Source organism: Amborella trichopoda, chromosome 8 (genome assembly GCF_054954075.1).
Source record: "Amborella trichopoda isolate Santa Cruz 75 chromosome 8, AtrichopodaSantaCruz75HAP2 v2.0, whole genome shotgun sequence".
Taxonomy (NCBI): Eukaryota; Viridiplantae; Streptophyta; class Magnoliopsida; order Amborellales; family Amborellaceae; genus Amborella; species Amborella trichopoda.
In genome coordinates, this window is record NC_142343.1 from 2551922 (window position 1) to 2669029 (window position 117108).

The following is a 117108-nucleotide window of genomic DNA, read 5'->3' on the forward strand; positions in this document are numbered from 1 at the left end:
TTAATTTCCCTACATTCTAAATCACCTCAGAGTTATGAATTTGGAGCTCCAAAACAATAGAGATCCAATGTTCCTTGAAGAATTGGAATGAAAATATATAATAAAAAACCAATTTTAAGGCTCAATATTTGTTTCTTTTTAGTGATCATGGTTTTTAGATGATTAGCATGCAGAATTTTAGATCCAGATATCCATCTCCACAATGAACTCCCCATTCTTTCCATAGAGTGGACTCTTTGTAATAAGTGTATCCCCAGTTACACCTAAAAAGTATTCTTAAGAAGGGTATCATTATTTTTCTTTATTGAAAGATGTGTAAGCCAACGTTGAATTGAACTGTTGTGGGTTGGCATGGTCCCCTTGAAATTAAAGGATTTGACATTATTGGAGAAAGAGCTATGCAGATTTAGATCATTTTTTACAAGCATTGTATTTTTGTCCATGGAAATTTCAGATTTAAATAATCCAATTTAGAAAACTATTTTGGGATTAGGATTAGATTTCATAGAAAATTTATTTTTGAAAATGGATTCTTTTTTTAATGTGTGTGTTTGTAAGGGGTTGGATATTTGTGATAGTATAAGACAATGTTAACTAGCTAATGGAATGTGTGTTATGATGTTTAATTAGAGAAAATAAATGAATTTTTTAGACATATTTATTTTAAATGAAAATAATGTATTATTATTATTATTTTATGGTGTTCAATATTATTAAATGAAAATAACTTCTGGGTTTAAAAAGTAAAATTATCAAAAATATACCGTAATTTTCATCTAATTAAAAAAAAAAACCCTGAACTTTCTTAAACCTCGTCCACAATATTTTTTCTAAAATTTGGCATTTGTTTTACCAAAATATAACGGTACTTTAAATACCGTAATAACCAGACTAAGCATTACGATACTTTAAGTACCATAATGACCAAGCTAAGCATGACAATACTTTAAATATCGTAATGCTCACTAGATCTCTTTCTCCCTCATTTGCCACATCTGAGCATTATGGTACTTAAAGTACCGTAATGACCAAGCTAAGCATTACGATAATACGATTACCGTAAAGGTTATTTCGGTAAAAAAAAAAATAATCAAAATTGATAAAAAATGGTGTGGACAAGATTTATGAAACTTGATGGTTTTCAAATAGGCTAAAATTAAAGTATATTTCTAGCAATTTCCCTATATAAAATGGTATGTTGTTTAAGACAATGTTAAATCTACACTGGCCAAATACAATGGATGATGTAGATTGCTTAATTTTTCAATTAATAAGTTTTATTAATTTACTGGACTAATTTTATGTTGAAGTTTTATTCAATTTATCATACTTAATTGTATTTGTATATTCTGATTATTTTCATATTTTTATGTGATACACTAAGACTTATTTTGTTTGGATAAGTGTTTCATGGTTCTAAGAGTTATTTTGTTTGGATAAGTGTTTCATGGTTCCACTTAGTATTCCTATTTTAACTTCGAATACAGTTATGATATTGTTGTTTTTGTAGATTTTTCTTTCTTCTTTTTTGTATAGAAATTCCTGTAAGGGGTATAATTTTTAAAAGATTTGGGGAGAAAAAAAGAGAGAACTCAAAATTATCACTTCTATTTTATCTCCCTTAGTAACACGTATATTAACTTGGGCTGAAATGCAGTAATCAGCCAAATTAAATGATCTCATTTTTATTATTAATCTCAATATTTGACAATTAAGCCTAATAATACAAACAAAAATAATATATTAATGTTTCAAGTGTAGTATTTACTATTTACTAGTGTAAAGAAAGTTTGAGTATTTTGTTCAGATAATTTTTCTTTTGCTATTTATTACGTAGTATAACTGAAAATTACCTATTGAAGGCGTCGGCATTTGTCAGCAGTTAGGGGCGTTATAGCCGCATTTAATAATAAATGCCCATGGCTTTTATCATTTCTTTCATTTTGCCCTTGACAAAGACTGCACCCACTAGATATATTCTCTAAACAGTATGGTGTGCTCCCGTGGGAGCAAATTGTACAGTTGCTCCTATAGGCATAAGAGCCCGTGCGAGGATTATTTTCTATCTGAAATTTGAAGTTCTAATTTAGATTCAAAAGATATAATTTTGAGAGCAAAAGATAATTTTGTTTTCTATTACAACTAGTGTTATTATGATCACCGCGGCTATTGAACTGGCGAGGGGTACAGTCAAAATCAATACCAAATAATAATAATAATAATAAAAGTAGATATGCACTTTAACATAAAAAAACTATATTAAAAATAACCCAACTTTATTTTTTCTGGTCAAAATCGGCATCTCTGATTGGCTAGAACCAATCAAACATTAATTTTTTTGAATAGTTATCGACCAAATTCAATTTTTGTTTTAAACCAAAACAATCAAAACACTGATTGATGGTCCCGTGCATCAAACTAGTCAATCCAATCCGACATTGATAACAATGAGTACTACTCTATCGAACCATCCAAAAAATTGCATAGCCTATGTTTAATCCTAGATCATTACTTTCTCCTAGGGTACTTCTTGAGCGAGTATTTAATTATTATTATTTTTAATTTGATTAGTAAGTTAAACATTTAAGGTGGCACTTTAAACAATCAAAGTAAAACACACCCCCAAATAATATCGAAATGTGTTGTTTTAGTCTTGAAAATCCCTATGATGGTCTATAAATCTATTTCCATATTATGAAATTTAAATATTCAAAATAGTACAAATTGAACAAATCTACAAATACTTGAACATTTTGAAAATGGGCGGCCAAATAATACATTACAAGATACACTATTTTGAAGCCTTGAGATCCTTTTATTTTCGAATCCATATATCTCAAGGTCGAGATTATCAATTGAAGGACTTTTCAACATCAAAACAACCATTTCAATGAGTTTTTGAGGTGTATCTTTTATAATGAGTTTTTAAGGTATATCTTTTATAAGATTGACACAATATAGAATCATTTTCCTCGAAAATATTCTTAGCTCGGATTTTGCCCAAGGGAGTGAATATATACGTTATGCTCCCAGGGGAGCATAGGATCTGTTCGTTAAGATCAAACAAAACAGTGTCAGTGTGCAGTGGAAAAAAAGGAAAAGGTGAAAATAATTCATTCTCCTGAGAGCATACCGTCCATGGGTTCCCTTGGGCAAACCTCAAGCTCAGAATGTTTTTTGGATCTTGAATTTTACATATGTAAACTCCAGAACCTAGCGATCAACCTCATTTGGTACCTTTTGCTAGAAATATATAACCTCCAACATGCAGATCATAAAAATGCAAAAGAACAAATTTTAAAAGCTTAAAATAAAATTTCTTGGAAAAGATTTTTGGACAATTAGTTTGATATTTTTTGAGAGGGACAACCACTTTCAATTCATCTTAGAGATGAACGTTTGATGTGGGGATGCAAATGTAGGGCTCCCCCAACATATCAACCAATTTTCCTATAAAACCTAGGATGCAAATAACCCACAAATCTTTTGAATGGGGTTCAAATTAGGATTTGGCTTTGGGCTCGAGTAGTTAACAGTTGAAATAAACAATGTTGCATCTCGTATAGCCGATCTCAAATAGTTAGTTGAGAAAAGACTATGATGATGGTGATTAAAAATGTTGTATCTGAAACTCGATTTCCATTATTGAACAACCTAAAAAAGAAAATTGGGTTCTAAGCTAATTTCACCATGAATTACAACCAAATCATGGACAAAAACCAGAAACTGGAACAATGTTTCTTTTTTATTATTGCGTATTTTTTCAAATTTACAGCTGGTTTACATTTCATGACATAAGCATTACACTTGAGTGGTGGACACCACTGATTTGTATTCAATATGCTTCAGTGGTTGAGTGGTTTGCATTTCAAATATGATCATTGGTTTGCATTTCCATCATATGATCATCACACTTCAATAGTGATCTGACTCATGGCACACTAGGTTGTGTAAACAAGAAGCAAAACCTTTCCCTCACTAGATTGTGTAAACAATGAGCAAAACCTCTCTCTCTCTATATATACACATACACAAGGAACAAATTCACATCCAAACACTCCCTCCATCTCTCTCTACACAAGGAACAAATCCACATACAAAATAGTCCCTCTCTCACTAGATTGTGTAAACAATGGGCAAAACCTCTCTTTCTCTCTCTCTCTCTCTCTCTATATATATATATATATATATAAAAGGAACAAATCCACATCCAAACAGTCCCTCCCTCTCTCTCTACACAAGGAACAAATCCACATACAAAATAGTCCCTCTATCTCTCTCTACACAAGGAGCAAATCCACATCCAAACAGTTCTTTCTCTCTGTCTCTGTCTTGGCGCAAAACCACAACTGAGAAGTCTCTCTCTCTCTGACAGATGTTACTTATTCATTAATTGCAGACATTACGTCAATAGCTCAGAAATAAGAATTCAAAATTGCAGTCACAAAAATAACCAAAAGTTCTGAGAGAATTATACCCGGTTTAGCCAACTAATTTACTTCCTGGTTTGCCTCCATGTAAACAGAAGGTGCAAGTCTACATGCTGTCTCTCTCTCTCTCTGTTCGGAGTGTTAACATGGAACCTGGTGGAAATGAATTTCAAGATATGGGCTTGAACCTGTTTATTTCTCCAATCACTTTAGGGCTTATTTCCCAATCCATTACAAGGAATATGTTTTAAAACTGTTGCATGAAAAACCCAGTAATTATCACGAGAAACACACATTACAAGTTCAAAATCAAGAGGTTCATTCACCTGCATTCATTTCCCTCATCTAATAAGGGTGACGACTTTAAACTTTCCCTTCACCTATCCCAAGCCCGATAAAAGGAGTGGGTTGCATTAGGTAAGTAGCTAGCTAAATCTTTGCCGCATGTTATCATGAATCATGAACCTATGACCCTTGATAGAGAAGAATGAAGAGACGTGATTCATATAACCGAGCCCAAACAAATTGGGATGAGGCTTGGATGATGATGATAATGAGCTACGTTCATTTCACATGCTCCAATCAAAATATATGGAATATGAAAGGAACAAAAAGGAAAAGTGAGACATCTAAGACCGGTTATTGCACCTTTGTTTGGAGAAACAATCCAAGAAAAATTTCTCGAACTATGTGTGGAGAAACAACTAACTCCTAGACCTCAACCTACATGCCCCATTTCGTCCAACAGCTACAAGTAGGCTATGACTACTTTGCACCTGAAGTAAATAATTTTAGGGCACATTTGATAACTGGGAGTTCCAAATCCAAAAGCTAGACGTTCCAATTTGCAATGGCACTTTATTGTTTGATAACTAGAAGTGCTAAAAAAAACAGGCCTTACAAACTTGTAGCTTCTCAAAAAATGTGAACTTGCAGCTTCCATCCCCATAATGGAAGTTCACTTATCATGTTTGCTAGGAAGTTTGCTACTCACCTCCATTATCATTCATGTGTCTTTTCTCTCTCTAACTCATTTCTTCTAACCATGCCCTTTCTCTAATTTTCTATCATGCCTCCCTCTCTCTCATTGTAACACTTCTCTCCCAACTCACTTTATCGAAATGTGCCCCTTCTCTCTACTAACTCCCCTTCTCTAACCCTACCGTTTTCATAGCTAGCTATTTCTAACCACGCCCTTTCTATCTTGTTGCATCTTTTTTCTCCCTAAATCCTCTCTCTTACCGTGCTTCTTATCTCCAACCCTTTCTCTCTAATCATGCCCTTTCTTTCTCTAACATCTCTCTCTCTCTCTCGCTCTCTCTCTCCTCAAAGCTTTAAACTCTCTATCTAATCATGCTTTTTCTCTGACTCCAATCTCGATCTAAATATTCCCTCACTAACACCCTTTTTCTCTCTAACCATGACGTTTGCCTCTCTGTCTCTCTCTAATCATGACCTTTCCCTCTCTCTCTCTCCAAATGTCCCTTTGCATCTCTGACCCCTCTTAAGTCCTCTTTTCCTCCCCCTATCTCATTCTGTGAAGCCGTGAAGTCTAATCTCTGTGAAGCTTAGATCATGATGAAGTCTAATCTATGTATTTGAAAACTTCCAGACAACTCATCCAACAAGTATTCCAGCACTTCCAGACAATAGTTCAGCTTCCAAAGACCCAGAACTGCGAAATTCTAGGAAATCCCCAAATTCCAATTACTAAACGTGTATTACACAATCCCTTTAAACTTTCATCACTCACAATGGCTTTAAACTTTTAACACTTTCTAGTCCACATCTCAATGCATGTTTGGTGAAGACCAATTGATATACTGGACGATGTCGTCCATCAAAATGAAGAGTTCATGCTTTGAGATCATCCAAATGGATCTTACAAAACTAAAATAAGAAATTTACCACTAGATTTGACAAGATTTATAGGTACAGAATAAATAAAAAAGAATCAGTTATCTATAGATTAAAATTTCCGAAAAACATCATTTGGTGCATTACTTCACCTCAATATTACGCCTCTACCTCTCATTGTAAATGTGGAAGCGAAAACTCGTATTGGACTTCTTATTAGGGGAAAGTGCATCTTTACTGCTTGTGCTGATATCCTTTGGACAACTGAATTCATCACCATCACTCCTCTAATACCTTCATCTTGGAATGAAGGATCATCGATGCTGCTATGCTGTTAATCATTTTCAGATAATATGTGTACACTGTCCAGGGTATTATAAATGTTTTAGAATATGTGAGAGAGATAGAGAGATCAAAGGCATCTTAGAGAAACACAAACCAAGAAGGCAAGAACCAAGCAAGATTTCATAATGGAGATAGGCATCAATATGCACCATTTACTGTCAAATAAACATACAATTGCTGAATGTATGAGTGAGGAAGAGTCCAAAAAAATAGCTTTGCTGGGTCCTTTTCCAACAAGAAGCAACAAGGTAACACCTCCCCAAAATTATCATACATCGATGGCAAACAAAAATATGAATTGCACAACTGCTGTTAGGGACATCTTACAAGAAGATCTAATTAAATAAATTTGATAAACTCTATTGGAGAGGGAAAATTAACCCTGCCATGAATGCAACATTTATAGCATTGGTACCGAAGAAAGCTCCATAGAAACTGTGGGAGCCATCATACCAATTACCCTACTTGGGAGATCATATAAAAGTATAGCAAGTATAGCAAATGTATTAGTCAATAGACATAGACAAGTACTGGATTGGGAAATCACAGGACCTAAATCTGCTTTCATAGAAGGAAGACAAATTATGCACAGTATAATGATCGCAGAGGAGCACATACACTCAAAGACCATTGAATGAGGAGCAGGAGTCATATACAAAGTGGACTGTTAGAAAGCCTATGATAAAGTGAACTGGGTTATACAGGAAATTATGGGGAGAATGGGATCTGAAGCCAGTAGAAGAATCTGGATAAATTGATGTTTATTAAGTGCCCACTTCTCAATATTGGTGAATGGCAAAGCCATAGGATTTTTTAAGGCTCCACAAGGTACAAGTTTGTCACCATTCCTCCATACCATAATTGCAATCTTTTAGTGTTATGTTCCCTTCAGCATACGCTAGTTTAAAACTTCAAGGTGGTAATCAATGTTCAAAAAACCGGTTCAACTTGGAACCGGCCAGTCAAACTGAAACCAAGCACTTGCCGATCCCGATTAACCCCAGTAATGGGGAACCAGCGCCCCCCCCCCCCCCCCCCACATGAGCAGTACATAACTGGCCCGTTTTGAGTCTAAACCGGCCGACTTAAAAAAAAAAAACTGGGCGGTTTTCCTATCAGCTGGCCGGGTTTTAAAAAAATTAGGCGGTTTCATATACTGTGCCAATAATAAATACCAAGCCTCATGGGTTCACTTTGGGTGCTTTTTTCACAGCTTTTGAAGCTTTTTTTCAGTGCTTTTCATAGCATTATCGAAGTGAATGATTGTGCCAAGCAGTGTAGGAAAAATCAAGCCGGGCTGGTCAACCGGTCAGGGGCCAGTTCCGAGTAACTCCGAACCGGGCCGGTTAAACAATTTGAGTCAGTCAAGTAAAAAATTTTGTTTAAAATGAGTTAAAAAAATTCAAAAATGTAGATTTTATGTATATTTTGTTATTGCCTACAATTATCTTGAAAAAAAAATAGAGATAATGAAAAATGACTACTGAAACAACTTTTTATATAAATTCATATATGAAGACTAGGGAGTTATATAACACAATTTAGAATTTGACATATTAATTCAATGGAGGGAGTTACAAAGTGCAACTGATACTAGCTAGTAGTAATAAGGGTGGTGAGGGGGGGGCTCACGGTACTCTTGTGTCTCGCTATTAGGGTCCACTCTACAAAAAATTTAAGTAAGTCGTGGTGGAGTTTGTAGTGCCGCAATTGTGCCCCCTTACCAATTAGGAATATTTTCCGTGGTATCCCCTTGGCCAAAGTCTCCTAGACTCCAGCCTTTGTGCTCTCCCCCACTCTAGCCTGTGTTATGGCCCTCAGCAACTTCGACATTGTCATCATCCTCAACAACGTGCTTACAATGTCAGCTACAGACGTCTCTCCCTTGTCAAGTAGTTGTTATGCCTCGATGTTTGGACTTCCTCCTGAACCAATCTCAGTGCATCATCTACCTCAACATCATGTACTGTATCATATTGTACCACACTTGCTCTTGCCAATCGTTTTCCATTACCCACCATCTGTTTCCTCGTCATCATGATCATCATCTTCATCTTCTATATACTCCTCATCGTCGGTGCCCATGTCCTCTGCCATGTCTCCTACATTAGGTGCTGAAACATCCTCATTATCATCCATATCAGCAACTGCTCCCTCAAGGAAATTTTGGTCTAATACTGTGGTCCTTTACAATGCCCACTCATCGGCATGGTTCCTTTGGAAGATGTAATCGAGGTTGATGGATGTGTAGTTTGTGAGGGTTCTCTTTATTTTCCTCTCTCAATTTCATGTTATAGTGGATGTACACTAGGTTGTGCAGCGTTTGAGTCTTTAACCTATTTCACCTAGAGGCATGTATCCACTGGAATGTACTCCAATTTCTCTCATACCCCGAGGAAGCACAGGTTTGACTCAGTACTCTGACTGCAATCTTGTATAACTGCTTCATTCGAATTCCGTGTAGAGTCTACCATTGTGCTGACATAGATAACAACTACATTGTGATATCCATGCGGCAAGTAATTTATGATTCATTGTCGCAATTTATATTTCATTCTCAAGTCTGAGTAAGTTTGGCCTAATTAATATTGTGATAAACAATATGCAGGGTTCTTTCTTAACCACAAAACTTGTACTCCAAGGCCAGGTTAGATGACTAATTTATAATGGAGGGGGTCAGGAACTGCATTTACAGCAACACGTGTTCGTAATAAAAGTATTAATTCAGAATAACGCATTGCATTACTTCGTTGTACAAATTTTTGGTATACACATCTTGTTCTTTGAAGTTTATTATGTACATGAAAAAAGCCGATGAATTTTTATACAATAATGTACAAATAGCAACGGCAAAATTGTACTCGGGTTAGTTATAATAGTTTAGTACACTACTATTTGTGGGTTTTTCTAAATTTACTTTTTTCTATTATTAAGTATTTTATGTTTGTCTATGTCAGCACAATGGTCAGCACAATGATGGACACTACATAGAATTTGAATGAAGCAGTTACAAAATATTGCAGTCAAAGTACTGAGTCAAACTTGTGCTTCCTCGAGGTGTGAGAGAAACAGGAGTACATTCCAATGGATATATGCCCCTAAGCGAAATAGGTTAAAGGCTCAAGACGCTACACAACCTAGTGTACGTCCACTATAACCTGAAATTGAGAAAGACAAATAAAAAGGACCCCCACAAACTACACGCCCATCAACCTCGATTATGTCTTCCGAATGGACCTCTCCGATAAGTGGGTATCGCAACGGACCGTAGTATTAGAACAGGATTTCTTTAGTGAAGCAGTTGCCGATATAGATGATAATGAGGACGTTGCAGCACCCAATGAAAGAGACATGACAAAGGACATGAACACTGACGATGAGTACATAGAAGACGAAGTTGAGGATCAAAATGGCGAGGAAATGGAAAACGATTGGCAATAGCAATCTTGGAGGATTGTGAAGGGGCACAACATGATACGATGCCTAATGTAGAGGAAGATGGTGCACTAAGATTGGTTTGGGAGGAAGTCCAAACATTAAAGCACAACAGCTACTCGATAAGAGAGAGACGTAGCCAGAACTGATACCGTAAGCACGTTGTTGCGGAGGACGACAATGTCAAAGCTGTTGAGGGCCATAACACAGGCCAGGGTGGGGCAGAGCACAAAGGCTGAACGAGTCTAGGAGACTTTGGCCAAGGGGATACCAAGGGAAATATTCCTTATTGGCAAGGGGGCACGGATGCGGCACTACAAACTCCACCAAGGTTGACTTAGATTTTTGGCAGAGTGAACCCTGATAATGAGACACAAGAGTACCTTGAGCCCCCTCGCCACTCTTATTACTACTAAAAGTATTACTTGCACTTTGTAAATCCCTCCATTGAGTTAATGCATGTCAAATTCTAAATTGTATTGTATCATCTCCCTAGTCTTCATAGTTGAATTTATCTAAAAAGTTGTTTCAATAGTCATTTTTCATTAATTCTATTTTTCAAGATAATCGTAGGTAATAACAAAATATACATACAATCTATATATTTCCATTTTATTTTTCTTTTAATTTTTTTTGTTTGGGGTGGGGGGGGGGGGGGGAGGACAAAAAAAATGTTACTTGACCAACTCGAACCAGTTAACCAAACTGGTTCTGAGTTACTTGGACCGGCCCATGACCAATTGACCAGCCCAGTTCGATTTTTCCTACGCTGGTGGTAAATAACAGCCCAATTATCTCACATTTGAAATATGTAGATTACACAATCATATTTTGCCAAACTGAGGAAACACAAGTGAGAAACCTATGTTGTTTTTGAAATATTTGGAATAGTTATTGGATTGAGAGTGAATCGGTCGTGAAAGTAGTCTAGTTCAACATCTTCCAGCCACTGTTGGGTGCGCTTTTGATTCACAACCCTGCAAACACTTGGTTGAGTACGTCACTATTTCAAGGTCATCTGCCAAGATCAATATGGGACCCATTAATGAAAGATTCCAGGAAATACTAGACATGTGGAAAAGTAAGGGCGTATTTGATAACATGAAGCTTCGGCTCCCAAAGACGCATCTTTCAAGAATTATAGCACTCCCCATGTTTGATAACGGAAAGTGCTATGCTATTTTGGAAGCCGGTGCTTCCTGCAGCTTCCAAAATAGTGTAAATAAGGGAAGTGGCGGCTTCCATGCTCTCCCATAGACGTCACGGGAAAATGCAGTTTCCAAAGCATATCTTTCACCCAAGGTCTAAAAAAAGGATCATTGACCGGATCCCCATCTAGAAAACCGGCCCAGATCAGCGATCCAGCCAATAAAAGAAAATTAGAAAACAAAAAAAATTCAAAAAATAGAGGGAACCGACTGGTTCCCGATATTTTGGGGAAACCAGGTTGTCCTTTCTGGTTCTCAATATGGATAGGCCGGTTACAATCATCGCCGTTTTTCTAAACCTTGTTTTCACAAATCAAATGCGCCCTAAATATTTAACTCTTAGAAGACGGACTGGTCGGATAAAGTCACCTCTCACAAACCTCCCAATATACCTTGTGTCATTATTTAGAAAACAATATCATATTGTTAAGTTACTGGAACCTTTAATGATAACGTTTTTGTAGGGAAACCAAGAAGGTAAGAAAATTTCCATCTTGTAAGATGGGATAAGGTATCTCCACCGAAAAGAAGGCTCAAATTGATGAGTACCACACTTCTTGCCAACTAATGGTGGAGAAGCACTAATAGCACAACTCAATTATAGACGGAAGTGATTTTCAGCAAATATAGAATGGACGTGGAACTCTCCATAATTCGAAGCTCTAGTAAGAAATCAATATATCTTCTATATGGAAGGCAATAGACCATTGTAAACCCCTATGCCTCAGACACTAGAGAATTTCAATAGGGCAAGGTGATGAAATCAATCTATGGTTTGACAAGTTGATTGTAGACAAACCCTTGAGGATAGGATTCCCTAAGGAATTTGGTAAGGTGGTTCATTCCCTAGCCAAGGTGAGAAGTGTGGTGACAAGATAAAGGAGTGAATCTAAGTGGAATATTGAATAAAGTATAGAAGAATGTCAGATCAATTTGTAGGCAGCTTACTAGTCTACTAATGGGACTCCTGCAACTAGTGTACCACTCCCCACAGAAAGATCAAATTACATGCAACCTTGCAGCATCTGTAGAATTTATGGTAAGGTCCCACTAAAGATTGCTATTGTTGGGAAAACATAGATCATTACGCAACAACATAGCAAAGGTATGGAATCTCCCGGACCAGTTGACTAAAAGCATGATAGCCACTGTTGCAAAATGGGTATTAGTTACCGAAGAATGATGGGCCATAGCCAGGCACAATTTGAAGAACAAGGAGCAATCATTGGCAGCCACCACCAAAAGGAAGCATCAAGCAGGATTTTGAAGGAAGCTCCCTTGGCAAGCCAGGGACAGAGGGAATAGTTGGCATTGTAAGGGATCACAAGGGCATATTCTGGTCCATGTTGTAATACAACAGCAAATGAAGCTGAAGCAAAGGGCACTACTTCAAGTTTTGAAATTAAGACAAGTATTTTGAGGACAGAAGGTGGTAGACGGAGATTCCCAGAATATGATCAGATAATTAGAGATGAAGCTAACTTGCCACGAAGAATAAAACCGATACTATATGTGAGATCAGGGACATCCTAGCTATAGAGAGACAGATAGAGAGGCAGATGATTTGGCCAAGCAGGAAGCTAAGCACATGGATTTGATTGCCAACAGGTTTGACTCTTAATATATTTAAATTGAAAAATTATCCTTATTTTCAAAAAGACAATGAATTAGAGCCCACAACTCTTACTAATCGTTGATGGGTAATGTGCTGTTAAGAGATGGAAGGAAAAGCCAGATTTCTAAATATTCAAAAGCCATATTTCTCTCTCCTCTCTCAAAATTCAAAAGCCAATCTATCTCTCAACAAACAGTAATCAATGAGTTTCAATGCCAGAATTCCCCTCTTCCTCCCTCAATCTACATGAATAATCTCAAACAACAGGAATAAAAAATTCAAACCAGATTTCTCTTCCGATCAATACAAATCAATGAGCTTCAATGCCAGTTCTCTATTTTCCTCTCTCAATCAACAGGAATAACAAACAGCAAAAACGCATTCCCAAAATAAAGGCCAACACTAATCCATAGTTATGATGCTGCTCCTCCATTCCTATCACATGAATTTCTTAAATTATGTAGATAACCAAATTAACATGGCTGATGTAGCCGTCGATATTCACATACTACAAAAACCAGACAACTACTACTAATATCAGATTTTTTCATAACCAACTTCAGCACAGAATTGTATTCAATGATTAAACATTGCCATTAATGAGTAACTGTATACAGCAAGTAAAGCAACTGCAAACATACAGAGAATGACAATGCAAAATACTACTTTCAGAATACTACCAAAATACACTCAACCTTCTGAAGTTAAATCCACAATGTAAAAATTTTAGAAAAGGAAATTAATAATATTATAATTGTAAGACTTCTCAAAAGAATATTTGACTTGTAAGGGATATTCCTGACATGGATAAAGCATGACGTCATTTCTCATAAGGCTTTTAGTAGCTCAGAGAGTCAATGTTTCAAATTTTGAGAAAACGGTATCTATGTTGTTCCCCAAATTAAGTATTTCCGCAACACAATTAAGGTTTCATTTAAAGAGGTTTAAAAGGCAGACCACCATGGCCATTAGCCGGAACAACAGTTCAGATACATGCTTCAAGGATTTATAACTAGAACATGGGTGGGGGGAGGGGGTGGCACGAGAGAGAGAGAGAGAGAGAGAGAGAGTTTGAAACCTAGCCAATATTTCTTGAAGAAAGTTCATCCCCGTTGATAGAGTTTCACAAACCTAGCCAATATTTCTTGAAGAAAGCTCATCCCCGTATATAGTTATCTTCCAGAGCTCTGCTTGGAATATAAATACAGAGCCCTTCTTGGGCACGACTGAAAGTACAACAAACAAGTGCAATCAGCAGGATAATGCATAGACAAATAGCCATTCAATATAAATGAACATCACGCCAGCTGGAGTTTAGCAAAACATTTCAAGGAAATAATCAGCTTGCAAATTAATATCCCTGAATATACTTGCATGATCATCAAAACATTTAAACAACATTCAAACCAAATCAACATAAAAATTAACTCACCGGTGAAAACAAAATAAATAAGCATAAGCCAGTTCCCCTGTACCAGTAAGACCCTATTGTCTCAGGTATCTGATCATAAGTTGGAGAAAGGAGTCACAGGAATAACAGAACACATGTTCCAAGGTTGGTCTGCATGCGTGTGTGCGCGTCAATGACAATGAGTGTGTTTGTCTTCTTTTGGGGGTGTTCTAATCATAATAATATCCTATTTCTAGTTTTCTTTTTTTCTTTTTCTTTCTTTTTTACTTTTTTTGTTTAGTTACTTATTGACAATCTTAGTTTTAGGTTATTTTGTTTCTTTTATATTCATCTTTTGACAATGATTAGAGCACATTCCTTAACTTTATTTCATTTATTTATTTATTTTTATTTTTATTTTTTTTGTGTGTATGTGTTCATGTGTGTGTGTGAGAGAGAGTAAGAGTGAGAGAGAGAGAAAGAGAGAGAGAGAAAGGCGATGGCAAAAGAATTGGAGATGGAGCATCTATGCACAGAACTCAGTAGAGGAAGTAGGAGTTGTAATCACCAGGGGTTTGTGAAGACTAAAAACAGAGGCGCAAGTGGAAGGATTATAAAAATAATTGATATTTGGTATTACTGATGGTGAAGATGGAGTATCCAAAAATTGTATCACCATGTGGAGGTTCTAAGCATATTGCTTAAATTTCCAATGTGTTGGCAATTTAGACCAAGGAAATTGTCAACCATTTCATAAGATGCCCTGGATCAGTGTGGATAACATCACATAACCTCCAAATTTCACAGGTTACAAAACATAGGATATAGGGTTGGGGATGAAGTCCAAAATATACTATTGCAACAGGGTTCAAGTATTCGATTCTGAAGCTGTTTCTAGTCAGAGGTTTTAGGATAATCAATAGTATAGAACTGCTTTATGCAACTGGGTGTAAACTGTGCCTGAGGTGGGTTGAGAAGCTAACTTGACATCCTCCCAATGGTCACCTACTAACCTATTTTTCATGTACTTCGAATTTTCTAGAAAAGTTCATTATCAAAAAAAACAGTGCTTTGGGAGAGGAAATAGAATCATCTTTTTCATTTCATAAGCAAAATAGGAGCACTACTTTTTTTCTAAAAAAAAGAAAGTTATAAAACCACCAAAAGCTTTGAAATAACTACCCAACTGGTATAAATTTGGAAAATATGAACAGTTCTCCAAAACCCCAAAAGGGGAGGCAAGTCCAGTCACACTCCCTTGCACACATCATGCATCCGCGCTATAGTGGAAGCTATAACAATCAAATAGGTAATGCCATATAGCTACAATTTTATCAAAATAATGGATAACCATTATGAAATAATACAACAATTATATTCAGATGGATATCAAATATGTACCTCGAAAATGATTATCATAAGTAACAATTCCAAATGTTTCTGCCGTTTCTCGAATCATAATTCCCTGTGTCCCAGTAAATCCTGCTACTCTACATTGAACAACTGAAACATAACCACAAACAACAGGATTTGGCAGGAATCAAGATCAAGAAAAAGGACCCATAATGCAGATTTTTCTCGACATGCTCTCATCTCCAATCCCCTTTAAACCAGGGAAAAAGATAAACAGAAGTGCAGCACTTAACAAATATACCATAGTATGAACTAAAAGATATAAACTACCTGATAGAATGGCACCATGTAGGTCTGCAGTGAGAAGACATTGAGCAATCTGGCCTTTCCTGAAAATGCCAACCAAAATGCATTACTGGATAGATTAACATCACCCCATCATATAAGCAACCTCAACATTAGTATCTCCATACAACCTAGCGTAGGCATACAAGCACCATGGAAAGCCATTCATTATTACTGATCAAAGGTCACCAAAGAACAGCAATCGCCCACACCTTTAGCTCAGTAACAAGACATGAAATTAAAATCTCACCTCTGCTCTTGCAGAAGCTGGACTACATAGTCCTTCCACATTTCATGCATGGACTTGTAAAGAGCAAATCTGCCATGAGCAAGAGAAATTGTCCTAATTAAGAATATGAAGAGAAATGCAATAAAATGAAAGCCACACATGAACGTATTTTTCATCACAGTAGGTCAAAGGAACCATTAAAAATAAAATTTAATTGGGTATAAGAAGAATTTGGCACCATTAAAAATAAATTTTAATTGGGTATAAGAAGAATTCCCATTGTTAGTCCGTTCCTTGTAGTTTCTTTAAAATAAAACCAATTGTCACCTCTAGCCTTACTTGTGGAACTTCTTTGGCAAATCAAGTGATCCATGTTTTCGATGTTGTCGCATGGACATATGACGTTTAGAGCACTTTGAAAAACGTTGTCGAGCCTTTGCTCGATTGCTAGGTGATGCCTTGCTTCCTTGTAGTATATAATTGTCCAAAAGAATGTAATTTTCTCGTATTTTCATGCTCATTGAACCCTGCATATACTTCTGAGCTTTGTCACCACTTTGCAGAAGATTATGTACAAGCCCATCAACAATGTTGCTTTGTCTCCCCGTGGGAAGCTGTCCATTTTTAATTTCAAATCAGTATTTAAAGACAGACAAGCACATGCATGCAGGCAGGCGGTCTCATAAATATTCCAAGTGCACGCTCTTATTACCAAGAATAAAAAGAAAGAAAAACACAATTTTAAAATGAGAGAGAAGGACAAACACCTCAAAGTCAGACCTCAGTAAACTCTCATGTACAGGTTGAGAGAGCACATTGTATGCAGGATCATTTGCTTCCATATCTGCATGCCATCATCAGATAGTTTATAAGTATCATTTCTCATTCCATGGAAGTCACTTCAACTATGAAAATACAAATTAAACAGTGGAGATGACCAAAAATAAATTTCCAGTAATTAGGATTAGGAGTAACCCCAAAAGAAATTTGTCTCAGCATTTTCCGAAAACTTGACGAGTTATGCTAATTAAGGTTTCGTGGCTTTCTTTTAAGACCACATTGAAAAGAGATTTTTCTCCAGCTCTAGAATTACGTTTTTTGTTAATTTTTCTTCAAAGCAATAAAATATTTTCTTTTTCAGTGTAGACCTTAAAAATTTTGTTCTAGTGCAAGAGAAGAAAAACGAATCTTGGCTTCTTTTTTTTGTTCAGATAACGAACACGAGAATTATATTATGGATATATTTCTTAAGAGAAAATATCTATAATATGGTTCCCATGTTCTTTATGTCAACAACTACAAAGATTCATTCAGTTGTTCAGATGGCTAAGCAATCTCAGTTCTCTGTTTCAGTTGGCTCAAATCCAATGGGTCTGCCTTAGGTAAGTTAATCAGCTACTTGAGCAATGGTTTGCTCCATGACTTGGGAAGGTTGATCTTATTACCAGGTGATTGGTCTTGGATGTTGTTCTTTTTGCAGATATGGAATGAAAGAAACAAAAGGAGATTTGAGGGGATTGTAACAAGCTTGCAAGATCTCAAAGAATATATTTTGGAAAATGATGCGGAATCAGTTAAAAACTCTGTCGTGGCTAGTCCCAAGCTAGGATAAGGGAGGAGGGTTGTGTTAGGTAGGCAGCTAGTGTAAAACTTTACCATATCCTTTCATGAATCTTGAACCTATGTTAGAGCATTGGATATAACCCTTGCTATAGTAGAATGGCAGAATAGAATTCTTATAGCCGACCCCAAATAGTTGGGAGAAGGCTTAGATGATGATGATGACGATGGTGATGATGATGATGTGGAATCAGTTAAAGTGGTGAAGGCTTTCTCTGTGGTGCTAAGAAGTATATGTTTTGCATCCTTAGAGTTGTACCTAGAATAAAATTGATTAAGTCTGGAAATGGTGCTCGGCGGTCTACCCCTCCTGAGAAATGCACTAAATTGAATTTAGATAGGTGTTTTTAAGGAACTATGGCCCTGCAGGCATTGGAATTATTGCCAGAGATCACAATGGGGTTATTTTGCTTTCCTTTTTTGGCCCTTGCAGAAACAGCAGCAAATGAGGCTAAGATTAGCACTGAGCTATAGGGTCTCAGGTCCAACTTACCTGAAGAAGGTATCTTTTGTTGAAGGGGATTCACTTAATGTTATAAGGTGGTGCTCAGGTTCTGAAAGACTACCTTGGGTCGACATCCATTTTTTTTTTGAAAATAAGGATTTGGTGAATGCGAGATACGTTCAATTTAACCACTTCCATAGAGAAACAAATGGAGAACCCGAAGCTCTCGCCAAGAATCGTGTTACTAAATCAGTTTTATCAGTTATTAGGTCTGGATTTGCTTTGGAGATTTTTTATATGGTCATCCTTGGACCGTCTCAGTCCCCAATTTGTAAAGTTCATCTCTCACTTGGAAAATCTTTACCTATTGAATGAAAAGTTACAAGTTAACACACAAAAAAACCTAGTACAACAAAGATATATAATGTAGTTAACAGATACTCACACGTCTATAATTTCGTTCAACCAAAAGCAAACATCTTGAATGTCCAACGATCAACATCAAATACAAGAAGCCACTAGAAATACTAACTGACTTGCAAATTACTTCAAATTATTTTATGTTTAATTATACATTTATACTAACGAATTTCAAAATAAGGATGTGTTCCATATAATTATCTTACTTACATTTGCTTTAAAAGGATAGAAAATAGTTTCTATAGTTCTAACAAATCATCATCATCATCATTTTAGCTTTTCCCCAATTAGTTGGGGTCGGCTACATGAATCTTAGTTCTCTATTCTGCTCTATTAAAGGTCATATCCTCGATGAGGCCATAAGTTCCCATATCTTTTCAGACTACTTCCAACCACGTCCTTTTGGGCTTTACCCCTTGCCCTTTTTAATCCTTCCACTTGAACTAATTTGCACCTCCTAACAGGTGTTGTACTTGGTCAGCGCCACACATGGCCAGTACACCTAAGTCTACTCTCTCATTTTATCGCCTATTGGTGCTACACCTAAATTCTCTCGAATAGATTCATTGCAAATTCTATCCCTTCTTGTCTTATCACTCATCCATCTTAGCATCCTCATCTCCGTTACACTCATTCTATGGGTATATTATTTTTTATCCACCCAACATTCCGTCCTATAGAACAAAGCTGGTCTCACTGTTGTCCTATAGAACTTGCCCTTTATTCAAAGTTCTAACTTTGTGTTGACGTCGTTTCGAATCTCATCAATCAAAACTATGTCATCTGCGAACAACATGCACCACGGTACCTCATCCTGTACATACCTAGTTAAGTTGTCCATAACTAAGACAAAGAGATACAGGCTCATTGCTGACCCTTGATGTAGACATATTGTCACTGAAAACTCACTCGTCTCTCCACTAGTTGTTCGTACACTAGTAACCGCTCCATCGTACATATCTCTTACTGAGTCGATGGAGTATCTAGAGATGTCTTTCTTTTCCAACACCGACCAAATCAAATTACTATATCATAAGCTTTCTCTATATCAATAAAGACCGTGTGGAGGTTTTTTTCCTTTGCCCTAAACTTCTCATCAGTTGCCTAAGTACGAAAATAACTTCAGTTGTTGACCTTCCTGGCATAAAACTAAATTGGTTTTCAGATACACTCGTTTCATGCTGTAGTCGTTGCTCAATGACTCTTTCCCAAAGCTTCGTAGTATGGCTCATAAGCTTGGTCCCTCGATAGTTTACATAATTCTGTATGTCTCCTTTGTTCTTGTAATAGGTACCACAATGTTTTTTCTCCATTTGTCTGACATTTTCATTGTTCTCAACACCTTGTTGAACAGCTTTGTCAGCCAATCAATGCCAATTTTTCCCATGCATTTCTAAAACTCTATCCGGATATCCTAAAGCCTTTCCTATCTTCATCATTTTCAAAGCTTCTTTCACTTTCGACATCCTAATCCTACTAATGTATCTATAAACTCCGCTGTCACTTGTTCCAGCAGTCCCTTCTACCACTATGTTCCAATTTTGTTCGCCATTTAACAATTTTTTATAATAGACTCTCCGCCTTTCGTTGACGTCATCATCTTTTACCAAAACCTTTGATCCTCACTCTTAATGCATTTAATAATGTTCTAACAAATAATAAGAATAATCTTTTGTAAATTGTTCTAAACTCTACTCTTAATAGAGGGAAAATGATAGAGCATATTCATCTCTATGATATCAGAGATCTAATTTATCAACCGATAAGTTCTACAAACACAATGAATTATAAAATTTATCGAATTTGCAATGGGAAAATCTCAATTTAACCATGAAATTTGTCAATGGTTGTTACAAAATTGACAAGTAAAAGAAGCCACTTTGAAAATTGCAGAATACCTTGTTTAGATGAAGATGATGGAGAAGCTTTCATAGAAGGCATCAACACTCGTGTAGCAGAAGCAGGAGAATCCGTGGCTTTTCTTTTACTTTCTTCTCCATTAAAGGATTTCTTTGAGTTCTGAAGTTGCAGAGCTTCAGCTTTCGCTGCTAAAAACCTGCGTTCTAGTGCCTCAAGGCAACGCTTTTTCTGCTCCAAAACTTCGGGGCTAGGGTTAGGGTCTGTATCAAGCGCCATGGATCGGCTGGAAGCTTTTCAGAAGTTGCAGAGAAACTGAAACTTATGAGAAAGGGAGACTTCGAGTTTGAATGACAATTAATTTTATCAGCACTAAACTGTTTTATCTAAAATTAATATAACCTCCATAATTATACTTTAGTTAACTTATTCTAATATATATGAAAACTATGTACCCGACCTCGTATCCGGGTGTCGGTCCAAATGTTGGACCCGAATATTATTTGGGTTGGGGCCAGGGTCATGCCAGACCAGCCCCACACCTTAGTCATTGAGTATACGATGGCAATTATGTATCTTTACGAGTGCAAGGTGTTCATAGTGTCACAATATTGACATATTTATAGTATTATTGAAAAAAAAAAAAATCATAGTCACATGGTATATGATAGTAAAAAACAAAAGCAATCAAAAAAAATAACAATCTCATAGTCATAGACGTGCAAGGGATCCAACGAATCTAGGTATGGGTCCAAATTTCAGATCCAAATATTATTTGGGTCCCGATATGTATCCAGTCGGATCCGACTCATTACCACCCCTAAACTAAGGGTAAACTCGTTAATACTACAGTAATGGTGAAAGTCGAATACACAATTATCAAACGCCATCCAAGAGTGAGCTGGGATACACATTTCATTATTTTAGTTGAAACGGGACAAAAAATTATAGCATAAATACTTTTTTGCCTCAAAATTTTGATGCAAACACCAAAAATGTGTGATCTCCTTAGAAAAACATTTCCGGGAAAAATATTTTTAGGTATCCAAATGACCATGATCTCACCTTCCAAAGATTCAAGATCCTTGTTCAACCTTTTAGGCAAAAAGTGGAATTTATTTTATTCTTTTTTTTTACTATGTTAAAAATAAACTTTATCATGATCCAAACCTTATCCCAAATATTTAAGATAAGCTAAAATTACATCCCAAAATTGCATCCCAATTTTTGGGGTCCTAATAGAAACATGGTTACGTTTTATCTAAGAGAGTAAATGGACAGTACATTCCTACATGAACTTAAAATATTTTTTATTATAAATATTGGGATGCTAACAAAAAATTAGTTTTTATGATTTTGAATACCTTGATCTTACGCTTTGAAAATTAAACGGTTATAACTCAGTCTTTGATGTTTGAAGGCTATTTCAAAATAAAACACCCGACTCACCTATTCGTCATATTCGTTATATGCGGACTCTTTGAAAATTAAACGGTTATTATTTTTCGTTATATGCTAGTACCTATTCAATAAGAAAATAGAGATTCGTACTAAAATAGAAATTGCATAAATCCATTCAAATCAAATTTATAATTCCTAAGGTCTCTCTCGTTAAAGAGGTAGTCCTACCAAAAATAAACATAATCACTTCTATCCTATCAAATCAAGTAGATACATATCTAAAAAACAGATAAACATGTAAAAAAGTAGACGAAAAGAAGAAACTAGTTTGAATATAAGCCGTAAAAATTAGAGCAGAATGACGGATTAGGATTCGTATAGTTGATCCCAATTAATTGAAAAAAAAAGTTATAATGATGATGATGATGATAGAAATTGAACAAGAATGAGGAATATATAAGGTTGACGCCTTGAAAAATCAAAGTGAGATGCGCCTTCAAATGGTGCCAAGATATGTCAGTTTCGTGTAGAAAAATCTCTACGATGGCCAAAAAATATATTGTCATTCCTAGTTATGAAATTAAAGCTTCAAAAGTAGTATTTGAAAAATCACGAAAATTGACAATCCAGATAATGCATTACAAAATGCAGTAATTTTAGGATTTAGCATTTTTTTTCTCCCTCATATTAATACATCTTGAGGTCGAGCTGATCAATTATCAAGTTTTTTCAATGCTGGAACAACCTCCTATAGTAAGTTTTTACCCGAGGGAGTAAATGGATAGTATACTCCACTGGGAGTATAAAATGTTTTCCTACAAAAGTGACCACATCACGGGAAACCATATTTAGCAAGTCGGGGACTATCAATAAATCGGCTCACCATAAAATCAGAAACAAATTGTTTTTATTTTAAAAAGTTAGATGAAAACATCGGGTAAAAACTACATATCAGGAAAACTACTGCATATAAAGATATCGGTAATATATTAGATTAGGCTCAAAAAATTAGAGTCAAAAAATCAGATAATTTTATAATATTATAAATTTTGAAATTCTAAAAAATAAACATTATGTCAAAAAGTCATCAATAATTAATTCGTCTATAAAAAAATTACTATACTAATATAATTAAGTCAATTAATTTAGATGCCTCATGAATCTCATCTAATCATTCAATATTAAATACATAATTAACTAGTATATACAAAAAAATTTGTACCACATAAATCTACCCATTAAATACTTTAAGAAACATCACACCTACTTATTACATATCAAAAACAAATATACTATATAAATTTATTCATTAAATACTTCAACTATGGTATGGTGACAAATATACTATGTAAATTGATGGGTGCGGTTTCTATAAGGTTGCAAGCTTAAACAATCCAATTAAGGCGCACCTCCAAATTTTATCATAACACACGATTTTGGGATAAAGAAATCTTAGGATTATCTAAAAACCTATTTTTATATCTAATTATAAAATTTTAAACTCCAAAAATGATTAAATCAAGTAGATCTATAAATATATGAAAATATTGGAAATGGACCGTCTATATAATAGCAAGATGCATTATTTTTTAGACTAAAAATCTCGCTTTTTTCTTTCATATTCATACATCTCCATGTCGAGATCGTCAATTAGAGAGTTTTTAAACATTAAAACAATATTTTTTGTTGGAGTTTTGAGGTGCATCTCTGATTCTACATTTTAAGGTTGCAACCTTATATAAATATTTCCCTAAATTGATTCATTAAATACTTAAACATCACACCAATTTAGCTTAGAAGGTACAAAAAAATTACACGGTTTTTGTTTTCTCGTTATAATTATTTGACTATAGTATGGTGACAATGGTCACTCTATACCTATGGTTAAAGTTTTATAAATTTTTTTAATTGACAAGAGGCTGGTAGAAATTTGGGTTTCATATCTATGCATTTACGGTTTAGAGAGAGAATAAGTGTTTATAGTTTAGAGAGAGAAAAAAGAAGAAAGAATAGGTCTGGGCTCATAGCCATAGTATAAGGAAGAAGGCGGTTTAGAGAGAGAATGAAGAAGGAAGAAATAAAGGGGCTGGGCTCATAGTCATTAGGGTTTATAAAGAGAAGAAAGAAGAAGAAATAAATCATTGGTTTCACAAACCTTAATGGAAAAGGCCCTAACTGATTTTTAGTGGTTTTTTTTCTCTGATTTGGGATGTTGTTTGAAGGAAAACCCTAACTATTATGAGTGAATAGGCATGATTTTTAGAGAGAGAAAAGGATTAGTGTTTTTTCATTTCCTTGGGGAAACAAGAAGCAGAGCCGAAGGATTAGGATTGGGGAACTAATCCTATATGTACGCTTGCTTGCTCCTGTAAGTTTACACTGTACACTATATTGTTTATTTTTGTTATCACATAATAAAAAACAAAATATCGTTTACTTGGTTTTGTAGTTACACCCTCTGCTTCTCATTCATTAGTAAAAAAACTATGTTTTGAGCTCTAATTTGTGCCATAAACGGTATTTTCATAAAAACAATTATCACAAATAATCACATAAATTTGCATGTATATGCTTTTCTTTACAAAACGATTTGCTATAAACAGTATTTCATTTACATAATGATTTTCCATAATAACAACTTGCATCTATCTGTTGAAGTTTTTTTAATAAAGGGTAAAAAAATCCATACCTTTAATCAGCAATTTGAAGAACCCAATGGGGATAAAAATTATATTTTGGGTTTCTTTTTAAATAATTTTTTTTTTTTCAAAAAAGCCATGAAAGTAACAATTGTTGCAATACACAAAATAGGTAAAAATAATAATTTATCTTTCAAAAAAATTATGGATAAAAAACGATACGATTTTTTGGCTGGATTTAAATCGTACTAAAAAAAAAGCTACGCAATTCTTGTGTTGACCTTTTCAAAAAGTCGCCGTGTAAAACTGTGTTCCGTAAAAACACCGATTTTTTTAAAAAATCACCTTAATTGGCGATTTGCTAACCATGCGGTGAAGAAGTTCATTATCGATAAGCTACCATTTATTTTATTTCAATTTTACATGACATTTACCATATGTCCAATCTTCAAAATATTAGATATTTGAGGCATTAATTTAGAAGTGGCATGCACCTATTGGTTCTCATACGTGAACTTAGAAGTTCATTATTTGGATAAGCTAGATTCTATCTTATTCAAATTTTACTAGATATTTATCATGAAAAATTATCATATACAACCCTCCCCCACCTGTGTAAGACTTTAAAGGATCACCATTAAATTTGGTACGAATATATAAAAAAGTCAAGTCCCACATCTATGTGAAAATTTTTTAGACATCAACCCCAATTTTAACGGTGACCCTTTAAGGTCCTATACACATGGGTAGGTAGGGTCCTGTAAGATCATTACTCATTTATCATAAGTTAAAAGATGAACATTATAAATACATTATGGATAATCAATATTTTATTTATTTTATTATAATGGATATTTATTATAAGATGAAGTTTCTATAAAGCTTAAGCTTCAAGAAAACCACCAAAAGCCTCATCTCAAATCTTTATCTAAATCCTTATTTAGAAAGTATTTTTGGCAACTAAAATTTCCATGTTGGCCTTAAAATCAAATTCCAACATGTACAATAAAATTTGCAACTCAAAAAATCGAGACGATATTGTGAATCTTTAAGCACTTTTTTTTATAACGAAATTGACTCTCTAGATAATTGGTTAACTTATGCACTATTTTTACAATTTAAAATCCTTTTTTTTTTTTCAAGATGATTGATATAAAAGTCTTCATCACGACTATATAAAATAAGGTTTTACTTATTGGGTGTGGTTTCTTTATTGGGTGTGGTTTCTATAAGGATGCAACCTTAAACAATCCAAATAAGGTGCACCTTAAAATTTTATCATACCATGTAATTTTATTATAAAATATTTTTAATATTATCTTAAAATCTATTTTATACCTAATTAAAAAATTGTTAAATTTTAAAAATAGTTAAAATCAAGTAGATCTATAAATATATGAAAATATTGAAAATAGATGGTCTAGATAATGTATTGCAAAATGTACTATTTTTTATACTCAACTTTTATTTTTATTTTCATATTCATACATCTCAATATCGAGATGAACGATTAGAAAGTTTTTTCAACATTAAAACAACATTTGCAATAGATTTTTGCGGTGCATATGTGATTCTACATTTTAAGAACTTATTTGATATATATTTTGATATATCTGCACCCTATCAACCATACGTGGCAAACATCCATTGGTCCTCCATTCAAATCTCAACCTCTATATGAACTCCTCAAAACTCAGTATCACACGTCGAAAAAGAAGTATCGCATGTCGAAAGAGATAGAGAGGAGGAAGTTAACCGAAGAAGCTTAGAGAGAGAAAAAGAGGAAGAAGCTTAGAGGGAGAAAGAGAGGGAGAAGCTTAGAGAGAGAGAAAGAGAAAGGAATTGGATTTAGAGAGAGAAAGCTTAATTGCCAATTCTCAAAGGAGTCTCAAGAAACAAAGATGGTGAAGAGAAAAAGAAGCATCCTGTTTCTCTCTCTTCTCTGGCTTTCAGTCTCAGGTATTTATTACCTTTCTCTAATATTCTGAGTTCCTTCTTCTCTTGTCTTAAAATTTTAAGCTTTTTAGACTCTAATGGCTCCTATTTTGTGGGTTTTTCTCAGGATTTATCTCTGTGGGGGCTGAGAAAGAAGCGAAGCTGGGCCCTGTGATAGTAATCGATCTCGGAATGTGTTGGAGACGACAGAGAGAAACCAGTGGGAGAGGCGGCCAAGAACCAAGCCGCGAAAACCCTGAGAGAACGATATTTGACGTTAAGCGCCTCATCGGGCCGCAGTGAGTCCTTGTTACCTTTATTTATTGTTATGATGAATGTTTTGTCTATGTTCTATAATCATGGCTCGAGAAAAGCTGTGAAAGGAACGTCGTAACGGCTATTCTAACAATAACGGTCCTTGGCCGTTATATTTGGTACTGTCTGTTGGTGATAGAACGAATATATTACTAGTGCCTTAAAATAGAATGATCGTTATATCATGACATAACGAAGGATTTTCAAAATTTTGAAGTAACGAACATTGTATCTGTTTTAGTGGCAGTTATGCCTATTATTTGTTAAGAACAAAAAAAAAAAAAAACTGATACTTTCATTAAGGGACTATTATTTTTTAAACTCTATTTAATTTTTAATTAATCTATGGTGTGCAGTTTTTGAAAAATAAAAAATCGGCAGTTCTGTCTTTGTCTTCTTTTTTTTAAAAGTGTTATGAAGTTAAAAAAATGGATATATCTGTGCAAATATAATGGATATATACGCAATTTTCCCATCTTTTTATTATAGGTGAGGTTTGTATAAGGTTCCCACCTTATACTATACAAGTAGGGTGCAACTCTAAAACTTTATGATAGCTTAAAAAAATCCATGTGCAGCCCTAATTATAAATTTTTGAATTTTAAAAATAGTGCAAATAGAGTAGATCTATAATCTTTGAAATCTTGAAAATAGGCGGTCTAAATAACTTCTTACAAGATAACTATTTTAAGACATAAATTTATTTATTTTCTTTATAACCATACATCTCGACCTTGAGATGATCAGTTGGAAGGTTTCCCAGCTTCAAAACACTTTTTTTTTTTTTTTACTGAATTTGTGAGGTCCACCTTATTTCTACAGTGTAGGGTCGCTTATATGAACTTTTTCCTTTTATGATTGATGCTTTTTATACTATGTATGCTATATTAGTACTGAAATTTTTTTATGATGCCAGTTTGTTTGTCAACAATAGAGCCATTGATATTTTTCTCTCTTTACACCATCAATATCTATTGAGTAAGATTGATGGTTTTCACTTCAAACAAGGAAGATACATTCCTATATTTTTTGGAATTTTTAATCAAGTATTTATTTTGCTTGAATAATAATTCAGGCTCTGTCAAGATAAGGGAACTGCTCTAGAGGTAATAAATAAATAAGGTTTCCTTCATTTAGAAGAATAAAAGAATTTCGTGTTCTCTATATATAGTATTCTAATAGTTATACATGACACAAACTTTTGTACGGCCGAGTAATCCACCTCAGCCAAAGTCCTAGTATCTTGACCTTGGCCGAGTCGTGTTTCCAAATACTACCTTTATGTAAAACCACTAAAAAAAAAAACAACTAACACATGCAGAAACTTTGTGGAGTTAGATCTCAAACTTATAGAAATAGTTGGTAAGGATTCTCCATCTAGGGAAATGTTTTTGGTGCAGAAGATTTGGACAAATACTTCCATATCAATCCCTTGGAAAATTTTGGTTTTTTCACTTGATAAAGGAACCTGAGAACAGCTTGACATTGCAGTTGTGGTAAAATTAGGAACATAATGAATATAATTAATGAGTTTGGTAGCTATCTAGAATCATATAATATATGGGAAGGAATTGTGCTTTGGGACTCCATTGTTGTAAACTTTTGTGTTTAAAATATATTCTCACTTCCGAGCAATATATGATTTATGGAGATCTGGTTATCATGGAGTTGGTTAGTGATAAGAAGTTTTGTAAATGTGAGATCGTATTAAAAAAGCACGAGCTTTTCTTCATTGGTATAAACCCAGTCAATTCATGAGCCCTGTTAGAACTCATGCTCCCATAAGGAAGAAGTCCATAAGCCCTCAAGAATTTTTTAGCATGTTTGTGGCATTTTCAGAAGTGTATCACTTTGGTAAAAATGGTTTTCATATAGAAACCAATAAATTTTTTGGTTGATGTGCTTATGTTACCATTCAATCCAGGTTTTCAGACAAGGAAGTCCAAAGAGACATGAAATTTTTACCGTACAAAATCATAAATAAGAATGGGAAGCCATACATTGAGGTGAGCATCAGAGGTGGAAAAGTGAATGCCTTCAGTCCAGAGGAAATAAGCACCATGGTTTTGCAGAAAATGAAGGAGACGGCTGAGACATTCCTTGGCAAGACAATCAAGGATGCCGTGGTTACTGTTCCAGGTTAGACAAGAGCCCCATATGCTCATTTATGTTTTCTTAAGTTTGTTTCGAAGTCTTAAATCCATTTTGACCTCCTCTGATTGTTATTAATTTGTCCTTTTTACAGTGCCTTAGTGAATCTGTCTTTTAATTGCCATATATTTGCATTCGAACTTTGAAAAGCCTTGGTCTTTTGCTCTTGCCAGTGAACCTTTTAGCTATAAAAATTTTCTATATCTAATCTATATTGGATATAATTAAGAAAGATGTCCTTTCTGCCTTTCCATATCAATTATAGAGGGTTGTGCATCTAAATTAGTTGTTGTTTGCAGCTTATTTCAATGATGCACAAAGGCGGGCCACAAAAGATGCTGGTGCAATTGCAGGGTTGAATGTTGTTTGTATCATTAATGAGCCAACTGCTGCTGCCATATCTTATGGGTTGGAGCAGAAGGGATTGGAGAAGAACATCTTGGTCTATGATCTTGGTGGTGGTACCTTTGATGTCAGCATCTTGACTATTGATAATGGAGTTTTCGAGGTCTTGGCAACTTGTGGGGATACCCACCTTGGAGGTTAGTGGTCTCTTCTTTCAGTGATGTTGAATAAGATTTACTACTAGCCTTATTGGACTTAAAGCAACATATAAACCCATTTAGCCAACATGAACACAGCCCTGAGTATCAAATAAAGTGAAGATACAAAAATGGGTTAAAACAAATGTTCCACGTATGACAATGATTGACATGAAATCGAATTATTGTATGAGAGGAAATTGGTCCTTATGGCCGTTCCTTTTCTACGGGTGTTAATGTCAATAACAAGTGAATTGGTAATTTTAAAAAAATGTGGCAAACATCTAGCAACAGTCATATAGAGATGCAGTCTTTCCAATTACTAGCTTTCATGGTTGTCACATTTTCGAATGTTTTGAACCTGACTCCAAGTATTCTTAATTCTCTTGTGAAGGCGGGGACTTTGACCAAAAAATCATGGACTATTTCATCAAGCTGATAAAGAAGAAGCACAACAAGGACATAAGCAAGGACAACAAGGCTCTTGGCAAGCTTAGAAGGGAGGCAGAAAGAGCAAAGAGAGCACTCAGTAGCCAACACCAAGTCCGCATCGAGATTGAGTCCCTCTTTGATGGAACCGACTTATCCGAACCATTAACCAGGGCAAGGTTCGAAGAAATGAACATGGATCTCTTCAAGAGAACCATGGGACCAGTGAAGAAAGTGCTTGAGGATGCTAAGTTGAAGAAGAGTGATTTCACGAAATGGTTTTAGTCGGCGGAAGCACTCGAATTCCCAAAATTCAACAGCTTTTGAAGGAGATGTTTGATGGGAAAGAACCCAACAAGGTCGTCAACCCTGATGAAGCTGTTGCTTATGGTGCAGCGGTCCAAGGTGCAATCCTCAGTGGTGAAGGAGGTGCTGAAACCCAAGGTGAGGGAAGAAGAGAATAATCTATATTCCATTAGTGAAAGAGAGTTATACTGTGGAAACACTGTAGTCCATCTGGATCATCACACCATCCATCCCATTAGGCTCTGATGACTCCAATGAACTAGGATTTTTCACAGTCCATCGGATTATGATATACTTTCCTTTATTTGATAAGCTTTGAACATTTAATTGCTCCCATTGACTATACGATTTGGTTTTAGAGATGTCATGCTCCTAGATGTAGCCCCTTTGAGCTTAGGAATTGAGACAATGGGTGGTCTCATGACCAAAGTGATACCCAGGAACACTGTGATACCTACCAAGAAGTCTCGAGTTTTCTCAACCTACCAAGACCAGCAAACAACAGTATCTATCCAGGTAAAAATATATTTTTCTTTCGAATTTTGGTGTTGATATTATCTTTTTTTAGTACAAAGTTTTTATTTTGTCCTTATTTTGTAGGTCTATGAAGGTGAAAGGAGCTTGACAAAGGACTGTCCTGAACTTGGGAAATTTGATCTCTCTGGAATCCCACCTGCTCCAAGGTGTGTACCCTTTTATTGCTTAATTAATAACATGAGCTTTTCTATTAATTTGTAGATTCAAGTTGGGGTTGTCTACAATGATTTACTTTACACTAGTTTTAAGTCTGGTGGTGTTTAATTCTTGTTACACATTTTTATTTGTTTCGATTCATATACAATTACCAATCTAATGTGCATATTTATTTTGTGGAAACAGAGGAGTGCCTCAGATTGAGGTCACCTTTGAGGTTGATGCAAATGGGATCCTGAACGTGAGGGCTGAAGACGAGGGCACAAAGAGGGCTGAGAAGATCACAATTACCAATGACAATCGTCGATTCAGCGATGAAGAGCTTAAAGAGAAAATCAGGGAAGCTGAGGAATTTGCCCAAGAGGATAAGAAAGTGAAGGAGACAATTGACCCTCGAAACGGTTTGGAGACCTATGTGTATAACATGAAAAGCACCATTAACGACAAGGACAAGCTTGCCGATAAGATTGAATCAGATGACCAAGAGAGGATTGAGACTGGATTGAAAGAAGCCTTGGAATGGTTGGATGATAATCAAAATGCAGAGAAAGAAGACTTTGAGGAAAAGGTAAAGGAAGTTGAAGAAGTGTGCAATCCAATCATAAAGCACGTATATGAGGCAACTAGTGGTCATGGTTCTTCAGGTTCTGAAAATGAAGAGGACATGGATTATGACTTGTAGAGAGAGATCTTCCCTTAGGGAGGAGGTTGAGATTGGAGAAGTAGGTCTCTTTTTTTCTTAGGCGAATATCAAGCAAAGATTTAGGTGTAACCTTTTTTTTTCTTTTCAGAGATGAACCAGTCCATTCTTTTTCATTCTTTATTTTCAACTTCTTGGTACTTGTACACAGTTTTGAAACTACATAAATCAAATCAGTGCTTTTCCTTTATGATTGTAGGAATTTTTTTTTTGATTGATATTTTTATTTGATAATACAAATTTGAAATGTAAATTGAATGAATGACATTGCAATAAGATCTGAGTGGTAACATTTTCTAGAGTTTTATGATGCCCACGAGTTAAATTCTCTACACTTTGGTCCATGGCCCTGAACCCTCAAAAATTAAATGAATAAGTACTTTTCAAAAGTTTTGTTTAGATCAGGTTTTCCATAATTGGATCGGACCTGCTGTTTCCCAGTTCAAACTGGAACCCCTTGATGATCAGTTCGAGTCCCGCATGAAATCCGGAATTGGACCAAATCCCCCAAGAGCATGTCTTTTATGTCTTTGAATGCTATAAGAATATTCCTTTTATATTGATTTTGAGAATCCTGAACCTTTTCTAAATCTCTTAATCAACCAAAAGATTCAAGCCCAAAATTTGGGGTCCTAAAAATAAACCTAGGTTTGGTTTTATAGAGACTTTAAATATTGGGATAATAACAAAAATTTAGATTTTGAGATTTTGAATACCTTCATCTTACTCTTCAAAAATGAAACAATCTTCATACATCCTTAATATGTTTCACTCCCTTCTACAATAACAGTCCAGGCCTTCTTTTAAAAAATTATTGTACAAATCGGTGTTCAAAGGATTGCGATTGAAATCAAGAATCTCCCGATCTAGATCTGGAATTGATGGTTAATGTACGAGTTTTTTATCTAAACGTGGTGGTTCTATATTTCGTTTTATATGTAGATATTTTACAACACTTATCTAAACATGGTGTTCTATATTTTATTTTATATGATATAGATATTTTACAACATTAAGATGGTATTGCCTAGTTGGCTGGACTGTTGGGTTTTCATGGGTGTGATTTTTTAGTTCTCTCTACTCCTTTTTATCTCAAAATTCCAGTGAGTATCTTTCCTTATATAGAAGTCCCTATAGAAGAAAGAAAAAAATAGGAATTCCTACCTAAATAGGAATTCCAAATATGCATTCAAGTTAAAATTATAATACCTGAAATCTATCTCTCTCATTAAAGAGGTATTCCTACCAAAATTAAAATAAGCATTCATATGCCAATACCTGAAATCTATTTCTCTCATTAAACAGGTATTCCTACCAAAATTAAAATAAGCATTCATATGCAATCAAAACAACTACATACACATATCAAAAAAAGGTAAACATGTCCCCAAAAAAAAGAAAAAATAAGAAGAAAATAGTCAGAGTATAAACAATAAAAATTAGATATTATATAGAATAAAAAAATGGTGCGGATTGGCCCCTTATATAATCAAAATGAGGTGCACTTTTAAATGGCGTTGAAAGATGTCGTTTTAGTGCCAAAAAATGTGGTGATGGCCAAAAATATATTTTTATCACTAATTATGAAATTTAAAGCTTCAAGAGCATATCTATGAAACATTTGAAAATCAAAAAAGCCGATAGTGTAGATAAATACATTACAAAATACACTATTTCCAAAATTTGAACTTTTTTTTTTTTTAGATTCATACGTCTTAAGGTCGAACTGATCAATCAGGGTTTTTTTTTATTACGAGAACAACTTTTTCTGGTAAGTTTTTGAGGTGCATCTTACTTCTATAGTATAAGATTGACACTTATATAATTTTTCTCTTTACAACAAATACATTGGCCAGATTATTTATTAGCTTAAATAAGAAAGTAAAAACAATATATTACTTTCACTCACGTTACATAATTCTAAATGTTCTCTCTCATTTAATTTATTTGCATTGTCATGTGAAGCACATGAGAATTAATAAAAGTGTACCTATGCAATCTCTTGGCGCATTTAATTTTCCCTCCAGATTGCCTAAAATATGTGCATCTATTTTTCTCTCTAAAATTTATCTCTGAAAACTATTTTATTTAAGGAAAATTTTTCATGGGTCAGCGGAGTCACTAGCACGCTCAATCACAAACGTCTATCTTTAAGATAAACCTCCCCAACTAAATATTCATATCTATTGAATAGGAATTTTTTTTTACAAAAGTACTTCTATATTTATTTTATTTTTTACATTCATGATCATCATAGTGTGGATCATGGATCTCTATAAATTTGGATCCAATATCTATATATAAAAAATGGGTGTTAGAGGGAGCTCGCACGACAATAGTATGAGTCGGGGGGACTCTTAAAAACCTGTATTTAGAGGGTGAGGTTTGTATAGGGTACCCATCGTACTATATAAGCAATATAAGCGAGGTGCACCTCTAAACCGGGTCATGTTTCGATGTTGAAAACTTTACAATGACTTGAAAATTCATATTCAACCTTAGTTATTAAATTTTAAATTTTCAAAAATATTGCAAATGGAGTAAATCTATAAACACTTAAAAAAAATTAAAATCCAACGATCTAGATAATTTATTATAATATGTATTATTTTTAAGACTTTAAATTCATTTTTTCTTCTTTACATACGTAGATCTCAAAGTTGAGATGATCAATTGGAAGGCTTCGCATTTGTAACACTCATTTCTGCTAGACTTTGAGGTGCGCAATACTTTTCTAGTATAAAGTTGCAACAATTTGTTATATACAAATTCATTAATAAGGTTACCGAAAAAATCATATCTATCTCTCCTTAAAAATATTTATTGTCTTATCCAAATATTCATTTGAAAACTCAGCCTTCAATGGAAAATAGATATGTGTGACAAAAAATAATAATAATAATAATCATAAAATCCTATGCTAATTCTGCCTATAAAAACAATGCCAATTTTTATACGACCATTATGCTTAAAAGAGAGTAAAATAATAGGAGATGTACATAGGAAATTAGATAGTCATAAATATACTGTTAAATGAATTTTTTAAAACTAACATTTTTTTAACTAGTAAAAAATTATTTTTCGATCTAACCTCTTATTAGCAGCCTTGTGCAATTACTTGCCCCTTAGTTTGTGATCAAAACAACTAAAATGATGTTGCTTATTGGCACTCTATATCCTAAGAAATTTAATATATAGAGACCATGTTAGAGAACTAATACAAACATCACACTCACGTGACTTAACAGGTCATTTGGGTCCTGAATACACAAATATTGGATAAACATACGTGAATTATAGTATATGTAAAGGGTGCAGTTGGCATACTCTGTAGAGGTAAGGTGCACCTTTAAACTTTATCACGGTATATAATTTTGATGTATAATGTTCTTACGATTATCTTAAACTCTATTTTTATATTTAATTATAAAATTTTAAAATTTTAAAATGGTTAAAATCAAGCAGATTTATAAACATATGAAAATCTTGAAAATGGACAGTACAGATAATATATTGTAAAATACACTATTTATGATACTTAAAATCGTTTTATTTTTCATGGTCATACATCTCAATGTTGAGATGATCAATCAAAGGGTTTTTCAACATTAAAACTACCTTTTATGATGAATTTTTTTGGTGCATCCGTACTTCTACATTATAAGGTTGCATCCTTATATAAACTTTTTCCATATGTAAAACTTGGTTTTAGTAAGAGCTATCGTTTGGTTATAGGTTTCAGAAATTCGGTTCCGGCCCCTCACTTTATGCCCCATTTTGATATATGCCTGGGGTAAGTCCAAGATGAGGTATGGGATTTATAAAAACTAGTAAAATGCATGTGCTTTCTACATGTATTTGAGTAGAGCTATAAATGGCTTGATCAGGTCGTGGTCGACTCGAGCATGACCTGATTATGCTTAAGTTAGATTCAGACCTGAAGCAAATGTAGGTCTAGGTCAATTGGACCCATACTTTACCTAAAACCAAAAAAATACAATAAATTATTTTATATATTATATAGTTGATATATATTTATACGTATCTTATGCTTATTTATACCTGCTCTGATTTACCCTTAATCACATCCGACCCGACCCAATAGGGTTTAAGCTAGACTCGGACCCGGATCGCCTCGGGTTGTTCAAGGTCAAGTGGACCTTGACCCAACCTAGCGAGCCCATGAATAGATCTAAAACCAAACCAGGTTGGGTCAACCCATAGGGTCCACTGGTTCACAACCCATTTCCCACCCCCTATTTTTAACTATTTTTAAGCATCTCATGAAAATTAATTTCAAATGTTAAATATATAAATGACCCGATTTCTATGAGGCCAAGCACGCATATGGAGAAATGCGGGCCTCTTAATAAATTTATTTATTTGATGGTTTTTAAGACTTAATTTTGAAGGACATGTAAACATGGAGAGCATGAATATGATAAAATAAAAAATTTAAAATACTAATGGGTAATGATTCTATAGGACCCTCCTATGTGTGTAGAACCCCAAATGATCACCATTAAATTTTACACAGATCTCTAGAAAAGTTATCGCATGGGTGAGGGATTTGATTTTTTTAGAGATCCATGCCAAAATTAATTATGATTATTTGGGGTGTTATACACATAAATGGGAGAGGGTCCTATAGGATCATTTCTCAATATTAATTATAGTAAGAAAATATTTAGACCATTAATTTCCATTGTTTTTAGATGAAACACATACTTGCATCCATCTTTAAGATGGCTGCTTTACATTTTGTGGACCGCATATGTATAAATACTTTGCACTTTTTATGGCAACATAATTTTCAAATAAATATGTAAATAAGTATCGAAAAAGTAATGTACATGGTCTCAATCGATCATAGGAGCTTTTATACCAAAATCGCCAATGAAAAATTATGAAATTTGGAAAATTGCCGCTCCTCAAATCCAAAGTTCAATGTTGAAAAAACACAATAAATTTGAGCATTGACCTTTTCAAATGTTTAATTTGATCAAAAAATTAGGGCTTTGCTAAGGATGAAATACAAACAATTTGAAGACAATTTTGAGATTATTTCTTACAACTGAGAGAGCAAGTTAAAGAAGGGTGGATGGTTTTTTGGGGTTAAAAATACATGAGGTTTTGATGCAAAAACCTGAACCGAACTAACAAGTTTTCAAGTTTGCCCTCTTTTGGATTCGGAGGGGATTTTGTTGCATAGGGTCAACAATCGATCCCAAAACGCCTAAACAATAAAAAGCTCAAAAGCTTTATTATTTTTAGTTTTATTTATTTATTTATTTATTTATTCTTTCGAATTTTCTGTATAAACAAGGGTTATCATGTCGAATCACTTGAGTTCAATAACTCTTCCCATCCAAGGCGTCTCGGACGATTCTGAATGGGCTCACCCGCTTGCTCCTAGCTATTAGATTTGGATTAAGGCGGCTAGAACCATTACCATTGACCGCATTCAAAGTCAAATAAAATATTCTTAGGCTTTATGCGGCAAAATGACAGCATCAATTAAAAGTTGAAAATATCAAATCAAACTTTTTATATGCTTATACATGAACATATCGACCATTCACTCCTAAAATTCTTTGTGGGAGTATTTTTAAGACCTTTGAGGCTGTAACCTTTTCAACCTAGTGACAAACCTCTATATATATATATATATATATTCCACACATTTTTAAATATCCTTAAATTATATATAGAGCATTTAATTCGTAAGAACTTTCAAGGACCCAAAATCCAATATTTTTTAAAAATAAAAATAGTCATATTGTAATGCTAAGGCAGATCCCAACAATTTTTTTCTTAAAAAAAGAAGAGAAAACAACAAATGACGTCTTTTACCAATGCATAATGTTGTTATATTATGCACCCCACAATATATATAAAAAATTGATTTAAGAAGGAAAAGTAGTGTAAAAATCCATTACGTATCAAATATTCTAAGAAATTTGAATGAATTATCTCCAATTAATTTTAGGAGTCAAAAGAGGCCAATGAGAGGGGAAAGCAGCCCCAGCCAAAAAAAGGCTGTCGAGTGGGCAGATCGGGACCCACAACGTGGACAAAATTAAGCGGAAAAATTTAAACACGTCAGACACCACTTTTCTTCACTTTTACCCCTGAGGGACCATCATTCTCCGCATTTCACTTTATTTTTTACTTTTTAACGCCCTGTACCCTTATATATTTTAACAATGACATATTCATTCTATAAGATTTTCAGCATAATTATGTGACCCAGCTTTTTATGTTTTCCGTACGGCATGAAACTCATACGTTTCCCTTTATCCAACCGTCCATTCTAATTGAAAGGTTAAGATTGTCTTAAATATAATATCATATCTTTATACTATTTTATTTTAAATTTTTTCTATAAACTATTTTGATATCAAATTTTAGATGTCCAATCCTCTATTAAACTCGTACTAAAGAAATATTCAAAGGCTATTTTGGTTATTATATTTTATTAAAATTTTATTTGTAATATTTTTTATAGCTGCGTTCCAATGAAAAGATGGCACATACCAAATTTCATATTCATACAATTTGTATAAAAAAAACTATAAATAAAATACTTTAAGACGTCGAATCTAAGATCAATGGTGAGTGACTCTATTGATCAAATTGGACAGCTGGATGGTAAGGAAAGCATATATCTTTTATGTTGTAGGGGAAGTATATAAACCTTTTCCAGTTTCTTTAGAATTTAACAATGCCATGTTTATCCTAAAATTTCTTTAGCATAATTTATTTGGATTTTGACGATGCCACATTCGTCTCAAATTTTCTTTAAGAGCACATTTGGTTTGTGAAAAAATATTTCCCAATAAATATTTTCATATAAAAAATTTCTCTTGTATACTTAAGTGTAGGAATATTCTCACAACAATTAGTTGCCAATTGATGTGAAAAGACACACATAGATTTATTAATGTGAAAATATTCCCACTCTTATCTACATGAGGGAATTATTTCACGTAAAAATATTTTTCAAAAAATATATTCATATGAAACAAATATGATTATTTGGATTTCGCCAACCCAATGTTGATCTATACGTACATTGTGTGTATTAAGGAAAAACATACCTCTTTCTTTAGCTAGGTACATGCATGCGCTCTGGTTTGTCTCTATCATTTGCAAACCATGGTCAAATAGGTATTCACTATGATTTTTCTCTCTCTAATTTTGTATAGTTTACCATTGCATATATGCACATTGCGTGGTAGGAATTTAAGTAGTTGAATTAGGCTGGGATATTTACTTGGCCTCAGCCTATGGCCTGGATGAGTTCCCATGTAATCCCTCGGGTTCATAAGATGGTGGATAGTACTCAGGTGAGTATACTCGTACTTGCTCGGGTGATGTAGAACTCGAGTTATTGTTCATTTCTTGAAATATATATCCCCCCCCCCCATTTTTTGGTACAAAATCATTGCCATATGGAAGAGTCAGATCTGACAAAAAAAAAGCACTCCAATTTCTTCCATTTCAAAGATCAAAAAGTTGGGGACCCTTTTGTTTTTTCCTCAATGGCATAGCTTTTCTCATTTTGTGTATACGTACCTCATAATCCCATTGGACATCGCAAATTTGGTGATGAAAACCTTTACAGTTGCTTGCAATTTTATTCTAGCATAGATTTGGTAAATTTGTGAATACTTAAAATTGACGATCCTAAAATTGTGTTTCTAAATGTACAGTTTGCATGGGTTAAAACCCATTTTATCTTTAAGGACTCGTATTTCATGAGTCGACTTTATAAACCTAGCAATTAAACTAATATATATATATATAAAAAGCTTTTTATGTTCCCCCAACAACATAAAAGCTCTATCATCCCCTTATGCAAGTGTTCATTTCTGAAATGAGGGTTAAGATTGCCTCAATCACAATGTCATGCCTTTACATTGTTTTATTTTTAAATTTTATTCTATAAATTGTTTTGACATCAAATTTTGGAAGTTTATTTCTCTATTAAACTCGTACTAACGACAAATATAAAAAAAATATTTTTAATAAAATAAAATAACCAAAATACCCTTAAAAGTTTCAAAAGGTATTTTGGTTATTATATTTTATCAAAAAATTATTGTTAATATTTTTTATAGGTGCACCCCAATGAGAAGATCACACGTACCAAATTTCATATTAAAAAAAATTGTATTAAAAAAACTAAAAATAAAATACTTTGAGACGTCGGATCTAAGATCAAACGGTGAGTGGCGCTCTTGATAAAAAATGGATAGCGGGATGGTAGGGAAGGATAAAACTTTTATGTTGTAGGAAGAACATAAAAAGCTTTCCCACATATATATATATATATATATATATATATATATATATATATAAATAAATAAAAAGAGTAATGATTTGCATAGACATTACAGAAATGCAAGAAAAAAATCACGCTCAATAGCGAGACACGAACAATTCAATTTTTGTACAGTAAAATCTATGTGTACTAAAATATCATACATCTAGTAATCCAAATCATGCTCCAAAAATTAATTTTTTGCAAGAGGGAAAAAATATACAATTTGATCCGGAAGGAGCACATTAGAATCGATCACAATTTTTCTACAAAAAAAAATGGTAAGGATTCACACGAGAATTTTAATGAAGTCAGGGACAAAGAGGGTTTATCCATGTGTGGGTATGACCGTCATTATCTCCTCTGCTCTCGCTGTTTTATGTTGCGGCATCTGCTCGCGACAAAAAGCAAATATCCCTCCAAAATTAGGGCACCGTGTTGGGCCTTGTGCTATGTATGTTTTCTCCATCCCTCTCAAAAATTCCTCCATTTTTTTTTATCGGACTCTGATTTATAGGTTTTATCTCTCTCTTTCCTTTATTGGATCAAAGGATTGCTTTCACGATTGTGTGCATTTTCTGCATTTTAATGTCCGTATTGTGATTGAGTCATTGGTATTGGACTAGAAATTTGTTTTGTTATTGATTTTAGGAGTTACTATGTTAAATTTGGTGGATTTTAGGTTAAGCTTATGGCTGGTTATTGAAGGTCCTGTTCATCTGATAGTGCTAGGGATTTGTCATCTTTGAGGAAGAGTTCTGAGTTGATAGTTGTCATATTTTAGTTTTTGCCTGTTTCATGGCTATTTCAGTGCATCATTTTTTCCTTTTTTGTTTTTGCCTGTAAAAAATTGATTGTGATCGAATGTTCTAGAAAATGTGAAATGTTGCTACATCGGATGGTTTATAATTCAAGCGATTGATTAATTTTCTGTATGGTTTAGTGATTTATCAGGGATTTTTCATATTTAATGAAGAATTCAGAATTGATAGTCATAATATTTTTTTAGATTGTGCGTATTTCATGGCTGTTGCAGTGCATTTCTTTGTATAAAAGTTTTTTAATTTTGATCCGGAATTCTAGATAATCTGATATTTGATGATTCAAGTGATTAATTAACTTTCGGTATGATTTAGTAGTTTTACTATTGTAAAAAAAATTGCATTTTTTCGGGTTTCATGGCAATTTTCATTTATTTTGTGTGGCATATTGTCCAAATGAACATGCTTGGATTGTTAAGATTCTGGCATTTTGAAAAAGAAATATGTGATCCAAGCTTTTCTAAATGGGATTGGAGATTGATCCATCTCTGCTTAATTACAGTGCTAATAGTGGTGTAAAGGATATTAATTATATGATTTTCTTTTAATAACAATCTGGCATTATTCTTACAGAGGAAGATTTTGAACTTTGCAGAGTCGAAATCTCCAATGATCAACTATCCCTAAATCAAGTTTCAAGGATTCATTTTGTTTATTCGTACGAAAGAGCTGACATTTGAGCCTTTGTGACCGATCCTTTCTAGATTGGGGCCAAACCTTGGAACTTAAGCTTGGGTACTTTTTGGTTTATGCAATTTAGCAGGTCTAGCGGGCTGTGTGAACAAGTTTGTTTATTTATCTACAGTCAAAACTTTTCGTGACTGATTCATTATAGTTCAGTGTTAAAGCTTTGGATTTAAGGCCCAAGCTTCTTTATAGCCATCACCATATAGATATTTAGCGTATTTGTGACTGTACCAGTCTTGTTTGGTGGTAGGATCTTGAGATTGTTACTGGTGGGGTCCATTTTTGGTATTAAAAGCTCGGGAGTTGGGGCCATGGCTTTCAGTGGAACACAGCAGAAGTGTAAAGCTTGTGAGAAGACTGTGTATGTGATGGATCAGCTTTCAGCTGATGGGGTATTGTACCACAAATCTTGCTTCAAGTGCAACCATTGCAAAGGCACCTTGAAGGTAGAATCTCAAGTCATTTGCGTCTTCATACACAGATTCTCACTTTACTCTTTTCTTTTTACCTTCTAAGAAAACATATTGTTTTCGTTTGATTGTAATTCTTTTCGTAGGGATCAATAATGAATAGCGCTGCTATTATTCTTTTTGTTATCTGAAAATTGTCATTGTCAATGTCTATGTTGCTAGAACCAATGTATTAGAAATGTTCTGGCCTCTCATTCGCCTGGAGAGCTGTTCTTGTTTGCCACTCTAGAGGATTGTAGAGAGTTCATCTGTAATTGGTTTACTTAGTTCCGTAATTGGTTTACTTAGTTTTGTAGATCTTGCCATGAGAAATGCAGATTGTTTACCATTTGGCCTTTGGCATCACCGTAAGACTGCTACTCATTTGGTAAGCAGCATTGATGAGATTGCTACCCATATAGCTGTTGTTTCTCCTCCTGATAGATCTGAAGCTTCTGTGGAAAGCTAAATAACCATGAAATCTTATTTCCTTTTCTTTTTTTTAAATTGACCATGAAATCTCACATTTAGTTATCACATGAAGTTCGCTAGACTGTTATTATAGAAGCTTACAACATGAAATGACCTGAATGCATGCATGTATACATATACACATGTGTGTTTACACCAGTGTAGGAAAAATTGTGCAGTTCAAATCATAACCACCTGGTTATATCGGAATCGGCCATTGGTTTCAACCGGTTTTGATGAACCAACCGGGTATTTTTAAAAAAATATAAAAATATATAAAAAATCCCAAAAAATAAGCGATTTGTTTATAATGTATTTTTTAATTTTTTTTATCATTTTGGCAAAGATTGAAATTTTTTTTGGCCATTAATACTTATTTTTACATTTTCCCATCTTTTTTTGGAAAATTTTTAAAATACCCCTGGGCACAAATCGTTTCTTTAAAATCCATTTTTTTTTTTGTCAATTTTCAACTTCATTTAAATGTGTTTTGTTTAATTATACTTTTCATATCTTATTAGATTTTTGCATTTTTTTACCCTTCAGGATTTGCCCGGTTAGGCCGGTTGAATCGCTTAACTGTTCTGGTTCAATTTTTCCTACACTGATTTACACAAAAACGCATATGTATTCAAAGATATCCTCATGTGCACATAAACACATACTTATTCAAAGATATCCTTATGTGCATGGATTAGGATTTGCCTTCATAGGGTAAGCTCTTTGATTGGACAGAATTCGGTGTTTCAGGCTCATGCGTTGTATTTCGACTATGTAACTCTTTGTGGTAGCTTCCCCGGAAAACAGCCAAAAATATGCTATTCTTTTGGAGGGCTTATGTAAAATTCCTCACACATTGTGCACGGGTTTAAAAATCATCATGCCTGTATTCACACATGTGCGTGGGGTTTCTTGAGAATCTACTATTCCGAGATTTGATATGAGGTATGGATATAGATAAAAGGGATGTAACTTGGAACTTTTAACATTTTTTGTAAATCCATTACTAGGAGATGCATTCAAGTATCCTGTCCAGTGTTTTAAAACCTGGCAATTTCCGATCCTGATCGCCGATTCGGATGGGAATCGATCGGGACTAAACCGGTTCCAAGATTGTATGGGTCCTAGCCCTGTTCCCTCATAAAACTGGCCTTATCTATTTTTTTTTTCTTTTTTTTTAAGTTATCTAATATTTTCTTAGGTCCCCTCTATATCTATTTAATTTTAATTTTGTTTCATTTTTTTTTTAATACTTTTGTGGATCGCTGATTCGGACTGATTCAGACCCTCCGGATCGTCGATCCAGCAATCCAACACGAATCTAAGGGTGAACGATCTGCCCCACCGCTCCGGGATTTGAAACACTGTGCCTATCTATGACATCTATAGATATAGATTTTAACTTGCATTAACACATGTATATTCGTCAAATTCATTAATGCATATAGTTAATTCATGTTATGTTTTTGTAGTTGTGTGATTTTATATTTACAATTATCTAAGCAGTATCTGGAATCAGTGCCAGTGATGATACCACACAGGCAGTTAGGCATGTATAAGTATTTGTGCTTCACAGTGAGGAAAATAATCTCCTTTTTGGGTTTATTTGTGATATACTGGTTTAAATTTCAAGAATCGTGGAATTTTGCAATTTTTCATGCACTGTTGTTGTAAATGCAGCTGGGTAATTATTCTTCCATGGAAGGTGTGCTCTACTGTAAGCCGCACTTTGAACAGCTCTTTAAGGAGACTGGCAGTTTCAACAAGAGCTTTCAGTCACGTGAGTTTTCCTTGTTTGTTAGAATTATTGCACTAATTCTTTTTTCTTTTAGTGTCCTTTTTAGATCCTTACAAATGTAACAACTCGAATCTTATTTAGTCATGTTGTCTTTCTCTTGGCAGCTGCAAAATCAGTTGAGAAGCTGACGCCTGAACTGGTAAAGCAATGTCTAAATTTTGAAAATTTTCCCTTTTTTTCACCGGCTTGTTTTGAAGCTCTAATTTGTAAATGAAATAGTATAAAATAATCAAATGTTCAATGGAGAAAACATCGTCCACTGAGGCCTTCACCATCCAGTGACATGGATGGGGATGGACAGAGTGGGATCCAGAAAACACAAGATGACCCCAATAGTGGGGTTCTAACACTCTGCAACATCCATTATTTCCTTGGATGGTCTGAGTGATGAAATAACTCCCATGTCATTTTCTCTCTCTCTGATATTAATATTTTTGTTATATCTTTTGCCTCAGACTAGGTCACCTAGCAAAGCTGCCTCCATGTTTTCTGGGACACAAGACAAATGCGCGACTTGTGGTAAAACTGCATATCCCTTGGAAAAGGTTAGTTTTCCATGTCCTTGTTCTTTTCCATTGTGTTTCCAATCTCTTACCTGATGGTGATGGACTTGTGTTTTTGTGTTGGGTGATAGCTCCCTTGTTATATTAACGCCCAGTGTTTAAAAAGTCACCATGCCAACTCACGATTCGCTTGAATCTGCCCGGATGCCAGGAGATTCTGGGCCGAAAAACCACAGAACCGGCCGAGCCTCCTGAATTTTCATTACTTCAAAATTTTTCTTGTTAGAAATTATCCGTTTCAACCTGGACTCATCCGAGTCAGACCAGGGGGACTTGTGCTCGGGCCTCTAGTGATTCGGAGGATGATTCCACTTTTTAAATGCTGCTCACAACTCCTTTAATTCTTGTTGGCTTTTGCAGTAAACCTGCAAAGAAAGTAGGATAGTTCTATGGTATATGCAATACCATAGTCCATTAGGATCATCACCGTTGGATGAAATGATGGATGGTGATGGTGAGAGTTGGCCTAAAAGAACAGGAGGTGACTCCAATTGCGGGTTACACTTTCTCGTTCTCCATCCGTTATTGGACAGTGATGGCCTCAATAAACTATGATTTTCACCTATCACATTGGATTGTAGTGTGCCTTCCTACAAATACACCTTCTAACCTTTACTTTGTTAAGGATAACCTTGTAATTAACGAGTATTGGAACAGAAAATACATTGTGAAATCCTCAACAAAATTGATGCTCACTACAGCAACCCTTTATTAGTTCTGAAATGTGTTCTTCCTATAGAACAGATTTTGTTCTATGAATCAGTTGAATAGTTGATAATCATGTCCCCTTTCTTTATTATAGTTTGTAAGGGTGTCGCGGTGTGTTTGTGTATGTGAGAGTGAGAGAGAGAGAGAGAGAGTTATAGAAAGGAACAAATGCAGATAAAAGAGAATGTTGCTGCATGTGAAAGATGGGTGGGTGGGTGTGTTGGTGGGAGGGTGGTTGGCTGTGGGTGGGTGGGCGTGTGTGTGTGAGAGAGAGAGAGAGAGACAGAGAGAGAGAAATGCAGAGCAAAGAAAATGTTGCTGCATGTGAAAGATGGGTGAGAGAGATAATTCTAGGAGGGTGATTGCTACCTCTGATGACCACGTAATTCAATGGATTAACATGTATACCTGTTTTTGGGTTCTTTTTTAGGTTTTAGTAGTTGTAAGTATATTTTGGTGGAATCCTCAGGTGACTGTAGAGAGTCAATCCTATCACAAATCCTGCTTCAAATGCTCCCATGGAGGCTGCCCAATCACTCCATCAACCTATGCAGCACTCGAAGGCATTCTTTATTGCAAGCACCACTTCTCTCAGCTCTTCAAGGAGAAAGGCAGCTACAACCATCTCATCAAGTGCGCTACCATGAAGCGACAAGCTGCTCCCGTTCCAGAGGCTTAACAATCTGTGTTTTGTGTGATTTTTCCAGGTCTCTCACTCTCTCTTTCTCTCTCTCTCTCTCTGCGCACCTGTTTGAGGTGTGATATCTGCATGAATTTCAGCTCTCTCTCTCTATATATATATATACATATGTGCGTGTCTCAGTCTGTTTTGTGTGCATGTCAGGTCTCTATATTTCCTTCTAATGTCTCTCTCACATATGCCGCAAAGTTCTTTTTTGCTCTGCATATGTTCCAATACTGTAACTCTCTCTCTCTCACACACACATATTATGTTCTATTTTGCTATGTAGTTTTTTCTGATTTCTCTTCATCGTTGTCTTTTTGACCCAGGTTGTATTCGTTTTGGGCCCGAAAAACTTGGGCCCCCCCGTGTGGTTCATTTATGTGGGACGCGAGTTCTGGGTGGTTCATGGACCGTTATATGTGTTTGTTCTGTTTTGTGAGTATAATTATATGATGTAGGTGGTATTTGCATTGGATATATGCAAAGTTTCCACTACAGTATTACATATGAAATGGCATGTTTCACGTGTTCTTGGTTGGCTGCCATTGAGGAGCTGCAATGTAATTTCTTTGATGGATTATGGCTCTGGGATTCTAGGGCTGGAAAGAGAGAGATAGAGAGAGAGAGAGAGAGATTGGGGGGGGCCTCATGCCGGCTGGGTGTTGAAACTTGGAAAAAAAAGGATTGAAATGAGAGAAATATATAAGAGAGAGAGAGAGACTCGGGCACACTGGGTATTGAAACTTGAAAAAAGAGTACGTTAAAATGAGGGAAATTTCCAATTTGGAGTGAGGAATGAGATATTCTGTGGAACTTAAAATTATTCTCAATTTTATTTTATTATCATATCCAACACTTTTTAAGAACATGTACAATATTCTATATCAAATTAATTTCAAACTTTGGCTATCCAGACTTCACGCTGATATGCACTAGAAAATATAAAATAATATTTTTAAAAATAAAAATTTAACTAAACTACCTTGAATGGATATTTTGATGGAAAAAGTTTATATAAGGTTGCAACCTTAAAATGTAGAAATAAGATGCACCTCAAAAATCCGTCGGAAAATGTTGTATTAATGTTGATCATTGAGATGTATGAATATGAAAAAAAAAAAAAAATTTAAGTCCCAAAAATAATACATCTTGCAACACATTATCTAAACCGTCGATTTTCAAGATTTTCATATGTTATAAATCTACATGATTTTAACCATTTTTAGATTAAAATTTTATAATGAGATATGAAGATTTTGAGATAATCTTAGGAGTTGGTTACATTAAAATTACATGTTATTATAAAATTTGAAGGTGCGCTTTAATTAGATTGTTTAAGGTTGCAACCTTATAGAATCCACACCTTATTTTGATTATTTTATTTTTTTAAATATTTTTATATTTTTATATATGTGATGGTAATAAGTATGCGAACACAAAGTCAATCCAATATATGGAAGTGAAAAGGTAAAATTTATATACTTAACATGTTCTTAAAAGTAGGTTAGTATGACATAATTGTACTTATAAAATAAATGGGTGTGGTTTCCACAAGGTAGCAACCGTAAACAATCCAATTAATGCGCACCTTCAAGATTTATTATAACATATAAATTTGATGTAAAATATTTTTAAGGTTATTTCAAAATCTCTTTTCATATCTAATTATGAAATTTTAACTTTAAAAAATAGTTAAAATTTTAACTTTAAAAAATAGTTAAAATTTTAACTTTAAAAAATAGTTAAAATTTTAACTTTCAAAAATAGTTAAAATCAAGTAGATCTATAAACATATGAAAATCTTAAAAATGAATGGTCTAGATAATGTGTTGTAAGATGCACTATTTATGGGATTCAAAATCTTTTTATTTTTTTATAGTCATACATCTCGATTTCGAGATGATCAATTAGAGGGTTTTTCAATATTAAAACAACTTTTTCCGAGAGGATTTTTTATGTTCATTTGCAGTTTTACATTTTAAGGTCGCAACCTTATATAAACTTTTTTCAAAATAAATATTCTTAAATTTTGTAAAAAAATAAGGAATATTTACAGTTACCTCTTTGAGAGAATAACAATCATTAAGCACCGGGAAATACATAGAGAAACGTGTATTGAGAGCCAGGAATCAAATAAAACATTGGAGGAAATGGAGTTTTTTCACATGTTCTGGGGGCAAATAAGATTTTCTTGGATGAGGTAGAAATCCTCGTGAGGTTATCTAAGTGGTTCTTGTTTTCTATCTTAATTCTTTTTTTCCTAAAATATTTCAATTTACACAAAATAATTCTTAAACCATGTTTGGTTTGCATGAAAATATTTTTTAAGAAATATTTTTACGCGAAAATTTTTTCTCATGTGGTTCATTGTGAGAATATTTTCACATCAACTGGTATAAAAATTTACAAAGGGACCAATTGGTGTAAAAAGATTCTCACGCTTAATCACATGAAGTTTTTTCATCGTAAAAATATTTTCCAAAAAATATTTTCACATAGATGTGCCTAGTATTCAAATTATAACTTTTACAATGGATTCCTTTTTCTTTTTTTTTACCAAAATTATAAATTTTTATTAGAAAACTTTTACAATGGATTCTTATACGGTGCATTTCTTAATATTGGGTTTGGAAAAGGCGACAGATTTTTTTTAAAAAAGGAGTTTGTGTTGCTAGCCATGGATATGGCTGCAAACATGATATTGCTCAGACCATTTGGTAGAGCAATGACAATAATGCCTCCCTCTATTGAATTAGGAACTTGCAACAATGATTTTTAATAAAAAAAAGTTGATGACTTTCATAGTACCGTGATTTTATTTGGACCGTTCAATTTAAACTAAAATGATGATATTATTATGGTATTTTATACTATAATAGTATTTATCTTTGGTACAAGGAGATCACAATTTTTACTAGCCATAAGATGTCAAATTGAATGGCTCCAGGTGTGTCACAACATTTTAAATTATTTTATTTTAACTTTAAGTTTAGTTAATCACACTGGCACAACCATCCAATTTGAAATCCGATGGACAATAGTGATTATGACCTATTTGCTTTAAAAATAAATAGTCTCTTGATATATATTTCCTACTATTGTTGTCATTACAAGCCTAAAATTAGGAACTCATAACAAGTATTTCCAGTGAATAAAATGTGACGTTTTGGTTTCCTAACCCCTGCTGGGGGCATAACCAACAATTTACTAAGCTCGCTTAATGATCATGTTTGTTTTGTTTTAAGAACCTTGGTCAGTAGATTTTAGTATGGAATATGTATTTTGAGTTTAGGACCCTACAATAATAGGGTTATTCATGTCATTTGGCTTGAATTACTTAACGGGGTATTTAAATGCTCTAGTTGTTCAAGGCTTGAAAACGGGCAATTTGAATATCTTTTGATAAACTTTCCAATGAAGTATCTAATTGAAATGAATTTGCAGAGCATTTTAGGGATGTGTTATTCGATTTCAAATATTATGATTTAAAATATGTATTCCACATTGTTGTGTTTATATTTAAGATGGAATCCTCTACATGTGACTCCACCTTCCAATATAGCATATGCGAGTATTGGTCTCCTATCGATCCAATCTAACTGAACAGCTAAGACGACTTTACTCATAATGTCATGATTAATATTGTTTTATTTTTAATTTATTCAATATAAATTATGTTGACATTAGAATTAAGGCATGCTCGTTGCTTACGGGGGCGCACCTAGAAAAATTATTTCTTATTAGATAAAGTAACCAAAATACCATTGGAAATTGTAGAGGCATTTTGGTTAAATTTTTTTTATCAAAAAATATTTTTATCCTACATTGATATTTGCTTGGTTCGTAGCCATAGATTTGGGTAAATTAGTGAGGACGATGAACCCTGCCCATTTTTTAAATCGTTAGCGGTTTTTTAATGCATTAGGTGATAATGGAAGCCTAGACCTTAACTGGTGCACAAGTCATGATACCATCACGACCCCAACCCCATCCTCAAATTTAGAAGGCTTATAAAGGGACTTTGATGTAGTTTTTTCTTTGATCTTTATGTTCCTTTCTAAATTCTCCTATGATCAATAATATTGTAGTAAAAAGCGTTCATGTTCTAAATTCCAAACAATGATGGGTATTTTTAATAATGTGCCCAAGCATAAATGGATGCATGTTGTCGGTTCAACATTTATTCTTATTGAAAACTCTTGTTTAGGAAGTGGCATTTATGTGGTTTAGCTTGACTTAGGTGGCCTCAACCAAATAACAACTGTCATGCCTGTAATAGGTTCAAAACTTGGGATATTTGTTTTTTATTGATATTTATTTTTGTGAGATTAGAAGATGAAACACAAGGGGGTATTCTAGTAATTTATTTCAATATTTATCATAGTCAATCTAAAATAGTTGGAAAAAAGCTCCGATAATGATGATGGCTCCAATTTCTATAGTTTTAAACCCTATAAAAAGATACATCTTTAGTGTTTTTTAACAAATAACATAGGATACACTTAAGTTGAATGAACTCATTAAAGTAACTACTTTGTTGATAACTTAGGAATATATTTTCTCCAAAATACCTAAGTGCTTAAGAAACATCAGTTATGGTTGGGTGTTGACCATATTTTTAGTACTCTGCTCAGTACAAACAATACCCTCACAAGTGGTCCTATAGAACCGTTTGAGATATTGTATTGATTAAAATGCACAATTAAGTTGTGACTTAATTAATCACATCTACTATTACAACTTATTTGGTATTTCACTTGAATATTCAAATGCATATTTAAAATCGGACATAGCTTTGGTGAGTCACCGACTCACCAAAATATATGTGCATCTCCTCATGTATCAGACTTCCGCCTTAGATATGGACATCAAGAAGTGGTGCTCATGCTATAAATCAAAATGAATAGTGGAAAAATACGATAAAAAATATAATTTTTATTTAAAAAAAGTAAAAATTCGAAATTCATAATCAGCGTGATAGTTGAGATTAACAAATATAAAAAAATTTGGATCTAAAATCAATCTTAAAAATAGATTTTGAAGTGGGGCCGCATATCTACATTGAGTTGGTTGACCCACCAAGCACTTTTCCCATTGAAATATCAACTATTATGACTCATAATTACATGTTATTTGATGAAACACTTTTAAATTACGTAAAATTACAAAATACATCGTAAAATAAACTATTTATGCAACTTACCCCCACTCCAAATTTTTCTCACACTTTTTTCCTTAAGCAAGATTTCATAGTAAAACCCCCCCAAGGTAAAAGTTATTATTATTTTGACGGAAATGCCCTTCCCATACAAACCAAATCAATGTACGATCCCAAATAGAGTAGTGCCGGAGCGCAGTATACTACTATCGGAGCGGAATGTTAAGAAGCACTGTTGGAGTGTGGTGCTACATTGTCGGAGCGAACTGCCAGAGTGCATATTTTCAGTGCTAGAGTGCATTATCGGATTGTCGAAGCATGCAGTATCACTGTCGGAGCGCAGTTCTCAGTATGTCAGAGCGATGCGGGTTAGACAAAGCACTGCCGGAGCGCACATTGTGACTACCAGAGCGCAGTCCTCCATTGCCGGAGCCGAAGGCTGCATGAAAAGAAACAAGAGATAGAAGGCCCTGTGAAAAGAAACAAGAGAGAGAAGGCCGTGTGAAAAGAAAAGACAGTATTTTAGTCTTGTTTTTTTGTTACTTTTCGGTTGGAGGGTTTTTGCGAGGAAATGTTATTAGGGGGAGAAAGTGTGAGAAAACTTTGGGGAGGGGCAAGTTGTGTAGATAGCCCATTTATGGTGTATTTTATAATTTTCACTTTAAATTAAATAGAAATAAATGCGGGATATGCTTGCTTGTACTCTTTGAAGATTTTTCTTATTTTAAATTTAATTGCCCCATTACGTACTCCCACGAGATCACGCCACACACTTACTGTCATGGGCAATAGAGCTACTTAGGATGATTTTTTTCAATGGAGATCATGAGATCCATTTTGGAATTAAGTATTTCATATCTTATGTTAGATTTTAAGTGGTCAGGGGTGGCAACGAGCTTGGCCCAAACCCAACCAGATCAGAAAACATCACACCCGGGCCCAGACCCAATTGGATCCAAATGGACCCGACCCAAAATAATAAATACATATATTTAAATATTATGTAATATATATGTATTATTTAAATGTTATAACCGAAAATATATTAGAGCAAAATGGATAACATATGGCGGACTCCAATTAATTGGAAAAAAACTAAAATAATGATGACAATGAAATAAAAATATATAATTAAATTTATTTAAATATTATTTAAGATTTATATATTAAATATTATTTATAAAAGGGGAAATTTTATATGGAGCCTAGGCTCTAAACAATCAAATTAGAGCCTAGCTCACAAATTTAATTAAAAGAGAGTGTTTTGATGCTCAAATATCATTAAATTGAACATCCTGACATCAAGATGCATGGAAATGATACAAGGTGCAATTGGCATACAAATGCATCCGTAGCTATAGAGGTAAGGTGCACCTTCAAATTTTATCATGGTATATAAATTTGATGTAAAATGTTATTAAGATTATCTCGAAATCTATTTTTATATTTAATTATAAAAATTTAAGTTAAAAATTATTAAAATCAATTAGATCTATAAACATATGAAAATCTTGAAAATGGACGGTGTAGATAAAATGTTGTAAAAATACACTATTTTCAAGACTTAAAATCTTTTTATTTTTCGTAGTCATACATCTCGATGTCGAGATGATCAATTAAAGGGTTTTTCGACATTAAAACTACCTTTTATGATGGATTTTTGAGGTGCAACTGTAGTTCTACATTATAAGGTTGCATCCTTATATAAACTTTTTCCCATGAGAAAAAAATGGATTCAAATTTTGAAAATAGTGCATATTGTAATGCATTTTTGGATCATCAATTTTAAAGATTTTCAAATTTTCACATATATGCTTAATCTACACTTTTTTTAAGTTTAAAATTTTATAACTAAATATGAAAATATAATTTAAGGCTATCACAAAACTTTTCAGCATTGAAACCATATTTCTCGGCACTATTTGAAGGTGGGCTCCAATTTGATTGTTTAGAGCCTCCGCTCTATATAAACCGCACCCACTCTATATAAACCGCACCCATTATATAATAAAACTATTTGGAGTCTGGTCAGCATGGACCCAAATAGTGTGGACCTAAACCAACGGGTCCAATTATTGGACCCATACATGGACCTATGTCGGGTCCGAACGTTGGGTCTCTGGTCGGGTCCAGGTCCGCTTCCCATGATGGGGTCCTAAAAATAATCTCAATCGGGTTTTACCTGATGGACTCAATAGACAATGTGAACCCATGGGATCTCACGACATTTGGGCCCTGAAATGAAATTTTATTTTATATTCGCAAAAATAAAATTCTGATAATTAAAATTGAAGCATCGCTCGTATCCGAGGCTTAAGGAGGACGATTCCCGCCCCCGCCCAATTTTTCCAGAATTAAAAATAGTAACTAAAAAAACCAGGAATTACAAGTGTGTAACTCCATACGCTCCTCCTGCTTTTAAAATACATTTGGGTAAAAAGTAGAGAGAGAAAGAGAGGAAGTAGAGAGAGAGGGACTGACCGACTGAGAAAGTAGAGAGAGAGGGGTTGTGAACTGTGTTTCAGGGAGAGAAAGCGATAGAGGGAAAGAACGAGACCTGTTCCGTTTGCTTGAAATTTCTGGATCGAAAACCGGCTTGAAGCTGTTTTCTCAACTCGGTGTTCGCTGTACCCTAGCTCTGCAGATGTGAGCTTCTCTGTCTGTTTGTTATTCTTTTTCTCTTATCATTTTTAAGCTCCCTTCTCTCCCCCCCTGGCTCTCTCTCTCTCTTCATGTCCTCCTCTCTCTCTATCTGTCTATCTCTGTCACTTTAAGCTCACTTCCTCGCACTTGTTGCTTGCTCCACTCTGTCTCTCTCTCTCTTGTTTCCCGTCTGTCATGAATTTCTTATCTACCCATCTCTCACCTTCTCTCCTTTTCTCTAATTTTCTATGAAACGCACGCGCACACTCTCTCTCCTCTCCTATCTATCTTTCCCTTCATTTTTCTTTATTTTTACCTTAATTGCTTTCTCATTCCGCCCCCTTTTTCTCTCTCTCTCTCTCCATTTGATGCCTATCCTGGCAATTTTCAGGATCTTCCTCTCCATGTAAATTCTCTTGTCCCATCTTACTTCAAGACCTCCAGATTCTCTTGCTTTTTAAGTTCGGGAACATGGTTTCCATTGAATGTGATTTGAATTCCATATGATTGGGAATTCTTAACTTCATGGTTTTGTGTCGCGATTCATGGATCATAGAGCACGAAACCTGCTTTAGAGATCACCTTAAAGGTGCAAAACCACATGTAAACATCCTCTTTAGGTTCATATACAACTTTCAGGGTTTCAGTATCGATGTGTCCATTTACTCAGTATTTTTGGTAATATATATCTGGACTCTGGAGAGTGGTTTAAGCTCCCCATTTTGTGTCGCATTGTGAAACTATGCTTTGAAGAATCAGGGTACTCAGTGGTGTTTAACAGCCATGTGCTACTGGATGGTCTTTTCATTTGTTGCAACTGCATACTTTGTGTTACCAACTTAACATCATATGTTTGACATGGGTTATGGGTGACTGCTTGTTCATATGACTGCGGTTTTATTGTTGAATAATGAATAGTACTGGGTGGCATCTCTCTGTCTATTTAGATTTAAAGATTGACCAACTTGGTGATATTGAACTTCACATTACTAAAAATATATTGTGTTTGAGTAGAATCCTATGTCTTTCACTTCTCTATTGCTTGTCAAATGAGTATAACCGCATGTATTCTCCATTTGAATTGCTTCTTAGGTGTTTACATTGAATTTAAGTGTATTTATTATCAATGGAGTAGTTTTAGATTTTTTTTTTTTTTTTAAATATTTTGTAGGTTATTGCACATAGTTGCGTCTAAGGCATCTTTTATGTACTCATGTCTTGATTTGTAGTTAATATGTTCTTAAGCCTCGTCTTATCACTGTCTAAATAATTTAATTGAAAAGGAAGTATTTGTTCTATTTTTTATTGTAGAGATGATACCAGTCCAGCTTTTATATATCGCTATTACTGAGTCAGTGTTTCAAAAAGCACTACGCGGCACCTAGGCAGTTAGGGGGGTCTAGGCCGCCCAGTGCCTTGGCGGACGCCCAGAACCTGGGAGGCCTAGTAGAATTTTTTTTTTGGGGTTTCTCTCTCTAAAATAGGCTTCAATGATTTTTAGGTTTCAAATGAACCTAAATCCCACAATTTTACCCCTTTAGTATTACAAAATGACTCAAAATACCCTCAATGAGGGGCATTTCCACCCCTGGGCGGGGCGGGCGCCTAGGCGGGTTCCCGGGTGCCTAGGTGGGCGCATAGGGATAAGCCTGGGCGATGCGCCCAGGCCTTCTGGACCAGGCGTTGGGCGGTCCACTTTTTAAAACACCGTACTGAGTTTGTATTCAAATTGGATTGGAGCTGCAAGTTGAATGATTTCTATCTACACTATTAATATTTATCTGAAACTGATGATTCCTCATGAGAAAATTGAAAACTAACTCCCTAATTTTTTTCTCTAGTCAGAACTGATTCTTATGGATCACCCTTCAATATTTTTCGCGACATGTATTATCATGAAAGAATGATTAGGAGAACTTCCATGACCTATTCAAATTCATAGAAATGTACCACAATCATTAGAATTGAAATAGAATTATTTGAACTATATTGGCATCTTGGTTTCCCTTACATGGGGATTCCTAATAGCTATTGTGATATCTGGTGTTTGAGAGAGTAATGGTAGAATAATAGCTAGAGGGGTTAGATTCTTTAGAATTATATAAAAGCGGCTATATCGGATCTGTCTGTTAATTATGCCTCACTTTGTAGAATGCATGCATCAGTGTGAGGTCCATTATCAAAAAAAAAAAAAAAAGGTTAAAGTGGCTGTGAATTTAAAAGGAACTCTTCATGGAGTGGGAGTAGCTATGAAAGAGAATTACATGTGATCCAAGAAACTCTTGAAGTTTTCAGTATCCAAGGTTTTAGAAGAATCAACTGTGCTATCTTATTGAATGGCTTTGGCTCCTTGAGAGTGTGGACTGTGGTTTGAATAGAACACGATCTGAAGTATGTGAAGGTGTTTAGAGGTCCAAAATTAAAAGTAGAAAGAATCATGTGAATCATTAATTTGCAAGAGTAATTATATGTTGATAAGAAACAACTGAAGAAACGTCTTAATTGCAAATCAAAACTTAAGTTCATTGAAGTTCCCTTGACGTCATTATGCATAAAAACTGGATTTACAAACTACTAAAAAGTGAAATGAAATCTATGAATATGCTGTGTATAATAAGTATTGACAAGCAATGAACATGTGAAAACATGGGTATCTACTCATATACAGAGTATTTTGATTATTTGGAGGTCAATTTTACCAAGTCGATCAGAAATTAAATGTAAACAAACAACACACATGATCACACAACTACCCAATACTATTCACTGCTCAATTTTGCAGCCACATAAAATGAATCAGCACTCATATAACCATTTATAGAGCACAGAGTGTAACATGAAGTATGATTTCACCAAAAACTAAGCCCAAAAAAAATAAAAAAAATTGTAGAATAGTAGAAGGCTTATGAACATCACTGATTGTAATTTTTCTAAACAAAATTGGGCAGTGCAACATAAAACGGGGAATGTAAACCACTTAAGGACTCTAGAAATTGTAAAGATATATTTGGGTAAATGAGCACATGAGATGCAGTGAGAGGAAGGACATGGAAATTGCTACGATAGAAGGCAAATGAACAGAGATTTGAGAGAGGGAGGGGGGGGGGGGGGGGGGGGGGGAACAGGGGGATATATAGAGAAAAAGTGACAGCAAGACAGAGAGAGAGAGAGATTATGGGAAGGGGTTTAGATTTATGCAGTTTCTTTTTCTGTAGTCAGAAGTATATTGGAGGAAGGGTGGTTTTTTTTTTTTTTTTTTTGGGGGGGGGGGGGGGGTGGAGGGTGGCGTTGAATTTTTTTTCTTGTCCTGCTTTAACATAAAATCTTAGCTCAAGATTGTACCTTTAAGCATCGTTCAGGAATACCATATCTACTTAGAAATGTTATTTATTTGTGTTTCTTATATGATGCATTTGGTGAATATGAGGAGAGTATCTGTGAATAGTCTAGGGGGCTTAATTTTTCTAGGCATACAAGTTGTAGTTAAAACCTTAGACATCATGTTCAGGCCCTTATTCTATGACCACTAAGCCAAGAGGCTGAACCTCTCATACTGACTAATGAAGCTCCAAAGTCCAGCGTTTGAGTTCACAAGGCATTTACTGCTCTATGAATGTAGCAAACATGACTGACCTGTAGAACCTGTGACTAGGTTTGAAATTTTAATTTTGGTTTTAGTTTTTCCTAATGCAAACCTGAATTTTGGTCAAGATCTTAATTTAAATAGTTTTTTGTCAGCTAATGAAATACAAAAGTGAACCAAAAATCAACCTTTCCAATATCACAATGCATAGTGCGTGAAACAGGGTGGAATCCCATCAAAATGGCCACAATTCTAGCTGAGTTTTGCTCATTTTGGTCACAATTGTAACGATTTCTCAAAAGTGCTATTGTTTTCATAATTTTAACCTTTTGTTAATCCTTCTGGAATCAGATTAGAGGGTGCTGGATGATTTTTGGTGGTATCTTTGCTGTTACACTGTGCAATTGTTTTGGCTATGGAGCAGAACTGAATTTCAGCTGGAATTGGAAGACAAAATCTTACTTGTAAATTTTAATCAATCATATGTAAATCGAAGGAGGAAAAGGCAATGGAAAAAGAAACAGAAGAAAAAGTGTCATTCTCTATGGTCTCACTTATTTATGGCGATGGGCCACGGGTCATTAATAATACTTATTTCAGTTGAGCACCTGCTTTATTCTGTCAACTTCATCAGCTAACATTGGTCACCCATTTTCTTCCTTTGCCCCAGAGAGAAGATAATTATCTAATATCATCAGTTGCACCTGGACTTTACTCTCTTCCCCAGCGATGTACATAAAACAGGTATTTACATCCATTGAATTTCATTATTTCATTTCATGATCAGAATAATTTTGTCTGTCTTGTGAACCCCTTATCAGGTAATCATCGAAGGATTTAAAAGTTACAAGGAACAGGTTGCCACAGAGCCGTTCAGTCCAAAGGTTAATTGTGTTGGTAATACTTTCTAAACTTTTGATTGAGGAGTTGCAAATGACCTTTTGTTGTTCCAATCCAAATAATACCCTTGTAATTTACTGGTTTCAGCATTTGCTAAATGTGTATGTTCCAATGTATAATGAAACTAACTTTTATGTCCTTTAGATGTTCTTCTTAGTCATGTTTTCGCCACATATTATGATTTTTCCAATAAAGTTAGGAAAGTGTTTGGTGCTGTTCCCGAACTGGTCAATCATTCAATGCTTCACTAGAGCTTCGTTACAAGATTATTGGGCGATCATTTTCTGTAATATAACTAATATTGTTGTTTTATTATTTGTTTACGTGATTAATGGTTTGTTTTTCTATTATAGTTGGTGCTGACGGATGTAATACTCCTATTATTGGCCTCTTTTTGTTTCATTCTTTTGTTGTTTGCTTGATTCGTGTCTTGTGTTTATTATGCAGTTGGTGCTAATGGATCTGGCAAAACAAACTTTTTTCATGGTAAGAAAGTTATTGGCATTAGGATTCATCATGGTTTGCAGTTTGTGTACACTAGGGATTGGTAACAATAGATATCTGTTTGTATGTCTGAATTCGTAATGGTGATTCATTTTCATTTATTGATTCAGTTTGTATTCTGATTTGTGATCTCTGATACACGTACAGCAATACGATTTGTCCTTAGTGACCTCTTCCATAACTTGCGAACTGAAGATAGACATGCACTGCTTCATGTATGTTTCCTTTCTCTGTCAGTTGTGTTTTACTGCCAGAATATCTTCTTATGGGTTCTGTGCCTTGATTAGCATGTTGTTTATTAATGGAACAGGAAGGTGCAGGTCACCAAGTTATGTCTGCATTCGTGGAGATAGTTATCGATAATTCTGACAATCGCATCCCAGTAAGTCTTTGGTTTTGCGTCTTTCTTCTGTCTTTTACAAGGTTATCTTACACTGATATACTATTTGTAATGGCAATAATTGATCTTTAGTAAGCTGTGCTTGGTAGAATATATTTGAAATGCACCAAACTCATACACTTCTGTAATTGATAAATTTTGTGTTTTAGAAAATTTCCAAAATTAAGCATATGGTGCAAATCAGTGTTTTAAAACCCAGTGTCCCGGATCTGGAATTGGCTTAGATCAAACCGGTTCAGGAAGGTATCCATGCCCGAATCCCCCCCCCCCCCCCCCCCCCCCCCCCAACACACACACAAAAAAAAAAAGAAAAAGAAAAAGAAATCCCGGTTTTCTTTTATTTTCTAATATTTTTCTGGATTGCCAATTTGGACTAATCCATATTGGCGATTCAACATGGATCTGTGGGGTGTGCTAGCCACCACATGTATCTGGGTTTTGAAACTATGGTTCAAATTTTGTCTACTTCCGGTTGAGCTAAACGAATGTGGACATGTCAGTAAATACAAGATTTTTTTTTTACTGCACTGCGAATGTTGGCAAGTAATGAGCTATGGCTAACAATGATAAAAAGAAGCTAGTGATGATGAATTGTTTTTAGTGAGTTTTTGGAATAAGAAAAGAATCATTTTTTGATTGTCCATTGTCGGAACTCTGGAACATTTGCGTATCCAATGTCTCTTGTGGGATCTCACTGATCTACTTAAGTAGAAGTATTTCTTTCTACAGATGACTATATTGTGATTTGTGGTTATCTATGTCATAGGTTGACAAGGAAGAGGTGCACTTGCGGAGAACAATTGGCCTGAAAAAAGATGAATACTTCCTGGATAAAAAGCATATTACGTAAGTTATATTTTCTCTAGTTTACTTCTGATTTGCTTTCTCACTTCTTATCTTATATATATGTGGAGTTATATGCAGGAAAACAGAAGTCATGAATCTCCTGGAAAGTGCTGGTTTTTCTCGTTCTAACCCATACTATGTTGTACAACAGGGAAAGGTACCTCTTTTGTGATATTTTCGAATTTTGAAAATTCACTTGTATTTGAAATGCTATTATTGCCATTCTTTTGTGAAAGTAATAGGACAAATTGAACTTTATATCCAGATTGCTTCATTGACATTAATGAAAGATTCAGAAAGGCTGGATCTCTTGAAGGAAATTGGTGGTACTCGGGTTTATGAGGAGCGTCGTCGAGAGAGTATGAAAATAATGCAAGAAACAAGTGAGTTCTTGCTCTCTATAAAACCTCTTCGATTCTTCACTACAATTTGTCCTTTGATATATGAAATCTTTTTTTCCTTAACACAGGTAATAAGCGGAAGCAAATAATTCAAGTTGTTCAGTATATAGAAGAGAGATTGAAAGAGTTGGATGAAGAGAAAGAGGAGTTAAAACAATACCAACAGCTTGACAAGCAGCGAAGATCCCTTGAATATGCCATTTTTGACAAGGAACTCCATGACGCTAGGCAGAAAATAGTGGAGGTTGGTATCTTCGTCATTTGAACTAAAAATTTGGCAGGGTGGTGCAATTTTTAGGCTTTCATTTAGTTCGTCATTCTCTTTTAGCAGTTGCATTCTGGTTCTTCATTATTCTTCCTGCTTCATGGGCCTTGCGCTTAGTAGAACACCGGTGTGGCACGTAGGCGTACTCAAACCAGAAGCATGGAGGTGTATTCATCGAGATCCCCTGGCTTGGTCTTGACTGCCCCATTTCTTTTTCACCACCCTTACTTCTAATGGAGTCTTCACTTTTGCACTGAATTGAAACAGTAATTCCTCAGCCATTTTGTTTATGTCATAGATCTCACCATTAACAATGAATCCTAATTCTTCAGCATTAATTATTAACAGAGACCTTACCATTGATGCCAACTGAAACCCTAGTTCTTCAGATTTAGAATTTCTCACAGACCAATGTTGATTTGGGACCTGGTAGGTATCACAGCAATCTCACCATTAACAACCCTAATTCATCAGCCATAGCAAAGATCTCACCATTAACAGAAACTGATTGGTGAGTCCTCCCCATTCACACCTAATCAACAACCTAAATTTTGCAGCTGTAGCAAAGACCTAGTCATTAGAACCAAATCATAGACTGGTGCTTGGGCATGAGGTGCCAGGTACTCGCTAGGCCATCTGCCTCAGGCTGTACATTATTTATCTCTTTCCAGGAATGCGTTCTGTGAAACTGTATAAATTCAAATTTTGCGTGCTATCCCAAAATAAAAATATGTCCTTGTACACTAAAACCAGTATCTAGAAAGTCATTGGCCTGAAATCGTCCCTTTTTGCTATAGTGAAAGGGCCGATTTTAATTGGTTAAAACAGGGAATAAACTGATTTTTGGAAAATTGAGTGATTTCTTGTCTTTATTATTAACTCACTTTTACCCCCTTTAATGCTCCATTCGCCGTTTTGATCTGTTCTCCCTCATTTTTGATCGTTTCTCTTCAAACAATACCTAAGGGGTGTCTGATAAATGGGAGTTTCTGGAAGTGGGAGTTAAATGTCCCACTTCCATGTTTGATATTATTGTGCGGAAGCTGTAAAGTGGAAGGGCAGCCTTCCACGCAGCTATTTTTTAGTGTTAAAATGGGTTCATTTTTGGAAAACCTCCCTTTCATAAAAAATGATGGAAGAGCAGTCTTTCATAATTTTCTTCCTTTGGATCAAAGCCCAATTTGCAATCAAAAGTTCAAATTTGGGGTACTTTCATACCTTTATTTTATTTTATTTTAATTTTATGTTTGACCCAGTTGCTTTTACTCCGGAGATTGAAGGTCCAAAGTTCAAATTTATTGCCCAAAAAAAGAAAAATTCAGACCTTGATTGTCCTAAGTTTACCTTCAAGAAGAAACTTCAGATCTTAAAGGTCTAAAGTTTCGAAATCAAACTTAACTAATAACTTGTTTCTGAAGGTAAACTTTAGACCTTTTTCGTTTTATTTTTAAGTTTTTTTATATTTTTTTGGGACAAGTTAAGCTTCGTACCTTCAAAGTCCATGGTTTGTTTTTGGCTTAATTTTTTCGAGAATAAAATAAATTTCGGACTTCAAGGTCCAAAGTAGGGGCAATTTTGTCAAAAATAAAAAATGTGGGGGAATTGTTTAAAATAAAAATAAAATAAAAAAGGGTATGTTTATAAAAATGGAAATTCGAATGGGCTGTACAGAAATTATGGGGGATGTGCTCTTAAATCTCGTTCCTTTTCAAGTCTTGATTAAAAAAGAGCTAGTGCTTGTTCTTGAAATTGTTTTTTGATTTAATAGCTTTTTTTTGCCCCAATTTAATCTTTCTCTTTTTGCCCCTATTTAATCTTTTTTTTTTGCCCTGATTTAAATGATTTATTGTTTGAAACCATGATCTTTCCTTCCTTTTTTTTTTTTTGATTTTTCTATATTTTCCTCCAAATCATTCCGAATCAGTTGATTCGGTTTGGAATTGCTGATTCGATTCGTGTTTTCAGTGGGTCTGAGTCGGACATGGGCCTGACTTTTGGGACATAGCTTAACACAATTAAAACAATCATGTTTTCCTGCAGATAATTTATTTGTATTTTGAGTTGATTTGGCCAACCTCATTTTCCCCCATTGCAGGTGGAAGAGGCTCGGACTAAGGTTTCTGAAAATTCAACAAACATGTACAATAGAGTACTGGAATCTCATGAACGCATCAAATTATTGGAGAAAGAATTTAAAGTTTTAATAAGAGAAGCTCAAGCTTTGAAAAATGAGAAAGCCACAGTTGAGAATCAACATACTGAAGCACTCAAGATGCATGCGCAAATTGAACTTGATGTCAAAGATTTGGAAGAAAAAATTGGTGGGGATAATAGGATGAAGGTATGTTTTGATTTAGTTTGGTTGTATTTGTATATGAGATTTCAAAACCACTATTTGTCTTTCAAATAAATGATGGATGCAAACTTATGGCTCCTTTAGCAAGAGGCTGAGCGGGCTTTGAAGGGTTTGGAGGAAGAAATTCAGAACTCAAGGATGGAACTGGAAGAGATCAGACCTTTACATGAGAAGCAAGTGATGGAAGAAGAAAAGATAAAAAAAGGGTTAGGTTTAGTCATAGTTTTATGTGTTTAGCAGCCTTATGTTCATTGTTTATGTGTTGAAAACTCATGTTATGAATATCTATTGGGTTCCTTTCTCATTTTATCTCTTTGGGGTTGTAGAATAATGGACCGTGAAAAGCAGCTCAGTATTTTGTACCAAAAGCAGGGTCGCGCAACTCAGTTTTCAAGCAAGGCCTCTAGAGACAAATGGCTTCAGAAAGAAATTGATGACCTTCAGCGTGTACTCAGATCTAATACTGGTCAGGTATATGTGAGGTTTTCTTTCTCCATATAACTTCTGCACACACACACGCTGTGTCTGTGCGCGTGCATGGGTGCGTGTGTGTCTGTGAGTCTATTTTGGTGGAGTGAAACTTCCCTTCTGGCACAGCTTGTTCAAGTGGACTCTTTTATTGGTGCCATCTATCTCATCGAAAACCATTAATGCTAAACAGTATTATCCTTGAAACTTATGTGTGTTGATTTGGGTAGATATTAGCTTTTGTTTAGATACTTTGTCAAATTATTTAAGGGAGATTTATCAAATGATCCCTAAAAGTTGAACTATTTAATATTTCACCACTGGTGATATCTGATAAATTTCAAAACCCATAATGGTGTGCAATTTGATGGCTGATCAAATGAATGATGGGCTATTTGAAATTAGATCCCAAGAGATGAGTGATGTTAAATACTTCAACTTTTAGGTATGATTTGATAAATTTCCTATGATTTAACCATTGAATGCCCTGGACAAATTTGAAATGTAGCTTAAGGAAACGATATAAGCGTTGCTGTTAGTTCTCTGACTACTTTACTTTTATCTGGACACTTCAAGCTTTTCTTGTTATTTTACTGCTTGGCTTTGTTTTTTGTTTCTGAACGGTTATTCTTTAATTGTCATTACATGGCATATAGTCCTAGAAACTTCGTACAGGTAATATGTGTTGGTGTGCAGTTTCCATGCAAGAAAGTGTGCCCATTTTCTCTATTTTTGAAGCTTTATAACATTTTTAAATGAGTTTGAGAATCATCATGATTGCATAGCTAGATGTGGGATATTTTTCTCCACCTTTCTTTAAATTCACATGTTCCTACCATTTTGAAAGTTGACAATAGTTGCCTTGTCATTGAGAGAAGTCATGTTCGTATATGCACTGATACATGGCTAATGCTTTTATGCTTCTGTTAACTAAATGAGGCCTCAACTTTTTTCCTGTCTAAGGGTTTAGTATGGCCCTTGCAAGGATGGCATGCAAATCAGGAAAATTTCTATTTTTTACATTTGTCCTTGGTGAGACTTCTAATGTCATATTTGATATATTATACTCTGATTTCTCAGATGAGTGCTTTTCTCATTATCACATTTTTTTTTACATAATGCGTCTGTGTTTCTTTAAAGATAGATCATGGAATTTTTAGGACCTTTTTTTGGCATTGAATGTTATCCTGGATGCTCATATAGATTAATATCTGTTGTCAGGAGGACAATCTGCAAAAGGAAATCGAACAACTCAATAAAAAGATAGAAGAACTGGATAGAACTGCGAAGGAGCGTTCGGCTGACTTGGAACAGCAAGAAGCTCTCATTTCTGACTCCCTCAAAGAATATGATGGTTTCAAGACAGAAAGGGACAAATTACAAGATGCTCGAAAGTATGGTGCTGTGATTTTTTTTTATTGCTTTCCATTCTTTTGCACTTGTTTTTCACTAGTGAAAGAATCACTTCTAGAGTTGTCGTACTCTAATTTATACAATTAATTGTTGTAGGCTTCTTTGGAAGAAGGAAAGTGACCTAGCTGCTGAAATTGATAAATTAAAAGCTGAAGTTGTGAAGGCAGAAAAGAGTCTTGATCATGCTGCTCCTGGGGTGACTGCTCGACTTTTTTCTTATCTTTGTTTATATAGTAAATACTGTTATTTGCTGAAATTTTGAGGAATGTTTCCTACTATATTTTCTTGACAAGAGAATTCCCCTAAAATAATGAATAATTCCAAGTGAATAATGTATTACATCCTTTTACATGCTTCATATATGCGTGCTATGTAGTCTATTCCGCATTTGCCCAAATTTAGGAAATAGTAATTCAATATAAACAGAATTCAGGTGCAATGCTAGTAATATCGACCGATCAAATTTGAGCAATCTTTTATTCTGATGCATATGATGAGTGAAAATATATAAACATCAAGTATTTATTGCTAATTCTTTGTAAATATAAGCAATGAGTTTGTGCCATTTGGCTTAGATTTACTGAAGCATCACTTTTTAGCATTCAGGATATCAGAAGGGGACTCAACTCTGTTCGAAGAATCTGTCAGACTCATAATATCTCTGGAGTATTTGGTCCAATTTTTGAGTTGCTAGATTGTGATGAAAAATTCTTTACTGCAGTAGAAGTTACTGCAGGAAACAGGTGTGTAACTGCAATTTTTTGGTATTCTTGTGTGTAAAGTTTTTTAATTCATATTTAAAGCCAAACATATGTTGTTGTACAGCTTATTTCATGTGGTCGTTGAAACGGATGAGATATCAACCAGAATAATCCGGTACCTAAGTGCTGAAAAAGGTGGCCGGGTTACTTTTATTCCTCTAAACCGTGTGAGGGCTCCACACGTAACAATCCCTAAGAGTTCTGAAGTGATACCACTGTTAGACAGGATGAAATACTCTGACCGTTTTAAACCAGCTTTTAAACAGGTTAGATGAATTATGAAGGAATCTTCTTAATTCAACTTATCTTTCAATCTACTGCTGTTTGTGCAAATTCCATACTGAACTTCTAGCTAGTGCAATATGCTCATTGTAATGCATGCATCTGTGAGTATAGTGAAGTATTTTATGTAGCGTAAATATCTTCTAGATGCAAGTTTTTTAATGTTAACACGCATACCTGTACACGCATAAACACAAATTTATACCAAATATTCACTGAATGAGGGTCTTACTCAACATCTAGTCCCATGCGAGTGGCAATCTGCTGCATATGGCAGGCCAACATACGATGGTATAGGGGTCGTTCATTTAGGTGTGTATTGGATAAGGAGAGAGGCATTTGCATACAGTGGAATATGTCTTTGTTGATTTCATTGGTTTTACCAAATGGGTTTTAGGAGGCTTAAGTGGATTCCTGGAAAATGTGGCAGTGTTATCAAAGGCGCGCTGTGGACTCGAGGCGCTATGCGGCTTGATGCGCGTATCATCTCCTATGTAGTTAATAAATATAAAAAGTTCATTAAAAAATATGAGAATGTAAAGAATAACATGAATATGTGGTTTATGTGATAATAGATTTTTTAACATAGTATCCAGGTCACTGATTGCTTAATAGCTTGATAAGAAGTAACAGAATTTGCTTGTAGCTGAGGCTCGCCATCATCACAAAACCAGTGTTACATAGACACCGGCACTTATCTAGTACATGCCTTGGGTGTCTAGTACTTCAGACCAAAAATCCAATACGGCACCAACATGGTCTGTTTTGTTGATTTTGATTAAAAAAAATTGATTTACAATGTTAATGTTGTAATCCCCTGAGAACCATGAAAAAGAATTGTGCTGAGTTTTCTTTCTTTTTGGGTTGTGGGTTTTTTTTTTCTTTTTTTGGGGTGGGGGGGGAACGACTCAAATGTCTTTGCTTGTGGGCTTGTTTCCACCTATAAGCAGCCACCCTAATATGCAGGTTCATAGCACATTTTGTGATGTGCCCATTGTGCAGGCGCATGGTTAAATCCTGCATATGTGGTATCCCATTGGTTGCATCCATAGTTGTTGGGATCGGGAGTGAGAACAGTACTGGGATTGGGATCAGGATCAGGATCGGGATCGGGAGCGAGGGATTGTGAAATGTTACAAGATCCCTATGGTTGGGAACGTCGTCCGTACAATGCACATGTTAGGGATCGAGATTCCCAAATGTTAGGGATCGAGATTCCAACCTTTTGGAATCTTGATCCCAACTTTTTGGGGATCTTATTACACCCTAAAGTATATGATAATCTAGGATTATGTATACTCTTTAAAGTAGGGATATTATTATTGATAGCAAGCAAGCAATAGTTGTGTTGCTAGTTGGTTATAAACAAAGAAAATCATCAGTTTGATTGTTGTCTTGGTCTTTAAGGTTGGGATCGAGATCTCTACCAGCAGGAATCAGGATCCCAATGAGTGGGGTTCGAGATCCGAAAATTTAAAAATCGTGATCCTTGAGAGATCCGTTTTGGGAGCGATAGAATCGAGATCCTAGAAGGGATCGCTTACCAAAGGTGGAGATCCCGGTAACTATGGTTGCATCTGCCTCGATGCGGCTGCATTTGATAACTATGAAAATGCCTTTGTATTTCATTATGAATTTGAGTATGACAATTGAACCTTTAGAAGAGATTGACATTATAATGAAAGTCATATGTGATGCTCCATTTTTGTCTCCCTTTTTTAAGGTACTCAAGAATTTGACTTTTGGTCAAGACCTGCTCTGGCCCTAGCCCTGGCTGTACCAGATTGGGCTGAGAAGGTTCTAACCCAAGCCTGACCCGAGCACAGTTTGGACCATACAGGGCCTAATAGACCCAAAGAAAAAAAAAAGGAAAAAAGGGCAGGCCTGCGACAGCCATGTCGTGTCCTTGGCTGAGGCCCGGCCTGGCCCTTAGGCCATGGTAAATCAGACTGCCCTTGGAGGCCCTAGTGTTTTAGGACCGGGCTGCCCAGCCCATTGCCAACGCTTTGTATGTAGTAGGAAATTCTAAAAAATGAAAGCTGAACCTTTGGAAGTTGCTAGCTCTATAAAACTACCGATCTTAACTTTTTGTGCCTCCTCTCTTTTCAAAGGTGCTTGTGATTTGACGTCTGGCTAATTCTACAATCACAGGTGTTTGGTCGGACAGTAGTTTGTCGAGATTTGGATGTGGCAACGAAGACTGCTAAGACACATGGTTTAGACTGCATCACTTTGGAAGGTTTGGACTCATGCATATTTTACGGTTTTGTGGCTCACATTTTGAAGCATTCACCTACTTAAAGAATCTTTAATTAGGTGACCAAGTAAGCAAGAAAGGGGCCATGACTGGTGGCTTTTATGATTATAGACGTTCCAAACTAAAGTTAATGAGCATCATTCGGCAAAATACGAAGTCTGTTAATGAGAAGCAAGAGGAATTAGAGAGAGTCAGAAATTCTCTTCAAGATATCCTTTATTATTTATAGTTTGGGATTACATGTCTATTATCAGTACTTTCCAACTTGTTTGCCTTGTCTTTGAGTATATTTTGGAATTTGTTTGCTTAGTGGCAGCTTTTTAGATATGTATGAGGAAAACATACTGTGTAAGTTGTGTCAAACTCTTATGCTGGTTAAAGAGGTTAATACTTGATACTGGTTCAAGATTTAAGATGTAAGCTTGTCTGTATTATATTCTTCATTAGAGATTGGGCTAGTGTAACTGTTAGTGTTTGTTTCAGAGTTCGTGTGTTTCATTCTGCTTTTCTACAAGGCTCTATGAGCTTCTTGGACTTCCCTCTTCTTATGGGTTGTATGGATGTATAATCTTAAAGGTGTGACATTCACACGTGTATATACTGGAGTACACACATAATAGATGCATGCACAGACTTGAAGGCATAAGCACAGGTACACACGCCCTAATTTGTAGATACATTTGCATATTCAGACTGGCCTTAGTGATTTTATACTGGTGACCACTGCGAACATTTCTACATTTACATTCTAATGGTTGATTTAAGCACGTGTCAGGCCTTGCGTCCCAAAATGTTGACATAGTCCCCACTGGATTCCAAATATTTGCATTACCCTTTAATGAAGTGTTTGCCTGGGGGTTTTGAGCATCAGTCTGACTCATGCTCAACAATATTTTGTCTGCAATTTGACCAAAATCTTGCACCTTGCAAGATAAAGGTGTGTTCCTCGGGGTTCAATCCCCCATCTGTAGTGTCTAGTGTTTGACTAATCGGGTGAGTCTGCTTCCGAGTTACCCATGCTCACCAAGGTGGCGAGCCCGAGTATCACCGAGTTGGGTGTCCAACTCAGGGATCTTACTTTAAACATATATTTCCTATATTGTTAATTTTTTTGGAACTTTATCTTTTTTAACAGATTTTTTACCTAGCCAGTACCTGCCCAGCTCGGGCCGGTTCCAAGTTAGCCGGACCTGGCCCATGGCCAGTTTCAGCAGCCGGTTCATGCAATCGAACACTGGTAATGTCTACTTCTCGAGCTGCAAGCAATGTGCCTCAACTGCAACAAGACCTTCTGCCTGCGTTGAATTGCTACCAATGTTAATATCCAAAGCAACTATCCCTACCGTCGATTTCATTGGAGCTGAGACCACATCAATCTCATAACAAAGTGCTCATTATCATACTTCGACACTAACCCATCTTACAAATTATCTGCTGCTTCACTAACCCTGCATCGCCCCTCTACCTTCTATGCCTTGGTCATAACCTTGAGTTCCTTTGTAAAAAATGAAGCCACATTAACCTGATAAGGAGATGGATACAGTAAAGTGCATAGTGGGAGTCTTTGTATCATCATCCCTCTACATGCATTATGCTGTAAAATGACATTATGAGTTACTTTTTCACCAATTGAGAATTTGCTCTCTGTGCATTTGTGCACGTTTGGAATGTAAACAAATTAGATGCTTTGTCACATCCTTCACTTGGTGGCCAAAACTAATGGATCATTTCTAGTTCTGCCAAACTGAGCTATGGTCCCTTAACTATCCATACAGAAAGACCAGGAAATCACTAAGATTGTTAGTGAACAACAGAAATTCGATGCTAAAAGAAACCATCAGAGGTCAGAAATTGAGCAACTGAAACAGGATATTTCTAATGCCACGAAGGAGAAGCTGGCTTATTCTAAATCTCTTGAAAATAAGGTATTTATCATTTATGTCCTCCCCCATTCATAGGACTGCTTCTCTGGATTTTTCCTGGTGAGCACTAATTTTAACTGGTTTATCTTGATGGCATGCTTTCATGTGTTCAGAAAAAATTGCTTGGAAATGTTGGTAATCAAATCCATCAGATTAGAGTTGGCATAACCATGAAGCAAGATGAAATGGGAACGGATCTGATTGATCAATTGACACCAAAAGAGAGAGAGATGCTTTCTAGACTGAATCCAGAAATCACAGAATCCAAAGAAGATCTTATTGCCTGCAAAAGGAAGCGTATAGAGGTTTGTTTTTGAGCAATATATACCATGGCAGTTCCTCTGTTTTTGGAAATGTGAGCTACTGATTATTCTCTTCATTTTCAGATTGAAACTAGGAAAGGTGAGCTTGAAACAAATCTGTCGACCAATCTTGTAAGACGACAAAAAGAGTTGGAGGCCATCCTGCATTCAGCAGAATCAGAGGCTCTGTCTATGGAACTCAATCACAAAAAGAAAGAATTGGAACACGCTACAGAATCCATTGATAATGTAACCATGCTGCTTCAAAGTATGAGCTATTCTTGCTTAACTTTTTTCTTGCTATGAAGTTTCATTGTATATCTTGTTACTCATTGAAGGTCTCATCTGCAGGAACTGTAGGAGATCTGGAAAGCAAATCAAAAAAATTGAGGGATATCAGAAGCTCCATAGATGAACTAAAAGTAATTTTTCACCTGCCACAATTCAGCTGCCTGTTGTAGGACCATGAACATTGTTCTCATTGCTTTTTCTTACTGTGTATGTTTGGAACCTCTCAGGCTGTGGAAGATAAGTATGAGCGCACCCTACAGGATGAAAATAAAGAACTAGAACAATTATTGAATAAGAGGAATATTCTGCTGGCAAAACAAGAAGATTGTATGAAGAAAATTAGGGATTTGGGCTCACTGCCATCTGATGCATTTGAAAAGTATGTCCTTTTCTACTTGGCTATTTATGCAAAGTGTTATTTGGCATTTTATTCCAATGAAACAGTATTTTTATTCACTTACGATATTTGCATTTTATTTAGATATGACTTATATTCACTTGCTATATTTACGTTTGATTGTTCTTTGCACTTTATTGAAATACGGCTTTTGCTCTTCTGTGGCTTTTATGACGTGACATGGTTGTGCTGGGTCAATCCCCACTCTTTCATTCGTAACTCGTGACTTCATGGGAGACTCTCTTTCTCCTTATGCTCTAAAGTGCATGTTTGTAGCTAAGTTATTAGTGCAAGTGGGTTCGAGAGGGTCACGAGCAATCATATTTTCCTGAGTAACATGCTCTTTATCTCATGAACAACAAAAGTCAGCATTTTACTCTTATTTTTCCCTTATGGGGATGGCCTTCCACTGTATTGGTCCTTTTTCTATGATTTCTCAGGACAGTGATGAACGAAGGCTTGAATTAGTATCAGCACTGGCCCCGGGCTAGTCACATTAGCTGGTGTACACATTTGTCAGGATATAGATTATTCTTGTTGCCACAAAGCAACCCTTATTTTATTGGGCGGTTTCATCATTCGCACCTGCAAATGGTGGAGACCACTGGCCAAAGATGATTTACAATAATGTCCGAAGAACCTTGTCAAAAAACTTGATGTCTGTGTATTCCACAAATGGCCACACAGAAATCAATGTTTGGCGCTAGGATATTTATTTATTTGAGAGCATCTTTCCTTTTCCCTTTAATTTCTCTTGGGTTGTTAAGTCTGGCTTGTTTAATTAGAAGTAGATGTTTAATCTTTTAAAGGATATGTTATTCGAGGTAGAATCAATATCTGGAAATTTTTCATAGATGCATGCATGTTTGCCATCGATGACAGCAGAATCACATTCTTAAATGTGTATACGTATATGTCTTTCATGCTCTCCTTCCTAGGTTCTCTTGCTCCTGAATCTTACACTAACTGCTTTTACCAAAGCAAGCATCAAATTCCGGTTCCTGCTTGCTTAACTAAAAGTGGAATAAAATATTGCTTATTTAAAAACTTAACTGAATAAGAAAACAAGTATTGAAGATTGCGTCATCCCAAGCATATTTTTCCAGATTCTGTTCCAAATGATACTGGATTGAATCTCTTTTCTTTTTAGAGCTCCTTTAATATACCTTATGGGGAACGCTTTGCATTTAGCATTATTTATGGTTCAGAGCTAAGTATTACTAATGCTGTCATTTAGATGTTGGTCATATGAACCATATCTACATGAATCCATGTTCATAAATAATATTATGACATCATTTTACATGAGATGGCATACTTGTTAAGTTCATGGTGGTGCAGCCTGAGTCCTGAATATTTTCTTCTTGTCGTATAATCTTTAATAAATGACGCATTTTTGGGACACTTTGTGTTTGGGGTGATCATGAGTAGGTACAAGCGTAAAAGTATAAAAGAGTTGCATAAGATGCTACACAAGTGCAATGAGGATCTTAAGCGGTTTAGTCATGTCAACAAGAAAGCATTGGACCAATATATTAATTTCACTGAACAGAGAGAGGAGCTTCAGAAGAGGCAAGCTGAACTGGATGCAGGTGATGAGGTACACTTTTATTTTGTCATTCTTTTCTGAAGTCCCTAAAGTCCATTCCTAGTTTTGGGATTAGTGAGCAAGTATTTTCTTCAAGATGTAATTATGCCTGGTTACTTCAGAAAATCAAGGAGCTCATTACAGCATTGGATCAGCGTAAGGATGAATCTATTGAACGCACTTTCAAAGGTGTAGCCAAAAACTTCCGAGAAGCATTTTCGGAGCTTGTACAAGGTGGACACGGTTACTTGGTGATGATGAAGAAAAAAGTATGTGCTTCTATCTTAAGGTCTTTGGAGAGCAATTTTGTGATTTGTTTTCTCTTGTAGAGAAGTTTTTGTTTTTTCACTTCAAATATTCTCCTGGTATAATTTACCGCCCACTTCTCCACTTTGTTATGGTCTTATGGAACATGCTCAAGCTTAGCTGGATGTGCTCCAGCAGGTTTAACTTTATAGCTCGATCAATTTGATGTGTTTGTTGGCATATGAACTGCAATGCATGATTTGGATGAAACCTTGTTATTAATATTTCAGGACCAACCTGTTCATTGTATTAGAAAAACTGCGAGTGTTGTAACATGTAGTATTTTAGAATGTGATCAAAATTAAGAGAACTGGCTGAGATCAATCTATGAAATGAAACGTTTTGAGTATGAAATTTTTTTAAAAAGCTTTTTAAGTAGTAGGGTTACTAAGATATTTGGCGTTTTTATGAATTGAGCTGGTTTCTGGAGAAGCCTCTGAGCATATTTTCAATAAATAAAATCAATCTGCAATAGAAAATGTATCACTGTGGCTTACTTATGACTTATTTGTGTCGAATAGTAATTTATTATAATACCTAAAAAATAGTAATTCTTAGAACCTGATTGGAGTGTCATTGGTTTTACTGGCAAGACTTGTAATCTTCGATAAATAAGATGGATTTATTCCCATAAGTCACAGTTAGTTTTATAACTAATTTTGTGACTTGAAGACCCCTGAATCAAGATTTATTTGATATTTATATCTAAGACTTGCCGAGTGTCACTGATATCCATCCTTCAGTGCAGTGTTAACTGTGAGCTTCTTTGTCACGCTGGCAAGAAAGTACTGGCTATCTGGTAGTTGGAAGCTCTCCAACCTGATTTTTACAATTGTGTCCAAGTAGCCTACTGCGTAAACTGTTAAACTAGTAATTTGGATGGTCTGGTTTAGGAATGGTATCTTGATACACGAAAATTAAAGCATAGAAAACAGCAGAGATTGAGGCCCAACACATGCAACAAGTAGAAAAAACCTAGGGTTTCTTCCTCAAACCCTAACAAGGGAGCAAAAGCTTCCTTTCCTTGTTCCTCTTATTTATGAAGAATATCATGTTGATTCTTCTGACAGGACCCCACACACCTCTTTTGTTCATTACTTTTTAAGTACAAAAGACAATAATGTCGCTAAACAAACATCAAATTGACCAAATAGTTCTTACTTAAAACAAAATTTGTAATGACATTTTGATCTCTGATAAAACAAAAGGTTCCATCAACATTGTAAGTTATTTTCTAAACAACTCCTGAAAATATAATTAAAAAAAATCCTTGAATCCCAAAAAAACTTAAAAACTCTAAAATTAAACCCTAAAATTGAAATCAAAATAGACATTCTTTGAAATTAAATAAAAATAAAAAATAAGAATAGCTTTGTCATGCATTAATCTCCCTAAGTTGGAGAAAACTTGTCCTCGAGTTTTGAAGTAGGCTAAGATCTTTGTTGGCTCAAATATTATTTATGGTAAGAAGAAATCTTCAAAAAACGGATCCTTGTATGTGTAGTACGGAATTGATACAAACTTATCAAATTCTGCTATCCCTATTTCATTACTCTTTGGATCCATTGCCAGAATTTGCGGTTTACAAGTCGACCATGCTTTCACTGTACTACCATAATTCCAATGCCTTAAATCTCTTAACTGCTCCTCCCCATGCTACCTTCTCTATGTATTCTTCATGAGCAAAATCCTCTTCCGAAACATTCTCATCTTCATCTTGATCCTTATCAAAGATCATATTTCCTCATATTTGGTTGTAGTTCTGATGTAGGAGAAATTGAGGGAACAATAAAATTAGCAATAAACAAGTCAAACACAAGCAATTTTGGAGAAACACTAGGGTTTTCTCCTACCTAGGGCTCAAGCTTCAGGCTTCTTTTACAAGACAAAGTCTTTCTTTTCTTAAAGAGTTTAAGAGACAAAGCCTTTTTTTTCTTAAAGAGGAATACATGAATGACTCTCCAGCCCATCCATGCTCTTATTTATATTGAAATTTATTGTTTTGGACAATATTTTGTCTATACAATTAACTTTTGATCAAAATGTTGAAACTAAACTCCGTATCTTTAATTAAAATATCTAAAAAGTTCCTAGAATTCCTAGAAACTAAAAAACCCTAGAATTAAACTTTAAAACTAAAATAAAAAATATGCATCTTTTAAAATTGAATTGAAATTAAAAATACGTATAATTTTTCCCTCCATCAAGTTCCCTAGCCTTGTTGTTAAAGAAAACTTGAGCTTTGATATGAAATTAATAAAATTGAAGCAGTATAGAAAACATCAGCAACTCAGGCCTAACACACATAACAAGTAGAAGAAACCTAGGGTTTCTTTCTCAAATCCTAACAAGGTAGCAAAAGCGTCCTTTTCCTTATTCCTCTTTCCTCTAAAATAAATTACGTGAAGCTCCCCGTAGGGCCTTAGACACCTCCTTTATTCATTACTTTATCTACCTAACTTAAAATGAAATTTGTAATGATATTTTCACCGCCTGATAAACAAACTATATCCTAAAAATACATATATATAAAAAAAACTCAGTCCAGACAAAAACTTAAAAACCGCAAAAACAAACCTTGGAACTAAAATTAAGATATGCATCCTTTGAAATTAAATTAAAATTAAAAATAAGAACAAATTTGTCCTACATTAATCTCCCCGAGTTTCGAGAAAACTCGTCCTCGAGTTTTGAAGAAACCCTGTGTTCATCTTCATTCATCGTCCTTTTACTTATTCCCCTTTTCGCATAAAAAGAAAAAAAAAATGATCATGTGAATCTTCCCTTAAGGCCCCATGCCCCGCTATTCACTAATGAAAAAAATAGTGCCCCTAACCAAACATCAAATTGACTAAATTGTCCTAACTTAAATGTAACTTAAAAGTAAATGATCTTAACTTGAAATAAAAGGGAAAAGATCCTGTCAGCCCAAGGGCGTACTGCTACAGTAAACGCCAACGGCCCAGATTGAATCTGGGCCGATTGGACAATTCCGAATATCCGGTAGTGGTTGAATTTAATTTTTTTCTACAAATCGGATTGATCTAAAATTTGGAACGTGTGTACATAAAAAATAGGTGAATCTTCGAAAAATATAAAAAAAAATATTTTACATGGAAAAAATTGACCAGAAACCCCTGTAAAGTTTTGGGGGTATTTTGGTCTTTTTTTAGGATTATTTTTTTAACATTTTTATTAAGTGCGCCTTGATGAGAAGAATAGATACCTAAAATTTAAAGTGATTTGGATTTATAGAAAAAAAAATTAAAATTCAAACAAGAAAAGAGGTCGTGACCGTCAGATTGGCCCAGATTCAATCTGGGCCATTGGCATTTATTGTAGCGGTCAGCTAGTGGGCGTACAGAATCCACTCTAACTGGTCCAGCAAAGAAATATAATAAAAAATATCTGAAAATAACTCTAAAATGGCTAGAAAATTATCCCAAGCAGGCCTTGCTCTTCTAATTCTTCTTGGTAGTTCTCCTAAGGTTTATATCTTTGAAGTATCTGCTAGTATTAGGAGGAATCTGCTGCTCCCAAAGAAGATACTCATCGCCTTGACCACTTGAGGCACTTTGCGCATCATCATATCTATCTTAGGTCAATGGAGTGGCATTGTTTGATAAGCTTATAAATGTGGTTTGGGCTTCCCTTATATAATTGTCATTTATATGGAAAAACTTACAAGATGATAGAGACTTCCATTAACATTAAAAAAAAAGAAGCAAATGATGACAGATGCTTCTGTCATCTTTCTTTATCATTGGGGTTCTCTGGCCATCATATTATTTATGTAAGATTGAATGAAGGGTAAGGTCAATTACGATTAAAAAACTTGTTCCAAAAAAAAAAAAATTACCCTGTTTGTAGATTGATCTTCATTGTTACATTATTAGGGCTTTATGTGACAATTTGGATCAAGATGGATTGCTAGAAATTGAGTTTCATGATGTGGCAGTTCATTTCTCCTTGGATATATATTAACTGAACTTTCTCCAGCCCATCATTCTCTGTAAAACTTTTTCTATGATAAAATGATAACCGTTTTTTATTTATGACTCATCAAGGATGGTGAACTTGGTGATGACGATCAAGAAGAGGACGGGCCTCGTGATGCAGATGCCGAGGGTAGAATTGAAAAGTATATTGGAGTAAAAGTGAAGGTACTTAGGAACATGTTCTGTCTATTCAATAGCTCTTTTTTTATTATTATTTGGAAAATTAGGATAGTTTTTGGAACACCTGCATATAAAATACCAATGTGGTACTTGGAGTCTCATTCTATTTCTTTTCCCCCCTCTTCTTTTAAATGCATATTTTACCTCTGACATTAATGTCTGAATATTCAATAAGTGAGGAAAAAAGGTGAAATCACTGAGGATAAAACAATCATTTTAAAAGAGCTGACAGTTCTGGGTACTGTCCTGGTATTTCAAGTTCCTAGAGCAACTTTATGATTTTTGCACATGTATCAATTTTTGAGGTACTGCCCTGATATTTTTGAGGATCACTTTTGTAGTTATATTTTGCTATAAGCGCTCGTGTACGTTGGAATATTCCAACACGTGCTGCTTTTAATATTCCCACCATGATTTGGTCGGAAACAGCAAATTTGTGGATGCAGATAAGATGATGCATGGGTACAAAACTGCAAACGATACGTGCCTATGCAAAGTGGCTTTTAAGGAGGTTTGCCCCCTCCAAGAGGCTTTCTCTAATAAAATTGTTATTCATCTGTAATGTTTTGCATTCATATTTCTTGTGGAATCGTATCAATTGGTATCAGGCCAAGTTTCTAGGCCCTTTCAATGGACTGTCTTCAGTGAAGGAAATAGTGCAAGGTACAAAGTAGACCCAATAAATCATCACCAATCAAAGACAAACCTGGTCATACTTCAATTCTTCAACAGACGCACAAAAATGCAACAACGAAGATATGATCAATGCGCTAAAATTCAGTAACAAAGCTAGGTTATATGTGGTAACTCGTATAGAGCATTGGCATGATGTGCAGATGCTTAATGCTTTATACCTACATGTACCATGAACGCCAATGATTTTTGTGGAGCTAACACTGTGCATGGTCAAAGTGAGATTCTACCATATAAAGAGGTTGAAGAAGATAAAGGAGGGTGAGAAGGTGAAACTCTTGAAAGACCGAAGAATGGAGTGAGCAAGCATCAGTAAAGGGGTGAAGAAGGCGAAGTTGCGAAAGATACGTAGGGAACACTGGAAGAGGAAATCCCCCATGAGCAATGTGACTTTTGAAGTATAGAATTTATTTTATGGGCTGGTTTTCCTAGTTTATGATGGGGTACATTGGTAGGAAATTTGAATGTTTAGAAAGTAGGATGTTTTGATTGGGCTAGAAGGTTTTTGAATGCCTGAGAAATATGGGGAGAGTAGCACAGAGAAGGAACTTAGAAAATCAAAGGAGACCAATTAAACGACCGGCCTCCTTGAAGTGACTTGTGATGAAATTTGCCCCCACGAAGAGGCTTATATCTAATAAAATTATTATTTACTACAGTATTTTTCAATTATGTTTTGTGAGATGGTATCAGTGCAAATACCAATTTCCTAATTTTTTGTCATATTTCTGTTGTGCTTACTGTGACCATGGCAGGTTTCCTTTACTGGGCATGGAGAGACTCAATCAATGAAGCAGTTGTCTGGAGGTCAGAAAACAGTTGTTGCGCTAACCCTAATTTTTGCTATACAGAGGTGTGATCCTGCTCCATTTTATCTTTTCGATGAGATTGATGCTGCCCTTGATCCTCAGTACAGGACAGCAGTTGGAAGTATCCTTTATTTCCCTCTTTTGTCCGTGTGTGTGTCTGTTCTTAACATAAAGTAGTGATCGGTTCTATTTTGTAGGGAATTATATCATAATCCAATGGGACCATGGAAAACCATGTTACACAATTGCATTGGATTACAGTATAGTTTCATTATTCCAAATTCATTTAGTATTTGTAGTTTTATGCGATGGAATTCGTTTTTCTTTTTTTTTTCAATAATAACACTTGAAATTGATTCCTCTTTTAATGTTCTATTTTAGATAAGTTTTTATGCAAGTCCATAATTTACTTAGAAGCATGTCACAGACAGACTGACATGGTTACTTTCTCAGATTATATGAATGTTGCCCGGTTCTTTGTGGTTTCCTCAGTCAAATTGAAAATGTCTTTGCCATGTTAGTTGACTTGGTGCCATAGGTGTCATGTGGTCACAGATGAGTGTCTTGCTCAGGTTTTCAGATAAAAATAGTGCAGGAAAACAACCAATCTTTTTGCCCAAAAATAATATCAGGATTTTCAGATTTTGAGTTCTCGCCTGTATTTTCATTTTGGGGATATTTGCAGTCAAACACATTGAGCCGTTTCGGAACAATAGTTGCTGTTTGTTTTCGGGGTGTGAACTTCTGTGGTTTGTCAATCACCCATCATTTTGAAAAAACTTACACTTCAGCTGTTGGTTGGTTGATTGGTATCTTACTTTGGATTCCACTTCGGATTCCACGTAAACTGTTTGCGATTAAACTTTTCTTTTAGTTATATTTTGCATCTCTCTCTCTCTCTCTCGTGTTCCTTTATGACCTTAACGTCATTTCAAAGATATGATCCGTCGACAAGCCGATGAAGCAAACACACAGTTCATAACCACAACTTTCCGCCCAGAACTGGTCAAAGTTGCTGATAAAATATACGGAGTCACACATAAAAATAGAGTTAGCAGTGTGAGTGTCATCGATCAGGATGAGGCACTTGCATTCATTGAGCACGACCAGACTCACAATGAGTGAAGTCCTCTTATCTTTGGTCCTCAGATGCTTAAACGGTTTTGATGCATCCATGTCGAGAGAAATATTTCAGATACAAGAAGAAAGAAAGCAATTTCATAGCCATCTCCATGGCAATTAATGAGCGTCATAGCTTCTGATTGTGCCGGTGGAGCATTATCATTGTGCAGTCCCTGGCAGCATTGGATTGATCCGTGTACATGTAATGTGCTTGTTTAGGTTAATGTAAAAATCTCTAGGGTTGGATGTACTGTGAGTGATCATGTACATGTTTACTTTGTCTGGACAAGTTTACAATGGGGATATGATAGTATTGAATGAGGAGTTGCTATGAAGATTGGATAGATGAGAGGATTATTGCGGCTACCATGTAGTTGTTATTATCTTTTTTATTATTCATTTTTTCTTACTTTATATGGCTCTAATAGAGCAGAATGGCGGATCAAAATTGTTGTAGCTGGCCTTAATTAAGTGAGAAGGTTATGTTGATGGTATCTTCCTATTTTGCTATCTAAAATAGGTCTTTAACCCAATAACTTTGATTCAACTTATTGGGTACTAGTTCCTTGGGGACTTCTGGAAGGCATGGCAGAGACAGAGAGAGAGAGAGCTCCATTTGATAGCTCCAATTTATTTGAGAGAGAATTCCAATTTATTTCAGAGAGAGAGAGAGGGATAGAGAGCTCCAATTTATTTCACAATAGGTTTTACACATTCTGCCATGATGGCTTTTTTGGCTCACCAAACATCACTTTTTGTTTGAAATGACTAGCCTGGATTGACCAACTATTTGGCCAACTTGTGAGCCGCTGAATTTCAACAAATTTCAGCTACGTGTCACCAAAGTCTGCCAAAAACAACCTAGATGAATGAAATCATGATTATAGGCATCTAGAGCAAGTTGCATCAGCCAGTCTGTTTGGACTGCTGACTTGTACCTTGGTTTGTCTACACTAGAAAAAAAAAAAAAAAAGTTTGGTTAAAGGTTAATGAAAATAAATATTTGGCTTATTGGACTAGCCAGATTTGATCGATTTGACGAAGTTAATAAAGTTGGGTAATTTTTAAAGATTGTTAATTAGGAGGCCATTTATCTTTGTTACAAAAAAGTCACAATCACTTTTAATCATTAAATACCCGATTGGATAGCTAGAGGTGTCTTGAAATTTAAAGTTTTTTTTTTTTTTTTTTAACTTATAAGCCTAGACAATGACACTCTTACAACTACCCGATTCGAAATCTAACGGATAACAATGATTTTGACTTTGTTGTACTAAAAATTAATGATCTTTTTATATAGTTTTCAACATTGTAAGTATATTTTAGGATACTGTTTGTATTAGTCCTACGACTTCCCCACTTCATAAATGAATTTTAGACTTAATTTTTTAGGTATATATAATCTCTGTCATGGAGATCATGAAATTGATTTTACCTTGCTTTAAAAATACCACAATTCCACACATCTTTAAGAAGATGAATGTGATGTCTCAAGGGACATAAATGTAGTTACGCATCCCCGCCTACTTTTCGCATATTTTATAGTTTAAAACTCAAACTTATATTTTTCTTTTCCTCTTTCTGAAATTTGATCGAACTTGTTCAACTAGTAAGCATACGGGTTTATCGATCAAACCCCTCACAAGTTGATTTGATCCTAATAACACTATCTTATCAAATATTCAACTTAGTTGCATTCCATATTTTATAGTTTAAAACTTGAAACTTATATTTTTCTTTCTCTTTCTGAAATTTGATCGAACTTGTTCAACTAGCAAGCATACTGGTTTATCGGATCAAACCCCTCACAAGTTGATTTGATCCTAATAACACTATCTTATCAAATATTCAACTTAGTTGCATTCCTTAGACAATGTACTTATCCATCCATCTAGAAGCAAATATTGCAATATATCTGGTAATGAGATTGTTTGCCTATTGTATAATGTCACAATCATCCCTTGCCACCGGATGTAAAATCTGACATGAGAAGTATAGCTAAGCTTGAGAAGTTCTCTTTTGGATTTTGACTCTAGTCAATGACACAACCCTAATCGCCTAATTTTAAATCTAACCACTAATAATAATTGCGAACTCTGTACACCAAAAGTTAATAATAATCTTGCTTATTTTTTTTTACCTTAAAAATAACCTATTGCATATACAACAAGTGACCAACTTAATTTCATTTGCTTAATTGACACTTAAAAACTAATGCCTCGCCATGCTAGTTTTAATTGGACCCTTCATTAAACATACTACTAATGCATTGCATACCCGTTAATTACATGCAAATACCCACTGGTATCTGATCCCACCAGTGCTTGTTTTTTTCTTGTGTGTTTTTGCTCCAAAAAAGACTGCACGGTCAACATCTGCAATATCAGGATTAAATGCTGGATTTCAACCAGGAATGCATAAAAATCAGCGTTTTTCTGGCCAAAAAACTGTGAACATTTGATACTTGCATATTCAAGTTTTTTTTTTCCCCCGGTTTTTGTTTGGGTTTTTTGGGGGTGGGGGTTTGACAGAGAGAGAGCATACGTCGACCTTCAAACTTACTACCAACAGTATCACAGCTGTATATGGTGTCATCAGACTCAAAACCATACGACACAATCTCCAAGAGGCTCAAAACTCTCAACAAGGAACACAACCATTTGAAATGGCAGGGTTGATTGACAACCAAGGATTCATTGCTGATTCTAATGACAGTTGCAGAGAGAGGGGAGAGGGGATGCATCATTTCTTCGGGTTAGCATGGGCAATAACCTTTGTGAGAACATAGCAATCAGGTGGAGTGATATTCGTGTAATAGTTCTTAATGGTCTCTGTAATTTCAAAACCGAATTTCTTGTAAAAGCTGATGGCTTCTTCATTGTTCGTTTGCACATGCAAGTAGACTTCCACTATATTTGGCTCGTTAGAGCACAAATCAAGAACATGCATCAACAGCTTTGATCCTGCAAGAACCAAGAGCACATTAAAAGCTGCGAGAATCCAAAAGAGCGATGTGTAGAAAATCAGTTACATGGGCATGGTTACTGTAAGCTACTCTCAAAGGACAGGGAAGGAGGTCTTAAACAATCACCACTCTTACAGATCATTTATTTCTACCAATTGCTATTTTTGAAGGAAAAAGAAGCTTCAAATGGCCTTGGAAATACCAATGATTCAGTCGGTATTTGCCCAAACACCTATCCACCAAGACTTGGAAATTGAGACCTATTGATAGTAACCCAAGGTAAACTCCTCAACTCTCCCCTACAAGTATCCTCTAACCCATTTGAGAACTCTTCCTTACCTCTCTCTACCAAGTGCCCCTTGACACTGATTTCTCTGTTTAAATTTCATCACGGAAAACAAGAATTTCTTTCACCTCCTTACCAAGGAAACCGTTTCACACTCTACTGCCATATCTTCAGCCCCCAGCAAAACAGTCAACTCTTACATGAAAACCTCACTTGAGGACATAAATACAGTGGTCACCCAAACTTTATGAAGTTAGTTTAGCAAGCTTATATACATCTTATATGATTGCAACTTTTCTGATTTCTAAATATGCATTTTGTCTCAACCTTAAATATTTACCCAATAGAAATTATTCAGGACATGTTTTTTTTTTTTTTTTTCGCACTCAGTGCATCTGTCTCGAATATCTTATATTGGCCATAGTTATTGCATGAGCATAGCCCTAACCATGCCTAATATTTACACCATCCTTTAAGCAGTTGATTCATCGGAAGATTCAGAAAGAAAGAAGCTGAGAGAAACACACTTGTCTGCATGAGGGCCATGCCCATGCCAGAAATCAACAATAGTTGGGGAGCCTACAGAGCATTGTTCAAACTTTCTAGATAACGAATTATAGTGGTCTTCCAAAATTTTGAAAGATAAAAAAGGACATTATGAATTCATAGGTATGACAGCACATCTCAATATATATGCTTCTATTCAATGATGAAAAGTTAACCCCCCAAAAAAAAGAAAAACTGTGTAAGATAACTTTGATCATATTTGAAATGGCTATTTTCCAGAGGAATTACAACAAAGGGGGTGAAAATAATATATTGAGAGGAGTTTTTAAGAGTTGGAAGGTCACAATTGGGGATTGAGACTATCAAGAATGATTGCAATGCATCAGTTACACAAAATAATGAGAAGGGAAAACAAGAGGATAAGAATACCGCTATAGTCATGCTGAGGAATGAGCAACATTGGGCAGTTTTTGAATCAACATGGATAAGCAAAAAATAATATACTTTACCTTAAGTGACCATGGTAAAATCATTTAATGTCACCACAGCAATTGAAGCTAAAAATAAATCATTAACTCACCAATCCCAAGGCCACGATAAGGAGCAAGAACACCCAATGTCATAATGTAAACTCGAATGGCTCCGCCTTCTTTTTTCTCAAGTCGGCATGCAATGGCACCGACACAGATGTCACCGTAATAAGCTGTTAAAGAAAAAAAATAAAAATAACAGTAGTAAATTACTTGTAACTTTCTCCAAACTTGGCAAATCTAGCACGTTAGCAAGTAAAATGAGATGTACAAATTTTTATTCCATAATGGGCTTGAGTCATTCCATAATGTGTTCCATAATGAAAATCAAGCTCGATAAATTTTTTAAAAAAATAAATAATGCGTCATTATTAATGTTGATGTCAGCTATAATGAGAATATTTACGTCAGCTCCAATCATAGTCTTTAAATGTCAAAAACTGGGTGGATCATATATGAATCGATAGGGTGATAGGAAGAAAAGCTGACTTTAGTAATCAAGTAAGAAGCTATTTAATGAACTGCATTTCCTTTCCGGCTTATGGATGAAAAGTAGCAGATTGCCTTTCCAAATGTAACAAACTTGCACAGCACACTGGAAAACGCCACTCTTCACGAGCCTTACAATCTTTATGTTTACCATAGAGTCCTTCTCATGCCACCCGAAAGAGTTCTAATACAACTACCTAACATTGATTCACTAGTAAATCAGGTCTACCAAAATGAAAGTGCAAAAGTTAGACTTGATTAGGAATAACCTTGTGATGGTGGCTGACATTCAGAACCATTTACGTAGATATGGTTATGCTAAGAAAACACAAATCCCTTTTCTAGTCAAAATAAATAAAGCTGAGCATAATTTCTAGAAATTTGAAACATGGGAGTGAGCTTTCATAAAGGATTTGTTGAAAGATTTTCAGACTCAGTAGTGGAATTGAATGCTAGTCAGGAGAATCTGAGAACAGACGCCTTTCCTATGTGTATCAAAACTAGGATACAAGTTGGAGATGTTGAAATATTTCATACTTATTTCTACACATAAGAAAACTAGAGTTAATGAATTAATGGTTGCATGCATCGCAATATTTGAAATTATTGCAAGTAATAGATTCACCAAAATCTATTTCACCATCATCATCATCCAAGCCTTATCCTAATTATTTGGGGTCATGAATCATGTTCCTCCATGCTTCTCTATCAAGGGTCATACTTTCAATAAGATAAAAAATCACTATATCTTTTCTTACTACTTCTATGCATTTCCTTTTGGCCCTTCCTCTTGTCCTTTTAGAGCCTTTCACTTGAACCAAATCGAACCTCCTAACCGGTGCTGTATTAGGTTTACGCTATACATGGCCAGCTCAACTAAATCTACTTTCCCTCATGTTATCGTGCATTGAAGCCATTCCTAAGTTCCCTCATATGCTATCATTTCTTAACTTGCCACTCATCCACCTCAACATCCTAATCTCAGTTACACTCATCTTATGATATATTGTTTCTTGACAGCCCAACATTTTGTTCCATAAAGTATAACCGGTCATACAATCGTCCTATAGAACTTCTCCTTCAGTCTCAATGGTATGAGGCGATCACAAAAACTCCATATGCACATCTCTATTTCGCCCACCCAGCTCTAATTCTATGTGCGACATCTTCCTCAATCTCTCCATTCTCCTGTATTATCGAACCCATATATCGGAAACAATCTCTTTTAAGGCATTTTTTGACTATCAGATGGGTTCAACACCGACCCATGATGTAGGCCCATTGTCACTGAGAATTCACTTCCCTCTCTACTAGTTGTCCGCACACTAGTTAGCGCTCCATCATGCATATCTCTCACTATGTCAATATAGCCTCTAGCGACTTTTCTTTCCAACACCCACCAAATTAAATCTCCAAGTACACTATCATATGCTTTTTCTAAATCAATAAAGACCATGTAGACGTCTTTTCCCTTCGCCCTAAGCTTCTCAATCAGTTGCCCAAGTAGGAAAATGGCTTTGGTAGTTGACGCCCCCTGATATAAAATCGAATTTATTTTTTGATACATTCATTTCATGCCTTAATCGTTGCTTAACCACTCTCTCCCACAACTTCATAGTGTGGCTCATAATTTAATCCCTTGATAGTTTGTACAATTCTATGTCTCCTTTGTTCCTGCAAATAAGCACCACAATACAAAAATCTATTTAACACATATATATATATATATATATAGGAAAAGTCTTCCCAACGCCTATAGGCGAAAATGAACAGTGATTTCGCCCTACCCTCATCACCGTCCAAAGTTCATCGCACAGTCACTATTGTCCAGTAGTGTTTCATTTTTCATTGTTTTCTATAAATTGGAATGATTTGAAATTTGGAGCGTGTGTACATATTAGTGAGGCGCATCTAATAAAAATATATAAAAAAATAATTTGCCAAAAAAAATTGACCAAAATACCCCTGAAACTTTTCACGGGTATTTTGGTCAATTTATTTTATGTAAAATATTTTTTTTGATATTTTTCATAGATTCGCCTATTTTTGATGAACACACACACTAAATTTCAGATCATTCCGATTTGTAGAAAAAAAATTAAAAATGAAACACTACCGGACAATCGTGATCGTAGGATGAACTTTGGACGGTGATAAAAATAGGCGAAATCACTATTCATTATCGCCTATAGGCGTTTTGTAGTATCTTCCATATATATATATATATATATATATATATATATGGGTTATATTAGGGTGCTCACACTATGGAGTAATTTATCATTATACTCAATAATTTTGGACAATTCTATACCCTTGTTTTGTATATGGAGAATTTTTTTTGATAAGAGCATTTTTTGTCATTAGGGCAGTGTGATGTCATCCACACTTGGTGTGACATTACTCACATAAAGTACACTAGTGGCATTTAATGCTTCATGTGGGTGATGTCACACCCTTGGTGGATGATGTCACACCCCCCTAATGACCAAAAATACCCTTATTAAAAAAAATTCCATGTACAAAAAAGGGGTATAAAAGTGTCCAAATTGTTGAGTACAAGGATAAATTACTTCATAATATGAGCACCCTAACATAACCCTCTATATATATATTTTTTATTATTATTATTATTTTTTTATTATTTTTTTATTTTTTATGAATCTATGAAAAGTGTAATTTCTTTACAAATTTGGAGAATTAGAAGAAGGGGATAATGGACTTCTCCTATAGTCCACGACATGGTTTAGGGCTATGCAATGTTATTTCAGTGGATTGGTGTTTATGGGGGAACACTCAAGCCTCAATATAGAGACTGGAATCAAAACTAGTTATCGTCCTCTACCTCATCCATTCTTTGTATTCTACAAATACATGTTGATGCTACATATTAAAAACAGTCACTTTGAGGGCATGCCATAGTAGCATATTGAATTCTCCAATTGAATGGTAATCAAGCAAGAGTGGACCATCCTAAGCCTGGGTCCAGCTCATTTAACGTACAGTATACCAACTGTTGAGGATCCTTTGCAGCATTCTAAACCCAAATCAATTGAACACGAGCATACAAACAATAGTTCATTTTTCCACAAAACTCATATCTATACAAAGTTGCTTGCAAAAGGCATCCTTGTCATTCAACCTCAAATGTAAGGGTAGTGATGATAGGTTAAATAAATGCTCCCATCTAAGTTTAGTTGAGTATCAATGAAACATTAGACAGTAATTTCCAAAATGCTTTTGAGCTTATCACTAGAAGAGGCCCTACCGATCTCCAAAGTTTAGCATTGAGCCTACAGTATGGACTTCAAATATGATGCTCTTTTATAATTTACGAACTGGGTACTAAGGGTGGAAAAACAAAAAGTGCCGAAGTAGGCAAAAATGGCAATGTGGGAACCTAGGTTTCAGAGCCATTTGAATATCATCTGGAAGCTCACACAAGAAATTGGTCGTTTATCAATCAGTAAGAGAATTACAAAAAATGTTATCATACCAAATTATGCAACTTCAACGTCGTGTTTGTACATAAAATAATTCTGGATATAAGTACTAAAATGCGCTTAAAAGAGATCAACAAAAAAAGCCTACTACAAACTATAAAGCCACAGATCCACTCTAAAAGCTCATCAATCTTGGATATAAGTACTAAAATGCGCTTAAAAGAGATCAACAAAAGAAGCCTACTACAAACTATAAAGACACAGATCCACTCTAAAAGCTCGTCAATCTTTTATTGGATAGAAATCAAACTGGAAGAGCTTGTTACTTAAACAATAATGAAAACTCTTCAATGAATTGTTAATTAGGAAATAACAATCACACTGGTCACCGGACATGGCCTTAGTGAACAAATTAGTTGGCTATTGCGCATAGGATATCAGGTGAGGAGATAAGACCAGCAATAAACTTTTGTTAGAGAAATGAAAATCCTTTATCTGATCACAAATGACAATATCAAAAGCGATTCACATACCCCTGAGAATGTTACCTTGCATAAATGTTCAGATGCAAGAAACTGATGAGCAGGCAGCTAAACAAGAGAAGTACAGTAGATAAGAGAAGCACAGATGCTCAACTTCAAACGAACGAGACGCTATCCTACTTTCCACCAAGAGCTAAGAGGAATACCAAGAAACAGATTTTATCAAATGTGTGGATTACCCAGTGTCTTGACAACAAGACAGTCTAATTTGTAACTTCTTGTAAGCTGAAGGGGGTAATTTTCTTTCAGGGGATAATTTGTAACTTCTTGTAAGATGCAGGGGATAATTTTCTTTCAGGGGATAATTTGTAACTTCTTGTAAGATGAAGGGGATAATTTTCTTTCAGGGGATAATTTGTAACTTCTTGTAAGATGAAGGGGATAATTTTCTTTCAGGTAGGCTCATGTTGGAAGTTTATCAGAAACAATCTTATCTTATTTCAGAGCTATTGGTAAAATGATAAAAAACGCTATCCTTTAAAGTGTGGAAATAGTGGACTAGAAGATAAATTAACATGGCGCAGAAGCTGAACTAAATCATAAACAGCAGTCATCAATCTAATGATATTATTTTGTTAAAATATAGAAACAGGAAAGCCCAATTGATCAAAGGGGAATCACGATAGAGCATGAGAGAGAGAGAGAGAGAGAGAGAGAGAGAGAGACTAATCTCATGCTCAACAAACTGTCTACTATTTGTCACCAAACTAAATCAATAAGGGAGAAAAACAAAAATCCAAATCAGAGATGGGAAGGAAAAAATAAAACAGTGAAAACCCAAGTGATAATACAAACAAATATTGAATAAAAATCAAATAATTGAAGAAAAATGTTGCAGGGAAACACCAGAAGGACCATAAAAGGCAGACCCAAAATGCACAAAAAGAGATAAGAGAGAGAAATACATAAGAGAAATCCATAAGAAAGAGATTGACAGGTTATGAAAAAGTAGCAAATATAACGAGAATCCAGGGTTTTGAATGTACCAAACTTGGTGAAGTCACCAGACGAGAGGGCATCAGCATAGTATTTGTCATTGTATCGAACAGGGAAAAGGACAGTGTTGAGTTTCTTGAGCTGCATCAGATTCTTATCTCTCACACTTTCAAACGAAATTGGAACATCTCTACCAGCCCCCATTTCTCTCTCTAAACTTTTCTTAGGTAAAATTTCTCTCTCTAAGATCTCCGTCACTCTCTCCCCTGCAAGAAACGAACAACCCATGAATCTTTTCTTAAAGATGACCAAATACTGCGTAACAAATAAGCCCTGCAACCAAAAACATCATACCCTCTCTTCTCTCTCTAACTTGTTTTCGCAATTCTCTGAAAAAAAGTTGAACTAGCGAGAAATTAGCCTCTCTCTCTGCTTTTCAACAAAAGCTTCTCTATGTCTCTCTCTTTAACCAAAACAAATAATGGAAATTGCAAGAAAATGGGAATTTCTCAGAGAAAAACGTAATAATCTACTCACCAATCTCTCTTTCTCTCTCTAATCAAATCGCGCCGAAGGCCCAATTCCTCAGCAGATGGCAATGTATAAGACAGCTTTCTACGGAATATCATAATCAATTGGATGCATACACCCCTCTCTCTTTCTAGAAATAACTCCGAAATATATGTTTAATAGATGTAGATTCTAGAGAGAGAAAAAGTGGGAAACATAGCTCGGTGAGCTAAGAGCTTCCAGGCTTAAAACCCTAATTACACGCACTCACTGTGGTTTATTTTTCCAATATTACATATTACCGTTACATTATTCCTAGAAAATTTAGGGGAAAAAAAATTATTTTTATTTTCGGTGTTTAAAAATAAAATATTCTGTTAAGCCTGAGTTTTACATTTATTGGATGGAAGAGTGTACTACATTTTATTTTATGTTTTTTTAAAATTTTAATTTTTAGATTATTTATATAAACATCTTGTATTTTATGGAATTCACAACAAAAAAATATATACAATATTCTTTTTAGATGAGGATGTTGAGATGGATGTGGGGGTAAAGAATAGAATTTTAAGTAAATACATTTAGAATAACTTAGATGTGATAGTAATAGTTAACAAAATTAGAGAAAGTAGACTTGGTGGGCTGATAATATGTAGTGTAGATCCGGTTAACCCTTATTAAAAGGAGCAAGTTAGTTTAAGTGGAACACTAAAAAAAAAGCACGAGCCAAATTTACATTGTTAGAAATAATGGAAAAAGATATAGAGATTTATGGCCTCAGCTATGATTATTGATAGAGCAAAATAGTCAACCAAGATTCGTACATCCGACCCCCAAAAATTTGAGAAAATATTACGATGTTGATAATGATGATGATCCTATTTTAGTTTAACTTTGTTCAAATATTAAGCTCAAATTTTCTTGTATATATTATAACTTTATATATATATATATATATATATATATATAAGATACTACAAAACACCTACAGGTGAAAATGAACAGTGATTTCGCATACTTTCATCACTGACCAAATTCATTGCACGGTCATGATTGTCAGGTAGTGTTTCATTTTTCATTTTTTTTTCTACAAATCGAAATGACTTAAAATTTAGAGTGTGTATTCATAAAAAATAAGCAAATATGTGAAAAATATCAAAAAAAATATTTTACATGAAAACTATTGACCAAAATACCTCCAAAAAGTTTTGAAGGTATTTTGATCATTTTTTTTGTGAATTATTTTGTTTATATTTTTATTAGGTGCGCCTCACTAAGATGTACACACGCTCAAAATTTCAGATCATTCCGATTTGTAGAAACAAAATAAAAAATGAAATACTATCGGACAATAGTGGTTGTACGATAAATTTTAGACAGATGAGAATAGACAAAATTATTGTTTATTTTTGCCTATAGGTGTTGGGAAGAATTTTCATATACATATATATATATATATGAAAATTCATCCCAATTTTCATATACATATAGGTCGAAAGAGTATTTTAAAACCTAGATTAGTGTAGGGGCTAGTCCACCCACAAATCCTATTGGATTGTTGGATCGATGATTTGGATTGGGTTTGGACCAATCCAAATTAATAATATATAAAGAAAAAAAAAACGGTTTATAAGGTGAAAAGTTTAGGGGAACACAACAAAACTCGACAAACTTAAAAAAATAGTTAAATATAAAGAGGTATTGGGGGAAGCAAGGCTGAGCACACGCCATCCTAAAATTGGTTTGGACCGGATTGATTGCACCAAATAAGCAATCCTATATTGAATTTTACCCCATGGAGTAAACAAACAATATACTACCATAAGAGTATAAATTATTTTGGAACATTTTATGAGGTTTTTTATAAGGCTTAGGCTTTATGAAAACAAAATAAACCCTCATCTTAAATCCTTGTCTGCCACCGAAATATCTATGATGACTTTAAAATCAATTTCCAACACCGACAATAAAAATTGAAACTAAAAAATTTGTATAGATATTGCCAATATGTGAGCATTTATTTTCAAAGCAAAATGGACAACCTAAATTATTTGTTACAATATATATTATTTTTAAAACTTGAAATCTTTTTTTTTTTTTCACAACCACAATGTTCGATGATCGATGTAAATGTCGCAATCTTGGATGATCAATATAAATGTTTTCTAATGCTTGACTTGTAATTTTCAATGGGTTATGAGGTGAGGATTTACTTCATTTGATACAGCTGCAGCCCTACTAAATCGTTTTCCTTTATAAAATCCCTTTAAAAAAAAAATAAAGAGGATTAGAGAGAAAAACAGGAAAAAAAAAAGAGGATTAGAGAGAGAAACTGGAAATAAAGAGGGTACTCCGAGAACCAAAAATAGAAATATGAAATTAAAAGAAAAGGCGGGAAAGGTTGAAAGAATTCCCGCCACTCTCTCTCCTTTTGCTTTCTTCCCCCCCTTTCGTTTTAGACAGAGAAAGGGAGAGAGAATAGAGTTCGTTAGTCACAGAGTATTAGAGAGAGAAACATTGTTTGCATTTGTGAGGGAGTTTTAGAGAGAGAGAGAGGCCAATCGGCATGCTGGAGCTAAGGCTTGTGCAGGGGAGCCTCCTGAAGAAGGTATTGGATGCCATTAAAGACCTGGTCACCGATGCCAACTTCGATTGTTCGAGCACGGGTTTCTCATTGCAAGCCATGGATTCAAGCCATGTTGCTCTTGTTGCCCTTCTTCTCAGATCTGATGGTTTTGAGCATTTTCGGTGCGACCGTTCTGTGTCAGTGGGGATGAATCTGAACAATATGGCAAAGATGCTCAAATGCGCATCGAATGATGATATTATCACCATTAAATCTGATGATGGTGGTGATGCTGTAACCTTCATGTTTGAGAGTCCAAGTAAGTTGAAGAATCTAATATCTTGGTTTTTGTTTTTGTTGGGTTTTTGTTATTTTGATGGGTTTCTTTCTAAAATGCTCTCTCTTTGTGTATCTTTCTTCCATTTTAAATTAGGATTGATCGACATTCTCAGACTCCTAATGCGTTTCAATCCATTTTCTGACTAAGATTCATGTCTCTGGAATTTTCCTTCATTATTTGTTCATTAATATGGCTGTTCTCTCTTTCTCTCTCTATCAATGTAATGTTGGGCTTCCTACTTTTTTTTTTTTTTTTAATACAGATCAGGATAAAATCTCTGATTTCGAAATGAAGCTTATGGATATCGATAGCGAGCATCTGGGCATTCCCGAGGCTGAATATCACGCCATTGTTAAGATGCCTTCTTCTGAATTTGCTACAATTTGCAAGGATCTCAGCACCATTGGGGACACTGGTAATCTTTCATCTCTCTCTGTCCATCTCTCTGTATATATGTAAATCTATCTATCTCCAATTTTGTTTTCTTGGAGATTGCATCATCTATTTTCATCTGACATGTATGTTTCTGCTGCATTATTATGTGTTATTGCTCAAATATTTGTATATTTGGTTTCTACTTACTCGGTTTTGTCTTTCGATTTATTTTTGGGGGTTGCGGGGTTCATGGATTTTGCGTTGTATTTTGAATTTGTAGTTTTTTCATTATTGTACACATTTTTTTGGGTTTTATGAGCCATGTTTGTTTTGCAGTGATGATATCAGTAACCAAGGAAGGAGTGAGGTTTTCCACCAAAGGGGATATTGGAAGCGCCAACATAGTCTGCCGCCAAAACACCTCTGTTGACAAGGTCTCTCTCTCTCTCTAAAACACACACTGGTTAGAGATAAACTTTGGCTCTCAAAATCACACACTGATTAGAGGCAATCTTTGCCCCTATTCCGCTAGGAGCCTTATCTCTCTTTCCTCGTGGTTTACTAACATACTTGACCTTGTGGATCAACTTGTCGGACTCTTAGCAAGTGCAATAGCCGGTCTAGTCCAAAACAAAAATCGAATTCGATTGAATACTTTGTTAAACTCTATGTTTTCCATGCTTTGTTTTGGCTTATCAAAACATCCAAAACAAAACCAGTTAGACTTGTTTCATGTGTTTTGACCAGTTGGACAGCTAAAGAATGTCAAAATTCTTTATTGGAATATAATTCACATTTTTCAAAAGGCAAAAAATGAACATATTACAAAAAAGGGATATATTTTCATATTTTTATGATATTCTTTCTATTCTTCATCATATTTTTTTAAATCTGGTCAAACCGTGCTGATTTTGACTGGATTAGATACCTAATGTTCATTAGCTAGTCCTATTTTGATAACAGTGGTTCACATGGCTAATGTCTCTCCCTCTTTGACCAAGGCTCTCAATCATTTATTCGAAAGTCTGAGATTGATGTTCAAGGTGTAACATCTTATCTTAGCATTTGTTTCTAACCTACTTTATCATATGTGCAGCCAGAAGAGGCAACTATAATAGAGATGCAAGAACCAGTGTCCCTAACATTTGCCTTGAGGTACTTGAACTCCTTCACAAAGGCAACCCCCCTATCATCATCAGTCACCATAAGCCTCTCATCTGAGCTACCAGTCGTGGTCGAGTACAAGATCGCAGATATGGGTTACCTTCGATTTTACCTTGCTCCAAAGATTGAAGATGAGGGAGATGAGTCTTGAACCATCTGTTATGAATTCCTTTTTTTCCTTCAATCTGTTCTCTTTTTGTTTGGGTTGTAAGGTAGTTTTAGAACATGTAATTAGTTGATTAGTTAAAGCATTCCATACTCTCTAATTATCTTTTATTGGTATTCATTATTCTTGGTTGAAAAAGTAGCTTTACACCATGTGACCAGTGCATTAATTAAAGCACTCCATGACCTCTTTTTATCTCTTGTTAATGTTAAAGTAACTAGGTGGTGTTAAAGTATATAGAGAACAAGCCCAGGGATTAAATTTGCTCTATCTGTACCAGTTTTCTAATTCTAAATTTTATAATTTAGGGTGAAAAATAGATTTTTAGGGCATCGTAAGGCTTCTTAGCGTTGGACCTGCATCTTTTAACAAAAGTTAGATGTGCCTTGTATTTGATTGTTTAAGGTTGATACATTATACAAACTCAATATCAAATGGAAAAAGTTTATATAAGGATATGAGGTCGTAAACAATTCAATTAAAGGCACACCTCAAAAATTCACTAGAAGTTGTTTTGATACAAAAAAATCTTCAAATCAATCATCTCAACCTCAAGATATATGAACATGAGAAAAAATGGATTTTGAGTATCTGAAATAGTGCATTTTGTAATGCAATTTTTTGGAGTGTAAATTTTCCAGTGTTTGTAGATCTGCCAGATCTACATTATTTTTGAAGTTTTAAATTATAATTAGAGATGAAAATAAATTCTCAGGCCATGACAAAGATTTCTAGTATTTAAACATCTTTCCACACTATTTGAAGGTGGGCCTTACTTTGATTGTTTAGAGCCTCAACCTCATACAAACCACATTTGGAAAAAGTTTATATACAGTTCAGATTCTAAACAATCAAATTAGAGCCCACCTCAAAAATTTATCTAGAAGAGGTTTATTTTGATGCCCAAATATACTCAAATTGAACATCTTGACATCAAGATGCATGGACATAAGAAAAAAATGGATTTCAAGTTTTGAGAATAGCGTATCTTGTAATGTATTTTTGGACTATCAAATTTCAAGTTTTCATAGGTCTGCTTGATCTACATTGTTTTTGAAGTTTTAAATTTGATAATTAGAGATGAAAATATATTTTAAGGTTATCCCAAAGATTTTCAGTATTGAAGTCATATTTCTCGACACTATTTGAAGGTGTGCTCTACTTTGATTGTTTAGAGCCATGGCTCTATCCAAACCGCACCCATATTAAATTGACAAATTTGTATATATGTTTTTATTTAGACAAACATGGCTTGTTCGGTCGGATCTTCGTCCAATCCACTTGGATCCTACTTGTGCCCAAGTCAACCTAGGAACCAATGGGGTTGGGATCAGTTAGGGTTGAGTTGGACCCGACTCCACCTGTTTACACCCATATTTAAGGGGAGCTAAGCAAGCAACTTTCTTTCTCCATTTATTAATCAGGTTTTTATACTTCCCCTACAATATTATACTAGAGTAGGCAGTTTAGGAATGAGTGACATTTTTTCTTAGCTTTAATTATTTGGATGGTTAAACTAGCCTTCACTAAGATAAGGCGATGGAATAAATACATGAGAGGTCCCTTGTAAGAACATGAATGTCAACCTCCAAGATAGTACGTCTTGTAACACATTATTTTGATGACTATTTTCAAGTCACTTAATTTTCACTACTTTTGAGCTTCGAATTTCATAATCAACAATAGAAATACATTTTCAGGCCAACCTAATAATTTTCGGTGTCAAAACTATCATTTCTAGAATGGTTGAGTTGCAGCCCTAATTTTTTTTCATATGGCCTAGACCTTATGTTAGCCACACCCAATGCTCCACCTCAATGGGGAATGGGGTTGGGGCATGTATGGTTAGCGCGGTGGATGTCTCAACATGACATCCCACCTTCCATTCCCACAATTAACATATCCCAAAAAAAAAGCAATAATAAGAAAAAAAACCTCTCAACTATCACTAGGGAATTTAATTTTCATCATAAAATGGGTGGTTGGCATCAATAGTTGATAAGAAAAATGGAGATCTTGTGGGTAATTTTAGGGTAACTTTGTAAAATCTCGTAATTCTAGGTTGGTTCCATTTCTTCCAATCAACCACTCCTAGAAACATCACTAATGCTCAAACCAAACGCAGATGATAATTAAGGTGGTCAAAGGACAATTAGAGTGGTTACTTTATAAGATTATTTTTACCTAAATTCCTCCTATTTTAGAATTAAAATTTGCAATTTTGGTAATTTGGCTCCACTTAGGTGGCTAGGGTAACTACTTTGGTTGTTCTTAACTAGAATGCTGTCCAATGAAAAATGGGATGTTAGGTTTTTTAACCTTGAACAAGAAGGATAGAACCATTATTTAGCTTAGGACACCTAATTTAAGTAAAAAGACAATCATTATTATCGTAATAGTTTTTTTCTAATTAATTGGGATCGGCTATTACGCACAATGATAATAATACCCTTATATATGTTCAGAGTACAAAACTCGAAGCAAGGATTTCCAATGAGAAAAAATGAGTTCTAGATTCCTAACCTGAACAAACAAAGGCATAATCATCGTTTTACAGGGGCGACTCATATCGAGCTAAAATGACTATATTATGTCATTTAGCTTGGGCGAAATAAGAGGAGAAACCGTGGCAAAGTGTAACCACTCTAATGCTAAATTCGTTGTTACGAGCATTGAAGGAAAAATCGGGCGGTTTAATTGGTAACCGCCTGAATCGATCGGAGCTGACCACTAGTCAGTTTTAGTAACTCGTTGGGTATTTTTTAATTTTTTTAAAAAATTATATAAAATCTTAAAAAATAAAGGATTTTATTTGTATTGCATTATTTTTTAATGTTTTTATCATTATGGCAAATATTGAAAATTGTTTTGACCATTAATACTAATTTTTCTACTTTTTATTTTTTAAAATTTTTAAAAATACCATTGGACACAAATTGATTTTTTAAAATCTATTTTTTTTCATTAATTTTCAACTTAATTTGGATGTGCTGTGTTTAATCATTCTTTAAATATCTATTTTTTATATTTTTTGTATTATTATTATTATTATTACTTTTAACACTTTTTGACCACCCAAGACTTGCCCCGTTACAACAATTGAATCGGTTGATTTACTGGTTAAGCAGGTTGAACCGCTTCAGGGCCCATATCTGGTTAACCATTTCAGTTCGATTTTTTCCGTTACATGCACTTAATGAATTTTCAAGTGCTCTAACCATTTTAGTAGTTCCATTTTTCCTGTTACATGCACTTAATGAATTTTCAAGTGCTCTAACCATTTTAGTAGTGATATTTTCTAAAAGGAAAAAACCACATGTTCCCTACCTTAAATTTCGTTTTCCATCCATTGTTATAAATTCAGCACAAATTCTACATTAAATGGATATGGGTGCAATTTGTATAGAGCCTACCTTCAAATAGTGTCAAGAAATATAATTTCAATACCGAAAATCTTTTTGATAGCCTTAAAATATATTTTCATCTTTATTTATAAAGTTTAAAGCTTCAAAAATAATGTAGATCGAGAGATCTATAAAAACTTGAAAATCTTGAAATTTGACGGTCCAAAAGTGCGTTACAAAATACACTATTTCCAAAACTTGACATCCATTTTCTTATCATGTCCATGCATCTTGATATCGGGATGATGAATTTGAAGAGATTTGAGCATCAAAACAATATCTTCTAGTGAAATTTTTGAGGTAGGCTCTGAATTTGATTGTTTAGAGCCTCAGCTCTATATATACTTTTCCCAAGGGACATCCATAATATAATTTTCTGGAGCATTTATTGAAAGTTGCAATTCAGACAAAATTCCAAAAGAAAGGCTTCTCTTTCATCCGATATAACGAATAAATCTAACGTAAGAATATTTGTTGTCAAACCCCCTTTTTTTTTCTACCAAATCAATGCAAGTAACAAATTTCATTCTTCACGAGATACTTATCAATACATGGTCCGATGATACAATTATAAAATGGCACCCAACACTCGGAATTAGAACACTCCATGCAGGAGATATTCTACAAGCCATATGTGAAAAAAAACCATTGGCAAAAATTTGAGAAAACCTGATGAAATCCATGTATGAAAAAAACCACTGGCAAAATTTGAGAGAACCTGAAAAGGATCACGTGCACCTCCAGTTTTCTCCAGCATAAACTGCTCTATCTCCTAGCTCTTCTTCAATCCGGACCAACTGTGGGTGTGGGTGTGGGAGAGAGAGAGAGAGAGAAAGAGAGATCATACGTTACTCTCACATGCAACGGATGCATTATGTTCAGAACAGTTAAAATATGTGCAAGCATAATATCGAGAACTACGAAAACCAAATGTGTGTGGGTGTGAACAAGCAAATGTGCGAGTGTGTATGTGTGTGTGTGAGAGAGAGAGAGAGAGAGAGAGAGAGAGAGAGAACCTGATTATACTTAGCGACTCGTTCTCCACGACATGGTGCCCCTGCTTTGATCCGACCAGCAGCGAGACCAACAGCTAGATCAGCTATAAATGGGTCTTCTGTCTCCCCACTTCTATGAGAGATGACCACTCCCCACTCTGCATCAGACGCTTGCTTCGCCACCTCGATGGCCTCAGTAATGGTCCCAATCTGGTTCAACTGGAAAGTAGCCCATGGGAATTCAAATTAATAGAAAATGAAAAGATAAATACATTGATCAGAACCAATAAAAACTGAAATATCAGAAAATGGAACATCATAAAAAACAATTAGCGATAAGAAACACATTAAGAAAAGCAGAGAAAAGGGATAATAATAAAGATAGAGTTGAAGGAACACCCAACAGTGCCATTTGCATATAGGATTTTTAAGTTTCTGTATTCCATTAAAGCATGATTCTTCCAAAATTAAGTTTCAGTCTTGCAAGGAACAACCTTTGGGGTTTTAAAGTGAAGTAAAACAAACAATCCATTTTTCTATTCAGGTTTCAAAAAAAAAAAACAAACAGCCCATTTTTCTTTTCAGGTTTAAAAAACTGAACAACTCCCTGATCTTGTTCAATACCTTGAGAAGAAGGGCATGGCAGGTTGACTCATGTATGGCTCTCTCAATGCGCTTTGGATTATTCATCAACAAATCAGCCCCAACAACCTACAAAATACTCTGACATTATTTGTAAGCAGACCCATATCTGAACCAGATGGAGATAAAAGATAGATAATACGCTCAATCTAGCATAACCCAAGAAACAGAAAAGAGACAAACCTGGCATAACCCAAGAGCAGAAAATGCTTTGGTGTTTTCCCAATCATCCTTGTCAAATGGCTCTTCAATGGAGACAATAGGATAGTCTGAAACAGGCCATGCATTGAGAGAAAATACACAATTGTGACTTTCATCAGTAACAAGAGAGAAGCAGCACATCATGTGCAGGGAGGGAGGGAGGAAGAGAGGAGGGAGAGAGGAAATAAGATACACAGAATACCTCCACAGATTTGTGTGTACATCTCGGTCATCTCCTGTCCTGTCTTAAAATTCTGACCAGACTTGTTTGGCGCTTTAAAGTCTAAGTCATACTTCTTTCCTAAATGCAAACAAACAAATCCCAGTGTTTGTTTAGACCATCAGGACGCCCAAATCTCTCTCTCTCTCTCTCTCTCTCTCGTTGTTTTGTTAGATAAAATAATGTTGCCATTCTCTTTGCTATGCCAAAGGAATGCCTAGGGATAAGAAATCTCTACAAAACAAGTAAGACACCCGTTTGTAAATAACCTGGTCCGCGTGTTACTACAAGTCTGACACATGTTAATAGCAACTTTACTACCCGAACTGGAAACAGAGCATACACACTCCAAGGCATCACTTTATTAGGAGGAATGTCGAACAGATAAATATTTTCCAATTAAATGTAAGTGGAAGACCAAAAGAAAGTAATCATTGCACATCTGAAATCAGTGGGCACAGCCAGTAGGATCTTTATTTTGAGAAAAATGATCAATGTAATAAAAGGAAGCCAAATTAATCCTATAATGGAAACAACAATTGAGTACTATGGAAAATCTGGTCAGCATCATTAAAGTGTCACCAAGAATAAAGAACAAACCGCAAATATATACAAATGTCTTTACCTATGCAAAATTGACTAGCAGCAACATCCATTGCCAACTTAATTTTATCGCTATACCCTGCCCTATTAATTGCCTCCTTGATGAGATCCAGACCCTCAATGGAACTGTAAACATAAAGAAAACGATCCTTTAACATTGAAGGGGCCTTAAATATCAATTGGCTGTAATATGATGATATTTTACAAGCGACCACCAAATCAGCCTCATCCATGATTGATGGTAACAGCTATCATAAGCACCCAAAAGGAAATGACAGGAGGTGTCTTACCTGGAGATGTTTGGGGCAAAACCACCTTCATCACCCACGTTGCATCCAGTTTGACCATATTTTTCTGTAATAACAGCCTGAGAATTTCCAGTAACAAAAGATTTACCACCCGAAACAAATGTACAAATGAGACTAACAACATAACTTTGCAGCATTAAATTAAATGACTGCTGCCATACTAAAATTCTAAAATGAGTTCAAGAGCACAAAAGTAGCAGGTATGTCTCCTCATACTGAGGGCAGCCTGGTCTGTGGTCTTTCCTCTCCCCTTTCTCTAAAGTTAGATATTTGACAAACACCTTTCTCTAAAGTTACACATTGCACAGAAAGAATTGTTTTTCATTTTGATTAGCTCCTCAAATGAATGATTGAACTCTGCTTTTGTTGACTCTTGGTTAGGACGGATGAGGAAATTCCAAGGTGAACTCCATGTGCATATTGACTGGTATTGGGAACTGTGAATCTCTGACAATAGTTTTTTATCCCCGCAAAGCAAATAAATAAAGAATCATATGAAAGGACTAGACTTAAGTTTCATAAGAAGCTCTTCCTGTAAGATCTCAGCAATGTCACATAAGGTAAATAAGAACCAAATGATACATAAGGACAACATTTCCTTACGGAAGGCATTACCTTCAGGTGTTGATATGTCTCAGAACCCATTTGCATTGCCTCCTCAAATGTGTTGGCACCAATAGGAATAATCATTATCTCCTAAAAACAGATTGTCAATCGTTTGGTAGGTAATCAGAAAAAAAAAAAGAAAAATTTCATAATGCAGTTAACTATTGATGAAAAATGAGCTTTCCTATGCAGTGTAAACATGATAAAATTTCTCAAAAACCTGATTTAAAAGCAAAGAGAGTATGAGTGAGTGAGAGTGTGTGTGAGTGTGAGTGTGAGTGTGAGTGTGAGTGTGTGCGTGTGTGTGTGTGTGTGTGTGTTATTAGTGGAACAGGAATCCCTCAAGCAGATTTGCCACTCCAAAAACCCAAAGTTACACTTACTCTATGTGGTCTACATCAAAGTGCTTTGTCAGTTCATATAATATCAAATACAAGGCAAACCATAGGCACTAATTTTATCAGCATAGAGAGGCATTGGGAAAAAATGGAGAAATCGAATCAACACAATTGAAGCCTTGTAGCCACATATTTCACTAAAGTAGAAGACGTTGCCCTTTTCTGCTTCCCTTCTACAATTTAAATATATCATTCTTAAATTTCCAAGTAACTAGTGCATTCACGGGAAATGTAAAAGCCAATGCTCAAGCATATGGTACTCAGAACACTTGCATCATTTGCATCAGCATATGCAGTAGTATCTACAGAATAAAAATGAAATTTCAATTCAAATATTAATATTATAAAATAAGCTCTACTTTATAAGCATAAGCTACTTAGCCAAGCATTTGGTACTAAGTTTCCTCCATAGTAACTTCATGAACACAAAGTAGGACAAAACTGAGAGTTAGTAGCATAAACAAAGATGGATGCTGGGAAAAGGAGTGCAGAGTCCAAAGTTGCATGTGTAAACTAACGCTACAGCTAAAATACCAATGACAATGATCATTTAACCTCCTCCCAAGTGTATATCTGGAAGGTTAGCGACACATAGCCCTTTCTATATCCCATAGTTTTTTCTTACCAACATACCTCAGCCACCAATTAACCCTCTCCTAACACCTAAAATTCAGGCCCTACCCTACCCCTGCGACACCATTACTCTGTTAAGTATCCTCCTATAACATTTTGTCAGCACATCGTATTGCCCACCACTGCCCAACACCCATAGCTTTGTATCTTGCCTTCTCTTTCCCTGAAGAGATGTATAAAAGGAGAAGGCAGTGCCCTTCAAATGAGGCGATCAGACATCCCTTAACTCCACCCAATGTTCGAAAAGTCGACTCGGGCCGACTACTTGGCCCATGCTCCAGCTGAGTACTTGCCCGAGTCCGAGTAACTAGGCCCAAGTATAGCTGAGCACTGTAGCAGCTGAAATCTATTAAAAATAAAAAAATAAAAAAATCCCAGAAAATAGGAAAAATCTATTCAAAGTAAAATTGAACAGAACACAACTAATTGCGGTAGAAAAAGTAGCGAAAAAATATATTTTAAAAAAAGAGCTCGTGACCAAGGGTATTTTCAAAATTCTCGAAAAAAGATGGGAAAATGTAAAAATAAGTATTCATGGCCAAAATACTTTCCAATCTTTGCCAAAATGATACAAAACATAAATCAACTTGTTACAAATATATTTCTCAGCTTTTTGGGATTTTTTATAATTTTTCCTTTTAAGATCCCCGAGTTGAACCTCCAACTTGGAACAACTCGGGCTCGGCCCTTGCCGAGGCCGAGCCCAAGTAACTTAGCTGGTCGTCGAAACGACTCGGCCAACTTTTCGAACATTGGCTCCATTCCTACCACTTAAACCCCATCTCTGGCTTCCACTAGAATAGAGACATATGGCTGCATTCTCCTCTGCTAGCAAGGTCACCCAGGGCACCTTGAACTAGGATCTGAGACCAGGGAACTCAAAATCCCATTGAGTGCAGGTTAGGAGGATTTGCAATCATTACACCATCTGCCTATTCCCAAACACCCCAAAAAGAAATAAGAAAGAAAAAAAAAAGGATTTCCTTTTTCAATAAAAAAAAAAATTGTTCCTCTACTTCCCCTTTGCAAGTGAGAATTACTTCCCCACACTGCCATTAGGCTTCCATATTACTCTGCCATAGCCCTACCGCATCTACCTTGTACCAATGATTTTTGTTGCCTAGCCTCTCTACAAGACTTGAGGGCCGAGGTTCTTCATCCCTTGCCCATAATACTTCCACAATACCCACATGTTTCCCCATTTCTCATTTTGTTTTCCCCGCATCCTCAAATTGCGCACCTCTATCATATCATGATTGAGTCATTGAACTGCCCACCTTGCACTCTGATGCCACACTACCTCGTCAACTTTCTATTGTCCCCTTGCTGCCCTACACCTTTCTCTATTCTCACTATTTATCTCCCTCTGAGCAAAAGCAGCACGATCCTAACATATTTCAGAGTTCCGAGCACTGGTACATGAGAAACTTTAACACTCCCAATTAAAGTTTCATTTTAATACGTATAGCAAGCACCTCTTCACCAACTGCTGGTATTAAATTCCGAATCCTCCGGTAACCTCCTAGCAAATCCACCATAGAATTTGATTCTCCTACATCATATTCGATAAATTCATCTTTCTTTAGATCTCAATCACCAATATTTGACAAGCATTCTGTGATATGTTTGTTGTTGCTTTCTGCTCTCCGGGTGTATTACTGTTTTGAATACTCTTCGGCCCCTCCCCCCTCCCCCCCCCCCACACACACACACAACATGCGATGCACACATGAATGGTATAATAATGATATAAACTTTCAGGAGTTAATTCTAACTTAGCCAGAATCCTTACTCTAGTTAACTGACTACCGTGGCATAATATGAAGTTATGAACATGAGCACACATACAGGACATCCACTTCTTACTCTAGTGAAAGGGTAAATGACTACTTCTTCATAGAGTTCAAACTGAAAAGATAAATTCATTTCTTCCGTCTACAGACATGTTATCAGCTCAGAGGTGGGCTATCAGCCTATCACTACTAAAGAGCTCCAATGAGTTCTCATGCAGAAAGAAAACAGCATAATTATACTATTCCTAGGCATTAGGCAGTAATTTTGTGAATCACAAAATTAGCTAACTGATCATAGTTTAGTAACCTCGTTCTAGATGGGGCATACTTGGACTGCCAGATTATTCCCCGCATGTTTTCCACCACTGATCATGCTGAAGGCAGGAACTGGAAGAATCAACTTGGTTTTACCAGAAAGATCAGCAATATGTTGGTACAGAGGAATCTGCAACAAGAAGGAATTCTTATCCAATATGGCTCAAACTTTGTTAAACCATAAAAACCAACTTCAGGCCAACCGACACCTAAATAAGATCAGGAGCTAATGAGTAACAGTTATACCTCTTTTTCTGCAGCACCAGCTTTGCAAGCAGCCATTGACGCGGCTAACATAGCATTTGCTCCAAGCTCACCCTGCAAATTGTTTATGCTTGATTATAAAAGTATGGAATCAAATTGTTTATACTTGATCAGATACCTTTGGCTTAAATCCACATTTAAATTATCATAATATTTGCCATTATACCATTACATATGAATATGTGCAAAGATCAAAGTACCAGTCTCTACTGGGGGTTATTACTCATTTTTGTACTTGCTGTTTCATTTTCATTACAATTTCGACCGATGGGCATAAAAAAATATAGTTCATTTGTTAGAGCATCTATTTTCCATCCTAAATGAGAATGAAACAAGCGAATGGATAGAAAATAAAAGATTGAAAGCCATAATGAAACATTTCATCCTCCAAGTAAAAAAATCTTGTATCCTAGAAGTGATATGAAAGTAGGGTCATACATCAATGTCGAATTACTGCTCAAATTACCAGCATACAAAAATACATTGCACATTAATTCTCATATAAGATTTGTTGCATAAAACAAATAATTATTCTTGCCTTATTTTCTGTTTTGTCTAAGTCAATCATGGCCCTATCAATCTCTGATTGGGATGTTGGGTTCATGCCAATCAAGGCTTCGGATATCTTCTCATTGATATTACGAACAGCTTTTGAAACACCCTTCCCCAGATACTTGCTCTTGTCTCCATCTCGTAACTCAACTGCTTCATACCTAGCATAAAATACAGAAATTTCATATGGCATCATGAAAGAATCCAAATAGACATAAACATGATGATGATTGAAAGAAAACGACTTAAACATTACTGGATTTTGACCTACATTCCAGGAGAAGCACCACTAGGGACAGCAGCTCGAAACATTCCCTTATTTGTATACAGATCTACTTCCACAGTAGGAATCCCTCTGCTGTCAAGTACCTGCCTAGCTGTAACCTTAGTTATCACAGATGGGACAGCTTTCTTCATATGATTTGACTGCAATATGACAGGTGACCATCAGCAATGGTTCATTTCAAAAATAACCCAGACTCTATAGCCTATGAACTGCAACAAAAGACAAATGAAAAGATGAAAAGGAAAATGCAAAGAGAAACAATTGGAAAATTTTCTCAATAGTTATAATAGTAGAAAATATATTACTATGAATTTGTAGGAAACCCTGTTTTATCTTCCAATCTGAAGAAATCCGGAAGGTGTAATCGCATTCATAGATGGATTAACATAGATGGAGATATAGGAACCTGAATAATTCATAGAAATTGATCCAAAAAAAGACATACAGGGAGGAACCATAAAAACTAAAGAGAAAATTGATTAATACAAAACGAGAAACATAATGGAGCCCAATTCATTTTATTCCTATGATGACAAGTTCAACAAAAAGAGATAAGCTCTCCACGGCTCACTTTTCATTGAAAACTGAATTAATCCCACCGGCAATAATAGACCCAAAGTTAACATCATACAAATCCATGACCTCCCAAATGACAAGAGACCTGACCTGCTTCATATCTGGCGAAAGAATGCACAAAATCTCTCTTTGCACCAATGCAAAAGGCAGGGGCAGAACCAAAGTTGGGACGAGAAGAAACAGCCAAACAAGTGTAGAGAACAACAATCGAAACAAGTATGGGAATCACAGCAGTCAGGTAGAATGATGATTTTCCTATGTTCCACTCACACTGTTGGCTTCTCATGCGTTTTCATGTTTTCTAATTCCATGCATGTATGTACCTTTTAGTTCTATAACTAGTCTCAGTTTTTGGGGTCATGTTCCATTTCAACCCAATTAAGCTCACAACTCATCACATCATAATGCGAGTATCAAAAAATATTGGAAAAAAAAAGGTCTTTCATGTTTGTATTCGGGCATAGGTACTTCTCAAAATAAAGTTGAGTTACATGGATATATAGATACATATGCATCAAATGAACCCTCATTTACCTCTAGAATAGCATAATATGCGAGCCTAATACACCCGTTTCTTTTATCATTAATGGGAATTACAAACCAAAATGCATTTCACATGCCTTTTAACTTTATATAACTGGTCTCATTTTTGGGGTCAAGTCTCATTTCAGCCCAAGTAACACTCTACTCATCAGTCATATATAAGTTTCTAAAATTCTTTGAGACAAAAAACTCAATGGCTAGGGCCTAGGGTATACACGTTAGTGCTTATGTAGAGGTACGGACAAAAATTGTACTTCTCAAAAGAAGTAAAGCTAGATTACTGTAAATGCATACACACCCACACAATTACCTCTAATGTGAAATCCTTCTCATTAACCAAATCTTTTTATTTACAACAAAAATCACGGCGATCCAAAAGGGTTTGCAGACTCCTAATACCTAAAGGAAGTTAAGGACCCAAATACTTTCAAATATTAAAATCATAGAAAAACCAAAGGATTTACCCAAAGGAAGAAGTTTATTTAGCAACTGAATCCAATACAGGCATTAACGGTCCATTTCATCAAAGAGTCCACCATGCAATAGGAAAAATTTCTAGAGTAAATTGATTGCACTGCAAATTTATTTGAAATTAGCTAGGTTTTTGAATTAACTGGCAGTGCTTATGTATACAACCAATCAAAGAGTCCACCATTAGATAGGTATTTGAATTAACTGGCAGTGCTCATGTATACAACCAATCAGAAGAATTGCCACTTAAAAAACGAGACCATGAAGAAAATTTGATCTAATACCAATTCAAGATGGCATGAATCACTGAGGATCCACTATCTTACAGACATTTGAAAAATAAGCACAAGTGACATGTTTAATGTAAAATCTTGCACAGATCAACAACAACAACAGGGAATTATCCAAAAAGGCAAAACAATCAGAGCCACTCACAATGAAAAGAACAGGATCCGATGATTTTGCTCTAACAGCCGCATTAACTGCATCTTCGATCTTTCGAGAGAGCTTGTGTTTGTCCAGATACTCCTGAACCGACATTTTACAAGATTTTTCCGCACCAAATAAGGGTTTTGAAGAAGGAATTCCACGAAATTTGCAGAGAAAAGAAGGCAATAGAACCCAAGAAAACCTAGAAAACCCCGCTATTGAAGATGGAATATTGCAAGGCTTTACAGGGACAAAACCATGAAAAAACTCCTATGCAAAAAAGCAAAAGAATTAGGGCCTCTGAGATGAAATTTGTCAAACCAAAAACTAAGAAAAAACCTAGAAATGGAGATGAATATGGTGGAACTGGAGATGAGTGAAGGTTCGCACTTGTGTCCAGTTTTGCAGGGGGCAGGAGCTTAAATAACGAGAATCTCAATTGGTACAAGTATGACCCCATAAAGTTTGTAATATAACGAAATTGCCTTTCCATGTTCTGGTGAGAGCAAATAGTATGCTCCAGCGGGATCAGACTGTACAAAATCCCCTAGGGGATTTTTTTATTTCAAGTTTTTGGGATCCATCTTAATGATGATTACTTTAAAAAAGAAATTCTGGATTTTGCGATCAAACGAGCTAATTGGAAGTTTTTTTTTTTTATTAAAGTTTTTGGGATCCATCTAAATGATGATTATTTTGAAGAAAAAATTTGAATTTTGAATTCTTGATGGCCTTGGCCTTGCCCTCCAAAAGCGCAATCATTTGGAGTTGTTTTTTTTTTTTTTAAGCAAATCGAGAAGGACCTGGTTTTTATACGGCCAAGCCCGCATATGTATATGCAGAAATACAGGTCTATTAATAAATCTATTTTTGAGATGAATTTTAGGGTTTAATTTTAAGGACATGTAATCTTTAATATGAAGATCATGAATATGAAAAAATAAATAAATTTTAAAAAATAGAAAAAATAATTCTCATAAGAAAATATTTGGATGGTTAGTTTTCATTGTTTTTAGATAGAGTACATACTTACATGCATCTTTAAGATGGATGATTTACACTTTCTAGACCGCATATGTAGAAATGCAATCCAGTCTGGGTCGATCGAATCTTGATCCGGACCCGACCCACAAATTAAAAAAATATAGTTATATATTATGTTAAATATAAATAAGTATTATTAAAGTATTATAAATACAAGGAAAAAGTTTATATAATTGCGAGGCTGTAAACAATCAAATTAGGAAACACCTAAAAAATTTTCACTAGAAGACATTATTTTGATGCACAAATATTCTCAAATTGATCATCTCTACTAGCAAGATGCATGTACATGAGAAAAAAAATGGATTCCAAATTTTGGAAATAGTGCATCTCATAATGCAATTTTGGACCATCAATTTTTAAGATTTTAAGTTTTCACAGATCTGTTCGATCTATACTATTTTTTGAAGCTTTAAATTTTATAATTAGAGATAAAAATATATTTTAAGGCTATCACAAAGATATCACAAAGATTTCAAGTATTGAAACCACATTTCTCGACACTATTTGAAAGTGCCTTTATTTTGATTGTTTAGAGTCTCGGATTTACACAAAACGCACCTTAACTAAAAATATATAATTATATTTATTTAAATATTAATTAAATATTAAATAATATTTAAATAAAAACACTATTCGGTTCACATAGACCTGGACCCAGACTTGATTCGCCGTGTCCTTTGTTTGGACCCATACCTGGACCTAGGTCAGGATCCATTCGACCAAGGATAAGTTGTTTAACACGTCCCCCAGCCTTACCGTGGTGAACCTCATTATCACAATATGCTTTCTCCCTAGAAAATGGAGATCAAAAGACACCTACATACAAAGGTAGAGTATGAAATATATACATGCAGTGTCTCAACCATTTATTTAGAGAATACGCGGTAGAGATGAGCCATAGCACGGTCAGAGCTCCAGTGTTTCACATACTAATGCTGCCTTCATCCCCAATCCATTTTCCGAAATAACGGTGTATGTGATCTATGGAACCATTATTAATATATAGTGTAAAGATTTCATGCCCCCGCAAGAGCACTTGTACATTTGTTCCCTTGGGCAAATCAAAGCTTTTTTTCAACTAATTGGAGTCCTATACAAATTTTGGTCCGTCATATGTTCTATTAAAGGTCATACCCTCAGTTAGGTCATAAGTTCATGTCTTTTTTCATTATTTTCATTCATGTCCTTTTGAGTCTACCTCTTGTTTTTTTAGTGTTCCACTTAAACTGACTCGATCCTTCTAACAGGTACTGTATTGCGTCTAAACCACACATGGCTAGCTCACGTAAGTCTAATTTACCTCATCTTATCTCCTATTGATGACACACCTAAATTTTTTCGAACATATTCATTTTGAATTCTGTCCCTTCTTGTCCTTCTACTCATCTATCTCAATATCCTCATCTCTACTATATTTATTCTATGGGTATATTATTTTTTGATTGCCCAACATTTCATCCCATAGAGCAAAGCTGGTCTCATAGCTTTCCTATAAAACATTCCCTTCAGTTTCATTGGATCCCAAAGTTTGAAAATGTGACTTATAGAACCCAACGGGACAACAACCAAAAAAAAGGGCCACGGTAGTGGCGGTAGTACCTCACATCTTTGTCAACACATTATAGTTTTCATTCCCACCACTAACACCACCCAATTTATAATACCTTCAAAAATCTAATTTCTAATCTACTTGAAAAATCGGGTAGAAAGGCATGTCTTCCCAACTGAATTACCCAAAAACAAAAAAAAAAAAACAAAAAAGAGGACAACAACCAAAAAAAAAAAAAAAATTGAAAAAGAAAAGAAAAGAAAGAAAAAAGAGGACAACAACCAAAAAAAAAAATGGAAAAGAAAAGAAAATAAAACTCATACGTGCTTAAAGACAACCCAGATGTTCAGGAATTCAAAATCCATTTTTTCTTAAAAAAAAAATGTAGGACAACAACCAAAAAAAAAAAAAAAATGAAAAAAAAAAAGAAAAGAAAACTCAAACGTGCTAAAGACAACCCAGATGTTCAGGAATTCAAAATCCATGCTAAAGACTACCCAGATGTTCAGGAATTCAAAATCCATTTTTCTTAAAAATAATTATCTGGTCAAAAAGCTAATTTCTAATCTACTTGAAAAACTGGGTAGAGGCATGTCTTCCAAACTGAATTATCAAAAAAAAAAAAAAAAAAAGAGAGAATAGTAACCAAAAAAAGGAAAAAAAAGAAAAAAGAAAACTCACACGTGCTGAAGACGATCCAGATGTTCAGGAATTCAAAATCCATTTTTTCTTAAAAATAATAATCCGGAAACATTTAGATGGATCCAAAAAAAAAATCCTCACAAGTAGCTATTTTGCTCGATGGAGTTGTTGTACATTACTTGCCTGAGCGAGTTATAACCGCTCGCTCTCATGTGTATTAGATGCTCTCTTAATAAAATTGATTTTATGAAGACAATCATTTAGAGAGAGGGCAACCAAGAACTAAGCCTTCTTAAACCCATGGAAGCCTCTCTCTCACCCAACTATTCCAAGCAAGGAAGTTATTTTTAAGGGATTGCAAATTAGAAGAACGTTTACCTGAATTATTTTTAAGGGATTATAGATCAAGTAGATCTATCAACATATGAAAATTGACGGTCCACAAAATGTATTACAAGATACACTATTTTCAAGGCTTGACATTTATTTTTTCTCATGTTCATACATCTTGAGGTCAAGATGATCAATTTGAAGATGTTTGGGCATCGAAACAACTTCTTCTAGTGAATTTTTGAGGTGGGCTTTAATTTGATTATTTAGAGCCTCATCCTTATATAAACCTTTTCCTTAGTAAAAAGAGGTCCTAATCACTTAGCCAAAATTTAACAGCTTACGGTGTGTCATAAAGTTCAATAAGTTTGCTTTTAAGCTACGATTCTAGCCAATGATGTACCTCCGTAGCTCAATTTCAAATCCAACAGCCAAGTTTAATTGTAACTTTATTATACCAACGGATCTACATAACCTTTTATTTTATTTGTAAGCTCTGTGTGTTCTAGGGGCATCTTCTTGGCAAATGGGATTACAAAAGTCCGTCATCCTTGACTACTGGTGTGGATTAAGGTAAGTAAGTTTCTACTCTTAAATGTTATCATCATTGTAGCTTTTTTTCACTTCTAAATGCGTCGAGGAAAAAAAACATGCCATACTCCCCAAAATTGGCCCGCCGATAGGCGGCGTTAAAGTATATAGAAATCCATTGCTTATCATGTAACGCTCTAGGGTGCGCATGCATGTTTCAATGATTTAGATTGAATCTAGGCCTATTTGATATCCACAAATTTGATTTGTTTTTATTCTTATTTTTTGAATTTACTTACATAAAGTTTGGGGCAGCCATACATTTTATAGAGCCTACCAAATAATAATAATAATAAATGTCAAATAAAAATAATTGACCAAAATAGCCCTAAATGTTTCAGGAATGTTTTGGTTAATTTTTTTTATATAAATTGTGTTTTCTTATTTTATTTTATCGAGTGCCCTTTACAAATGTGTATGGATGCCCCAATTTTTATGGCAATTAAATTTGAAAAATAAAAATAAATATTAAAGTACAAAATCAAGTTTTGGCCTTCAAATCGACCTATATTAAATCTCAGCCTTTGCTAGGTACCTGAGCACCTTTCTAAGCATTGAAAGATTCAATACTTCTCCTTAGTACATCACAAACTTAGTTTCCAATCCAGATGAGAATAGAAGAAATGTATATTTATTCACATGACCTTTGAAAACAGGGCACGAGCTCTGGAAATGGGGTTGGGGCATTGCTGGTTAGAGGGACATAAAGTCCCACTCTCCATTACCACCGATATCATATCAAATGGACAAAAAAAAAAAAAAAGCAAAGAAAAGAAAAGAAAGAAAAAGAGCATGAGCTTTAACCCATCAATGCATGTCCAGAATTTAAGTGCCCATCATTTGGAAAAACACAAGGATAATGGTTTGATAGGGGCTGCAACCCTATCAAAATAAGTAAAGTCGTGCCTTGTAATTCCTCGAATATTACAATCCAAGCATTGGAAATCTTTTACATTGATCATTTCTGCTTAAATATTATGGTTGTGAAAAAAATTAAGATTTTAAGCTCTAAAAATAGTGTATATTGTAACAAATGATCTTGATCATCCATTTGGCCCTAAAAATAAGTGGTCAAATATCCTCAAGATCTGTACCATTTTTTGAATATCAAATTTTATGGTCGATGATGGAAATTGACTGTAGGGCCATCATGGAAATTTCCGTTGCCAAAAGTGCTTTCCAAATGTAGATTTGAGGTGAGGCTTTATTTTGCTTTCATGAAGCCCAGGCCTCATAGAAATCTCATCCAAAAAAGAGCATGAGCTCGGACCTATGAATGCATGTCCAGAATAAGTGCACATCATTGCCTGTTACTTTAGCTTTAGCTTTATGAAATGCACTTGAATAAAATTCTAGCTTAACTTTAATGGTTAGCATTGGGTTAGCAATTTTGTAATCGTTAAAAGTTTTTGAAAGAAGTTAGCTCAGAAGAAGGAATGAAAACTGAGACCAGTAGCTGATTCACATGTGATGCTACCACCTTAATCTCTACACCATTCTATAAATATAAATATCTCATCACTATATGTTATTATATGGCATCTTCACTCCAACTTAGAACACAAGCATGAAAAAGACTAGGTGAGCATAGTCTGTTTTTTTGGGACAAACTTCAAGGGTTCGTATCTGACTTCAATCACCCTAATTCATATATCCACCACTAAGTCGAAGTCGAAGCTTAATGGACAACTTAATTTTTGGGACAAACTTCAAGGGTTCGTATCTGACTTCAATCACCCTAATTCATATATCCACCACTAAGTCGAAGTCGAAGCTTAATGGACAACTTAGAACGCAGCTACCAGCTCGAAAGCCTCACCCCCATACCTTATTCACCACATTGTGGTTTTCATTCCCACTAACATCACCCTACTAACATCTTCACGAAAACAAAAAGCCTTATTTACTACTGAAAGCTAATGATATGTCAATAGGGTGTCTGCACAATGAAGTTGCCTGGAGGGTCGTAGTTGCAGATTATGAAGATGCCTCCATTGTTGCATCCGACCTTGGTGCAACCCAACCGCACCGAGTTGCGCCACACGACCTGCGTGTAGTGGCCGCACTGCTTGCCGGCAGCACAAGTGTTGGAGTTGTAGTCGTAGTCTGCTGCCTCGCTAACCCACGAGTTCACCGCGTCTGCTGCTGAGTAATCAGCATCCCAACCCCAGAATAGGTTCTCACCATACTGCCCCCCGGAGTGTATGAGATTGCAATCTCCGGCCCTCTGGTTTGCATAGTTCTGTGCATAGGCAGCAACGTTGTCGTCCCATGTCATGGGCCCGACGCCTACTAGCGCCCGCGCCGTGCGGGTCGAGAAAGTCCTGGGGATAGTTCTGGGCATGGCACAGATGCACCATCCCCATGGTGCACAGCACTAAGAGCAAGGCAAGGGACCAGGATTGCTTGTTCATGGCCATCTTTAACACGGATTTTTTGAGTTTTGTTGATGGCTTGAGCACAAACCAGTGCAGGCATTTATAGGACTCTTGGACCACCGTTAGATTTAAAATCGAAAGGCTGAGAGTGTATGATTGATCAAGCTCAAAGTTCAAATTTTTTTTTTCAAACTATATAACATATTTTAAGTTGTCCGATTTGAGATTTACCAAAGGTGTAACAGCAATAACAGGCTTTTCTTTTCCTTAAAGTTACCTACTTCTTGAACTCCTCCTTTTCCTTTAATTTGCCTATTTCTCGAACTCTTTCTTTCTTGAACTCTTTCGTTTCCTTTAAGTTATCAAAGGTGTAACAGCAATAACAGGTTCTTCTTTTCCTTTTAAGTTTGCCTATTCCTTTAAGTTGTTCAAATTTTAAGTTGCCTATTTCTTGAACTCTTTCACATTTGAAGGAGGGATTGGAGGAACTTGATCTCTCCCCATTGCCCCACAGATTTGAACATACCCAGTATATTCTTAGGAATATACCCAGTATATTCTTAGGAATATACCCAGTATATTTTTAGGCTCGATTTATATTGTACAAGTAAGGTGTATCTAAAAAATCCACTAGAGAACGTTGTTCTTATGATGAAAAACTCTCAAATCGATCATTTCAACCTCAAGATTCATAAATACGAAAAAAAAGGGATTTATAGTCTTAAAAATAACTAGCACATTATATGGACCTTCCATTTTCAACATTTTTAAATGTTTATATATCTGCTTGATTGCCACCATTTCTAGAACTTTAAATTTGATAGTTGGGGGCAACAATAGATTTTCATATTATCGCAAAGTTTTGCGGCACCGAAATTGCATTTTTGACATTGTTTTGACGTACACATTACTTCAATAGTATAAGCTTGAAACCTTATACAAACCTTACCCATATTAATCTTGGATTTGCCCCAAATTGGACGCCAAGAGACCAAACCCCATTCACATGCTTGATTGCATTTTTTCTAACCCATTCATGTTCTTGGTAGCATGTTTTCCTTGTAAAGTCAAAGCTGCTTCTTTTATGGCTGCAATCATGGTGTTTATTCTCATCTTTTAACAAGAATCAAACTCTGCTTCTTCTATGGCTGCAATCATGGTTTTTTTTTTTCTCATCTTTTGACATGAATAAAAAATCAAAGTCTAATCACCAGAAGTTTTGTAGAATTTAGTTTCAACTATTTTGGCCTATTGATCTAAAAAATCAGATCTTTTCAGTGACCAAGGAACTAAGAAATTAGGGAATTTGTTAATTTAGGTCAACAAAAAAGCAGAAGAAGGGGATGGTTTGAACTTTGAACCTACTGAAGTGGAACTAATAGGAAAAGTGCATACAAGGCATAACCTTATATTGTTATATTGTAGAAGTAAGGCGCAAATTAAGAATCCATCACAAAAAAGTTGTTTCAACATTAGAAAACTTCTCAATCGATCATCTCGGCCTTGGGAAGTACGAATATAGAAAAATGCATTTCGAGTCTTAAGAAGAATGCTTCTTGTAATGCATTATCTACGAGGATATTTTCAAGTATTTATCTATACTCAATTTACATCATTTTTAGAGCTTTATATTTTGTAACTAGGGGAAATGATATCATGTAACAATACCATCATAATATAATGAAACCACACTTCTAAAAAACTATGTTTGTAGTATTTGTAAGACCCAAAATTTTACAGATACACTCTCTTGATCTCAATAATCAATCTAAAGAAATAAAAAGAAAAAACATTTGCACCCTATATATGGTACAAATGAGTCATCATCTCCAAGGAAATACTTATACACTTACCTTTGCAGTTTCTCCTTTTTTTTTTGACTTCCAATAAATTCTTTTTAACTTCGATATTATCTAGAAATACACTGCTTAACTTTTATTATAAGGGGAGTACTTGAACCTAGCTAGCCCAACATGGTATTTTGGTGGTCCAATCCTAAAAATTAGGGCATGGGTCACAAAATATGGCTTGAGTGCTAAGCCGGTGTACTAGGCCCTTTTCTAGTGTTTCCCCTTTATCTTTTCTTTTCTTTAAAAGAATCTATTGGTTCGGTAAGAGCAAACTGGGCTTGTATTGTGTTAGAGCTAACCTAGACTAGACCCAACCACTTACTGGCTCTACCTACCATTTTTTAGTGACCATTTTTGCCTTATTATATGTTGAAATGTGGCCTATTAGACTCTTTTTTCATGGGAATTTGTTTTCCAATAATGGTACAAAAGTCATATTGTAGGATATATACAATCCCATGTGGTGAACATGAGGCAATGACATATACTTGGATCCATTTTTTAGCTTTAATAGGATGTAGTACTGAAGGAAAAACCAGTGGTGTGTTTGGATTCTTTTTGAAAATTATTTTTCCGATGCTATATGTATACTTAATTTATTTAATTTTTAAATATCTTTTTATCAAATCTTAAATGACATCCTATTATAT

The 117108-nt window shown here is 35.1% G+C and overlaps 7 protein-coding genes and 2 pseudogenes across 37 annotated transcripts; 5 read left to right on the plus strand and 4 right to left on the minus strand.

Annotated features, from left to right (window-relative positions):
• Positions 1–3727: 3727 nt before the first annotated feature.
• On the minus strand, positions 3728–20873 carry POP4 (ribonuclease P family protein). 4 transcript variants are annotated; one of them, XR_016060339.1, is made up of 9 exons: positions 20591–20873; positions 16975–17051; positions 16547–16821; positions 16229–16297; positions 15964–16022; positions 15682–15783; positions 13969–14116; positions 6440–6649; positions 3728–4583 (listed from the first exon to the last, which is right to left on the minus strand). XR_016060339.1 is itself a non-coding variant. In XM_020669576.2 (8 exons), exons 1-7 carry the CDS (start codon positions 20826–20828, stop codon positions 14022–14024), a joined length of 915 nt encoding a protein of 304 aa, XP_020525235.1. In that variant the 5' UTR covers positions 20829–20873; the 3' UTR covers positions 6231–6649. The 4 variants fall into 4 exon arrangements, 1 of the variants encoding a protein (XP_020525235.1); XR_016060338.1 differs by having other exon boundaries at positions 3728–4618; XR_016060337.1 differs by lacking the exon at positions 3728–4583 and having other exon boundaries at positions 6231–6649.
• A 5420-nt stretch (positions 20874–26293) lies between these two features.
• On the plus strand, positions 26294–31850 carry LOC18437805 (luminal-binding protein-like; annotated as a pseudogene). Its single transcript, XR_016060340.1, has 8 exons — positions 26294–26548; positions 26652–26823; positions 28764–28978; positions 29290–29532; positions 29927–30405; positions 30627–30783; positions 30868–30950; positions 31147–31850. The product of XR_016060340.1 is annotated as a luminal-binding protein-like (transcript).
• Positions 30676–31642, plus strand: LOC148780703 (luminal-binding protein 2-like). Its single transcript, XM_088873829.1, has 3 exons — positions 30676–30783; positions 30868–30950; positions 31147–31642. Exons 1-3 carry the CDS (start codon positions 30676–30678, stop codon positions 31640–31642), a joined length of 687 nt encoding a protein of 228 aa, XP_088729955.1.
• Positions 31851–40414: 8564 nt separating the features above from the next.
• On the plus strand, positions 40415–46713 carry LOC18437802 (LIM domain-containing protein WLIM2b). 15 transcript variants are annotated; one of them, XM_088873356.1, is made up of 8 exons: positions 40415–40600; positions 41403–41570; positions 41745–41940; positions 44095–44194; positions 44317–44351; positions 44668–44757; positions 45953–46190; positions 46495–46713. In XM_088873356.1, exons 2-7 carry the CDS (start codon positions 41557–41559, stop codon positions 46160–46162), a joined length of 645 nt encoding a protein of 214 aa, XP_088729482.1. In that variant the 5' UTR covers positions 40415–40600; positions 41403–41556; the 3' UTR covers positions 46163–46190; positions 46495–46713. The 15 variants fall into 15 exon arrangements, with proteins under 15 accessions (XP_088729482.1, XP_088729486.1, XP_020525293.1 ...); XM_088873360.1 differs by having other exon boundaries at positions 41403–41542; XM_020669634.2 differs by having other exon boundaries at positions 40415–40576.
• A 7062-nt stretch (positions 46714–53775) lies between these two features.
• TTN7 (Structural maintenance of chromosomes (SMC) family protein) lies at positions 53776–80357 on the plus strand. Of its 11 annotated transcripts, none has more exons than XM_088873364.1 (30): positions 53776–53972; positions 54361–54572; positions 58223–58296; positions 58374–58449; positions 58900–58938; positions 59104–59171; positions 59267–59338; positions 60123–60202; positions 60281–60359; positions 60468–60585; positions 60672–60847; positions 62964–63209; positions 63309–63430; positions 63551–63695; positions 64914–65086; positions 65202–65301; positions 65712–65848; positions 65931–66132; positions 68300–68387; positions 68465–68614; positions 70179–70330; positions 70441–70632; positions 70714–70897; positions 70981–71051; positions 71148–71299; positions 72749–72917; positions 73028–73174; positions 77279–77374; positions 78838–79012; positions 79829–80357. In XM_088873364.1, the coding sequence occupies exons 3-30, from the start codon at positions 58282–58284 to the stop codon at positions 80014–80016; spliced, it is 3612 nt and encodes a 1203-aa protein (XP_088729490.1). In that variant the 5' UTR covers positions 53776–53972; positions 54361–54572; positions 58223–58281; the 3' UTR covers positions 80017–80357. The 11 variants fall into 11 exon arrangements, 6 of the variants coding, with proteins under 6 accessions (XP_088729490.1, XP_088729491.1, XP_088729492.1 ...); XM_088873365.1 differs by having other exon boundaries at positions 54361–54558; XM_088873366.1 differs by having other exon boundaries at positions 54361–54375.
• A 2039-nt stretch (positions 80358–82396) lies between these two features.
• On the minus strand, positions 82397–90429 carry LOC18437799 (Acyl-CoA N-acyltransferases (NAT) superfamily protein). Of its 2 annotated transcripts, none has more exons than XM_006847998.4 (4): positions 90249–90429; positions 89762–89977; positions 84352–84474; positions 82397–82976 (listed from the first exon to the last, which is right to left on the minus strand). In XM_006847998.4, the coding sequence occupies exons 2-4, from the start codon at positions 89913–89915 to the stop codon at positions 82756–82758; spliced, it is 498 nt and encodes a 165-aa protein (XP_006848061.1). In that variant the 5' UTR covers positions 89916–89977; positions 90249–90429; the 3' UTR covers positions 82397–82755. The 2 variants fall into 2 exon arrangements, with proteins under 2 accessions (XP_006848061.1, XP_088729495.1); XM_088873369.1 differs by having other exon boundaries at positions 90066–90429.
• Positions 90430–92673: 2244 nt separating this feature from the next.
• LOC18437798 (DNA sliding clamp PCNA) lies at positions 92674–94970 on the plus strand. The gene is made up of 4 exons (XM_006847997.4): positions 92674–93106; positions 93390–93542; positions 93839–93936; positions 94599–94970. Exons 1-4 carry the CDS (start codon positions 92788–92790, stop codon positions 94815–94817), a joined length of 789 nt encoding a protein of 262 aa, XP_006848060.1. The 5' UTR covers positions 92674–92787; the 3' UTR covers positions 94818–94970.
• Positions 94971–98600: 3630 nt separating this feature from the next.
• Positions 98601–108471, minus strand: ENOC (cytosolic enolase). 2 transcript variants are annotated; one of them, XM_011626402.3, is made up of 13 exons: positions 108078–108471; positions 106038–106192; positions 105753–105927; positions 105197–105268; positions 104964–105080; positions 101821–101901; positions 101188–101264; positions 100920–101023; positions 100277–100375; positions 100057–100142; positions 99856–99942; positions 99253–99450; positions 98601–99033 (listed from the first exon to the last, which is right to left on the minus strand). In XM_011626402.3, the coding sequence occupies exons 1-13, from the start codon at positions 108180–108182 to the stop codon at positions 98965–98967; spliced, it is 1425 nt and encodes a 474-aa protein (XP_011624704.1). In that variant the 5' UTR covers positions 108183–108471; the 3' UTR covers positions 98601–98964. The 2 variants fall into 2 exon arrangements, with proteins under 2 accessions (XP_011624704.1, XP_088729496.1); XM_088873370.1 differs by lacking the exons at positions 105753–105927; positions 106038–106192; positions 108078–108471 and having other exon boundaries at positions 104943–105080; positions 105197–105233.
• Positions 108472–114094: 5623 nt separating this feature from the next.
• Positions 114095–114650, minus strand: LOC18437796 (pathogenesis-related protein 1-like; annotated as a pseudogene).
• Between the last annotated feature and the right edge of the window lie 2458 nt (positions 114651–117108).

Bases quoted from the DNA above. Each gene is read 5' to 3' on its own strand.
- TTN7 (XM_088873364.1), top strand. The intron at 59,172-59,266 runs GTATGTTTCCTT...TTAATGGAACAG, and splicing joins ATAGACATGCACTGCTTCAT to GAAGGTGCAGGTCACCAAGT. The intron at 73,175-77,278 runs GTATGTGCTTCT...TGACTCATCAAG, and splicing joins TGGTGATGATGAAGAAAAAA to GATGGTGAACTTGGTGATGA.
- LOC18437798 (XM_006847997.4), top strand. From the start codon at position 92,788: ATGCTGGAGCTAAGGCTTGTGCAGGGGAGCCTCCTGAAGAAGGTATTG. The intron at 93,107-93,389 runs GTAAGTTGAAGA...TTTTTAATACAG, and splicing joins CTTCATGTTTGAGAGTCCAA to ATCAGGATAAAATCTCTGAT. The intron at 93,543-93,838 runs GTAATCTTTCAT...TTTGTTTTGCAG, and splicing joins CAGCACCATTGGGGACACTG to TGATGATATCAGTAACCAAG.
- POP4 (XM_020669576.2), bottom strand. From the start codon at position 20,828: ATGGCGCTTGATACAGACCCTAACCCTAGCCCCGAAGTTTTGGAGCAG. The intron at 17,052-20,590 runs GTATTCTGCAAT...GATGGCATGCAG, and splicing joins ATCATCTTCATCTAAACAAG to ATATGGAAGCAAATGATCCT. The intron at 16,822-16,974 runs GTGTTTGTCCTT...AAAAATGGACAG, and splicing joins TACTGAGGTCTGACTTTGAG to CTTCCCACGGGGAGACAAAG.
- ENOC (XM_011626402.3), bottom strand. From the start codon at position 108,182: ATGTCGGTTCAGGAGTATCTGGACAAACACAAGCTCTCTCGAAAGATC. The intron at 100,376-100,919 runs GTAAAGACATTT...GTTTGCATTTAG, and splicing joins TGCTAGTCAATTTTGCATAG to GAAAGAAGTATGACTTAGAC. The intron at 99,943-100,056 runs GTTTGTCTCTTT...AGTATTTTGTAG, and splicing joins CTGCTCTTGGGTTATGCCAG to GTTGTTGGGGCTGATTTGTT.
- LOC148780703 (XM_088873829.1), top strand. From the start codon at position 30,676: ATGGGTGGTCTCATGACCAAAGTGATACCCAGGAACACTGTGATACCT. The intron at 30,784-30,867 runs GTAAAAATATAT...CTTATTTTGTAG, and splicing joins AAACAACAGTATCTATCCAG to GTCTATGAAGGTGAAAGGAG. The intron at 30,951-31,146 runs GTGTGTACCCTT...TTGTGGAAACAG, and splicing joins GGAATCCCACCTGCTCCAAG to AGGAGTGCCTCAGATTGAGG.
- LOC18437799 (XM_006847998.4), bottom strand. From the start codon at position 89,915: ATGGGGGCTGGTAGAGATGTTCCAATTTCGTTTGAAAGTGTGAGAGAT. The intron at 84,475-89,761 runs GTACATTCAAAA...TTTCTTTAACAG, and splicing joins TGGTGACTTCACCAAGTTTG to CTTATTACGGTGACATCTGT. The intron at 82,977-84,351 runs GTGAGTTAATGA...TGGTTCTTGCAG, and splicing joins TTATCGTGGCCTTGGGATTG to GATCAAAGCTGTTGATGCAT.
- LOC18437802 (XM_088873356.1), top strand. The intron at 44,352-44,667 runs GTAAAGCAATGT...CTTTTGCCTCAG, and splicing joins AGAAGCTGACGCCTGAACTG to ACTAGGTCACCTAGCAAAGC. The intron at 44,758-45,952 runs GTTAGTTTTCCA...TGGAATCCTCAG, and splicing joins CTGCATATCCCTTGGAAAAG to GTGACTGTAGAGAGTCAATC.